The sequence below is a fragment of the Xiphophorus hellerii genome, chromosome 10 (genome assembly GCF_003331165.1).
Source record: "Xiphophorus hellerii strain 12219 chromosome 10, Xiphophorus_hellerii-4.1, whole genome shotgun sequence".
NCBI lineage: Eukaryota > Metazoa > Chordata > Actinopteri > Cyprinodontiformes > Poeciliidae > Xiphophorus > Xiphophorus hellerii.
In genome coordinates this window covers 25,993,653-26,129,092 of record NC_045681.1, presented here as the reverse complement: position 1 = coordinate 26,129,092, position 135,440 = coordinate 25,993,653, and the positions used below count along the sequence as shown (strand labels likewise).

The window sequence follows — 135,440 nt, the reverse complement described above, 5'->3', positions numbered from 1 at the left end:
TTAACTCTTAACTGCTCATTTGTATTCTTAATTGTTGTACGATTGAGAGGCTTAACATCAGCATGACAGGGAGTCTGATGAGGACACTCAGAGAACACTGAACACTGTAACCTCCAGAGGTGGGGACTCGAGTCACATGACTTGGACTCGAGTCAGACTCGAGTCGTTAAAATCACGACTTGAGACTTGACTTGAAAAAGTGCTCAAAGACTCGGACTTGACTTTGACTTTCATGCCATTGACTTGGGACTTGACTCGACTTGAAGCTGTTTACTTGAAAAGACTTGATATTTTTTACTCAAAGTCTTAAAATTTAAAACACATTATTTATAAAGTGGCGTCATTAATTAATTTCACTCATTCCGTATCAATATGCGCAGACCGTCACTATGTTTTTCCTCTCTCCTTATGTATGTATGTGTACGTAGCTGCAGCACAACCAATCAAATGAACAGGATTTGGACGTTTTAAAAAACGCGGCAAAGCTACAGAGCTCAGGGAACGAAATACGAAATAACCGCTCGAATATGCTTCCGCGAGTAATTTCTTTTGGCTACGTAGGTTATGAACTTTCGACTAAAAAACGAACTGCAACTTGTAAAACATGCAAGAAGAGAATATCGGATGGAGATGCCACGACGTCCAACTTTGTCCGGCATTTGAAGCTTCACAAAGATCGGTAGGTGGCACTTTTCTTTTGCTGTAAGATAGTTGACTATAGCTAACTTCGTGTTAGCATGTGTACTCCGGGTTAAATTGGTGATGATTTACCATAAATCCGGTCCTTCAAATGCCTCCACAAATAATGTGCACCGTGTTAGCTCAGGAAGCCGGTGGATAGTGAGCGGGGCTCCGGAACAGAAAGCAGATTCTGGACCTGAACACAGGGAACAGAGTCTCTCTGTCCCATCATGATGATGAGCCGGGTCTAGTATCATCTAAGGATGGTTGGTGTATTTGAAGACATCTACGTTGGAAAATTATATTGACAATATATTGTTTACTGCAGTCAGTGCATTAAGTCAACTGTTTTTGACTTAATGCACTGACCGGCGTGACTGTCACATGTCGCACAGAACCCATTTCCAAGTAGTATAGCTTTGCTGGGAAAAAAAAAGACCAAATACAGAGACTGTCCCAAATAAATTTTGTGTTTAGAATATCTGTCCCATATTTACGGAGGACTGAAACTAACATACTTAGAAATAAAAGCAGAAAAATAAATGCACCAGACCTTCCTGAATTTACTTGTGATAACTTCATTTATACTTATTTCATTTTTTGAAAACTATGGTTGTTGTAGTGTTGATGTTTATTTATGAATAGAAGGAGTAAACTGAAGTCAAATGTAATTCATGAAAGGCTGTAATTTATTTTCTGACATCTGTTTACTTCTGACAGATTTGAAGAATACCAGATGAATAAGAGGATCACAAATGAACCTCAAATACATATTTTAAAAAGAACAAATGGTCTAATATTTAAATTTTATGTATAATTGCAAATTATTAAAAATAAATAAATAAAAACGACTCGAAATGACTTGAAATTAAAGGTTCCTGACTTGAGACTTGACTCGACTTTTGCCTGTCTTTACTTGAGACTTGACTCGGACTTGAGGACAGAGACTTGAGACTTACTTGAGACTTGCAACACAGTGACTTGGTCACACCTCTGGTAACCTCCATATATTTGTGTGATATTGTTAGTAATTCATACATATTTCATGTAACACAAATTGGTTACAACACCAAGAAAACAAAGGAGGTCATCATGGACTTGAGGAAACTCAGCACCGACACAGCTCCTCTCTATATTAACAGCAAGTGTGGAGAGGTTCCACACCTTCAGATTTCTTGGTGTCCTCATCTCTGCCAACCTCTCCTGGACACAGCAGCACACAGCAGTCATCAAGAAGGCTCAGTAGCACTTACACTTCCTGAGAGTCCTCAGGACTCTCAGCAACTCCAAGCTGCTGTTGACCTTCTACTGCTCCTCCATGGCGAGCCTGCATCACACCCTGCTGTTTCAGACAGGATGAGGCTGCAGAGGGCCATAGAGGCAGCTCAGAGGATCATTGGCTGTCCTCTCCCTCTATGATGGACATTTACACCTTCCACTGCTTCAGCACAGCTAAGGCCATCACCAAAGAACAGAACAAACCCTGACTTCATCCTGTTTGACCTGCTGCCCTCAGGGAGGCAGTACAGATTCACCAAATCAAACAGACTCAGCTTTGAGGAAAAAAAGGTCAAAAACAGCTTCTTCCCAAAAGCAATTAACAACCTAACAACCACATGCACTAATTATTTGATGGTTATATGTGTATGAATGTATATATAAATTTAACTGATTCAATCATTAAAGTTCCCCTGTTCCCATGGTGATTTACTAGCATTGATGATGGCTTTACAAATGTGTGATTTATTTGCAATGTTGACAGAGTGTAATGGGTCTCCTCTGCTCTGACTCTTGAAGATATGGTGTTGAAATGATGACTGTCAAACTTGCTGCAGTGCTGAGGACGAGGGAGAAGCTAATGGTAGCTAATGGCCGCTTTCGCTGCTTGATCAGGACAGACAGGCTGCAGCTGAGCTGCAGAGCATTGTCACTATAAAAGTCTCCAATAACACAGAAAAGGAGTCTGTAGATTTATCATTAGTTGTTTTGAAATGTGCCAGGACCAGTGAGATGGAAAAGGGGCAACTAGAATTTAAAACTGCTATTTTAACGTAGGTAGACTGGATCACAATAACCCACTTTAAAAGTTACCTGGAAGCGCACAGACCCGCTACCCATGAGGCTTGAGACAATTTCATCCAATTCAATAATTTCATTATTTTAGAAATGTTGCAAATATGAAAATATTTGTATTTTCATATTAGTCAATATGAAAATATTGACTAATATTTTCATATTAGTCAATATGAAAATATTGACTAATTTTCATATTAGTCAATATGAAAATACAAATTTAAGACCACTCACATATTAAAAATAGATGGGTCATAGGCTCAGCTCTGAGATGGCAATACAGATCAGGGTAGTGACCTAAATGAAAGAAAACACAACAATCAAGATAGCAAAAATAATAAAAATAAAAGAAAATCATGCACCAAACCAGAAAAAAGGACCATCACCAATAAAGTCCACCACCAACAAGAAGGATTGATCGGCGTTTAGAGCATCATTTAGAGCACAATTCAAGCATGCATTTGTACTCGGCTGTTATACAAAAAACGGAAATAAATTACCACAAATAATGGGCTTAAGATAAGATAAGAGATAAGATAAATCTTTGTTGTCATTGTCACAAGGACAACGAAATTCAAAAGGCGCCACCAGTCAGTGCATATGCTTAAAAACAAAAATTAACTGTCTCACAATTCACACACAATGTAAGAATTAACAAATAACTGGTAAAAAAAAACAACAAAAAAACTAATAAACAAGAACAGCCACATTCTCACTTACATCATTTATGATGATTAATGGTTGTTTTCGATTGCATTTAGTTTTGTTATTGCTATCGGGTAAAAACCGTCTCTGAGACGGTTGGTTCATGTTCTGGTTGCTCTGTATCTTCTGCCTGAAGGCAGCAGTGTGAACAGAGAATGTCCGGGGTGAGAAGTGTCCTTTGTGATGTGTTGTGCTTTTCTTAGACAGCGGTCGCTGTGCAGGTCCTCCAGTGAGGGGAGAGGGCAGCCAATGATTTTTTGGGCTGTATTCACAACCCTTTGGAGAGCTTTCCTTTGAGCCGTAGTGCTGCTGTTAAACCATACGCAGATACAGTAGGTCAGTATGCTCTCTATGGAGCACTTGTAGAAGGACACCAGCAGCTTCTCCTTGATGTTGTTCCTCCTGAGAACCCTCAGGAAGTACAGTCTTTGCTGGGCCTTTTTTATCAGCTCGAAGGTGTTCATGTTCCATGTGAGGCCCTGCTCAATGTGGACCCCCAGGAAACGGAAATCAGCTACCCTCTCCACACATTTTCCCCCAATGGTTAGTGGTGTAATGTCCGTTTTATTCCTCCTGTAATCTATTATGAGTTCTTTTGTCTTTGAGTTGTTGAGGAGCAGATTGTTCTCCCTGGACCACTGCAACAGCCGCTCCACCTCTCCGCTGTAGCTGGACTCGTCGCCTCCTGAGATGAGCCCCACCACCGTGGTGTCATCAGCAAACTTGATGATGGTGTTGCTGTGGTGGGCAGAGGTGCAGTCGTATGTGTACAGACAATAGAGCAGGGGGCTCAGCACACAGCCCTGTGGAGAGCCAGTACTAAGGCTGAGGGCAGTGGATGTATGTTTTCCCATCCTAACTCTCTGCTGTCGGTTGGTTAGGAAGCTCAGAATCCACATGCAGGTGGAGTGAGGGAGACCCAGGTCCCCCAATTTGTCCACCAGTCTGTGAGGGAGGATGGTATTAAAAGCAGAGCTGTAGTCTACAAAGAGCATCCGCACATAGCTCCCCTGCTGCTCCAGATGTGACAGAGCAGCATGGAGGGCCGTGATCACAGCATCCTCTGTGGATCTGTTGGCTCTGTAGGCGAACTGGTGGTGGTCAAAGCCAGGAGGGAGAAGTGCTGTGATGTGACCCCGGACCAGTTTTTCAAAACACTTCGTCACCACAGGGGTTAGTGCCACTGGCCGGTAGTCGTTGAGGCAGGACATGTGAGATTTCTTGGGTATGGGGACTATGGTGGAAGATTTCAGGCAGGATGGGACTGTAGACAGGGCTAGGGACTGGTTGAAGATCCTGGTGAAGACTCCAGCCAGCTGATCGGCGCAGTCTTTCAGGACACGTCCAGGGACGCCATCAGGTCCAGCAGCCTTCCTTGGGTTGACAGCCCGCAGTGTGCGCCTCACCTCGTGCTCCTCTACAACAAGGGGTGTGGTGTTGTGGGTCGCTTGGTGTAGTGTGGCTGCCTCTGTTGGCTTCACCTCAAAGCGGGCAAAGAAGAGGTTCAGCTCCTCTGCCAGCGTGGCGTCGCCTTCTGCAGCTGCGAGGTTGGTCCTGTAGTTGGTGAGATGCTGGATTCCCTGCCACACCTGCCTGCTGTTGTTGCTGGCAAGGTAGCCCTCTATCCTCCTCCTGTAGTCAGACTTAGCCATTCTGATGCCGCTCTTCAAGTTAGCTTGGGCTGTACTGTAGACGGTCCTGTCCCCAGACCTGAAGGCGGTATTCCTGGTCTTTAGCAGTCGCTGGACCTCTTGAGTCATCCAGGGCTTCTGGTTTGGGAAGACCAGGATGCGTTTATCCACAGCTACAGTGTCAATACAGTTCTTGATATAGCACAGTACACTGTCTGTAAAAACCTCCAGGTCCTGATGTTCAAAAACATCCCAGTTTGTCCTGTCGAAACAGTCCTGCAGCTGCTGTGTCGCATCCTCGGGCCAGGATTTGATGGTTTTGGTGATGGTTGGAGCAGTTTTCCTGAGGGGGGCATAAGCAGGAATTAAATGCAGGGACAGGTGATCCGACTGACCCAGGTGAGGAAGTGGTCTAGCCCTGTAGCCTAGCTTGATGTTGGAGTAGACTTTGTCCAGAGTGTTAGCCTCTCTTGTAGCACACTTTACATGCTGGTGGAACTTGGGGAGCGCCGTCTTCAAGTCTGCATGGTTGAAGTCCCCCGCTATGATGTGCACAGCATCTGGATAGATGCTCTGCAGATGGCTAAGGCTGCCATGCAAAAGTCCAATAGCTGTTTTAGCATTAGCATCCGGTGGTATGTAAACAGCGGTTACCATGACTACGGCGAACTCTCTGGGGAGGTATATTGGTCTGCATCTAACAGTCACATACTCCAGGTCTGGGGAGCAATGGCTGATGACAGTCGCTGTGTTAGTACACCAGGTGTTGTTCACGTACACACAGAGCCCTCCTCCTCTGCTCTTACCGGAGTCTTTCGTTCTGTCACGGCGCTGTACTGTGTAGCCTGCTAGCTCGATGGCAGAGTCCGCTACATCTGGATGCAGCCAGGTCTCCGTGATCAGAAGAATACAGCTGTCCTTCACTGCGCTGTGAGATGCAGACTGTAGTCTCAGTTCATCCATCTTGTTTGCAAGGGATCTGGTGTTCAAGAGAAACAGGCTGGGGAGCGGTGGTTTGTGTGGTTGCCTCCATAGCCTAGCTAGCACGCCGGCCCTGCAGCCCCGCTTCTGCCTTCTCTCTCTACGCCGCCGTCGCTTCCTCCCTGCTGCGATGGTAATCCACGGCGCGCCGGGGCTCCTCGCTATGTCCCCCGGAATATTGAACAAGCGTTGAAAATCAACTGTAACATCTAGTTCGTAGCGGGCACCGATCGTCAGGAGATCATCCCGACTGTATATTTTGTTTGTCCGACATGACGAGTACGGAACACAAATCAACACGTACACAAGCAGCCAAACATATCACCGACCGAGAGAGCAATGAGTCGCTGCAACTGCATGCGCCGCCATCTATATATAATGAGGAGATATGAAGCCTGCCTTACCTAGCATGCAGCGGGAAGTCTGAACTGGAAGGAAAATAACATGATGTCAACCAGATGAGGGAGGGCCCTTTATATACCGACAGCCAGCTCCTCAGCCAATGACATTCAGGGACTGGTCTAATGTGTTCAGACTACCTACAAGGCACACTGCCATATTCCACCCCCCAAATCGACGCCCCGATGATGGTGAGCTAACTCAACACCAAGGTCGAATACCTTGGTGTTGCACACATGCACACATGGTACTAGATGAAGGTGTTTGTCTCATTGCTGGCCTAGGAAAATTGAGATTATGATGCTGCCCAGCAGTTAATCGTGCTGATTTGCACACAACACCTCACTGAAACCACACTCTGCCTCTGGCACAACTGGCAATGAGGTAGGTTGTTTTGAGGTCACACTAGAAGGAACTAAGGCTAAGTTCTAAGAACTAAGTTCCTGAAGTCCTAGGAACAGGACTGGAAACCACAGCAGCAGGTAGGGCAGATGGTATTGGCTCTTGAGGCCATGGCCTTAAAAACAAATCACGCTCAAAAGACAGCTAGTTATCTGAAATGAAATGAGGTTCAGAAAATGCTTCAACAGGAACTGGATTAGGTGAATCAACACCACCCAGGATCTTCAGCCACTGAATACACTGCACCACCTTCTCACCAGTTGACTGATGAGGGGTGATGTTGTATGCATAAAGCAAATGGGGCAAACAAGCAGTCCAGTCACGTTTCCGGGATGTGGGCAAAGCTCTCAACAAGTTGTGAAGCATCCTGTTAAAATGTTTACATTGCCCATTACCAGCTGGGTGGTAAGGAGTGGTACGAGATTTAATGATGCCATACAAACTACAAAGCTGCTTGATCAAAGTGCTCTCAAAATTGCGGCCCCGGTCTGAATGGATGCATGCCGGTACTCTGAATTTTGTAAAGTAAGTAGTAGTAGGCTACCTCATTAAAATGTAACTTTAGGGACTTTATGATGAACAAAACAAAGTTCTGCTTGTCATGTCCTCAACCTCCATCGCCTTATTGGAGTCGACATTCAGTTAAACTCCTCTTCACAATGACCAAACAGACAAGAGGGCTTACGTTGGCTCTTTACTGAAGCCAGTTGGAGTAGGGTAAAGCTGAAAAATGAACATACAAACTTCAGAAATAATACACAGTAGCAAACAATACAGCACTTAAATGTACAATAAATTTACTCCAGAGAAAATATTTAGCTCAAGGCTGTAAAAGTTTGTATAAAAGAAATGCTGCTTTCTTACAACCCAGCCAGCATGCATGAGTGGGCCCCACTTGGGTTTGTTGTGGGCTACATGGGTAACGAGTGGGCATGGGTTTTATCTGGGCAAACTGCATGAGACACATATCCCTAACCCAGCCCACATGGGACCCATATGGCCTGGCCCATTTGGGCTAAATGTATGGGCCCTATTCAGCAATAATGTGGGCTAACTGGGAATGGGACAGAAATGGGCAACACTATGTGGGGCCCATATGGTTTCAGTATCATGGGCCCCACATAGGAAGCCCATGTGGGCTGACCACATTGAACCCACATGACATAAGTATGGGCTGACCGTACATGGGTTGGACCTGGGCGTGGATATGTTGGCCCTAGTTCTTTTTTATGTGGGCTAACTGGGAATGGGACAGAAATGGGCTACAAAGTGTGGGGCCCATGTGGTTGTACTATCATGGGCACAAAATGGGAAGCCCATGTGGGCTGACCACATTGAACACACATGACATAAGCATGGGCTGACCGGACATGGGTTGGACCAGGGCGTGGATATGTAGGTCCTAGTCCTCTTTTATGTGGGCTAACTGGGAATGGGACAGAAATGGGCTACACTGTGTGGGGCCCATGTGGTTTCAGTATCATGGGCCCCACACAGGAAGCCCATGTGGGCTGACCACATTGAACCCACATGACATAAGTATGGGCTGACAGTACATGGGTTGGACCTCGACTATTAAATGTAGGCCCTAGTAGATTTTTATGTCGGATAATGGGACAAAACTGTTTAACATCTTAATAGACAATGTGGTTAACCTGTCACTTTCAAACTTTTCACTATATGTCAAAAGCAAACGCTGCAAGAGCAAGAATATAAAAATTTGGGAAAAAATTACCCGAAATATCAGATTGATGGTCTTTGCCAAGGCAATTTTTACTCAACTGGCCTCTAATGGAGTTGATATAAGGTGAATTGTAGAAGCAATTGCATAAGCTTTTCTTTCTACAAAAGGATAAGCTTTCCTTGGATGGTTACCTCGTCTTGGAAGTCACCAAGGTGTATTGTATTTGAACCTAAAACATGCTCACTATATGATCTCTGTGTCTGACTCATTTACTAACACTGACATGACACTAGGCTTCCAAAAAGACCAGGATATTGCCATTAAAACATAATGCTTCAGTGCTTTATTTTTAAAACAGTTCAGTATTGTTCTAGCTACACTTTGCACCCCTAATGTTTTTTCTTTTTATTATTTACACTAGAACAGTCCAGTCCAGCCTGGATGTCATTTTTGTGACATCATCTGTTTTAAATATGCACGATGTACATGCAATCTTCTGCTCACTCAAAATTAGGTTCAGATCTGGACTTTTCACCTTGCTTTTTCTTTTATCCAAAGGGTTTATTGCAGCTTTTTCACAACAGGATTTAATTCTTATTTGGAGAAATTGTTCAGATCAATCAGACCATTGTGAAAAATATTACAAAATGTTTAGAAAATAAATTCAAACAAAATGTCATGAAGTGGTGCGGTGAGGGGTGGTGAGGCAGACGCAGCGGACCCAGGTAAGAGGAATAATGAAATTTAATGAGGAAAACGCACAGTCCAAAACAACCGGCAGCACGCACATTGACAACGAATTGACAAGCGACAGACATTGACAAGGACCCGACGAGGAACAAGGAACACAGGTGGAGTTAAATACACAGCGGGTAATCACAAAACAAGACACACCTGGGAACAATCAAGGGGAGGACAGGACAACGAAGAGACTCAAGGACACAGAAAACTCGAAATTAACACACAGAAAACACAGAACACGACACAAAACTCATTATCAAGTGAGAAAGACTAAAATTTTGAGCTTTTGTTTTTCATATATCTGCAAACATTTTCCAAGTTGTCAGCATAAATAAAATAAAAACTTAACATTTCTATTAATGATTAATTTTATATATTTTAATCTGGTTGCAATGATCTTTTTAACCTTTTTGTTGCTCTATAGCATCGGTGTCAAACTCCAGTCCTCAAGGGCAGGTGTCCTGCAACTTTTAGATGTGCCTCTGCTGCACCACAGCTAAATAGAATAATTAGTTCATTAAGGCTCTGGAGAACCGATCCACACAGGTAATTAAGCCATTTCATTCCAGGTTTTTGTACCTGTGGCACATCTATAAGCTGCAGGAGACCTGGAGGACTGGAGTTAGGGGTTGGTCGGTGGAGTAGTGTGAGGTGGAGCGGCAAGAGAGAAGCGTTTGTTGGTTAAAGTGACGGAGGTGTATTTTGGAGTTACTTGTAGGTTATTTTAAACAAGGAAGTGCGATGGATGAATGCGAAGAATTAGATGACTCAGATAATTGTAGTATGAATAGTGATTATTGTAAAAGAAGTGCAAAAACAGGAGACTGGCAAACAGTGAACTGAGGAAATAAGAAAAGGAAAGGATTTGAATCTGATGAAGGAAAAAGAGAGGAAAATAAAAGGAATGAAATTAAAGTGATTCTTAGATTCCAGTACCCATGTGTTTTGAATCCTTCAAAGCAGTTTTGAGGCATGGTGGTGGGACCTTAAACTGCTGCTGCGCAAGTTAACTCAACAGGTTGTTGCTAGGCAACCAAAGAATGAGCAAGTGGTTGCTAGGTAACCAAAGAATTTGTGGCGTTTGCTCATCAAACTAATCTTGCTTGTCAGCTAGCTGTGAGAGGCTGAGCGGCTAAAGCCTTTTCCTCTGCCTACATCTCCCAGAATGCTGTGCAGTTCTGGATAAATTCAGTGAAATTATTGAAAATTCTATCAAACTTTACTATTCTCTATTTGTATTATGTCTCTATAGCAATATATATTCTTATTGATTTATTGCTTAGTCCTATCTACTACTATTAAAGCTTTGGTTTAATCAATGACTAATAATTAAATTAGCACTTTGTAGATAATCTAGAGTAAATACACAGTATCGGTCAAACCAAAAGCCCTGCTCTGGACTCACTAGGTGTGGGCATCTCATCACTGGTGGAGGATACGAGGTCTGAATCTGGTTTGTGTTTCCTGATGGTCCTGATAATATTCTTTGAGCTGCCTGGCTCCACTGGCTCCATGTCGTCAGGCCCAAACAAGGCCAGCGAGGGAATAAATTTAGATAAATCTGATGATATCTTGTCGTTCATACTGATTGGCGGTAATCCGAAATAATTCTCTGCAGGAGACAAGAAACAACACCAGAAACTTAAAACTGAATCAGAGTTGAGAAAATAAATTTTTAACTCTGTGTAAGGGACATAATGAGAGGTGGTATGTGGTTTAAAGCTGAGCCTAAGTCTTCTTTCACTGACCGCGGATGGGCATCATGTCCTTATATGTTAGAAAATTAGCCAATTCCACGAGGTTGAGGAATCCATCTTTGTCTACATCGCAGTACTCCATCAGTTCATCCAGAAGTTTGCCATTCAGGGCCAGCTTGAACTCACGACAAACTTCCCACAAATCTTCTTTACCAATCAGGCCCCTTCCTTTCTGGAAAGCAAAAAGAAACACCACAGGCCTTTTCTACTGAGATATTTTTACCTAACAATAACCAATAACTCTACAATGCTTCCAAATGTGTGGCCTGAATGTGTTATTCCAGGTTTGGAATAAAGTCAATATGATGGCTTTCATATTTGGGTTTAAAAGTGATATACATATACATATTGCAGCACATTATAAAGCAAACTAAATTTATGTGACTTTCTTGAATCCTGAAATTATTCTTTAAAAGTTTGTGGAATAATGGAGCCAAAATTACAGCAGAAAACAATTGGATATTGTCCACCATGAGCAGAACTGTGTCGTAACTTTACTATTAGCTTCTTTCAATATAAAACTTACGAAGCTTTAACAAAAACCGCAGGTTTTGTGTCTGCTTCTGGTGAATTTTTGGAGAAAATAAGCTAAATTTTCAGAAAGTGAAGTTACGGTGGGCAGAGTAACCAGAAATTTTACTCCAGCAAGAGTAATAAAACATCATAATAAAATTACTCACGTAAAAGTAAAAATTACACCATAATGAGAACACTCCTGAAAGTAATTTTTTTTCAAAAAAGTTACTCAAGTAAATGTAGTGTAGTAAATGTAATTAGTTACTACCCCAAAGAATCATAATCGTTAATTTCTGATACTCTTCAAGCTGACAAATGTTAAGGAATCATGGCTATTTTTGATGGTTTAATATAGTTAAGCTAATGCCATGTGCGTTTAAGTAGACCAACATTCCATTTGGACAAAAGCAGATGCAAGGCAGGAGTTCACAGATAAACATTCTTTTGGCAAGGCTGTAATTTAGACCAGCCATAAAACACAAAGCTCTTGAAAGGTTTTAAATTAGGAGGCCATAAAGAATATCTTCCCCGGCTCGCAGGTCAGAGGTCGGGGGTTTCTCAGGAGTTCAGAGTTGCATCTGGAGTTGACCACAACTTAGGAATCTTGGAAAACACTTAGTTTAATTTCTGATATACCTCTTAATATTAATAGCAATAGTGTGTTAGATTAAAGTATATTACCCAAGATACAAATACTAATCTAGTAAATGGAAATGTATTTGAAAATGTACTAACTATGACAATATTGGAACCCAAAAGGGAATGGTTTGAATGTTATGTTTTACAGGTTGAAAAAGACTTCTATCTCATTATTGTTTGTGATAAGGTAAAGATTCAAATCTTTGGAGAAGCTGACTGCAGAGGAGCAAGATAGGTTTTGTGAAAATAACTTATAACTTTAATAACTAGAATGACTCTTGATATTTGTCATTAAAACTCAGGGGAAGGTCTAAGTATTTTCCAAGGTAGCTCTTGGTTGGTCAAAACAGAGGTACGCCCTATTTGCATATATTAACAAAGAGAAACGCCTTCACTAGAAAAGGGAATGCTCAATAATAAGAATTCAGACAACTGCCCTGTTTTGCTTTTATGCATCAGCTGTCTCCAAAGGCGCCTTTGTTCTTATTCCTTTAATTCTTTTGTCTCAGGTAAAGAAATGTACTTTTGTGTACTCTGAAGTTTTCTTGTTAAATTCATACGGTGTTTTCTATTGAATTAAACTTTGTATTTCTGTGACGTCATCGTGCCTTGCCGTTTCCTTGCCGGCCGTGACTACATCCGCTCGGGACCCGGGCATCCAGGAGGAAAAGGAGAGCCATGCTTTTTCCAAAATTTAAGCTAACCTATTAACTTTCCTCCTTAATACAAACCAACAATGTATCTTTGTCTACAACAAAGACAAGATGCCAGATATAAAAACACATTAAAGAGGGTAAATAAACAATTAAGAAAATCTATAGCTTATATTGATTAAGTCTGTGATAGTGAGATTATTTAGATTACCTTCCCTCTGCAGCACGTGTGAGCCGAAATAAGATAGAAAACTCAAATACTTGCCTGCATTAGTCTCATCCATACCTTGTCATAATATTTGAAAGCGTGCAGCAGACTGGGAAAGTTGTTAAAGTTGACCCTCTTGAGGAAATGTCTCGCTACACCAATCGCGCTTCGCTGCCAATCTGGACCTCGAAGAAACGTCCCCGGCTCAGCGTTGTGAAGAAGATCTCCAGCTCCTGTGGAGGAAAGAAAAGTGCCAATCTCTGCTTCCCACTAAGAAGTTTCCCAATTTGTGTTTTAGCACTTAGAAAGGCTTTTTTACAATATGGACCCATTGGAGAGGCATATCCAAATGTGTGGTCAGGTGGAACGGGCAGAGGACATTTCTTCCTACCACCACTGGTGGATGGATAAAGTCAAACATCAGGAACGTTGGACATGAGGGAAATTAACCAAAGAACAACAGAAGCCTACACGAAGATGGTGTTGCCAGTTTCCAATGCCAACTTTTCCTTGTTTCCAGATCTCTTCCAAGCAGGATTTGGATTGTGAAACCTGCAACAATATATTAACAGAGAAAAACATCTGAAGCTAAAAAGTTACTGAAATTCTGTGTAGGTCACACTTGTGGCTAAAGTTTGGTACAGAACTTACTTGTGTGATTCTCCTAACCAGTGAACAATTTTGGCAGTATAACGGCCATTGTTGCAGTGTGGTGTGGGATCCCCAAACGTCTTGTCTTTATGGACGCCACTAAAATCAAACCTTCCAATGTTCATGGCTGACAGTAAGTGAAATAGACATTATTAAAAGGTTTCACTTCAGAATATGCACGATTCATCAACAAAATCAGAATAGTGACTAAAGATTAGTGCTTTCTGTCCTTCCTGACCTATCGCCAACTGCTCTGCTGTTTTTGGAGGGAACAAGACTTCACCCATCTCATATTCTGGATGAAAGAGATGCGGGACAAAATTCAAAACTTCAACAATAGCTATGATTATTGCTATTAAGAGAGCTAATACAACATTTTGAAGAGACTAGAAGAGATTGTGGTTTGGCATTTTTAATTTTCTACATTTACGGAGACAGATTGAGGAGAATGAAAGGTTTCTGTTACGCATATAAATTAGAAATAGACTAAATCAATTTTGCTTAAATGCAAACATTTTTTTTAAACAATATTTGTAATTATGCTTTTTTTAAACACTTCTTCGAAACACAACATCCTTTTTAGAAATGTTTTTGTTCATGCAAAAATCACTCAAAATTTTGCGGTATGTAATCTAAGCCTGTATCTATCAAGATACACGTCTGAAAAGCACCAAAAACAAAGAAGGACGTGATAGGTTTGTATTTGTGACATTCAAAGTTGAAAACTCACTAATTAAAAACAATTCCAGCAACCAAAAGCAGCCAAGGGTCGACCACAATGCCTGGCTCTAGGAGAATGAAGACTTTCTCAGGTGAGGTTTGCCAAAATCTTCTATTTTCCATTAAGATCCTTAAATTGGTTTGAGTCTGATTCCTGGTGAATTTCCACTGGCAGACCCTAAAGTTGATGCAAACTGTGGCTTTAGCTAACAAATGCAAATGTATAAAACTCAGGACCATCCAATTTGAGAAACTTAGCTTTATTTTAATTTAATGGGGTGTTTTCCCAGACATGTTGTGCCATTTTATAGAACAATCAAGTAACTAAGTTAACTACAGTTGTTACAAAAATGCAACATCAAATATGACTTTACAGAAATTTGGAAAATTTTGACATTTGGCCTTGATTTTGGGCCTCTGTTGCTTTAAAAACTCCCGCTCTTTCTGAAACTCCGCCTTCAGGAATTCATCATAACAGTGCTTTGCTACGAACCCTTTAACATTTTTGTTGTTGTTGTTTTTTACCAGCAATTCACTGAAAATTAATTCCTATTTGTTTGCTAATTGCTACTGGCTAATCTGAAGGAACTGAGAGGGGGATTCTTTGAGATTCTGTGAGGTGGAAGCTTGGAAACTGCAGCTTTGAGGAGGAGCTGCATCTTGGAGGCGGAGCTAGGTCCACCCTGGTGTTTTATGCAGCAACAACGGTTGCCATGGAGATTAAAGGACTTCTCAAATATCCATGAAAGAATCAACGCAACACTTTAGGTATGTTTTGGATCAGGGAACAGAATTACAACATGATGTAAAGCTCAAACAAATTGATTTTACGTGATCCTGCCCCTTTAATCAGATTCATTTAATTGATGTTAGGTGTGAACAGAAAAGGACTAAGCAGTGAAACTGAACCAGAATATGCTTTGTCAAGTGTTACTACCCGCTCTGTGGTAGTACGTAATTAACGTAATTAATATTTACCCAATTAATATTTAGTGTTAATTTATGATGTGATTGATTAATTAACTGCTTATTGCCACAGGCTTAAATGTAAGTTAGATTAATGTCAAATACATACATTATTCTGCAGAAACAGAAAAAACTTTATTAAATCCTCCAAGAGAGTAAAAATGCCTCTTCACTTCCTCCATGTCCAGGCTCTAATACAGCTGTTCAGAAAAAGCAGGATTTGGTTCAGTTTTTGTGAAACTGCAGCTCAAACAAAACGGAGGAAATCGGTTCTCAGTCAAAGCCTCTTTCTGCTCTTCCCCAGTAATCCAGTTAGTTGTTGGGCCGCAGTGTGTGGCGGTTCTGCCTAATACCGCCGATCTGGTTGGGCAGATTGTTGTCCCTGTGGGTTCAGGTCTGAGAAAGCCTGTTTCCTGCTAGCATTATCCTAAAGGCGAGCCGACCGACTGCTAAGCTGGATAAGAAACCTTCTTTCACAATCTTATTACCGTGAATCGCAGATATGTTCACACGCTAAAACTTTTTCACAGTTTACTGTTACGACCAATGACTTCAGGGTTTCTGTTGTTGAGTTTTACGTGATAAACCAACACAGTAATTGCAAAAAAATAAATCAGTTTTTTGCAAATATAAATCTGAAAAGAGTGGGAAGGGTTTGTATTCAGCAGGGCTACAATTAACAATTATTTTAATAATCAAATATTCTGATGATTAATCGATTAATCATAAAAAAAATTGGCATATTCTGCAGATTTTTCACATAAACCTTTTTATATAATATTTTTCAGACAATTTGTCAATTAATCAACGTTGATTTTGAAGTCTCTTAGATTTATGTTTTTATGTAGATCTGTTTGCTTTAATATGTATAGAAATATCTATGAGTAACAATTGTTGTAATGAATAAGATTATACAAGGCTGGACATAAATTTACATAGTAAATAGTGCATATATTTATATATAGAGGAAGTCAGTGTTTATATACAGTGGCATATACTGTAATAGCCTTATCCTTTAATTATACTCAAATATTTCACAAAATATATTTATACTGTGTAAATTTTCTGCTATTAATTTGTGTAACTTCTAGGTATGTTAATATTTTTCTTTTTTGATATCTAATAATGAGGGTCCATCTGAAAATATAGTATGAATTTATGCAGTTCATAAGTTTTTCTCTTCTTCCTACTCCGTTTCGAACATGTTAAGATTACTGTGGTTACAAAAGTTATGTGTCTCTTGTATTTCCTGTTATGTTTGTTACTTTATACTGCTAACATTTTTGAAGTAAATATTAGATACTATACATTAAAAGGTGCAAAAAAATTTAATTAACAGGAGTTTGTTTTTTTTATTACAGAATTTGAATCAGGTGAAGCTAAAGTTTTTAGTGTTTTCTTCTGCAATTTCAATAAACAAATGAATATAAACCAGTTTTTGCTCTTTTTTTAAAAAATACATGTTTGTCTCCATCTCCACAGATTCCACGGAGAGCTAAAACCAGGGACGTCTCCTGATTGGATGGTAACAACCGTCTGGCACTGGCACTGGAAAATGGCCGAGTGAATTCACTTTGCAACAACGTCAGGATTAATCTGGAGAACTGACTGCTGGATTTAAATGGTTTGAAACAACGCACATGATGCAGATTTCAGTCACGGGAGAAAAGACTCGTCAGTATGATGGAAAAATATGTAAGGTTTTACATATCAGGACATAGAAACATCTTCAAATTGTTTTAAAATTTGGGTAAATACAACCTCAAATGAACAATTTTAGACGTATTGCATCATTCTTCCAAATGCTGAAAATCTTGGAAAAACATAATCAATGACAGATAATAGAATAGAAAATCCTTTATTGTTAAAAAAACTGTTGGAAAATTCAAGTGTAACAACAAATATACTTAACAACAAATATACTTGCAAATGGAAGCATTAATATTGAAACTATGGTAAGAAATATAAAACCTGAACATGTAGATTTTGGAAATGAAACTGGGAAGGGTTCTAAAAGGTCTCAAATTGACTTTAGTTTTCAACAAAAGAATTTTAAAAATCTTTAAGTGAGAGCTATTATGTAAAATGTACTTTCATAAAGCGTTATGTCATGTTATAATGTTATTGAGTGTTATTACTCTGACTCATCCATTGCATGGTTGAGAAATCCTTGAATTTTAAGATACGACTATGATGCAAAGTCAAATTTCCTTTAAGTTGTTTTTGAAACATACAGCATCTTCATAAAACTGGAAATAATATAGTTACTTGACTGTGCTGTAAAACGGCACGATGTGGGTCACTCTTTTTGTATTTAGCCGAGTTTATTAAATTAATTAAAAGCAGATTTGGGTGAAGCAAAATTCACTTTTGAGTAAAAGTCTCTGGTGCTTGAAGAGAATGCAGAAAGCGAATCCTTTGTACTGTATCCAACATTTTGCTTGTTTGTGATAATTTTGTCCTAATTAAAGAAAGAAAGTCTCCATTTATATCAAGTACTAGATATAAATGGCCCCTGGGCTGCACTTTGGACACTCATGATTTAGCTGGTCTAAGGGTAAAAATGACTCTCAAAGGAAACAACCAAGCTGGTGTAATGGGACAGACACTGCATCTGCAAATATTGCTCTGAAAATGTACATTTTGTTTGTCTGTTGTTGCTTTTACCTTATTTTAAGACCTGTTTAAGACTGTGTACTTGTACGTTCTTATATGCAAAGCTAAGCATTGAACATGGGTGAGCCTGCTGTAAGCAAGCCCATATCCCACTTGAATTATTCCCTTGATGCCTTCAACGCTCCAGAACTAAATGTTGCCACAAACAAGCTTCACCTCCACTCCTTTAAGTTAGTTGTTCTTTTTTTTATGACTTTACCAACAGAAACCCATTTGACATTTCATCAGATAATTAAGTACGCAATCCCCAAAACAACTTGTTGAGCCATAAACTGAAAAAAATCAACTATCTCTTTTTTACTCCAAAGTCTAGAATGTGACTCGGGACGACTGAGTTTTATTATTTTGTTTAAATAAAGTGCTTGATCTAAACTGAATATGCCACTCCTGAGCTTTATTTTTACACTTCTACTAAAACACTGCATATGATTAAATATGTGTTAAAATATAATATTTTTTAAAGAAAACAGAGATGATCCTAATACAGTTACAGAATGACAACAGAAAAAGGGGGTGGAGCTGTCCGTTGCTGGTTGTTATGGTAACCACCAACCGTCAAGAGCAGCGTAACAGAACTGGCAACAGCAGTAAATGTCAGGAGAAACAACTTCCTGACTAAACAAAATACATTCAAAGAACAAATAAACAAATTTATTCAAACTTTACATTCATAATATTGTTCAAATAAAACCTTGTAACACATATTACGGAAGAGGATTAGGGCCACCAAAAAAAAAAAAAAAGAGTTCTGACTTTAATCTCAGAATTCTGAGTTTAAAGTCAGAACTCTTTTTTTTTTCGGTGGCCCTAATCCTCTTCCGTACACATATAGCAGAATGTTTCTGCCATTTAAAATATATAAAGCATATTTTAAGGCAAAAATTGCACTTTCCTCTATTAGACAGTTGCAACACATCTTAATCGTTGTCTTTCAAAGAAGAGAAGTTGCTGTTGTTGATTTTCTGACCAGATGCATGTTGAAGAACACTTCTGTTGAATGGTGTTAGGATGTGTGTTCTTTCACCAAACGTTAGCTAAAAAGTGTCAAAATAGGAGGATTTAGCATTTATTGGTGACGCTGGTTGCCCACTTGAGGGCACTGGAGACCTGTAGACATCTCCACAGCTTTTCCTCTCATGAAGTGAAAGCTGTAGTTTTTCTTCTTGAACTCTCAACATCTCTTTGTCCTTTAATTTTGTGCTTTTCTTTTGTCTACAGGTTTTTAAACTCCCTGCTTGTAATGCAGACATCAATATAAATACTGCTGAGTCATCTGGAAACTTCAACTTCAGTCAAATATCATGAAAAATTATTTCAGTCATTTAATTTAAAAGTGAGTGATTTAATTCAAGTTTTTAAAGGGAAAATTTAGACTTTCTTAGCTTTACATTATATTTTAATGTTATTCTGTAATCAGAAACAAAGTATTGCTTTGATTCATTCTAGTCCTGCTGGGAATTTTAAAAAACGCATACTTTTTAATCTCAACTTCCTCCAGATTTTCAAAAGTAAAAAACAAAACTTCTTCTGTTCTGTGTAAGTTTTTGTTACATTTTTACTGGTCATCTTCAAAACGTTCATAACTAGCTTCTTTCAAAAGGTCAGTCCTTTAAAAATACGCCATCTTTTCCTGGGATCCTGTAAATGGATGTTTGTTCAATTATTTAAATTGATTGATTCATCTGGATGCTACATGATCGCATAATCAATTCTAACTTGTGGGTTGGCCATCAAATACCTTATCAGCCAATAAATGCATCTTTTTTAACATCTGTACTGTTTTTTTATGATGCTACGGTGCTATAAAATTAAAAAATGTAATTTTTTTTGCAAGAGAGAAAATTTAGGCCTAAGAAAATATTCCAATCTCTATTTCATCTGATGGTTGATGAACAACGAATTCTCCTCTTTGGCTGTTAAATTATATTAGAAATGTCTCACCTGTTTCTGAATACTGTGTCTCATTGCATTCTTCCAACTGGCTCCTGCATTATTAATTAATACAAAAACCTGCCCTGGGAAACAGAAAGGTTGCTGTCATTAACAGCTCCTTCATTCATTTGTAGCGGCAGACATGGAGGATTAGTCTAATTTTTCTATGTCTGGAAGTTTGCGTGGGTTTTTTATTTTTTATTTTTTGGTTCCAGCTGAATCTCTCGTTGAGTCGTAATGAGATTAAATGAGTGTTGCTGGCCCGGCTCATGTCAAGACTCGAAAGAATTTAGCACGCCTGTGAATCACTGAAGCACACAAAAGCTGACGTTTTCTCGTAGTTTCTAACTGTTAAATGTTTTTTTTTGTTTAGATTAGTCGCTGCTGGGTGCCAGCCAGCGTCATTAATTTAATTAATCCAACCCTTCTAATGGGATTAATCTGTCTCACTCAGTTTAATGTTGGCTAATATAACACATTTTGATGTGTTCTCCATAAATCTTTAAAGAATAGCATACAAATTATTGAATTAAAAATACATTTTTGTTGGTCTACGTTATACGCTGAAAAAAACCAAGTGATCCAACTTTTAAAAAATGTATACAAGTAATCAAGTTGTCATGTAAACAAACGTAAAGAGATCCGATTGCATGCAGCAAATTAAATTATTATTTTTTAAAGTTGGGGCCCCATTCACTTTTTTTAGTGTACTTTTCTGAGAAATGTACTTTGGGGTTTTCAGAATCTGTGTCATAATCATCAAAAATACAGACACAAACACAAAATATATCTCTGTGTGTAATGAGATGAGCTGCACTTTTAGTTTCAAATTTCTGAAATGCACATACTTACTAAAAAAATAAATAAAAGACAAGGAAAGATGGAGGTTTCAAACCTAAAAACATGCTATCATCTGTCAAGCATGATGGTGGCTGCATTATGCTAAGGTTTTTTTTTCTTTTTTCTGCTGGTTGCACAGAGACTAATGTAATATTCTTCTTATTTCAACAATTAATAGAAATTGTGTTGTACCACATTTTTAAAACCATTTAAACCCTAAATATTGGGAATGCCACACATTGAACTAAAATAATCTTAAATTAAAGCTGCAAGCAGCCTCGAGCGGCCCTCCCAGCTCAGCGCCGCTCCGTCCTCCTGGCGATACGCACCGATGCGTTCGGCAGCGCAATCCGACGAGGCACCAAAGATCTGGTGGAGATCCATTGATGCAGTGAGGAGATATGATATCTCAGCTATATCATATAGCTGATGGATAAACCCAGGGGGAGTCAAATTACTTAATTTCTCTTAGACAAAATTAAATATTTGGGTTTATTTTGGTTCATCAGAACCAGAACGTCAAGGTTCTCATTGTTGAGTGTGCCTTGCAGCTGTGGTCAACTGTTCACATAAATTCAAATTAAAAAATCCAAGATGACAACCAATTTCGTAATGATCCGGATTCATACATGTCAATAAACGCATGCCCAATTTTCTGAAAGATTGTGGTTGCTGGTGTCTCTTCCAGCAACAGGGTTTCTTCACTTCGCGTGACATCCTTTTGGGGGTCGCCTTTTGCCATATTGGATTTAATTCGGTCGAGTTTTACTTTCAAAACAACGATTTCCTTGTTCAGTTCATTGTTTTCAGCTTCAATCCATTCAATTTGTTTGGTCTTCTTGCTCAACGTGTGCTCTGCATTTTCTTTCATGGTCTTACATGTCCGTTCCAGCAGCACATTGGTTCTCGATATGGCCTCATAATCAGTTTTCAATCGTTCTGCTGTATGTCTTTTTTTCTCCAAATCTAAATTGAGTTGCCTAAATTGTTCTTTATAATATTTATTGCGATTTACCAGCATCTCGTTTTCTGTTTGCCAGCTTCTCCCATTCCTGGTGTTCTGGCTACGTTGGATGCGCTCGATTTTTCTCATTAACGTTGCCACCATCTGTTTAAGCTGCTCGTTTTCACGCTCAAACTTCCAGCAACTCTTCTCTAAAATGCCTGTTGATGTCAACAGGAAATCATTTTCTCCCATTGCAGGGGCTTTTATGTCTGACGAAAAGAAATCCTTCTCTGCCATATTTACTGTATGTCTCTGTGTCGAACCTAAAACTGCAAATGAATTTCTTTGTGGAATCTGGGAATACAGAGACAGTCACCAGTGATGTCACAGAGAGGATGAGTGACATCACAACTTCACATCAAAGCCACAAGAAGTCTGTTGCGTGGGTGGGGGAAAAGGGGCGAGGATAGTTTTTTTTTTCACAAGTATTCGTGTTCTTTTCTTTTTATTTAAATTTACAGATATTGTTGAATGGAAAAGAAGTAGAAGAGATTTAAAAAATAGCAACATGTAATTAAAGCCGCAAGCTGCTTGGTGGCCCTCGCAGTTCAGCGCTGCTCCGGCCTCCTGGTGACCGCGGGAGCTCTGGCGACGCCGCACTCCAGCCACCGCAGATGCTCTTGCACAGTTCCCGCATCTGTCCGCCAGGGGATACGCATCGATGCGTTCGGCAGCGCTCCCTGACGATGCACGAAAAATCTGGTGCAGATCGGCCAGAGGAGATAAGGAGATATAGCTGATGGATTAACCAAGGGGGCACAGTGGAGTCAAATTACAATGTGATGCTATTGGGCTCTGTAGAGATTCACATGAGTCAATCCTAACAAGTTTGGTGCAAATTGGATGATGCATGTGTGATTTAGAGACGATAGTATGCAAACGGCAAGGGATTGAAATTTGCCATTCGGCCACGCCCACATGGTTCAGCCAGCAACCAGCATTGACAGAATTCATCATCATGTCATTGTATGTGACCTGGCACAGGTTTTTTTTTTTTTTACCCCTCCAGGGGGTATTTTTGTGGGCTCTAGTGTCCCTTAAATGATAGTAGGCTGACAGGAAACGGGGAAGAAAAGGGGGGAAGACATGCGGCAAATGTCGTCGGTCCGGGAGTCGAACCGGCTGCGTCGAGGACTGAAGGCCTCCAAATACGGGTCGCGCCAACTGCTACCACGGCACGCCCGACTTGGCACAGGTTTAAAGCTAAATGAATCAAAGAGTAAAGTAAGGCATCCAGTAGAAAAAACAGGTGACTTCCTGTTGAAAGTGGGCGGGGTTAAGGTGATGTCATCAATTGACTATGTGAATGTGATCAGGGCTGGCCTATAATGAGACATAGAAAGTGTGATCCATCTGTGACCTTATGTGTGGAAGTTATTGCACCTTGATGTTTCATGGCGAATAGTCAAAGTTTGACACTTAGCCACGCCCACATGCTTTGATGTATAAAAAATCCTGTGATAACTTTTGACCTTCAATATCTCAAGACTCTCCTGAGTGATTTTGAAGTCTGTATCTCAAAAGCTGTAGGACAGATTTGATCAGATACATCTATAAAAAATAAGAATTGGCGTCTTTGATCCAAAATGGCCGACTTCCTGTTGGGTTTGGACCATGGCTCCATGGTCCAGACTTTTTTGTAGGTCCTGACAAGATACACATGTGTACCAAGTTTCATAATTCTGGGTTAAAGCACGGCTTGGGGCTGGTCATTTAAAAACTTCTAGGGGGCGCTGTTGAGAAATTAGGCCACACCCACTAATGACTGTTATGGATTCCTGTTGGGGTGTGGATAAGGATCGATCCTAGTGAGTTTGGTGCAGTTTGGCTTGAAACTGTGGAATTTAGAGCCAAACGCATATGCCAAGTTTGGTGAGTTTTTGAATATGATAAAGCCTCCAAAAAGCCACCTCTTTAGGGTGACAGAATCATAACAATAAACAGTACGATTACAATAGGCCTTCGCAGCGCTTAGCTGCTCGGGCCTAATAATAAAAAGAAGAAACGCTATGATTACAATAGGCCTTTGCAGCGCTTAGCTGCTCGGGCCTAATTATGAATAATTTTAAATTGCATGTAGTTCCTTTAGTGTCTGACGGAAAAGCTCGACACAAACTTCCCCGCTGGGTTTCTTCATGGACGCCAGCTTCCAGGCCTCCTCAAATGTCTCGTCAGAAATGTTCACACCGATATTTCTGAAAATCTCCTCAATCTGTGACAGAGAGGTTAAAAGGAGTCAAAAAGTACAGCAAGATGAAGTAAATGTAATTGAGCAAAAGCAAAAAACGACTTTGTGTTTGCGGCTCACCTCCTGCTTGGTTCGAGGACCGAAGTAATGCTTCGCGTCAACTCCATGGAGATCAGGCACTGATGGATGCAGGAGCTCTGGAAGTGTGGCTAAATCCCCGTAGTCCGTTCTGTCGCTGATTCGTCTGATGAGTGGAGGTAGAAGGTCGTAGCGTATGAATGGGATCCCGTAGGTGCGACCACCTGAAAAGGAAATGATTCAAACAAGGAAACTGATCAGTTATGGAATCCGCAAATAGAATTAAAATTAGGTCAACATAAAGTTGGTTTGATTAGTTCAGCCTTTGTCTCACCCAGTGATAAACAAATAGTGTGATGGCTGTTTTTTGTGTTAGTTGGGAGTGTAAAATATAATTAGTATTCTCTTAGTCCATTTTAGGGTTTCATATCAGTCAATGTTAATGATTATGAATTAAATTTTTGTTTTAAATATCTGAAATGCTGACAAACTGGCAATGTGGCCTCCACAGTTTTCACTCTGCTGTTTTTTATTTTAAAAATAAGTGAGGCAATATATAAAATAATAGGTGAGGTAAAAGCAGTCAAAACGTTAAGAGATGGTAATCTATTGGTGTTATGCAGAGATAGAGATCAGGTGCAGGGACTAATGAGATGCAAGACATTATTGGGAAAAACAATCAAGCCACAAATACGGCAGGACAAAGGAAAAGTAATGGGAGTAATATATGGAGTATCAACTGATCTGACAGAGGAAGAGATTAAAGATAATGTAAAAGGAGCTCAGGTGATTAAAGTGAAACGCTTGTTTTTTACAAGAGAAGGAGTTAAAAGTCCTGGTAAGTCAGTTATGTTAATCCTAGAAGAGGATAGATTACCTGAAAAGTGATGATTGGGTATGTCAGTTATACAGTAAGGCAATACATTCCTCCACCAACCAGATGTTACAAATGTCAAAGGTTTGGACATATTGCTGCTGCTTGTAGAGCTAAGACTAGGTGTGCTAAGTGTGGAGGGGAGCATGAGTATGGGAAATGTTCTGAAGGAACTAAGTTAAAAAGTTGCAATTGTGGTGGGGAACATAGTGCTGCATTTAAAGGATGTGAAGCTCATAAAAGAGCAGTGCAGGTACAAAATATATGGGCAAAAGAAAAAGTTACCTATGCAGATGCAGTTAAAAAGGTAAGTAATTTAAATGTTAATGCTAAAAGCATTTCTGTGCCCCAAATTCCATCTCAAACAACAGAGCAAATGCAGAGCCAGAGAACTTCAGGAAGTACAATGATGATGGAGAAAAATACATTTGTTGCATTTATTGTGGAAGTAATAAATTGTTCAGCACAGACAGTAGAACAGAGCAAATTAAAATAATAATTAAAGCGGCAGAAAAATACCTTGAGATGGAAGACTTGTTTTTTGAGTCAATCAGTGCAGTTTTAACAACTGGGATAAATGAAAGTCAACAGTCCAGCAGTGGGGAAATTTGATTGGTTGGTTTTATCCATATTACAGTGGAATGCAAGAAGCTTAATTGCTAATGGCCAAGAGTTACATTTTTTTATTGAAAGACAGCATGATAAACCAAATATAGTATGTATTCAAGAAACCTGGTTGAAACCATCACTTGATTTTATTCTTAATGGATATATAGCACTACGTAAAGATAGAAATCCAAATGTAGGAGTAGGGGTTGCTATATTTGTTCAGAAAAGAATTAGTTATAAAGTTCTGAATATAAATGAAGAAATAGAAGTTATAGTGGTTGAGGTATGGATTAGTAAATCAAAATGTAATATTATACATTTTTATAACCCTTCTAAAAAAATAAGTAGAGAAAGACTTGATGCTATTTATGTGAAGAAAAATAGAAGAAATATTTTATGTGGAGATTTTAATGCTTATAATACCTTATGGGGGAGTAAAAAGACAGATGAAAATGGGAACATAATTGAGGAATTTATGGATGATTATAATTTAACTTGTCTAAATGATGGAAGAGGTACTAGATTTGATGTAGGACACGGAGCAGAATCTGCAATTGATCTTACTATAGTGTCAAATCAGATAGCAGGAATTAGTCAATGGGAAGTAATTAATGATAACCCCCTTGGAAGTGATCATTATCCTATCCTGCTTAAGTTGCATAATTTTAAGGTAGTAGTTGAAGAAAATTGGTATCCTAAATGGTTAGAATGAGGGAGGCTAATTGGGCAATGTATAATAAAATAGCAGGTGACAAACTTATGGAGATTATGCCACATTTAAGCAATGATATTGAAGAATTAAATTCAGTGATTACAAATATAATATGTGAATCTGCAGAAAAGGCCATCGGCAAATCTACTGGATTAAGAAAAGAAAATGGTTCCTTGGTGGAACAATGAATGTAAAGAAACTATTAAAGTTAGGAATAGAGCATTTAGAAGGTTAAAAGTAAATCATTCATTTGAGAATTTAATATTATACAAAAAAGCACAGTCTAAAGTTAAGAGAATAGTTAAATTATCTAAAAAGAGTTATTGGAGGGGTTTTTGTAGTACAATTGGAACAGAAGTTAAAGTAAACGAGATCTGGGGAATGATTAGAAAGATGGGAGGAATTAGAAGGGATTTTTTTTTTACCTATAATTAAAGATAATCAGTGTGAAGCTGTAACAAACAAGGAGAAAGCAGAGATGTTTGCTAGGTCCTTTGTGAAAGTGCATAGTTCTCAAAATTTATCAAATGAATAATTATCATGGAGATTGAAAATGATTGAAGATAATAGAGAAATTTTAAATAGGAAAGAGATAGATGGAGGTGTTTTAGATAAAGATTTTACATTGTTTGAAATGAATAGAGCTTTGATTGGAGTTAAGAATACGTCTCCAGGTAAAGATGGCATATGCTATAAGATGATTGAAGAGTTATCAGATGTTGCTAAAGGAGTAGTTTTAAAGTTATACAATAAAATATGGGAACAAGGTGAATTGCCCTCTAGTTGGAAACATTCAGTCATTGTACCAATAGTAAAGCCAGGCAAGGATAAAGTGGAGGTAAAAGGTTATAGGCCTATTGCTCTTACATCTAATTTATGTAAATTGATGGAAAGAATGATAACTAAGAGATTAATGTATGAAATGGAAAAAAGAGGTCTTTTATCTCCTTATCAGAGTGGTTTTAGGAATGGACGGACAACTGTAGATCGAATTGTTTGTTTAGAAAATGAAATAAGAAAGGCTCAGGTAACTAAAGAAATTCTCTTGGCTACATTTTTTGATATTGAAAAAGCATATGATATGCTTTGGAAGGAAGGTTTATTAATTAAGATGGATAAAATGGGAATAAAAGGGAAGATGTTTAATTGGATTAAGGACTTTTTAAAGAATAGAACAATAGAAGTAAGAGTTGGGGTAAATTATTCAAATATTTATGCTATACAAAATGGAACTCCACAAGGTAGTGTATGTAGTCCATTGCTTTTTAATATAATGATTAATGATATTTTTGATACCATAGATTTTAGAATTAGTAAAGCATTATATGCAGATGATGGGGCATTATGGGTGAGAGGAGGCAATATTAGTAATTTAAAAAATAGAATGCAATCAGCAATTAATAAGGTTGAAAGATGGTCACATGAATGGGGGTTTCATTTGTCTGTTGAGACACAAGTAATATGTTTTTCAAGGAAAAGGGTTAATTCTACAGTAGATCTTAGACTATATGGGCATAAATTGAAGCAGGTAAATATTGTAAGGTACCTTGGAATATGGTTTGATGTAAAACTTTCATTTAAGATACATATACAAAAGATTATTGATAAATATAAAAAAGGCATTCATATTTTGAGATGTCTGTCAGAGAATGATTGGGGGGCGACAAGCACATCTTTGAAAAGATTGTATGATGTTTTAATTCGATCTGTGTTGGACTATGGATGTATTGTTTATAAGTCAGCTGCAAATTCTTTGTTATTAGATTTAGATAGAATCCAAGCTAAAGCACTTAGGATATATTGTGGTGCTTTTAGAACGTCTCCAATTCCTGCTCTTCAGGTGATTACTGGAGAAATGCCACTGGACTTAAGGCGGATGAAACTGTCAGCAAATTATTAGTTACAATTACAAGGACATGAGGAAAATCATCCTACTAAACAGGTATTCAGAGAATGTTGGGAGTATGGCCGTAACATTAGGAGTTTTGGATGGGAAGGAAATATTTATGCAGATCAGTTGGGGATAAATAATATAGCATGCTGTAAAACAGTAATTAAATCTAAAATTGCTCCATGGTTATTTGAATTGTCAATAGTAAATTTAGAAACCAAAAAATAGAACAGTCCTGTGGAGGTTTGTATCAAATTATTCAGCAGTATTTAGAAACAATGTATGAAAATATTACACAAATATATACAGATGCATCAAAAGAGGAAAATGGTAAAACAGGAGTAGCAGTTTATGTTCCGAAACAAAAAGTTTTTATAAAAAGAAGAACAACGGATAATTTATCAATTTTTTCAGCAGAAATGTTGGCAATTATTTTGGCATTGCAATGGGTGCTTGAGGTGAAGCGTAAGGTAGTTATCTGTTCAGATTCAATGTCTTGCTTAACCAGTATTATAAGTGAGAAATCTGATAGCCGTCAAGATCTTTTAGATGAAGTTAGTTATTTGATATATGGTATAAAGCAACAAAAGATAAGTATTCAATTCACATGGGTTCCAGCACATAAAGGAATTAGGTAATGAAAAACTAGATAAGTTGGCTAAAGGAGTAGTTAAGGCAAGAGAAATTGAATATGATGTCCCACTAAGTAGAGAAGAAATAAAAGTAATTATTAAAGATAAAATAAATAATATATGGCAGGAGAGATGGAATTTAGAAGAAGAAGGCATTTACATAAAATACAGAAGGAGGTGATCATAAGAAATAATAGCATAATGAATAGGAGAGAGGAAATATGGATAAACAGGTTGAGGATTGGGCATACTAGTTTAAATAGTGGTTTAAAAATAATAGGGAAACATCCATCAGGTGATTGTTTTATTGCGGGGAAACAGAAGGAGTAGAACATGTGTTGATTTATTGTAGGAAATATATAAAAGAGAGGAAAGAGCTGGAGAGGGTAATGGGGAATTCAGTAATTATGGATAATTTATTAGGGAAGCATCGATCACATTACATATTTCAAGCACTTATTAAATATTTAAAAGATACAAAATTAGCTGAGAGGATTTAGTATGTATGGGTGTGTGAGTGTTTAAGTGTAGAATTCCACTCGTCATTACTTCCAAGTTTGGGTTTATGTGTAATGGGTGAAACAGCACCCCCTCCTGGAGGTTACATATACTGAACACAGACATCTCCTTGCCAGTTCATGAGAGATGGGCGCGAGGTAGGTTCACTGAGTTTAACGCTCTGGTAAAATGTTATGTTAGCTTGATGCTAACATGAAATGCAATTCCTCGTAAGGTGCTGTACCTGCTGTGATGAACCTGATTCCTGATCAGCCGTTATTCTGTTCCATACAGATAAAAATAATTTCATCTCATCCTGTCTCCTGGCCCTTATTCACACAACGCAGAATTGAGTTGAACTGAGCTAGAACCCGATCACGATTACTGAGGTTACATAAGTATGAATATAATTTAGTAATTATTTATTTATTATTTGAAGATGTATAGTAAAAAATTAATTTCTGAAGTTACATCTCCGTTCAGTTGATGGCGGTAATGCACAAAGTCTGTAAACTGCCATAAAACGCAACAGAAGAAGAAGAAGAACAAGAGGACCGGAGTTTGACGCTTGTGCTCTTGGCACCGTTGCCAATAAAGGTTGGTGAATTGAAGTAGGCATTTTACACATCCACTAAAGAAAATAGTTCCAAAGAACATTTGAATAAGGAGGACGACAATATTTATTTATTTTTGATTGAGCACATTTTTGAGTGTTACATCGGTTTTACATTTGTTAAACTGATGTAACACTCTCAAAATTAATCTTGTGTTTCTTGGAAAACGTAAAATTAACTGCGGATGGATATGCGGTTTCACACTCCAACTTATTCTCATCAGTCAGTTGGCGCGGAGTCTGCAGGTTGATTGTCCTACGAAACAATCTGTAAGTACGTGTCTTCTGTCTGTTTTACCTGTATTGTATCAAATTTTAGAAAATGCCAGTTAAAGAAATGTGCTGCTCGTAACAGATCAGATGACCGGCGTACCCCAAAAGAGACTTAATTATTTATTTATTTTTTTAATCTTTTCCTGTGACAGTTTTTCTGATATTGTTAAAACACACACAATAAGTCATCTACCATCATTAAGGTAAGAATATTTTGGTGCAGAGCGATTTCAAACTCCGTACTGTTCTGGGCCATAACATTTTCAAATATTGCGGCGCCATTATTTGCTGAGCTACCATTGGTTCATTTGAGCGCCAACGCGGCAGAATAAATTCGGTTCACTAAAGAATCTAAGTTGCTAGCAGAGTTTGTTTCAAAGTGTCTTGACACAATAAAACCACTTACATGATTTAAAAAGAGTAACTATTGTGCTTTCATTCTATGTACATGAGCTTTTAATAATCTTTCTCACAGTCAATTAAACCAGCATGCATGGGTGGGTCTCATGCATGCTGGCTTGGCTGGGACCCACATGCAAGGGTGCTTTTTTTTTTTTTTTTTTAAATGAAACTGCATTGAATCGTATTGTTGTGGACTAGATAGGTAATGATTGGGCATTAGCATTTATCTGGGCTAACTGCATGAGCCCCATATGGTTAACCTAAAATGGGAGCCATATTGTTGACCCATTTGGGCTAAATGTAGGGGCCTTATTCAGCATTAATGTGGGCTAGCTGGGAACGGGACAGAAATGGGCAACACTATATGGGGCACATGTGGTTTCAGTATATTTGGCATAAAAGCTTTTTTGTAAATAGGATGACGGTATAGTAGTTAATATTTTTAAATCCTTTTTTTATTTGTAAGTGACACTTTGAAACTAACTCTGGCAGAACAAAGCGCTTTAATCTGCACAGTTTTGTGTTGGTCTATAGAGTAGTCTTCAGTGGCCACGTGTGAATCAAAGATTGAAAGATTAAGAATTTCTTTTTGATGTTTTTGCAATATTTTAAGTGTAGCGCTTGTTCTTTAGTATGTGCAATATTTCAGGAGTGATTTTAGTGATAATTGCATTAGTGAAACTGTTCAGTGTTTACAATATATGGCCATAGTGATTACTCTATACCAAGGGTCTCAAACTCCAGTCCTCGAGGTCCGGTATTCTGCAGTTTTTAGATGTGCGACAGGTACAAAACGCTGGAATGAAATGGCTTAATTACCTTCTCCTTGTGTAGATCAGTTCTAAAGAGCCTTGCTAATGACCTAATTATTCTATTCAGGTGTGGTGTAGCAGAGGCACATCTAAAAGTTGCAGGACACCGACCTTTGAGGACTGGAATTTGACACCCCTGCTCTATACAAAGGCTGTTTTGCCTTAATATTATTTTTTTGGAAAAGCCCAAATGTTATATTAACTGCATTAATAAAATATATTTCTTTGCAGACTTAAAAAGCATCAAACTGTGAAGATCACCTATCAACGATTTGAAAAAGGTAGATTTATAAATTTGATTTTCATAAGGTTTTGGGAATTAAATGTTTTGTTGCAATTTTATAACCATTTTATCAGGTAAGCTTTATGTACAAATTGCTACTTCTGCCAAAACTGACAGTAAATAAGACTCTATAATAACATTACACTTAGGAAATTCCTTAATCATGGCTAACATAGACCACAAGTCTATGTTGGGGTACTGCTTCTGAAGAGTGGTTAACATTTAGGGATAAATTATGAACTGAAAGTTGAGTCATTTAACAACGGTTAAGTTATTGCTTTAGCCACTGTAAAAGATCTAATCGATAATGCTTTAAATGATACTAAGGCAATTAGAAATGAGCTTAACATTAATTTTGTCAATGTGCTTTCAAATTTGTCTGGAGAAATTAAGCTGTAGAAAAAAGCAATTTTAAGTACATTCATAGAAACAAATGCAATATTTCTCAGTGGCGTGTGCAAGGGTGACATGATGCAAGTTATAAATTTTCAAAATAAAGAAATCCCTTGACACAAATCAGTGTTGAAACAATTTTTAAATGTATAATCAAAATTGAATTATTTTCTAGATTTTGCTAATTACTTAATGAATTCATTTTTTTATTTGTATACTTGTTGCCAATATTTGAATGAGCAGTGCACTGATTAATAACTGGATAACCAGTTGCATCAGTGTCATAAAAACTGTGACATCTAAGACATGTACATTTATTTTATGATTCAGGGATGCTGTCTTTACTTAGGTTGTTTGGTTGTTGCACTTCTTGTGAAATATCAATTTTAATTCCATACTAATTTTACATCCTGAAAACTCAATTTATCCTTGCTTATCACCTTTTCAATTTCAACTAACGCATAAAGTACCTTAATAGTAAAATTCTTATGATTAATCATTGTGTTAAATACAAAAGTATTTGGCAAAGACAAAATTATATTTCAGTCTTTAGACAAGTAGTCTATCATATCTTAGTAAATAGCCATCTGAAATTGTGCTTTGTTTGTGTTTCTACAGACTTAAAAAAATGGATTACTATTGTAGTTCTCGGACAAAAAGAAGACAAATTAAAGCCAAAGTTTGTGAGCATTTAAAGTTTTTGGAAGACATCAAGGTCAAAAGTGGCACATTTTCTGATTTGGATTGTGCTTTGGAAGTGGACAACCAGATTCCCAGTGAAGAGTGGAACTTTGAAGCTCATTTGAGTGAAAAAGAGACTGATGCAGAATTTGAAGTTGAAAATGAAGAACAATCAGTTGCTTGAAGAAAATGTACTGCCAGTAGCATTGAAATAGATTTGAACAGCACCTCTGAAGAAATTGTTCGCACATGTACACTTAAAATTAAGCTTACTGACTGGGCAGCAAATCGAAATATCTCACACAGTGCATTGACAGAGCTGCTACATATTTTAGTGTACTATGGTTTGGATTTACCCAAGGATTCTAGAAGTCTTTTGTCAACTCCCAAAACCTTTATGTTGTGTAGGAGATAACTGTTTTGATGTTGAGGGCAAAGTTGCTGTAATAAGAAATATAATACAGTTGTTATCTGGAGCCATGTACACTTTTGTGTGTCAATTTTATGAACAACAAGACTGTTTCTGCAGATACCCCATTGATTCATCTTGTCTAGGTATCAGAACTGTGACACAACTTTCTGACCATCTTTATGGTGTATCGGTGACAAGCCTGACAAAAAAACTGGTAGTCCTTCCTTTGCGGAACGGTCATGTTGTCTTTCCTCAGTTACATGACCACTAATTGACTTAATATGAACTTCCAGCATGTCCTTCAGCGTCATGGAATTCATTGAAGAATCAACAGAGGGAAAGACGTTGATGGATATTATCCCATCATGTTGGTTTACAGATGAAAACAAGGTTCAGTGCTTCTGGCCAGCAGGTGTTGGTATAAATGTCACTAAAGCAGTAAAGCAACAACTACAGCCAGATGCTTCATGGAAGATATGCTGTGTGCGTGTTCTTGGAAATGCAGGTGACATTTACTTGTATGAAAATTTTGAAAACGTGAGCTTTAGATTTACAAATGTGTTGATCCTTTTTTTTAAAAATTCTTTTCTAAAGACTACTATGGAGAAGCATGACGAAAGCTTACAAGGGCAGAAGCAACATCGGATCTTCAAACAGATAATGATATCCCAGAAAAGTGACGTAGAAGGTAGTGTGGAACAGGGACTTATGTAACACACAACTCTAAATCTTCTGTCTTCCTAGTTGTCAACTCCTTTACCCATTTGGTTTGCTTTACGTTTTCCTCATCCTTCAGGGCTTAAAGGAACAACATATTTGTAAGAATGGAAAACTACCCAGGAAAAAAATGCTAAATCTGAGAAAACAGAAATCTGCTTCACTCCTGGTTGAACCACCTGAAGGAGCTGTTTTTCCGATGTGTACAATCAATGATGTCCTGGGCATGAATGAGAAGCTGGGTGACTCAGACTTCATGTATGGAATTGTAAGTTAAAATTTTGTTCCTTAAAAATGAACATTAAATTAGGCCAGTGGCAGTAAGCAATTAATTAATGACCCAGACTCTTTACCCCTCAGGTAAAGAGTCTGGGTGTTATTCTTGACAGCACCCTTTCTTTCCAGTCTCATATTAACAATATTACCCACTCAGCTTATTTTCATCTACGCAACATCAACCGTCTTCGCCCCTCCCTTACTTCCCATTCCGCTGCCATTCTTGTTCACTGTCTTGTGACATCACGCCTGGACTATTGCAACTCCCTTCTGTTTGGTCTCACCCAGAAATCTCTTCATAAGCTTCAACTGGTCCAGAACTCAGCTGCCCGTATCATTACTGTTAGGTAAATTGTATTATTAGTAATTATCAAATATTTGTTGTATCATGTAGCCTTGTAGTTACATTTAGATAATGTTTCTGTGTGTTAAATAACTTTGATTCTATCCTGAGACTTCCCTGGGAAATAGGGGTGACAGCTACTCTCAGCAGCTGTTGCCCTGCAGGACTTCCTACAAGACAGAGGTGTTAATTGCTCCCAGCAGAGTTTTACATGCCTGACAATAAACTCTGCTCTGTGCTTCTTTGTGATACAAAGCCGTTGCTTTGAAGCTATGCAACGTGTCTTATTCAACGCCGTTCTTGGAAGCAAAAGGGATCTAGAGTATAGATAACATGTGTCTAGAAGTGAATGTTATTTAGCGCTGCAACCATGTGATGAATGCTTTGACTCCACCCTTTTAGAGTTGCAGCGCCCCTTGTGGCAGGGTTCCTAAAGATCAATAAAAGAGAGGAACAGACAGATGTGTTGCAGAGCGGTCGGAGATTTGTAACTGTAAACACATCTCTGTCTGCTCTCCTCGCGAGAAACAAAGAATCTAACTCTCTTGTCTTTCCTGTATTTGTTTAAATTGTCTCTAATAGGTATTTAGACCTGACAATTACTAAAACCCCATCCATGCACCACATCACTCCTATCTTGCAAAGACTTCATTGGCTGCCTACCAAGTTCCGCATAGAATACAAAATTCTTCTGTATACTTTTAAGGCTCTTTACAATCTTTCCCCACTATATCTTGCCAATCTTATTCATATTGCCACTTCCTCTCGTTCCCGCAGATCATCCTCCTCCATCCATTTGTCTGTCCCCTCTGTCCGTCTTCCTACCATGGGGAGCAGAGCTTTCAGTCGCTCTGCTCCCCAACTCTGGAACTCATTACCACCTCATCTTAGAAACATAAAGTCATTCCCTAAATTTAAAACCGAACTTAAAACACACCTTTTTAGATCTGCCTTTTCAATATGACACAATTGGTTTGCTTGATTTTTATATAGATTTTTTTTTTTTACATAGATTTATATATAGATTTCATATACATACATTGTTGTGTATTTATTCTACCTATTTTTAATTGCTACATTTTATTGTTTTTGTTACTTTTCGCTCTTTGTATGGTGTCCTTGAGTGCCAGAAAGGCGCCTTTGAAATAAAATGTATTATTATTATTATTATTATTATAAATTAAAACAAATTTCCATAATTTATTGTTTTTCTGTTTCTACTAAAAACTGCATGACAAGTATTCAGTCTGGTGTTTAGGTCTCAACTAGCCATTTTTTGAAGTACACATTTGTTTACAAAGACTTCATAATTGGATATTTAAATTGTTTTCCAGTTGCAGTGCTCATTGTTCATTAGAATTTAAAGTTTATCAATCTTTGAGAATGTGTCCTTGCATTATTTACTGTTATATTATTTGAAAATGGTCGCAAAACATTTAATCACAGTAACTTCTTGGAATTTATTGTCCAGAAAAATTTATTGTGACAGGAATCCCTTAAATTGGTACATAAATTAATTGCCATTTTGTCCATGTATAAAATTAAGCATATAAGCTATACATGTGTGAAACAATAGCAAATCGATTAATAAAACTTACATGTATCATGTATCCTGATTTTCAAATGTTGTCTTGTAATTGTCATTATATTTAAGGTTGCCATGGTTGCAGAAATTGGAGGAGCGTCCTTAGATGACACAATACGACAAGCTATGCGATTCCTGATGTCCCATGAATTAGCAGTCCAGTTCAACCTGTTTGGCCGACATGGGAAACACCAGTTTCGGCACCTGCGTCTCTTTGATGTTGTGTATGGTAAATATCAGTTTTTATGGTCAGAGTAACTTTTCTTTTCACTTTTTTTCCTTAAACAGTTGTTAATTTATTTTGTTTGTCATATGCCTTTTGTTTATTTTTAGTAATCTTTTAGGTTAACAACTGAGACTTCAATTTTTGGTTTTATTCACAGAGTGTTCTTTCACTCAAGAACTTGCTGACAAAATTTTAAAGCAATATTTGTATTTCAAACAATATTAACAAAATAACTATAAAACCATGATAGAACCTTTCTTATATCAGTATAAGACAGATATAGATGGACATTTTCAATTTAAACTAAGAATCTAGTGTGTGTTTTCATAATAATAAAGACTCGAGTGCTTTTATTTTGGCAGATCTTTACAAGCATTTTTGCCCCATGAAGGGGGAGAGGCAAATGTCATGAATGTTACATTGTACTAAAGTAAAACGTTAATACAGTTTCTACCTTTGTTTGTTATTTTAGGGGCACTTAAAAGAAATGCATCCATCCATGGAATCACACATAAAAATACGGAAAAGGCACTCTCAAAGTGGTTCACTGGAGCCCGTGACAGAGGTGGGAATAGGAGAGTTAGAGCAACTAGGGAGGCTGCCAGTTCTCACTCAGGTGGGCAGGTCTTCCAAGAAGGACAGTTACAATAATATGCAAGTTTTCAAGTGTAAGCATACGTCTAGGTTATTCTCAAAGGTTTTGTGAAAGATCTGTGTGTATGTGCCAGTAAACAAGTTTGTTGTTCAAAAATGCCATGTGAACAATTTTGTAGATTTTTTGTTGTTGTTAAAGAGCGCCATTTGCTCTTGTGGCACCATTTGCTTTGTTAATGAAGTTCTAATAATTGCTGAGGTATAAAGTAACTTCTGATTACAAAATAAAAAGCCTTGACCAAATGAAATTTCTTTTTCTTTTTTTTTAAACAAATTTTGTGATAAAGCGTTTTAGGACTTTGGTTTGTTTAAGATTGCATATCTATGAATGTAATTCATTTCAAGGTTAGGTGAGAACAACCCCATTGTTCCTACAAGGATTAAGGCATCTGGCTCCCACTGAAAACCCAGTCAGGGCCTGTAAACCAATATGGGCTAAAGCATATGGGCCCATCATGGAAAATGTGGAAATACTAATTTGTTACCCATGCTAGCCCAGGTGAAGTTCTATTAAGGCCCAGTTCTGAAAGCACATATATGAACCATGCATGGGCTTCATGTAAGTAAATCATCTGGGCCCCACTGAAAACCCAGTCAGAGCCCATTAAAATCTACTTGGGCAAACCCATGTGGGGCCACCATGGAAACCGTGGACAAACCCACTTGTTACCCATTTCTAGCCCAGTTCAGACCCAATTGGGGCCCAGGTAAATATTACTGAAAGCACCCTAGTGGGCCACAGATGGGCCTCGTGTAAGTAAATCATCTGGGCCCCACTGAAAACCCAGTCAGAGCCCATTAAAATCTACCTGGGCAAACCCATGTGGGGCCACCATGGAAACTGTGGACAAACCCTTTTGGGACCCATATTGTCTGCCATCTTTTATCCCTTTTATATATGGGGCCCACCTAGGTATGCTGGCTGGGAAATGGCTGAATTACTTTTAATCAACAAAATCTCCATTGCAAAATTGAATACATACCAACAGTGCTTTCAAAGACTAACTGAATCAAAGTTGCAGTTTGTACTGAGAGAAAACCATCATGCATTCTCTTGCTTTGTCTGCTTTTAATGACATCATCAAAAACTGCAGACTCTTAAATGTATTACCTAAATTCCGCCACTAGATGGCAACAACTGAACACTTCCATAGTACTGTATAAACCTGTGAAATGTCCACAAACTGACATACAACAGCACACTGCTCATCATAAAGGAGATGAGGACATATTGGTCTCAAACTGTTCTTACATAAAGGAGCAAATTTATAAATAAAAAAGCAACACAAAATATCGTGTATTTTTAATGGGACATTATTTTCCAATATCTTATGTCAGCTGCTGTTTGTTACTCCTGTTAACAGTTTTAAATAACTGACTCCAAACTAAGCACTTACTTTGCTGTAGTCAGTACAAATCATAATCACAAGTAGCTTAAAAAATTGACATTTACATTTATTGTTAAATATTCAAATTTACAATGTATGATAAAACCGCTGACTAAATTTGGAGTTAAACTGATGCATTAAATTCAGCAAAGGCTTTTCCTTTTCTCAGAAATTAACTTGAACTAAACTTGATGGGTTTTGCTCCTCTGTCTTCCCATTGATGCAACACCATTAGATCTTGATACAAACACAGCCGAAGGATCAATGCCGTTTTTGCTGATCTATTCTTATGTTTTATCCTTACTCATAATTGAATATGATTTCAAATATAACTGAGTAACTTTACTCAAAACAAATTAAAGTAAAAGTTCAGGTTTTGTAAACAAATTAAGGTTATAGACCTTAAGTTGTAATTACAGCAATACGAGTAAATTTAACTAATTTCCAACCTCTATGCCAGAACCAAAATATATATATATATTTTACATTGCAAAGTGCTTGCCTCATAGACTACTTTCTGCATTATCCATACAGGTTGACTATAGTACAGTGAAATATTTATATTTTTATTTGTTCTGGTTTGCAAAATGAGCCCCTCAAAAATCAATATCTTTTGCAATCCGCTAGGCTTTTAGATAGCCTCGTATAAAATGTATTCATTTTATACAATCAGCTGAATTCAACAGTGTTGCATAATTATTTGGAGTGAACTGGCTTTTATGTAGTTGAATCTGAATGTGACTAAGCATAACTAGATGCTAATTAAGCTATAATTTGAACAGAATTTTTACTCTGTTGGACTTCATAGAGATTGGATATTTTGTGCTTCAGTTCACTTGTACAAACATTTGGGACAGGTGAAATAGTTTTCCAAAAAAACATAAATTTTGTATTGAGGGTAACATTTTAATATCCCTAAGCTTCTTTTTTGGAATATTGATAGAACATGTAGAAAGATGTCGGAGATTCATGGGAAATGTAGTTGCAAACTGTGAAATTAGCTGCAGTGGCAAGTGACACCGCCGAGGACTGAGCTTTGTTCCCACTCCAGTTGCTGCACAATCCGTTAGGTCTGCCCCCCTGTCAGAGCTCCAGGGAGAACATAGAGCTGGCGTCATCCTTTCGGCAAACCAAGAGAAGGAAGGGGGAGGGTAAGACAGAAATGGGTAGGAGAAGGAGGGTTCTCTGTGTTTCTACTGCATCAGCGCCAGCATCACTGCCTTCGTCACCGGAAAACAACAAGGACTGACTAAAGCTGAGACTAAAGAGAAAAAATACTGTTAGCAGCAGCAAATCTCTTTCCATCAAATACGGATTCCCACATTAGGCCACTGCGTCTTCACCTTCCTTAGCCAGAGGCATCATCTCCCGAGAGAGAAAGAGGTCTTCTAGGAATGATTTGAGAAGAGAGGACGACAGCCATCGCTCCATCCTGTCAAGATGGGAAATCAGGAGGCAAAGCAAAAGAGATCGGGTAATGGAAGCTATCCTTCGCTAAATGAAGGATGGAGGGAAGGAGGAGGGGATTTGACAAAAAGGGGGGGCAAGAAACTCGGCAAGCAGGGAGGTAAAGGAACAAACAGCAGTGGAGGAGGAGGGACTCATGGCACTGGACCAGGTAAAAAACGAAATAAATCTGATTCCAAATCCTCCGTTTTTTCCCTCCGAAAAAGAAAGATAAACCTGAAAGGAAAGGGGGATACATGCTCATCAATACCAGGTTTAAATGAAGATGATTGGGCTTCTCAACATGATGATCTGGACAGCACCAAAACACCTGACCTGTCTGCAGATGAACTAGGACACTCAGATTCTGAGGCTGCATTTCCTGAAAAGAGAAAGAAATCAGAACAGGAAAACAGGAATAAAGATAGAAGAGAAGATGAAAAGTCACATGTGCAATTGAAAGCCTCAACAGAAACCACATCACCCACAGAAGAAGCAGGACAAAAGGGGGGTAGCTCAGGATCGGACACTGATATATACAGTTTTCATTCAGCAGCTGACCATGAGGATTTACTTGCAGACATCCAGCTGGCTATTAGGCTACAGCATCAGCAGCAACATGATGGGGAGAACGCAATCTCAGAGGTACATGCAGGTGGAGCGGGGGACCTGAATTGGAGAGCAGCAGAAGAATGGACTAAGAAAAGTAATAGGGTGGAAAAAGAAACTCATCAGGAGGTGCTTGGTATGACTCCAGAACTAGAGGTGGGCTCTGATGCACTATCATTCTTAGAGACAGAAAGTCATGTTTCTGTCAATCACACAGACTCGCTTCCAATGCTGTCAAGTAGAGAGACATACCTGTCCTCTCACACAGAGATGAAGGGACAGGGGGAGGTCCAAGAAGGGCTGGGACCACCAAAGTTAAGTATGAAGACGAGAGAGGGACAAGCTTTTCTTTGTATTGCTACAGGCACAAAAGACCAGCATGTGGACATCTCCATGGCAACTGGAAGTCTGACAGTCAGCCCAATCACTATGGCAACCTGTGACAATTGTTCACCTATAGTCTCAATTGACAGTGAAGGGAAATGTCTGGGAATGGTGGAGGAAGCAGAGTTCAGTCCCCCTCCAGTCAGTAATAGTAAAAGTACTGAACATGCAGAAGGATTTAGCTCAGGGGCTGTGTTTGATGAAGATGATGGTCAGTTAGGCTCAGGTACCAGTGCAGAGTCCCTCGAGGACTGTGTTTTGACTGGTTCCAAATCCAATCAATGTGCTGCTTCTTGTAATGGTTCCTCACCCTCTGACCAGCTCTGCAGCAGGGACAGCATCTGCTTTATCACACTGACTCCCCAGGGGAGCCCAAAGTTGGCAAAGCAGCTCCTCAAGTCCACCCATTCCTCCAACTTTTATAGCCATGTGGTGAAATCCTACCCCACTATTTTTCCATCCTACATCAAGACCACTACGCGACAGCTCAGTACCCCAGGACAATCCCCAGCTTTATCTCCTTCCCACAGCCCACTTTCTCCACGGAGAGCCCATCTTCACAATCGAAGGTACATATGCTACTCCTCGTGCTTGTCATTTAATGATTTTTCATATTTGTACTCCATTTTGTGTTTTTACAGAAAATTATCCCAAAAATGAGACTGCACATTTATAATCTGATTCGTAGTTATTTATACTAAGAATGCAACTGAAACAAAATTAAACAGATTTTCAGAATTATCTTAGGATGCAATCTTTAAGCTATGGAATAGGTAAACAATAATTCACATTGTCACTACATTAACTGTACATCAAATAGTTTGGGATAATGGGATTTGAGAAGATTAACAAAATCAAATTCAAAAAATACTTTGAGATCCCAAAGGGAAATTAAATGTTGTTGTAACTCATATTAAATCTTCTTCACAATTGTTGTAGATTGTGATGGTTGTTGGCAGGAAAGATCTGTAGTGGTCTGTATTACAACAAATTTGAAGAAGCCTCTAACTGAAGACACTATGTTTTTCCAATACAGTCTTATGAAGAGGATGGCCAGGCTTGTCCACAAATTTCATGATTTTATGGAGAATCCTTCTTTGCAACATCACCTTCAGATGATTTTTTAACAAATTAACGTTAAAAAAGCATGTAAAAATTATGTTTTTCTCGTGAATGAAGTGATAACTAGTTACAGAAAAGCTAAGCCTACCCAATTGTATTATCTGTCAGCAATCTTATCAGTCTGGTTATATAATATATAATGTTTTTCTATCAGTTTCTAATCTATCAGTAATCAGCCTAAATGGCAACTGACTTATGGAGTCCTAATCAAATACTTGATTGAATGGAATGAGAGTGTGGCATATTTGTCAGAGGTCATCTGCAAGGTGCTGGAAAGATGCACAGTACAAGGTCATAGCAAGAATGTTCATTTCCACGTTCAGTCTCTGAGCAGGTTGATGTAAACAAGTATGATTTATCAGATTATGAAGTGGTGAAAAGCCAATTTTTGTAATTAATTACATACATGTCTGATAAGTTATTATACAGATCTCACTAAACCAAAGCAAACCAAACAACAAACTATTCACAAAACAATTTATTTGCCTTCATCAATAATGAGTAGAAAACTGCTCATTTATCAGGCAAATTTTTTTCCTAATGTGCAAACATTTTAAAACTAGAACATAGACCTAAGAAATTGCTGATTGGACTACAGCTCGTTTTCACTTTTGAACCGGAAGTTATTCTGGCTTTAACGCGTTTTTTTTAAAACATGAATGTTCTCGGTGATCCAAAGCCTCTTGCCACAACTGCTACAAAAGTTTGGTGACAGCTCACCCAGCTCTTTTCCACAGTTTGGGCAAAAATGGCTACGTGACCGTATTCCAGCTCCAAACAAGCTGTAGTTCAATCAGCGATTTCTTAGGTCTCCCACTGGGACATACCTCTTCCGTTTTGTTAATATTGTAGTGCTTTTGTAATTTGTAATTGTGCTTTCAATTTGCTGAAGTGGTTTGCACCTCGGGGCCACCGTAGAAGTAGGATGATCTTGGGTTTTCTTGACAATATTTAACTTTTACAATCAATAATTAACAAATTATTAAAGTCATACAGTTATTTGGTGAGCAATTAAGTCAAGAAATAAAACATAAACAAACATCAAATATAAATACTTCAAAGGACTTTCCAAAAGAAACTGAGTGAATATTAACTCAATGAAAGTAGTCTTGCTTAAGCAAGATGGCTTTACCAATACCTATCACTACAATAGTTGCTCAGAAGCAAAACAATTGACAAAACGAAAGGTTAGATGGTAAACCAATAAAGGTTTTTTAGAAGGTTTTTATTGGCTCTAGTGGCCTTTACTTTGGACTTTTCAGAGTAAAATGGGTTGTGAGAGAGGGGGACAACATGCAGCAAAGATCATCAGGCCGAGATTCGAACCTGCGATGACTGTCGAGGACTAAGGCCTCCACACATGAGTTGCATTTAACCCTGTGCAGCCACCTTGTCCGTTTATAGATATCTTAACCAGTAGAATCAGAACTGATCAATTTAATTGGACATTTACTTTGATTCTAGATGTTTTACCTACCTGGCTTTTTTCCGGCAGGTAAACATCCAGGGTCATTATCTCTGCATATCCTGTCAAGCTCAGGCAAATAGTCTGTGGAATAAAAATTGTTTGAGTTCTGTCTGATGCCAAGGTAAAGGGTGTAAATATGTATGCAAATCATTTAGATTTACAAAAATATATATAGCTACAGATTGATTGTTGCCTATATTTCTTGCTTTAAATATGAGTAAAGCCTGAAACAAGACCTTTGCACATCACTATGATGTCTATATATATGAGAACAAGTGTTTCCAAGAAAAGGTGGTGAAACAAAGGAAATTCCTCCACAAAAGGAATAGATTGCTGAACTGTATTGAAGCCTGCACAGATGTTAACCAGAAACGTAAATGTTGACAGGATGGTGGCTGGAGAACACGGAACGCACAGACAACGGTCACTGAGCCTTACTGGGACTCTAAGCCGATCAGCTGACTGGACAGAGGAGCTTGAAAAGAGGCTGAGAGGCAGAGAAGTGGATGGAGGAGAGTATCTGATGGGCAACAGAGGAGGAGGCAGTCAACCTATCTGTGCTACCAGAAGATCCTCATGTGGACAAGTCTCCCTCTGTGCTTTTCAAGATGTCTTTACAGGTGAGCAAAGAACATGCAACAGTAAAATTTTGGGAAGTCGTCACTTTCTTACTTTAATAGAGATAGAAGAAGCAAGATATTCCCAGATGTTCTTCTGTTGATGAAGTTGTATTGATGTTGTTCAATTAACTTAACATTTCAAAGTAATGATTGAAAAAAACTAGCCAGATGCGAGATCACTTCATAGTACACTTCATCTGTCTCAATTCTGGTATTTATTTATGTTTGTTTCAATGTTTTCTTCATGTCACGGTTTTTACAGTACATGAGTTTTAGATTTTGGCCTCGTTTTCAGCCTAGTATTATTGGGTCATGCGCCACCTGCTTCCCCATTAAAGTGTCTATTTGCGAGTGAAAATGTGTAGGAGTAATACTTTTGTATTTAACTATGGCGCCATGTATTCTGATCACCATGTGTCCATAGTCTTTTCTGGGTCATTTTGCTTGTTGGTTGTAAGGTTAATTTGCATAACATATAACTTAATTTAAAAAACAAAAACAAAAGAATACCCTCCATCTTAAAGAATTAGCAACATTTAATTTTCTCTAGGAAACCAGTCACACAATCCAGTTTCTAACAGGAGTCCCTATGCCAGAAAATGCTTCACTGAGTAGAATGAAGTCAGTTATACAAATCAATTGGTTGGTTTGCATACTATTGGCGATCCAACCATTATTGGAAACCCAGCAGAGCCACACCAAGCCATATGTAACAGCCACTCTTCTGTGTAGGTTAGATTTGTGAAGTGCACAATTTATAGCGGTCCAATCAAAAATGTTTTTTACATGACCTGTGGATCTCTGCTGCTCCTACAAAGTCACCATAATACTTATGGTTAGTTCTCTAATTAAATCAACAGATTTAATAGAGAATCTGGCTGTAAGTCTGTGACCCAAAACTTACAGCCAGACCTGTAAATTTGGGTCACAGCTGTTAAACTCTTTTGCCAAAGGGCCAGTGACCTGCAAACTTTAGGTGTGTCTCTGATTCACACCTGAATAAAAAAAAAATCATCTTTACCATCCCACTGTAGAACTTGACATCAGACTGAGGAGGCACTTTTGGCATTTGAGTCAGGTTTGGTGAATAAATTATATAAGCTACAGTAAACAGGCCCTGAATGACTATAATTTAGCACTCCTAGTGTAGGTGAAAGGCCTGAACTAGGAGTGGGTAGGTTTCCAGCAAGTCATAGCATTTTCTTTTTTTCATATTTTAGCAGATATTGGATTGCAGATGGCTGTGTAAGATATTCAATGCCTGAGATATTGTTTTAAAATCTAACCACGATTTAAACTTCATTATTTTATTCCTGACAGGTCTTCTGGAATTCTCAATCAAGTTTATTTGCATAGCACATTTCAGCAACAAAGTGCTTCATATTATGAAAACATGAAAAAGATCAGTTCATAGTAGACTTCATCGGTCTACTATACTTGTAGACTTGTATACTTTACCATGTCCAGAGGACTCCAACGCACTTCACACTACATTCAGTCATTCACACACATTCACATGGTGGCAAGCTACTAGACAGTAGCTACAGCTGCCCTGGGGCAGAGGTGGGGCTGCCATGCACAGGAACCACTGAGCCCTCTGACCACCACCAGCAGGCAAGGAGGGTGAAGTTTCTTGCCTAAAGACACAATGACAGAGGTGGGCAGAGCGGGGATTGAACCGGCAACCAGCCAATTGCAGAGCGAATTCCTACCACCATCGTCCCTCGAAAAATAACAAAACCTCATAGAATTGTCATACAGTCAACAGTTCTGAAACCAGTAACAGACATTGCATTTTGCCAAATGTTATAGTTAAAATCATCATTGTATATCAAAAATGTTTGCAAATATTCCATTTATTATGGTTGAAAAGCAACTTTAAACAGGTGGATTTTTAGTCTAGGTTTAAAGGAACTCAGTGTTCCGGCATTTGGCAGTTTTCTGGAAGTTTGTTCCAGGTTTGTGGCGTGTAGAAGCTGAATGCTACTTCTCCATGCTTGGTTCTGGTTCTGGGGATGCAGAGCAGCCAGAACCAGAAGACCTGAGAGGTCTGGAAGGTTGATACAAAAGCAGATCTTTAATGTACTATAATGCTAAACCGTTCAGTAATAGAAGCATTTAAAAGTCTATTCTCTGAGCTCCAGGGAGCCAGTGAGAGGATTTTAGAACTAGGTGATGTGCTCTATCTCCCTGGTTTTAGTCAGAACGCCAGCAGCAGCGTTCTGGATCAGCTGCAGCTGGAAGACTAATTTTTTAGGCAGACCTGTGACGACACTGTTGCAGTAATTAATGTGACTAAAGATAAATGCATGTATGACTTTCTCTAGAGTTAATTCTGGCCGAATTTTCTTTATAGAACTAAAATGTGGTCAAAAAGGCCACATTTTAGGGTTTTTGAACACTGGATCATTCTGAAGTGAATATGTTGATGTGATTTTGACCATTGTTCTGGTTTTGCTTTTGAACTCTCCTCCCATAGATGCCATTTTTGTACAGTGTCTTTCTTCTTGTAGAATCAAAAATCATTGACTTTAGTTAGACAAAGGATGTTTGCAATACTTTAGATGTTGGTCTTGATTCTTTTGGGAGTCCTTCACATGGTGGATGTGGTTTTGGAAAGGTGCATGTGGGCAATAACTATCATATTGACTAACTCCATTCAGCTTGCATAACTTAGTAATTACTTCAAGCATTGTTCATGCTTGTTCATCTCGGTAATTGCTCTTACAGCTGGTGTCAAAGCTTTAGAAATGGCTTTGTTGACTCATGTAAATAACTATTAGTATTTGCATTTATTTTCACTGAGTCACGGCTTTTTGAAATCTTTTAGCCTTTGTTTTGGTTTTTGGTGGTCAGTTGAGATAACTTGAGGAGGGCTTTCGAAGCAAATCATGCTAAGGGCCACAGACCATCTTTGCTTAGAACTGAACCTAGAACAAAAGAAATTTAAGGTGATTTACAGAATGTAATGGCTTTAAATATTCATAAAGTGTTTTTTTTTTTTTTTTTTTGCCCCGTTTATTCTACGGCTATGCAGGTCGCACCCTTCTTGAGAAGCTGTTTTTGCAGCAGCAGCAGAAGGAGCCAGAGGAGGCTGAGAGGCTCTGCTCCAAGATTTTGGCCATGGGTCTTCTGCTTCCTTTCACTGACTGCTTCAGAGAACAGTTAGGCGGCAGCACGGCTCAAATTTCATCCACTGCATCAGCCAAGTTTGACGTACGTACTATTATTTTTACACATCTTTTTGACATGTTTCAAAATTCTCTGAGGGTCACGTGTAATTTATCATCACTTTTTCAGCAACAGTGCCAATCCCATTCGGCATTTAAATACTATTGTCAGGAGACACATTCACTCATGATGTGCATGAATGTCAGATAAACATTCTTTAAAAATTAATTCTGTATTAAAGCCATGTTCTCTTCAAGGAGGATTTGTCATGCAACATTTTTATGTTGTATGATAACTTGCATCCAGAAAGTTAGGAATAACCATCCATCCATCCATCCATCCATCCATCTTCTTCTGCTTATCCGAGGTCGGGTCGCGGGGGTAGCAGCTTCAGAAGGGAGGCCCAGACTTCCCTCTCCCCAGCCACTTCTTCTAGCTCTTCCGGGGGAATCCCGAGGCGTTCCCAGGCCAGCCGAGAGACATAGTCCCTCCAGCGTGTCCTGCGTCTTCCCCGGGGCCTCCTCCCGATGGGACGTGCCCGGAACACCTCACCAGGGAGGCGTCCAGGAGGCATCCTGATCAGATGCCCGAGCCACCTCAACTGGCTCCTCTCGATGTGAAGGAGCAGCGGCTCTACTCTGAGTCCCTTCCGGATGACTGAGCTTCTCACCCTATCTCTAAGGGAGAGCCCAGCCACCCTACGGAGAAAACCCATTTCGGCCGCTTGTATCTGCGATCTTGTTCTTTCGGTCATGACCCAAAGCTCATGACCATAGATGAGGGTGGGAACGTAGATCGACCGGTAAATTGAGAGCTTCGCTTTATGGCTCAGCTCTCTCTTCACCACAACGGACCGGTACAGTGCCCGCTTAACGGCAGACGCTGCGCCAATCCGGCTGTCGATCTCCCGCTCCCTTCTTCCCCCATTCGTGAACAAGATCCCGAGATACTTGAACTCCTCCACCTGGGGCAGGACACCCCCCTTGACCCGGAGAAGGCACTCTACCCTTTTCCGGCTCAAGACCATGGCCTCTGATTTGGAGGCACTGATCCCCATCCCGGCCGCTTCACACTCGGCTGCGAACCGCTCCAGCGAGAGCTGCAGATCATGACCTGATGAGGCCAGTAGGACCACATCGTCTGCAAAAAGCAGAGATGAGATCCTAAGGCCACCAAATCGGATCCCCTCAACACCTTGGCTGCGCCTAGAAATTCTGTCCATGAAAGTGATGAACAGAATCGGTGACAAGGGGCAGACCTGGTGGAGTCCAACTCTCACCGGAAACGAGCCCGACTTACTGCCGGCAATGCGGACCAGGCTCTGACACGGGTCATACAGGGACCTGACAGCCCATATCAAAGGGCCCGGTACCCCATACTCCCGGAGAACCTCCCACAGGGCTCCCCGAGGGACACGGTCGAACGCCTTCTCCAAGTCCACAAAACACATGTAGACTGGTTGGGCAAACTCCCATGCACCCTCCAGGACCCTGCCGAGGGTGTAGAGCTGGTCCAGTGTTCCACGACCAGGACGAAAACCACACTGCTCTTCCTGAATCCGAGGTTTGACTATCCGACGGACCCTCCTCTCCAGGACCCCTGAATAGACCTTGCCAGGGAGGCTTAAGAGTGTGACCCCTCTATAATTAGAGCACACCCTCCGGTCCCCCTTTTTGAACAGGAGGACCACCACCCCGGTCTGCCAATCCAGGGGAACTGCCCCCGATGTCCATGCAATATTGCAGAGTCGCGTCAGCCAACACAACCCTACAACATCCAGAGCCTTAAGGAACTCTGGGCGGATCTCATCCACCCCCGGAACCTTGCCACCGAGGAGCTTCTCAACCACCTTGGCAACCTCGTCCCCAGAGATTGGAGAGCCCAACCCAGAGTCCCCAGGCTCAGCTTCTTCAATGGAAGGCATGTTGGTGGGATTGAGGAGGTCTTCGAAGTACTCTGCCCACCGGCCCACAACGTCCCGAGTAGAGGTCAGCAGCACACCATCCCCACTATAAACAGTGTTGGTGCCGTACTGCTTCCCCCCCCGAGACGCCGGATGGCGGACCAGAATCGCCTCGAAGCCGTACGGAAGTCTTTCTCTATGGCCTCTCCAAACTCCTCCCACGCCCGAGTTTTTGGCCTCAGCAACCACCCAAGCCGCATGCCACTTCGCCTGCCGGTACCCATCAGCTGCTTCCGGAGTCCCACAGGCCAAAAAGGCCCGGTAGGACTCTTTCTTCAGCCTGATGGCAACCCTCACCGAAGGTGTCCACCAACGGGCTCGAGGGTTGCCGCCGCGACAGGCACCGACAACCTTGCGGCCACAGCTCCAATTGACCGCCTCGACAATGGAGGCACGGAACACGGTCCACTCAGACTCCATGTCCCCCACCTCCCCCGGGACGTGTTCGAAGTTTTGCCGGAGATGGGAGTTAAAGCTCCGTCTCACAGGGGATTCCGCCAGACGTTCCCAGCAGACCCTCACAACACGTTTGGGCCTGCCAGGCCTGACCGGCTTCCTCCCCCACCACCGGAGCCAACTCACCACCAGGTAGTGGTCAGTGGACAGCTCCGCACCTCTCTTCACCCGAGTGTCCAAGACATACGGCCGCAGATCCGATGAAACAATGACAAAGTCGATCATCGAACTGCGGCCTAGGGTGTCCTGGTGCCAAGTGCACATATGGACACCCTTATGCCTGAACATGGTGTTCGTTATGGACAATCCATGACGAGCACAGAAGTCCAACAACAGAACACCGTTCGAGTTCAGATCGGGGGGGCCGTTCCTCCCAACCACGCCCCTCCAGGTCTCGCTGTTATTGCCCACGTGAGCGTTGAAGTCCCCCAGCAGAACAAGGGAGTCCCCAGGAGGAGCACTCTCCAGTACCCCCTCTAAGGACTCCAAAAGGGTGGGTAATCTGAACTGTCGTTCAGCCCGTAAGCACAAACTACAGTCAGGACCCGTCCCCCCACCCGTAGGCGGAGGGAGGCTACCCTCTCGTTCACCGGAGTAAACCCCAACGTACAGGCACCAAGATGGGGAGCAACAAGTATGCCCAGTCCTGCCCGACGCCTCTCACCTTGGGCAACTCCAGAGTGGAAGTATGTCCAGCCCCTCTCAAGGAGGCTGGTTCCAGAACCAGAGCCATGCGTCGAGGTGAGACCGACTATTTCTAGCCGGAACCTCTCAACCTCACACACTAGCTCCGGCTCCTTCCCCACCAGAGAGGTGACATTCCACGTCCCAAGAGCCAGCTTCTGCAACCGAGGATCGGACCGCCAGGGTCCCCTCCCTCTGCCGCCACCCATCCCACACTGCACCCGACCCCTTTGGCCCCTCTCACGGGTGGTGGGCCCATGGGAGGGGGGACCCATGTTTCCTCTTTGGGCTGAGCCCGGCCGGGCTCCATGGGTAAAAGCCCGGCCACCAGGCACTCGCCATCGTGCCCCCCCTCCAGGCCTGGCTCCAGAGTGGGGCCCCGGTGACCCGCGTCCAGGCGAGGGAACGCCAAGTCCAATGTTTTTATTCATCATTGGGGTCTTCGGGCTGCGCTTTGTCTGGTCCCTCACCTAGGACCTGTCTGCCTTGGGTGACCCTACCAGGGGCATGAAGCCCCAGACAGCATAGCTCCTAGGATCATTGCGGCACTCAAACCCCTCCACCACGATAAAGTGGCAGCCCAAGGAGAGGGTTAGGGTTAGGGTTCTTTATTAAAGCCATGTTCTCTTCAAGGAGGATTTGTCATGCAACATTTTTATGTTGTATGATAACTTGCATCCAGAAAGTTAGGAATAACCACTAAGGGTAATTTGGTGACTTGGCCAAATTTTCTTGACCTGCAAGTTGTTATAGGTGCGTGATGTCATTCTTTTGTTGCATCCCCCAGTTGCTTCCAAGCTTCAACCATATAGCTTTATGGACTCAATACACTGGAGGCGATGTCACCCCCTCTCCAAGGAAACTTGTGTGATGAGGTGACAATCGATTCCTGTCCTCCAGCTAAGCGATCAGTGAAAGTTGTTCAGGTGAAATTTCAAACTTGTAGACATGCATATGCCATAGCGACGCAATATAAAAAGTTACAAATTGTTCAACTTTTGTCGTTGCTGCCTTCACCATTGCTTCAGTCTCATGTGTTGGGTTCACCTAGAGTGGCAAGAACCTGGCGAGTCTCACTGTCCATCACTCCCCCTGTGTCAAGTGTATTAGAATTGAGCTGGAGTTGAAAATATTAAAGGTAGTTCACATACTTCATTGTCCCATTCAATTCCTTGAATACACCATCACCACCCACAGCCCCATAGCAAGATGCCAACTCTTTCATGCTTAACATTTGGTATAATCTTTTTAGCTTTGCAAGAGTCACCTTGACTTCTAAAATATACTTCTTGTCATTTTGGCCAAATTGCTCAATCTTAAAACATGTTCATGAGGTTAAGTCAAGCTTCAAAGTGTAGGGTTTGGAGCACATTCGTCTTTATTTGACATCTTCTAAGTGAGAAAAATAAGTATCTGAACACCCAGCGACATTGCCAGTTCTCCCATTTAGAAATCATAAAGGGGTCTGAAATTTTCGTCATGTCATAAGGTACTGTACATGTCCACTGTGAGAGACATAATCTAAAAAAATAAATAAATTTAAAAAAATCCGGTTATCACAATGTATAATTTTTTATTTTTGTGTTACTGCTGCAAGTAAGTATTTGAACACTTGTCAATCAGCAAAAATTCTGGCTCTCAAAGACATGTTAGTCTGCCTCTAAACAGTACACCTCCACTTCACTTATTCTAAATTAGAAGCACCTGTTTGAGGTCATTAGCTACATAAAGATTCCTGTTCACCCCACTCAATCAGTAAGACTCCAACTACTAACATGGCTAAGATCAAAGAGCTGTCGAAAGGCACCAGAGACAAAATTGTTGTTATATTGCAGGCACAAATGGGACAGGCGACCACATAGTCTTTGATCATACAAAACTTTTGGTGGCCATCTTTGTATAAAGATGTCAAAGAGATTGTTTGGTTTATGCCAGAATGACACGAAAATTTGGCAGTATAGGTCCAATGAATAAGACGAGCTCTGATGGAAGAAGGGAGATAGAGACTATCGGGTGGTATGTTATCAGGACTGGGTTTGGTCTGTTGAGCTGTGAATACCTGGTCTCTAATTTCCCAAGAAAGGGCTCTGATGACACAATGGTGGAATGATGGTGGCGCAAGTGTGTCTTTATCGAGGAAAACTGTCTTGAAAGTGCATCTGGTTTGGTGTTTTTGGACCCAGGCCTGTAACAAATTGTAAAGTTGAATCTGGAGTGAAAAAGTGACCAGTGAGACTGTCTGGGACTCAACCTTTTGGTCTGTTGAAGATAGGCTAGGTTTTTGTGATCTGTCCAACCGATGGGATGTTCAGCCCCCTCCAGCTAGTGACGCCATTCATCAAAGGCCATCTTTATGGCAAGGAGTTCTTTATTGCCTACATCAGTTTTTCTCAGCTGATGAGAGACGGCAGGAGGAGATTGCACAGGAGTGTAGTTTGTCATCAGTTGGTGAAATCTGTGACAGGACCGCTCCAACCCCTCAATGAGACAGGAATAAACTGTCTAGATCACATGTGTCAAACACAAGGCCCGGGGGCCAAATGCAGCCCCTCGCAGCTTTTTATGTGGCCCTCTAGATTCTAGACTTATGCATAAATAAAACGTACAGGATAACAGTTGAGTGCTTAAACATTATGTTTTTTAATTAAATCAAAATGGCTTTTATTTGTTATGGCCAAATTACATTAGTCAATTCTTCCAGTTTTACTACAATCGCAGAAATTCACACAAATCAACAAATTGTGTAATTTTTTGTGTGAATGCATAATTGTGAATTTACTGAAAGTTTTCCAGAAAAATTGTCAAAAACATGTGTTTGAAGTGATACCAACTCCACCTGCAAGTGGCAGTATATTTTACTTCTACATTTATGCTTTAATTGATGTCAAGTTCTAGTCTGTGATCGACAATTTGCGACTAATGAAAAGTCACATTTACCATAATACATAAGTGCAAATATTGCAAAATTTCTTACAAATATTTTTAAATGAGCAATTTATTGCAAAAAAATTACAACAACAACAAAAAAGAAATCCTGGAGGAATTGATGAATGTGAAAACTGTTAATTATGATTTGAGTTAGGACATTCGTGATGTTAATGTGGCCCAAAATGAAAACGAGTCTAGATGGATCTGGTTAAGTGAGGATGGATGCAATGGCAAATTAGTTTTATGAAACTTCGGGTGACCAACTGAAACTGGTTTTGGTGGATGTGAGACTGGTAGAACAGTTTGTCTATAGTTTTTAATGAAACGACGGTAGAAGTTTGCAAACCCCAGAAAACATTGAAGTTGCTTGCGAGATGTGGGAGTAGGCCAGTCCAAGAACTTGAACCTTTGCTGGCTCTGTCTTCACCTGCCCGCTCCCCAAACATATCCAAGAAATGTGAATGATGAGGCATGGAACTCACATTTCTTTGCTTTGACAGTCTATTCTCCAAGAGAAGCTGAAGGACCAGGCAGACATGTTTTTGTGCTTCTCTACGGACCTTGGAAAAAATGAGAATGTCGTTGAGATAAACAAAGATAAACTGATTAAGCTAGTCCCTAAGGACATCGTTGACTAGAGATTGGAACACAGCTGATGCACTCATGAGGCCAAAAGGCATATCCAAATACTCAAAATGGCCAAGTGACTGATCTAATAGTTTTTATTCACTTGTTGATCACATAACCCTTTCATGCATAAATTATGATCCTGTAAGTCTGGATTTTCAAAATAGTTTTTGATTATCTTAGGGCATTAAAGAAAAAGGTGGGAAAAAAACTTGGTAATTTTCTTTTTTCTAGGATTTATCCAAGTGTCCACTCAGGTGGACAACATGTGCTTAAATTTGTTAACTAATGATTTGCTGTATATTACATTGTGAATTTTTATTTTTTTGTAAATTTTTTACATAATATTTTGATATGAGTTAATAGAATACAAAAGTATATAACATTGTATTCAATTCGCATCCTAGTCTAATGTTCACTACTATCTCATCCCTTTATTCACTCCCTCTCATTCAACTGCTCAATCTAATTTTAGTCGTATTTTGGCTTCTTCTCAAACAGTATGATATTATTATGGGCATTTTTAATTTTACAAAACTAACAAGATTGAATATGATACTTCAGTCATTTTGTTGTTTTCTGTAACATAACAGTACAGTCTCTTCAGTTTCAGTTATATAATTTCTCAAACATAAAGACGTTGAAATATAACGGTCCTCAGAGCGAGCCGGCACATTACCGACGCTACCCCTGTCCGACAAAACTGACAAAACGGTGCATTGGAACCGTGACTCAATTATACATCACGTCAATCAATATGTAAACATCCTACAAAGTTGCCTTGGCGGGTTTTATCCACTGTATACTGACCTGGAGAACAAATTGACAGGAGTCATCAATGGAACGTAGCGCTGCCTTTAGCAACCAGATTGCTTTTGGGGCAGACCGGAAGTCCATCCCAAACCCAACCTGGAAGCAATGCCCCCCAAACAAAGGTTCCGCTTCGCTACTACCACTCCCGTCCCCACCTCAGGAAAGCATTATAAATGTAATGCTTAACTGTGAACAAAATATAATTTGTTAATTTATTTATTTTTTTTAGAAAATAAAATAAATTTTACCTGAAACTATTTCAAAATTAATAAAAAAAACCCCCCAAAATACTGTGGTGGCATTTCTAGGTGCACCACATATATGTGTATATATATATATATATATATATATATATATATCAACACCACCTGGGGTTTTTGTTCCAGGACTATTCAGCTTCACAATATTTACAAAAAGGCTATGCCAGGTCAGGACAACAAGGAGAGGTGGATTATTATATTTTAGAAATGGTTTATTTTCTCCAAAGTTTAAAGTAGGCCTACAACAATAGAATGCATGCATAAAAGGCGACTTACAAAGTTCACACATGTATACTACACATTAGCTCTTCAACACCAAGTTGTATACTACAACCCAATTAAAAAAAAGAACATTTACACAAATAAAAGAAAAGCCCTCCAAACCAAACAGCAAAACAACATGCAAACAAACAAACAAAACAGCAAAACAAAACCTGCAAGCAAACGACAAACATACATACAAAAAGGGGAAAACATCTACAAACCCCAAATGAACATGCAGTAGAATTACAAAAGGGACTCACCATGAGCAGGTTGAGCCCAACAATAAAATTATTAATAGGGTAAATGACATCCCAGCTGAAAAAGGCATGAAACAAAAGGACAGGGACCAAACAACGACTTTGATGTGGCTGTGCTCCCCGTGCGCACACCAGCGAGGAGGAGGGGGAGAGCCACGAACAATTTGCAGCCAAGTTCCGCAACAGCCCAGGATCTAAAGTAAAATTTATTGTACGCCATTGCACAGAGCCCACAACGAGCTGGACAATGAAATCACTCACCCCAGTATGAACCCCAAACCCACGGCGTGTCCGACCACACGCACTTCCAACGAGCAGGAGAAAAACCACACAACCTAACCATGTCCCTGAACCCAATGGAGGCATGGTCACTAAAAAAACTGGTCTAGAAGCCAAACAAATGGGAGACCACAAAACTAACCTGGAAACTATGAATGCTCACCATACGCCATCTTCACGACTCAATAGAAGTGTGTGGGCACGTCCGATGCCCACCTGGCTTTGTTGGTGCCACCCACCACTCATCATACAGGTGAACCTGCACCAACATACCACACTTACAATAAAATAATACATGGATTCAAATCCACAATAAATTACCAACTTTACAGAGTTAACTGTGCTGAAAACTACAGACCTCATAAACAGACAGAATGGAATTATTCAAGAACATCTTTAAAATCTTGGTATTTCCATGGTTTCCATTTCAAACACAGAAAATACCAACACTTCAAAAAATAAATTTTAAAAGAACAATTCTTTTGTCACTGATGTCATGATTCCAATTTCATGGGAAGAGGAGAGTTTGGTTCATATTACAAAGACAACATTGTAAAAATTAGTTTGGACTTTCTTTTAACTCATTACTTTAAAGTTTTGTCTAACATCTAAAAGGAAAGTTGTGACTAACTTGGCAAGGAAGTTGGAGGAGAATAGTGAATTACATAGTAAACACCTGTTGCTTGAGAAAGTGTTTAAAATAGTTTTGTTTCTGCAGCATGACCAGCTGTATACATGGGCCGCAGTCAACCAGCCACAACACTCACTGGATCTTCTTGAAGGAAAACTAGCAGGCCAACTCAAGACGCAGTGGTCTCCATTAAGGCTAGGAGAAAACAGAACTGGTCATAAATCTATGGGAGCAGGTAAGCTCAACATTCAAATGAAGTATGAGGAAATCAAAATAGTATTCTTTTCCACATCAAGCAATTAATTTATTCTGAACATGTGGAAAGGAATCACAAACAAAATACAAAAATACAACAAAAAAAATTGGCGTTTACTTAAAAATTATGCAAGCTTACAAGCTAAAGGTTTCAAAATGTAAGTCTTAGTATGTGCGAGCTGTACTGATTGAGTAACATTAACGTGTGCAATTTTAGGTAATTTTAAGTTTATATTAGTATTAAGTTAATATTAGTATGTTGTAATTACTTAAACAACACCCAAAACGTAAGTTTTTTTTTAACTAGAAACTACTTACATAGAAAGAAAACAACTTTTTTGAGACAGTTCCAGCTTTATATTTGTTTCTTTGCTCAAACCTAGACAGTAAATACAGAAAACAAAGATAGTTTGCTCACGTTTTTCAGTAAAACAAACTCATTCACATACCAAGCTGCACTTATTTTTAAATAATAACATCATATACAACAAATATGGCATCAGTATTAGATATACTCAAACTTGAAAAAAGTCAGCACAGGCTACTTCCAAACATACAAAAGAGAAGAAAGAAAAGACTAGAAATGAAAATTAATCTGACAAAATAATAATAAAAAAACAACTAGCTGTTTTAGAGAAGTTTCAGATTGTTTATTATACGATACAGATTTCTCTGAGTATTGCTACGTTCTATGAACAAATGATGCAATTTGTCCTGGGAAAAATGTAGAAACGGGTGATTGTATTATTTTTTTTTCTCAGTCTGTCAGGTCAACTTCATACTCGTTGCCATGGCAACCAATAAACAACAGCTCTGGGAGTGCAGAGCAAAGATTACGTTCAAGTGCATCAGGAATTAACACTAAAAAAAACCCCACAAAAACATTTCCCACACAAAAAGTACGTACAAACACCAAACAGAACATTTTGTCGGTTGTAGATTTATGTTTTTGAACTTCCATTTTGCGATCATTAGGAAGTGATTGCCTGAACACTCGCGGTGGTTGATTAGCTAACTTAAACACCTGCACTTCTGATTATCTGTCAGAAAATGTATGTGGGTTGCCTTATTTTTGTGTTAATTGAACCAAGCTAACATAACTAACTTACTCTCCACTTTCTTTATATATATATTTTTAATTAAAGCTTTTTACTGACCTGTGAAATGTGATCCCTTTGGACCTTGTTATCTTGCTATTGTAGTGTTGACAATTAATATCAAAACTTTGCGTCCCCTTCTCAGATTCTTTGGTTGATTGAGTAATTTCCCCGACCATCGATATTCCTGACTCAATGTAAAGCAACAGCAAATGTGGCTCACTGCCACGGCGCGCACAGTAAGTGACGTGATGTCCAATCTACTAGATCACTGAGCGGACTTGCCATTTACGTTTTACAAAGGAATTTTAAAAAGCATTACCTGGCCGTTAATGCTTTGAATACAACGTGCAGCTGCTGCCGAGTTACATAGATGCAGGCCTATAAAGATAAAAAGGTGCAGGAAATATTGGTGGGGACTCTCCCCTTCAGGCCAGAGTTGGTGGGGACATGTCCACACCAGTCCTTCAGGAAGTTACGCCTATGCTGTAATGTAATAAAAGTTACCTCCTACATCTTTAATGTTACCTTTTACTATTACCACTTTCTGTCACTCTTCCATAATGTTTTAACTAAAGTATAATTACTGTACTGTGATATTTTTTGCCTAGATCATTGTGAAGTTGTCCCCACAACAAGACAACAAGACAGTGAGGAGAGATCAGAGGTCTGTCCTTCTATTTCTCTCTACATTCTATAATTTTGCTGTGTGACCAAACTAGTCTTCTAGTTCTGTTTGGTAGAGAGAGTGCAAGTGAACAAAGACCTTACATTTTTTAAATTTGATTTTGGATTTTTCCTTTCTGCAGGGGGAATATGTGCTGCCGTCAAAAAAACTAAAGGAGAAACACGTTGATGTTATCCAGCAGCTTGAGCAAACTATAGAAGATCTCAGGACTAAGATTGCTGAGTTGGAACGTCAGCCCCCTCTTCTCGAGGAGAAGGGTATAACAACCATCACCTCCACCACCGACAGAGAATGTGGAGGAGATGAGAGCCTATTGAGGTCTCTCTGTGATGCTCATCTGCAAACAGAGGCAGGGGCCTCTCTGGGATGCCAGGAGGTCAAGTCAGTGCAGACCTCGCCAATGGATGATAGTTTTAGGTTCAACAGGCTCTGTAGAGGGCTGGATGGAGGCTTTCTGCAGCCATCATCCAATCATGATTGTTCATGTCAACTAGAGCCTTGTACTTCACCTCTTCTGCATCAAGGAGAAACTGTAATTCTTCACTCATGCCTGAATTTGGTCCCACCTCCTCCTCCTCCACCTTTGCCAGGATTTCCAGACCCTCCTCCTCCACCACCTTTTCCCCCTCCTCCTCCTTTCCCAGGACTTCCAGGCCCTCCTCCTCCTCCTTCTCCTCCTCCTCCAGGCTTTCCAGGCCCTCCACCACCGCCTCCTCCTTTACCAGGATTTCCAGGGCCTCCCCCTCCACCACCGCCTCCTCCTTTACCAGGATTTCCAGGGCCTCCCCCTCCACCACCGCCTCCTCCTTTACCAGGATTTCCAGGGCCTCCCCCTCCACCACCGCCTCCTCCTTTACCAGGATTTCCAGGTCCTCCCCCTCCACCACCACCTCCTCCTTTACCAGGATGTTCAGGCCCTCCACATCCTCCTCCAGGATATGGGCCTCCTCCTCCACCACCAGGAGCAACTGGCGTACCCCCAAGTCTTCCAGCAGTAATGGGTTCATTGCCCCCTCCAATGCCACTGGGTTTGTATTCTCTACCTTTAACTCAGGATAAACCAACCAGAAAAGCTGCAGTGGAGCCACCCCGGCCAATGAAGCCCCTTTATTGGACGAGGATCCAGCTACACACAAAAAGGTATTGATGTTGACCAGACAACTGTGATGTTATTGGCAAGACATTACTATTGATTTGGTTCTGCTTACTTTAAATTAGGGGTTAAATGACTTCATATTTTTTAAAGTCGACCACAATATGACAAAGTCGAGTCGATCAGTCACAGTGACGTCATAGTAATGAAAGCGAAAATATATCACAGCAACTTACAACCTTTATTAGCTATGTTCACGGCAAATATTAACAAAAAAACACACTTATGTTAAGTCTATTACGCTGAATTAAAAGAACAAGAACCGGTCTACATGTGTTTTGTGGACTTGGAGAAGGCGTTTGACCGTGTCCTTCGGGGAGCTCTGTGGGGTGTTCTCCAGGAGCATAGGGTACCGATACCCTATGCCCTTTGATACAGGCTGTTAAGTCCCTTTATAACCAGTGTCAGAGTCGGCAATAACTTGCCGGCAGTAACTCGGACTCGTTTCCGGTGAGATCTGGACTGCCCTTTGTCATCAATTCTGTTCACTACTTTCATGGACAGAATTTCTAGGTGCAGCCAAGGTGTTGAGGGGATCCGTTTTGGTGGCCTTATGATCACATCTCTGCTTTTTCAATCAATCAATCAAATTTTATTTGTATAGCACATTTCAGCAGCAAGGCATTTCAAAGTGCTTTACATCATATCAAACACAGAAACACAATGCAACATAGAATCAACAATCAAAACACAGCATTAAGTAAAGTTCCATCAATAAATTTGTAATTGATTACGTTTCAAATACAATCCTAAACAGGTGGGTTTGTAGTCTAGATTTAAAGGAAGTCAGTGTTTCAGCTGTTTTACAGTTTTCTGGAAGTTTGTTCCACATTTGTGGTGCATAGATGCTGAAAGCTGCTTCTCCTCGTTTGGTTCTGGGGATGCAGAGCAGACCAGAACCGGAAGACCTGAGAGGTCTGGAAGGTTGATACAACAACAGCAGATCTTTAATGTATTTTGGTGCTAAGCCGTTCAGTGATTTGTAAACTAACAACAGTATTTTAAAGTCTATTCTTTAAGCTACAGGGAGCCAGTGTAGGGACTTTAAAACTGGTGTTATGTGCTCTATCTTCCTGGTTTTAGTGAGAACGCGAGCAGCAGCATTCTGGATCAGCTGCATCTGTTTGATTGATTTGTTGGAGAGACCTGTGAAGACGCTGTTGCAATAATCAATGCGACTGAAGATGAACGCATGGATGAGTTTCTCTAGATCTGGCTGAGACATTAGTCCTTTAATCCTGGAAATGTTCTTCAGGTGATAGAAGGCCGACTTTGTGACTGTCTTTATGTGGCTCTGGAGGTTCAGGTCAGAGTCCATCACTACTCCCAGGTTTCGGGCCTGATCGCTGGTTTTTAGTTGTAATAACTGAAGCTGTGCATTGACTCTAGATCTATAACTCTAGATCGTTCCTCTTTAGGTCCAAAAATAATAACTTCAGTTTTGTTTCTGTTCAGCTGGAGAAAGTCTTGGCACATCCACACATTTATCTATTCTAAGCATCTGTTCAGTGATTGGATGGGTTCTGAGTCACCTGGTGACATGGTAATGTAGAGCTGTGTGTCATCTGCATAGTTATGGTAGCTAATATTATTTCCTGTTATAACCTGAGCTAGTGGGAGCATATAAATATTCAATAAGAGGGGTCCTGACTTCCGGTTATGGCGTCCAGTGAAAAGGTGCATGTGCGTATGGCTCGCTGTTAAATCCTTAAATGAATCCGTAATTAAGATCAATATTCACAATTTCGCTCGTTTATGGTAACGGAAAACGTTTAGTGGGGATCATGCCACCGAAAAATGCCAAAGTTGTCCAACAACCAACTAAAGCGACTCCACGAGAGAATGCGGCTAATGTAGCTCATGCTAACGAGACAGCACCGGCTAACTCGACAGAGGCTCAAGAAGCTCCGACCAACCATGATATTCTCAGAGCAATTAACCTACTGAAGGAAGATATGAACAAACAATCTGCTGATATGATGAAAGCAATTCAGGATATCAAAGGGGATATGCAATCGCTCACTGAGAGAACTGGGGAAACAGAAGTGCGAATTTCGCAAGTAGAGGATGACGTTACTTCCCTTCAAAGAAGAGTTAAATCACTGGAGAGAACCGTGGAGGTGCTTGGTGATAGAGTTGCGGAGCAAGAAGACAGGAGCAGACGCTCCAACCTGAGACTGGTCGGGCTGCCTGAAAAATCCGAGGGAGCAGATCTGTGTGGCTTTCTGGAGACATGGCTTCGAGAAACACTAGGTGAGGACTTCACCTCCTCCCGATGCGTGGAGAGAGCTCACAGGATCGGGCCCCTCAGCTCTAAAACTGCGGCTCCAAGAGTTGTTATAATGAAGTTTCTGAGTTATAGAGACCGGGATATAACTGAAAGCCGCCAGGAAAATTAAGGAAGTGCATTATGAGAATCACCGTGTCACCTTTTTTCCTGACTTTTCGGCCGAGACTCGCAAGCTGCAGAGGCGCTTTGATGGAGTGAAAGCCCGGCTTCGAGCCCTTAAAGTCCGGTATGGTATTTTGTATCCAGCTCATCTGATCATCACACACAATGACAAGCGACGGACCTTCAAGTCAGTGGAAGAAGCCGAGAAATACATCGATGGAATAAGCCCACAGGCAGAGAATAACTCCAGGACATAGTGTGTGCCCATCGCTTCCCCTCAACAGTGGATACAAAAGGAACAAATTGCAGTGGACAATATTGTAAGTTGACAAACGTTTTGTTGATGTATGTGAAAGCATGAACACTGCTATTAATGTTTCTTTATTATACCTTTGTATTGTTACCAAATCTAGCCTTAACTATTAATATTTTGGTCAAATTGTTCTTTGTTTGGCCAGCCAACCCACATATTACCTTCGTTATGCATGTGGACTTTTACGTTACCCACTTACTGGATGCAACGTTTCATATAACCCGAGTTCAATGTTCAGAAGGGATTAAGACCACATTTCGTTTGGGGAAATGTGTGGTGATTTGGGATCAAGGGCTCACTATGGGTACAGTTTTTTTGTTGACTTTACATGACTTGAATGTGAGAATAAGAAGAGGCCAATGCATTATATTTGTTTACATCTCCAAGTACACGATTTATGTCTGATTGCCCGGTAATCAATATATCTAGTTGGAATGTTAGAGGTCTGAGCAAAATGGTCAAACTTAAACAAGTGATGGGCAGGATCAAACAGATGAAAACTACAATATGTTTTTTACAAGAGACACACTTGATTGAAAAGGATGTAAATAAAATTAGATCTAGGTGGCCGGGACAGGTATTCTCCTCTAGTTTTACAACTCACGCCAGAGGAGTAATAATAATGATCCACAAATCAATTCCATTTGAACTTAAAAATAAATACCTTGACCCGGCAGGGAGATTTATCATTCTTAGTGGGACTATAATCTCTACATTGGTCAACTTTGTATGTCTCTATGCCCCCAACGGGGATGATCCTACCTTTTACCAAAATCTGTTTTTAACCATGTCAGCTTATAATGGTTCATTTATAATTGGTGGAGATTTCAATTGTGTTTTAAACCCTGCAGTAGACCGTTCAAATAGTTCTGTCATATCCCACCATCAAGCCAGGAAAACTGTCGAGAAATATATGAAAGATCTTAATATAGTGTAGGTTTGGAGGCAACTTCATCCAAATAAGACAGAGTACTCATGCTTTTCAAGCACCTCCAAAACTTATTCACGAATAAATTATTTTCTGGTCTCCTCCGGTTTATTATCTACAGTTCAAAAATGTTGGTATGAAGCTATTCTACTTTCTGATCATGCCCCAGTTATTCTGTCAATAAAATTACCAAATTATTGCCGGTCTTCAATCCCATTTCGATTTCAAGCTAAATGGTTTAGATCCCAAGAATTTGAGGAATTTCTCGAAGAGAAAATAACTGAGTATTTCAATTTTAATACAACCCAAACCAGTGCATCAATAAAATGGGAAGCCTTTAAAGCCTATATAAGGGGGGAAATAATGAGTTATACTAGGCATAAATCAAGACTACATTTGAATAAATTAAAAAACATTGAAAAACAAATCAAAGAATTACAAGAGCAACTGTATCATTCTAATGACGCTGACAAATATAGGAGACTTCTTTTACTAAAATCGGAATATAATGAGCTCACTACCAACAAAATAGCAACTAATCTACTGTGGTTACAACAATCATATTATGATCAGGGTGAGAAGGCAGGTAAACTCTTAGCTTGGAGGCTTAAAAAGTTACAGACGAATCGGGCTATAAATTCAATCAAATTAAATAATGGTGAAAATCTGGTAGATCCAAAAAGTATAAATGATGCATTTGCAAAATATTATGAAAACTAATATACATCCCAATATCTAGACAACACAAATAAACAGAAACAGTTTCTGGACCAACTTCAATTTCCAACTCTGTCAAAAGAGAATAAGAACAATTTGGATTTTAAGTTGAAGAACTTAAAATGGCCTTAAGCCGCATGAATTCGGGTAAGGCACCTGGCCCCGATGGCCTTCCAATTGAACTTTACAAGAAATTTCCAGATAAATTACTGCCCCCTCTACTCGAAGCGTTCAATGAATCTTATGAAAAAGGCATCCTGCCTCCATCACTACGTTTGGCAACTATTTCTCTCTTGTTAAAGCCAGGTAAACCCCCAACAGAAATGGGTTCATATAGGCCCATTTCTTTAATGTCCTGTGACACAAAAATTCTATGCAAAGCTTTGGCTTGAAGGATGGAAACTCATATTCCTAATTTAATCTCGAATGACCAAAATGGATTTGTTATTGGGCGCCAAGCCTTTCACAATACCCGTCGATTGCTAAATATATTATATGCAAAACAGTTTGCTATGGACCACGCCTTTCTATCATTAGATGCTGAGAAAGCTTTTGACAGGATCGAATGGAGCTATCTCTTTGATACCCTTAAGAGATTTGGCCTAGGAGAAAAATATTTAAAATGGATTCAATTACTATATACTGAGCCAGTTGCTAAGGTCGCAACAAACAGTCAACTTTCAACATGTATTAGCCTCTGTAGATCGACGCGACAGGGATGCCCTCTGTCCCCCCTCCTTTTCTTATTTGCCATTGAGCCGCTTGCCATGGCAATACGTAAATCCCCTGAAATCACCGGCATTCAAATTGGAGATGTGGAGCACCGGTTGTCTCTTTTTGCAGATGATATTGTTCTGTTTTTAGCTAATCTGAAAGAGTCTATTCAGGCTGTTGATAAAATTCTGAAGGAATTTGGTGAATTCTCAGGTTACAAAGTTAACCAAAAGAAAAGCTCCTTATTACTTCTTAACAGAAATAACCCCCCAATACAAACACAATTTGCTTATACCTATGAGGGCTTTACCTACCTAGGAATTAAGATTAACCCAGATCTAGAGAAAATAGTCTCTATAAACTATGATCCTTTAATTCAGAAAATATTAGATTCCCTAGATAGATGGAATGAGATGCCAATTTCAATGATAGGTCGTATTAACATCATTAAAATGTCCATTCTCCCGAAGTTCTTATACTTTTTTCAGTCCATCCCCTTACACATTCCAGCTTCCTTCTTTTCTTCGATAGATAAAGCCTTTACCAAATTTATATGAAACAATAAACGCCCCAGATTGCGACTCTCTCTTCTTTATCTGCCCTATGAACGAGGTGGGCTTAGAGTACCAAACATTAAGTTGTACTATCATGCAGCACAGCTTTGTGCTGCTACTTGCTATTTTTCCACTGGTGACATACCCTCTTGGGTACAAATAGAGAACAATTTATTAACATTATCTTTGACATCCTATCTTTACTCAGCAGATCTTAAACATCTATTAAAAAACACCAAAAATCCTTTTCTCAAAAACACAATATCAGTTTGGCACCACTCACATCCAGTTTTGGATGAGGTGTCCGAGCTCTCATGTCTATCCCCTATTTGGGGAAATAATAGATTCAAACCAGGAAGAGCAGACAGAGGATTTAGAATATGGTTGAATAAAGGCGTAAATAAAATAGGGGACCTTTATAGTGAAGGAGTTTTGATGTCCTTTGAACAGCTGGCAAATAAGTACAGTCTGCCTCAAAAACATTTTTTAAAGTATTTACAGATTAAAAGCTTTGTTTTTGCGTCACTGAAATCCACTGCTGAACCTCCACTCTCTACCATAGAATATTTAGCCACTCACCACAATCAGAATAGGGGTTTACTCTCCAAATTTTATAATATCTTGCTTTTAGCCTTAAAAGAAAATAGTCTCTCATATTTACAAGCATGGAAAAAAGATCTGCAAACTGAAATCTCTGAAGATGAATGGAACAACTCTTGTCTACTGGCACAAACGCAAACTATTAACACAAGGTTTAGACTATTACAATACAAGTGGTTGTTTAGGACATATATCACTCCTATAAAACTTCACCATTTCAACTCAAATATTCCTGATGTGTGTGTTAAATGTAATATAGATAAGGGTACTCTTTTTCATTGTATGTGGCAATGTATGGAACTTCAAACTTTCTGGAAGGAGGTTATTGTGTTCACCTCTCGTTTGATTGAACAGGATGTTTCAATGGACAGTAAACTTTGCCTACTGCATATTTTTACAGATGGATTTAAAGTACCTATAAAGAGAAAGAAGCTTGTGAGTTTTTGCCTTTTGCAGGCTAAACATTTGATTGCTCTGAAATGGAGGAACCCAGAAAGACCAAAGATAAATGAATGGATCAAACTACTGAGCAACAACCTGGCAATGAAAAAACTGATTTATATAACAAAAGGAAAACTTGAAGACTTCGATGATATTTGGTCCCCCTTCCTATATTTTATCGAACAATATGACATGTAAACTCAACCTTTCCTTTCTTTTTGTGTAGAGAGTGAGCCCTGGGGTTTTGTGTGTTTTTCTTTATTATTATTATTTTTGGAGTGGGGGGAGGGACGGCATTGTGTTAATTTTTTATTATTTTTTCTTCTTCTCTTTTTTCATGTTCTTTTCTTGTATGTTTATATAGCAGAAAATTCTAATAAAAATATTTTGAAAAAAAATAAAAAAAGCAGAAAAAATAAAAAAAAATAAGAGGGGTCCTAGGATTGAACCTTGGGGTACCCCACATGTGACCTTTGACCTCTTTGATGAAAAGTTTTCAATTAAAACAAAGAAATCCCTGTTCTTTATTAAGATTCAAACCAGTTAAGCACTGGACCTGAGAGTCCGACCCAACTCTCCAGTCGATTCAGTAATATGTCATGGTCAACAGTGTCAAAAGCTGCACTGAGGTCCAACAGAACTAGCACTTTGGTTCTCCCACAGTCCGTATTTATATGGATGTCATTGAACACTTTTACGAGGGCAGTCTCTGTGCTGTGGTGAGCACGAAAACCAGACTGGAAGGAGTCAAAGCGGTTGGTTATTGTTAGGAAGCTAGTTAATTTTTTAACACAGCTGTGTTAGACCAAAATTCTCTAAAATATTAGAGAGCTTTTTTGCCCCTCTGTCTTGGGGGTTATCAACATGAATGTTGAAATCACTGACAATTATTAAACAGTCATAATCAGTGTATATGAGAGATAGAAGCTCATTCAAGTCAGTAAAGAAATTTTCCACATATGTTGGAGTTTTGTATAAAGTTAGTGTCAAAGTTCGTTTGTGGCCTTTAACCTCAATTCCAAGATACTCAAAAGAGGTGAAGTGACCCAAGGAAATTTTACTACTATTTACGGTATTCTTAAATATTGAAGCCATGCCTCCTCCTTTTTTATGTTTTCTATTCTCACTTAAGAAATTGTAGTTAGGAGCCGCTGTTTCAATTAGTACGATTGGTTCATTATTCTCATTCAACCATGTTTCTGTCATAAACATAACATCGATATTTTGCTCAGTGATGAAATCATTAATTAATAGAGCTTTAGCACAGAGAGATCTGGTATTTAAAAGAGCTAGTTTAAATGAATTGAGGCCAAAAGTTCTTCAGTCTGAGGTTCCTTTAGGCAGTGGAACAGTCTGAGGTTTGAATTAGGTCCGCTGTATTTTATGTTTCTGTTTTTTGTAAATTTTCTGTAGTTATCCGGACAGGTAATGTCCTGTTTTGCAGTGCTGGGGGGCCAGACACATTCTGGAGTAAGACGGGTGTAAAGATAAAATCTGGACCCCGGCCTTAGACCTCAGAAATGCAGAGTGATGGATCCTCTGGGATGTGCCGAACCGAACCTGTTGATTCATTCCATCTGTAAATGTAAGAAACTTCAGTCCAGAAGACTTTTCTTTATGGGCATCTTGTGAATCCTGTGAATGAGTGGGTGAGCAGAGAGGGAGGGGGGAAGGAGGAAGGGAACCAGTCGCTCCGTCTCCAGTCGATGTATCAGCATGTTTTGGAACGGTTTGCTCCTGATAAGCGCAAGGTTCCATCCTAGTCAGACATCCTTGAGCCTGTTCTTCTGAAGCGATGATCACGTTGCTGTCCTTCTTGATAAGATGAAAAAGATTTGCAGTTAGTAGCTTTGTCCCATGTTTATTAAGATTGCGTCCGTCTCTTCCTAAAAGGTGAAAGTGCTGCCAATAGATCCAGAGGTTATCGATGAAGGTCACTGAGCTGGCAGAGCAGATTTTAATCAGCCATTTGTTTATCATGTCCAGCCTGGAGTGTTTTTCGTCTCCCCATTGAGGTGATGGAATTGGACCACTGAGAAATAACTTCATTTTTAATTTTCCCATAGTGTTCAGAAGAATATTAAAGTCCTTTTTCAGAATCTCATATTTCTGCTTTGCCAGATCGTTGGCTCCAACATGCACAACTAAAGTCTCAATATCTGGCTGATCAGTAGTTAGAGAGAGTACAGTGTCACCAGGAAAAGAAATCACTCTTGTTTTCTTGGGATTGCAAACGTGACTGATTCCATTTACTGCCTCATCTCCAACAATAAGCACTTTTGGGATACCTTTCATTTTCCTGGTAGCCGCTTTGTCCTTTGGAGCTTTGGGGGGTGGATGTGTTGGTCTTGCCTTATTGTTGATGTTTGAAGGCGAGGTCTCACTCAGAAGCTCAGGCTGGAGTACAGAAAATCTGTTTTTCAGTGGGATTCCCACAGAGTCAGAATGTTTTGAGGCCCGGGCTGGTCGCTTTGTCCTTGGGAGCGTGGTCGGTGGAACCGTTTTGGTTGCAGCTGCTTGTTTATTTTTCTTTGGTGGAGCAGGTGTTGAAGTTGAAGGTGGGTTTCGGCTCAGAGCCGAACACGCTGATTCGTCCAGGTGAGGGGTTCTCCCTGTCAGTTGCCTCATCGGATCTGCTGTGTGAGACTTTTGCTTCAGCTTGGCACCCAGAGCGTTCCAGGGTGGGCTGCTTGATGCAGTGCATACGACCTCTTCGTTGAATTGAGGAAGAGTTGTCTCATTTCCTTAGGTAGAGTTGATCTCAAAGTTCACCTCCAGCAGTTTAATCTTCATTTCTATAGACTGAAGTCGTTGTATAATACTGCTAATGTCCCTGGGGTCGGTCGGAGGCATTTTGCCCTGGTTCAACTTGGAGATGAAGAAAAGTAAGGTAAAAATAAAAGTAAGAAAATCCCCCAGTCCTTAGGTTTGAAGTAATCCAGTTATGATGTCGATAATGTAAATATAACTATAAAAACTGTCACTTTAAAAAATAACTCACAGGCAAAGTTATCAGTAAGGACGAGAGAGAGCACGATAAGCTGTTCCTCCTTCAGCTGCCACAGAGAAGTCCCGGTTGATGCGGTTCTATTGGCTTCATCAGGTAGTAATCTACATCTCTCGCTGGAGTGGTTCGCAGCCGAGTGTGAAGCAGCCAGGATGAGGATCAGTGCCTCCAAATCTGAGGCCATGATCTTGAGCAGGAAAAGTTTAGAGTGCCTTCTCCAGGACAGGGGGGATGTCCTGCCCCAAGTGGAGTAGTTTAATTATCTCAGGACCTTGTTCACGAATGAGGGAAAAATGGAGTAGGAGATCGACAGACGGATTGGCGCAGCGTCTGCAGTGAAGCGGGTGCTATACCGGTCTGTCATGGTAAAGAGAGAGCTGAGTTTACTGGTCGATCTACGTTCCTACCTTCGTCTATGGTCATGAGCTTTAGGTCATGACCGAAAGAACGAGGTCACGGATACAAGTGGCCTAAATCAGTTTTCTCAGCTGGCTCTCCCTTAGAGACAGGGTGAGAAGCTCGGCCATCCGAGGGGGATTCAGAGTAGAGCTGCTGCTCCTTCACATCGAGAGGAGCCAGTTGAGGTGACTCGGGCATCTGGTTAGGATGGCTCCTGGATGCCTCCATGGTGCGGTCTTCCGGGCACTTCCCACCAGGAGGAGACCCCGGGGAGATCCCTCCAACCCAGAACATTGGAGGGACTATGTTGGAGCTGACTTATTCAGCAGCAGAGCTGAATAAGTCAGCTCTGCTGCTGACTTATTCGTCAGCAGCAGAGCAAAGGTGGTCCGGAAAGTTGGACAAAGTTGGGTCCTGCTTTTTTTTTCCTTCTTCTTCACCATTAATAACTGCCATTCATTGGGCTGAAAGCAAGCCAAGCTGGTGCTGATGATCAGGTTAGCAGTACTTATAGGAGGCAAATTATTACATTCACCACAACTATGCTTTTGGCACATCATTAAACAACTTATTATGAACAAATCCCATTTGAGTAGTTAAATTCAGTGCACCCACCCGCTGCTCCTCCGCCCCAATTTGCAGCAGGATGCTCCACTGACTCAGCAGCGGCTCTCTGACTTTGCTGAATGAACCAACATGCAGACAGTGGCAGAGATCGCCTCTATCAGATCCTCAGAATGCAACTTGAACTAACATTAGCAGCCGCCTTGTTCAGCTCAACACTTCACTTTTTGCAGTGGAGGATGGTTGTTTACAGTGCAGGCGAGTTCTAGTAAGCTTCTTAGTATCGAACTTGTACATTACATACGTCACATGCAAACATCCGCAATTGGGCAAAAGTTAAAACATCAACAGAGTTCACACCTCCAGAGAGTAATCGTTTCTCAACAGCCGAGAGCCCAGACCCTCTGTCTGGACCCTCTGTAGCCTGATTTTCTATTGACAGAAGAAAGATTACTTTAAACTTATGTCTGTCAAGGATATTTTGGCCTGTGGATAGATTGGCATGATTTAAGCTATATACAATCAAGAAAATAGTTTTCCTAGTTAGTTCTCAAAGTTTTGGTTAGTTACAAGAAACTCTTGAGACCTTTTGTGTTTTTCAGGGACATTCCTTCTTCACTTGTGTGGGAGTTGGTTGAGGAACCCGATGTGGACTTTGACGAGTTTGTGGCACTGTTTTCGAAAACAGCAGTTAAAGAAAAAAAGCAGCCACTCTCTGACACCATAACAAAATCCAAGGCAAAACAGGTCTGTGTGTTAAGAATGTTTTATATCTTGTATATTATACAAAGCAAAATCATAAAGAGTTAATATGCTTTCAAAATGGTCAACAATTGAATAAATAAATTATTCAAGTTTCTAAGAGATAAAGTCACTGAAGTTCACAATTTTTTTCTTTATATTTGCATATTTTAAAGAGACATGATTAACACTTCCCCATGTTTTAGATGTCTCTGTTGCAGAATAGCTTATTCAAATGATTACATGACCTCCTCTGCAGCGATCAAGTGCTGGAGAAGCTTGTTAATCACTGACTTATTCAGGCTACGTGTGTGGCAGAAGGGAAACACCTAAAATATACAGGGCAGTGGTCCCTGTTGACTGGTTAGATTCCATTTACCATCAATTAGTCTAACAAAGCTAAAAGCAAAACCAGGACAGAGCCAATTATACAAAACAAAAATGCAATATTTAAGATGCAAAGTTTGAAAATTTTTGGAAGATTTTAGTCATCAAGTTGACGGCCTTTTGACAACATGACCAACAGTACATCAGCAGGACAAAGCATAAAATGTGGCAATGGCACCTGCCAGTGGCAGCCTTACGATGCTGCAAGACATCCCCAGAACACAATGCTGCCACCACCATGGTTCAATATAGGTTATGGTTATGAGCTGTGCCTGGTTTCCTCCAAACTTGACTATTGGCACTCACACTAACAACTTCAATCCTTGTCCTTGAAAATTTTCTTTCATGGTCAAAGTCCTTCAAGTTTCTTTTGGTAATCTCCAGACAGGCTGCCATGTACCTTTTAGTAAGGAGTGGCTTTCATATGGCCATTCTATCATACAGAATTGATCAGTGGATCACTGGAGAAATGGTTGTCTTCCTGAAAGGTTCTATTCTCTCTACAGAATGCAGTAGCTCTGGCATTGTGACCATCGGGTTCATGATCACCTCTGTGACTAAGGCCCTTCTCCCCTCTGCCGGATAGCAGTCTAAACTGCTCTATAAAGAATCCTACTGGTCCCAACCATCTTCCATCTACCAATGATGGAGGCCGCTGAGCTCAATGGGACATTCAAAACACCAGACATTTTTCTGGATCCTTCCCCAGATTTCTGCCTCAAGACAGACAATACTGTTTTGGAGGTCATCAGGCAATTCCTATGATTTCATTCTTGGTCTTTGACCTCTGACCTACACTGTCAATTGTTGGACCTTATATAGACAGGCAGTGCCCTTCCAAATCAAGTCATATAAACCAAATGTACTGAATTTAAGTTGTGGAAACATCTCAAGGGTCATCAGTGGAAACAGCTCAGTTTTGAGCTCATGGCTGAAAGGTTATGAATACTTATGTAAAAATATTATTTCTTGTTTTGTTTTGTTTTTTTAAAGGTTTTTGTGGCACTAGTTGCATTTATTTAAATGAAGTGACAGACTTATATAGTGCTTTTCAGGACACTCAGTCATTTCCATTTGCATGCTAATGATGGCAAGCAACTGAATTGTAGCCACAGCTTAATTTCTCTGACAGAGGCGAGGCTGCTGCATTGTGCTAACTGCTCTTCTAATCAAGGCGATCGCAGGGCAAAGTCCCTGCAAACTTATTGCAGGGAGTTTGTCACAGATTACATGTGCCCTCCCCAACACCCCAGTTTTCTGTTTTTAATAAATTAGCAAAGTCCTCAAAAACATACAGTATGTCCACCTTGTCATAATGGGGGATATTGAGGAAAGAGATTAATTTAATACTATTTGGAATAAGGCTGTAACATGTGGAAAAAGTGAAACGCTGTGAATTTTTCCTGAATGCACCTGTATCTGTTACAACTTGGAACTGACTATGGGGGGTTTTTTTAGGTTGCAAAGCTGCTGAACAACAAACGTTCTCAGGCTGTTGGGATCCTCATGTCTTCCTTGCACCTCGACATGAAAGATATACAGCATGGTGAGCAGAGAAACTGAATTAACTGTGTTAATCATTGTACCTTTTTATTTTTATTGTCCATGTTTGCCTGGGCACTTATGCTGTACAAAAATAATATCCTTTTGACTGATGAATGGTCAGGGCCACCGTCCACAGAATAAACCAATCACCATTCAGAAGATTTGATTCCCATGCCAGAACATCAAGGGGCAAATGTCATGATTCTTCCACACATGGATTTTCTAGACTGAATGTGGTTTTGGAAAAACTTCTACCAAGTGATGCCATAGATCAATGTTTCCCAATCCCGGTCCTTTATTTTAGCAGGATTTAACCTGAACCATTTTAACTTTGTTACACTAAGAAAAATTAAAGTCAAGATTTAAATAAATAAATAAATAAAATAAATAGAGAGAGAGAGAGAAAAAAAGACAAGAGTGTCAATTTTAACCCAGTTTTTCTCCAAGAGAGGTGAGAGGTGAGATTATCACCAGGAGTTGATAATCTCCTGGTGCGAGATTATCAACCATTTAGCATAGTTAGCTCAGCTAGACTACTACTTGCCTCCATTTCACCAGCATTTAATGAATTAAGGAAAAAAATTACCAAGATATTCATATATTTAACTTGTCCCTGTACCACACTTAACAACAGATGAGTCAGCAGCTGCTCTAACCCACGTCCCTCCTGACCAGCTCTCTCCTAAGTGAAATTAAAGCTGCAGTATGTAACTTTTATTTTTTTTAAAATAATAATAATTTTACATATTTGTTAAAACGGTCATTATGTTGTGAAAGTATGGCATGAGAGATAATTTTTGTAAAATGTATTTCCTTTGCCTTCTCTTACTACTATCTATAAACAACCAATCAGAGACAGTAGGTGAATTTTAGCGATGTCAATCACAATCTCATGTGGTTGCTCATCCTCCCTCCCCTTGCTCTACAGCTATGCTGTAGCTAGTGCAGCCTGTTGTGAATGCTCAGTCTAGTTAACATAGATACCAATGATGGCAGAAAAATAATTTTCCTGTAGCGATAAGTTGTTTCTCTACCATTAGCAATTTTAGCAGAGTGAATAAAGTTGATTGACAGCACTAAGACCCTCCTCCTGGTTCTGATTGTTTTTTTTTTTTTTTGTCATAACGGTGCATTACTTTAGCTAACAATAGTTCAGGGAGGAGGTGAAGGAGATTGATTGTTTTCCCAGATTGTGTCTCATAGCAAACTATCATGGCATGGTGACAGCTTTAACAAATATGGAGACAACATATATTTTATTAGTTATATACTGCAGCTTGAATAAAATGCAACTACATAGCATTTATTGAGAAGTCTAGATTGCTTCATTTATATTTTGCACATTACCTGTGACTTGCTAGTGAGGAGAGACATTTCAGTAATCTAAAACTAATAGAAAAAATTTAAGCAACCTATTTGCATACTGTATGCGGACTGTTGCATGTAAAATTCATTAGCAGTAAATATTGTGCTAGTATCAGTATTGGACCAAAGAAAGCAAAGCAGTTGCAAGCCTTTAAAATTGTGAAGCTTTTTATGGGTCAAATAGACTCAAGAAATTGTAACTGTAGCTGCACGGGGGGGCCCAATCAAATTTTTTGGGGCCCAAGATTCCTGGCGGCACCCCTGGATGTAATGTATGCTTCCACCCACATGGCAGCAGGGAGCGGCTGCCATGTGGAGGCTTTCCCCTGGGCTGCCAATTAGGCACACTGTTGTGGACTCATTGTCTAATCTTTCTGAAATGGATTCAGCCTGACTTTAAGGTGTCTGTCAGAACAAAAATTGCTGAGATCCAAGATATTAGCTGTTCTATGACATAGAGATGTGTTTACTCAGTCAAAACCCCTGCTTAATAACTTATAACTGTAGATTTCACGATAGTGCCATGCCCTATTGTTAGCGCATGACACTATCATGAAATCTATGCGCATCTTCTTCAAAAAGACGGTGCTTGATGATCGAATTGGTGCGTTTTTTTATGGACTGTGATATTTTACACAGGTTTTTCACAGACATTAAAAAATGCTACTTGCACTGGGACAGGACGAACAATAAATCGCTTATCATTTATAGACTTCAAATTAAAAACTGAATTTTTAATTTAAGCAAAATTAAAGCTTGATAAAAGTGCAGAAAACAATAACTAATTTGTTCAAATGAAAAGACAGTGGTGCAGTACATAAGAAGTTATTTGGAGGCAATTTTGTCTCCAAATGCTACGAAACAAAATTGTTTATCAATGTTTATACGTGCCAGTGAGGTGGAAAAAGTACAAGAAATTAGACTACTCAGGCTAAATCAAAGTTCTACTCATCACAAAGGAAATAGAACATATTGGTCTCAAACAGTTTTTATTTAAAGGAGCAAATTTATAAAAATATTATGTATATTTTTAATGGGACATTAATTTCCAATATATTATGTCAGCTGCTGTTTGTTACTACTATCTAATAGTTTTAAATAACTGACTCCAAACTAAGCACCTGATCTTCTGTTTTTAAATGTAGTCAATACAAATCATAATCACCTGTGATTAACATCTTAAGATATGTAACCAAACACCTTAAATTTAGATTGTAATGTAATGGCAACCCATATATACTAAAATTTTATGATGTGGATGTGGTATTGCTTTAAACACCTGAAAGTAGCTAGAATTATAAATTACATATTTAGAAGCTTTTTCATTTGTAACTAGACAGATACCACATTGACACAATTGATGTGATCAATATTATCAAAGAGAATATTGGAAAATATCCTATAGTATTTTGGGATGCAGTTTCTTCTTTAGAATGGATTGTCCTATGAAAACATCTGTGAACAATGGCTCTTCTTTTTGTTTTCTAGCTGTCTTGAACTTGGACAACAATGTAGTGGACACAGAGACCCTGCAAGCACTTTATGAAAATGTAAGTTGCTAACAGAAATTTCCTCCATTCAGGTTATGTTGCTTGTTATGTCAATCACTGGTTCTTAAAGCCTTCATGATTTTGTCAATAAATCTAGCTTAGAATCAGGTCTGTTTTACTAAGCTGCTTGTGTACACCCTTTCATCTGAGATATATTTTCTGTCCTAGGCATGGCTGCTAATAAAGGAAATTCCTAAAAAGTAATTGTAATTTTTTAAATGTTGAATGCCTTGATCAATTATTAGTGAGGGCCCACTAATGCAGAGCTGTGATGTGAAAAGACTTCAGCCTTCAAAAACACAACAACTAGTTGTCAAGTTGATTTTAAGCTTTTTACTCTTCCTACACCAACTATTAGCAATGGCAGCACTTTTTGAAATGTAAGGAGCCACAGTTGAATATTTCCCTTTTTGTAGTTTTCCTCACACGGCAGCAAATATTTGTTTTCAGCTTCCTAATTACTGATTTGGCATTTACAAAGTAAGTACATCTTAAGAATACATACATTTCTTCAATATAATCAATTAAAAACAAGCCATCAAATCAAAAATAGACATCAATAACTTTCACCTAGGACAACCATCCCCACTCAATAGCATCCAAAAATTGCAAAGTCTCCAAAAACACTCTCAAAACTATACAAACTAAAATTTTCAACCAATAATGCACCTCAAATTCCGATTACTAAATGGGAAAAAGATCTGTTTTGTTTTGAATGTATCTTTTTTAATGTATACCTATTTGTGTCATGATGGGTTCTATTTGTCTTGCCCACATGCAGAACACTACACTGGAGAAACGGAATCAGTGAAAGAAGGTTTATTAATATATATATACAAAATAACTCCAGTTGTTGGTCCGGGTTGGAAGGGGAAAAGTCTCTTGGAGCAGCCAAAACTCTATGAGAGATAGCGGGGAAAAGGGATGAGTTCACAGATGATGGGAAATAGGAGTGACAACAGAAACAATGGATTGATCTTACTGGGGGGATGAGAAAACTCAGTCCGGAGGGAGTAGTCCGTGGAGGCGCGGTGGAGGGCGGGCAGGTAAGTTCGGGCAGACCGGAGACAGAGGAGCGGTTCGGCAACCAGCTGGAGGAAACCAGGGAAGACGTGTAATCCAACGGGGAAGTAGAAGACGGAACTCGGGCAACCAGTGGGTACTGTCCACGGCGTCACGAGGGAGAGAGTCCAATAGGGGAACCAGACTTGACCGTCACTGGAAAATCCAAGGCGTCTCGAAAGGGAACACCTGAAGACAGGGAAAAAACACGAGAGGATTCACTCGGAGAAATACTCTTGCGAAAACACAGAGCCTAGCTCTAGGGGGCTCAGAATACCATTGCTGGCTAACACTCTGGCGTCGAAGTGCTGGCAGCCCGCTCCTCTTGTACTCTCGGCCTGATGAGGTGATGAAACACCGGTGTGCAAGTAATGCACCGATCTCTGGAGAGGTGGTGAGTCTGACTCCATCTGGTGGTTGAATGGTGAGTAACAAAAAAGAGAAAAAGAAAACCCACAAAGAAAACCAAAAATCCCTGCTCCATGACAGTACCCCCCCCTCAACGGTCGCCACCTGGCACCCGAGAAGAGCAAGAGGGGAGCGAGGAGCGATAATCCTCGATAAGAGAGGGATCCAAAATAAAAGACCCGGGAACCCAGGAGCAGTCCTCCGGACCGTAGCCCTCCCAGTCGACAAGGTATTGCCACCTGCGACCTCACCGACGGGAGTCCACGATCCGGCGGACAGAGTAGGCCGGATGGCCATCAATATCACGGGTGGGAGGAGGGGGCTCAGAACGGGGGCAAAGGGTGCTGGTCTGGACGGGTTTTATCTGGGAGACATGGAACGTGGGATGAATGCGAAAGGAGGCTGGGAGGCGGATGGCCGATGGGTTAATGATGGATTCTATCACAAACGGACCGATGAACCTGGGAGAGATCTTTTTGGACATAGACTTTAACGGGACATTCTGAGAGGACAACCAAACCTGTTGACCTGGAACATAGGTGGGCGCAGGGGCCCGTTTCCAGTCCGCCAGACGTTTGTTCTGCGCAGCGGTATTGTTCAGGGCATGGATGGTGTTCCTCCAGACCTTCTGACAGCGGCGGATGTGGTGGCGGACTGAAGTGACGGCGATCTCGTCCTCATCAGAAGGAAGTAATGGAGGTTGATAACCTAGAGAGACCTCAAAAGGGGACAGGCCAACAGCAGTAGAAATATGGCAGTTGTGGGCGTACTCTACCCAGGGGAGAAACTGGCTCCAGTCAGTCGGATTAGTAGAAGTAAAACAAAGAAGGATTGTTTCCAGTTCCTGATTCATCCTCTCTGATTGCCCATTGGTCTGCGGGAGGAATCCCGATGTTAATGACACCTTAGCGTGAAGGGCCCTACAGAAGTTCCTCCACACTTGGGATATAAACTGGGGACCTCGGTCTGATAGTATCTCGAGTGGAATGCCATGCAGGCGGAAAACATGTTTCACTAGGAGTTGGGCTGTCTGGAAAGCAGTAGGTAACTTGCGAAGGGGGACTAAATGGCAAGCTTTAGAAAAACGGTCAATTATGGTTAAGAATGGTGGTCAAACCCCTTGATGGTGGGAGTCCGGTCACGAAGTCAACAGAGATGTGAGACCACAGGCGTTTGGGTATGTGAAGGAGTTGAAGGAGACCGGAAGGAGGTTGGTGAGACGGCTTATTCCTTGAACAGACTGTGCAGGCCATAACATATTCTCTCACGTCTTTGTGGACCGAGGGCCACCAGAATCTACGTTTGATGAGAGAAATAGTCCGACTAATACCAGGGTGGCCTGAGAACTTAGATGTGTGGATCCACTGAATAAAATGGGCTCGGATGGAAGTGGGTACATAGATCTTACCAGGAGGACATGAATCGGGCGCTGGCTCAGATCGTTGGGCCTGTGTGATTAAGTCCTCAATCTCCCAGGTGACGGCTGCAACGGTGCAGCTGGGGGGGGGGGTCTTAACGGAGTCGTCCGGGGAATGGATACGGGACAGTGCGCCTGGCTTAATGTTACGGGAACCTGGGCGAAAAGAGATGGAGAGGTTAAACCTTGAAAAGAACAAAGACCAGCGGGATTGACGGGGACTCAGCCTCCTAGCAGACTGGAGGTATGACAGGTTCTTATGGTCTGTCCAGACCAGCACCGGATGTTCGGCTCCCTCCAACCAATGCCGCCACTCCTCCAGGGCCAATTTTATGGCCAAGAGCTCACGATCTCCGACATCGTAGTTCCGCTCCGGTGGGGATAGCCTACGGGAAAAAAACGCACAAGGGTGAGTCTTGTTATCTTGATCAGAGATCTGGGACAGTACTGCCCCAACACCCGTGTCAGAAGCGTCCACCTCAACAATGAATTGTTTCGTGGGATCAGGTTGAATGAGTACAGGGGCATTAGCGAAAAGGGTCTTTAGCTTGCAGAATGCGGTGTCGGCCTCCAGGGTCCAACAGAATGTGGTCTTGGTAGACGTCAGAGCTGTTAGTGGTGATGCTGTTTGGCTATAGTTGCGAATGAACCTACAGTAGAAGTTAGCGAACCCAAGGAACCGTTGCAGCTGTTTGCGTGTTTCAGGTGTCGACCGCTCCAATACAGCCCGGATCTTCTCGGTGGCCCTTACCTGGATGAAACCAAGAAATGAGACTGAAGGCACATGAAATTCACATTTCTCCGCTTTCACGTATAACTTGTTCTCCAATAGGCGTTGAAGGACTAGGCGGACATGGTGTTTATGTTCGACAAGGGACTTTGAGTAGATTAGGATGTCGTCGAGGTATACAAAAACGAACACGTTAAGGAAGTCTCTAAGTACATCATTTACTAAGGCCTGGAAAAATGCTGGGGCATTGGACAGGTCGAAAGGCATGACCAGGTACTCAAAATGCCCGGTGGGGGTCTTAAAGGCAGTTATTCATTCGTCCCCCTGGCGAATGCGGAGTAAATGGTATGCGTTTTGTTGTGATTTAAACTCGACGAACCAAAAGCGTGTGAGCACACGAACAGGAAATCAGCCACACAGAATAATCAGAGTTTACTTTTTTTATTCTTTTTTAGCGCTAGAAAAGAGAGACGCTTACCCTCACAGGCTAATTTGTTGTGGAGTGAATATAACCAAAATTATACAGCATCTGATCAAAAACGGAAGAATCATTGGTTATATCTAAAAACACGCCCAGTGGTTGCCTGATGTCGTACGTCAGCTAAGTCATGCCCAGTGATCACCAGCTAAAGTTACATCAGCTAAAGTTTCTATTTCTACAAAGGCCTTTGTGTGAAAGTGAAGAATTCCATGTGTGTAACAAACTGTGTGTGCGTGTCCTTAATAAGCGTCTCAACAGTTTCTTAAATCTAGTTTGGAAAAAATGGTTGCATCGTGTACCAGTTCAAAAGCTGACGAGAGTAGAGGCAAGGGATATTTGTTCTTTACTGTAATCTGGTTTAGACCCCTGTAGTCGATACATGGGCGTAGGGAGCCATCCTTTTTCCTCACGAAGAAAAACCCCGCCCCTAGGGGAGAGGAGGACGGGCGGATGATTCCAGCCGATAAGGAGTCCTTAATATATCTCTCCATAGTTTCACTTTCTGGTCTAGAGATATTATACAGGTGACTAGAGGGAAAAGGAGCACTGGGTAGAAGGTCTATGGAGCAATCATATGGTCGGTGAGGCGGAAGTGAGAGGGCTCTGGACTTACTAAAAACTGAAGCTAGGTCATGGTACTCGGGCGGAATGGTAGAGAGGTCGGGTAGGTCAGCCTCTTGGAGTCTTGCCGGCGATGGACCTGGCGGAATAGCCGAATGAAGACAGAAAGAATGACAAGAAATGGACCAGGACTCAATTCGTTTGTCTAACCAGTTGATGTGTGGGTTGTGTTGTTGTAGCCATTGAAAACCAAGGATTATGGGGGAGCTGGTGGTGGAAAAAACAAAAAAGGAACAAAGTTCACAGTGGTTTCCAGAGATTATTAGCTTTAGCGGTTTAGTTTGGTGAGTTATTTGGGTGAGGTTTTTACCATCTAAGGCGGTGACTTGCAGGGGAACAGCTAGTGGTTTGGTCTCGATGGATAATTGCTGGACGAGTACAGAGTCGATGAGGTTCTGTTCACAGCCGGAGTCTATAAGGTACAGAGTACAGAGTCGATGAGGTTCTGTTCACAGCCGGAGTCTATAAGGACAGATAAAGGGCACGACTGATTGTTATACATGACAGTGGCTGGTAGTACTAAACGAGGAGCATTTACTTCATGCGAGTGGTCCGCCAGCCTCCCCGCTTTCTACTGGCGGACCAGCAGGTTTGACCGAGTCGGACATGTGGCGATGAAATGTCCAGGACGCCCACAATGTAGACAGAGCCGAGAAGCCATTCGCTTCTGTCTTTCCTCGGGGGTTAGACGAGCTCGACCTAACTGCATGGGTTCGGGGTCAGAAGTAAACTGAGGAGGGGAAACCGAAGGGAAAAGATCTTACTGGCGGCTCTCTCCGGTTCCTCTCTCTAGTTCAGGACCGCATACTGTTATCGAGACGAATGGTAAGGGTAATTAACCCCTCTAAAGTTTCAGGTTCGTCAAGAACAGCTAGCTCATCCTTTATGGATTCGTTCAAAGTGTGGAAAAACACACTCTTTAATGCAGCGGCTTCCCACCCAGACGCGGCTGCCTTTATTCTGAAATCCACTGCAAAGTCTGCTACGGATCGCTGACCCTGTTTAATCTTTAATAACTCCCTTGAGTTAAATGATTTATCTGGGTTCTGATTGAAAGCTTGTGTGGTGGGACGGTGTTCCACCCTCCCAACTATGTGCACCAGGTGTAGCAAGAAGCGCGCAGTTGATTGGTGGGCGGGGCAGATGGCTTTATAGCTGAGCAGGCCGCTGTGAGGTGCGTGTGTCTTTGTTTCCCCTACTACATGTCGGCTGCCGTGCTTGATCCGCTCATCTGAATTGTAAGTGCCATTTGTGCCATCTGTGGCTGGGATTGTGGTTAGGTTTTGGTGCTATACCTGCCGTGCGTTTCTGCAGCGTTGCTCGGCTGGCGTTAGCAGCTACAGCTGGAGGTTGTTGCGGCGTGAGGCTTCCATCTAGCCCTCGCTTGCTGATCCGCTCTCTCCCTGGGTCGTCTGTGCTACTACTCCTGGGTAAGCTACCTGTTTAGATTTTAATTTACTTTACCTGAATCCACAGGTTTTCTAATGAGTTTTTGATTTAGGATTGTCTTGGAGTTGCAGCGCTTGGACGCTCTGCTGTATTGTCTTGTCGGTGTTTGTTTGGGCTGCTCTGAAGGAAACCTGTTGCTGATTGGACAGGCTGAGCGAGCGGGGCCCGACTCCTCTGGCCCCATTCGAAAGGCATTGAAATTGGACAACGACGATTTGTTCCACCGTTTGAAGTGTTTGTGTTTTTTCCTTTTACAGTTTGTTTGCTTATTATTGAAATTACTAATGAGTTTGCTTTCTTTTGTTTTGATTTACTAATTTGTTTTCTTTTGCATTGTATGTTTTGTTTGTTCATTTATTTTTTTGGAATAATTCAAATTGTCCTTTATTTCACATGATCCCTTTTCCTTTCCAGGGAGAGTGGAAGGCCTGAAGCCATGTTTTTAAAAAGAAATGTTTTAATGAAATTGTTTAAATAAAATATTGTTGACTATTCCGTGTTCTGGTGCATCTTGTTTAAAAAGACCCCCTCTGCTGGTCACACTTGTTTGAATTCCTTTAAGAATTTGTCAAAAGTACAGCCATAATTATCAGGGCAGGGGAAACGGGCCTCAGCCCAATCTAAAGCCCGACCTGAGAGCAGGGAAAGGACGTAAGCGATCTTAGAACTGTTTTGAGTGAAACTTTGAGGAGAATGGTTAAATATGATGGCGCATTGTAAAAAAAAAACCCTTGCATCTGTTCAGGTCTCCGGAAAATCTTTCAGGAGTAGGTTGACGGATCTCGGAAAACGTGGGACGGCTTGAAGGAACAGGATCAGGGGCTGGAACGGGCTCTGGAGAGGATTGCTGGGGAACAGAGGTTTGCAGAAAATTAGAGATCTCGACAAGACGTCGGTTTGTTTCGGCTTGACGGTTACTTAGCTCTCCAAGAGCGGACTCGTGAGACTGTAAGAGAGCATGTTGCTCTGATAGCGTTCTCCGTACAGTGTCTGCTGGGCTAGTTTGTTTGCCAGAGTGTTCTGTCATGATGGGTTCTATTTGTCTTGCCCACATGCAGAACACTACACTGGAGAAACGGAATCAGTGAAAGAAGGTTTATTAATGTATATATACAAAATAACTGCAGTTGTTGGTCCGGGTTGGAAGGGGAAAAGTCTCTTGAAGCAGCCAAAACTCTATGAGAGATAGTGGGGAAAAGGGATGAGTTCACAGACGGTGGGAAATAGGAGTGACAACAGAAACAATGGATCAATCTTACTGGGGGGATGAGAAAACTCAGTCCGGAGGGAGTAGTCCGTGGAGGCGCGGCGGAGGGCGGGCAGGTAAGTTCGGGCAGAATGGAGACAGAGGAGCGGTTCGGCAACCAGCCGGAGGAAACCAGGGAAGACGTGTAATCCAACGGGGAAGTAGAAGACGGAACTCGGGCAACCAGTGGGTACTGTCCACGGCGTCACGAGGGAGAGAGTCCAATAGGGGAACCAGACTTGACCGTCACTGGAAAATCCAAGGCGTCTCGAAAGGGAACACCTGAAGACAGGGAAAGAAACACGAGAGGATTCACTCGGAGAAATACTCTTGCGAAAACACAGAGCCTAGCTCTAGGGGGCTCAGAATACCATTGCTGGCTAACACTCTGGCGTCGAAGTGCTGGCAGCCCGCTCCTCTTGTACTCTCGGCCTGATGAGGTGATGAAACACTGGTGTGCAAGTAATGCACCGATCTCTGGAGAGGTGGTGAGTCTGACTCCATCTGGTGGTTGAATGGTGAGTAACAAAAAAGAGAAAAAGAAAACCCACAAAGAAAACCAAAAACCCCTGCTCCATGACAATTTGTTTGTTGTTTGTTCTTTTTGTTTGGTTATTTGATCTCTATTGCTGTTATTTGTTCTATTATATGGTTAATTATTTTTGTAGATCAATATCCTTTTGTGTTTTTTGTCACTCTGTTTGTTGTATATACACCTGCTGGTGAATAATAAATATATATAAAAGAAAAAGAAAAGAAAAAAATCATACACAAGAGATTCTACCATGTCTTTATATATTAAAAAGATTGTGCCATAATTAAAGTTTTAAAGAAAGCAAATTGCAAAAACCTTAGACATGGATTTATTTATTTATATTTTTAAAATAAAACTATAATTTAATGTGAGTGTGCTTTCACTATACCATTACTGTAGTTTCTAAGGGCATCAATAAAACACTATAAAATGTATTCTTCTAATTTTGTTTTTCTTTCTTTTCTTCTAGTTTTCATGGGTTGTTTTCATGTATGTTTATTGCTGCAGTGGAACAGGAACAAAACACTAATTTTTTTTTTGCTGTTACAATGATTACTCCATATTGTGCATAGAATCTTGTATTTTTTCCATAGAGAGCACAACAGGAGGAACTGGACAAAATTGAAAAGCACATAAAGTCCTCGAAAGACAAAGAGAATGCTAAGCCTCTGGATAAACCTGAACAGTGAGTACTTGTCCCCCCAACTCAAGTTTAATTACCGGGCTAAGTTGTTCTTTGAACTTGAATCATGTTCTTTGCTCTGCTCACATATGTATTGATTATGAGGAAAAGTGCATTGTTGATTAGTCTTTATTATGACTAACCATGGCTAGATGACTAATTGTTGTATTTAGTTATGACCTTTACTGAAACATGAAATTGATATGAAAATATATGTATTAAATTTTAAATAATTGACAGACATTCCAGAGTTGTTTTGTTAATTAAAATGCACATCTGCAATCCTATCCTGTGTTGGCAAAAGTAATCTTACAAATGCCTGCTATCTCATTTGGTTTGTTACAGATTTCTCTACCAGCTCTCCCTGATACCAGACTTCTCCAGCAGAGTTTTCTGCATTCTCTTTCAGTCCAGCTTCTGTGAGTGTATGTCATCAATCACAAGAAAAATTAACACACTGCAAAGGGTATGCAAGGTGAGTCATTAGAGCTTTTTCCAAAACCTTTTTTTCCCCCAAAAAGCTTTTGGTAAAAAAATATTTAAGAGTAATTCAGTGGAATTCAGAATATGCTTTGGAAAATAGCGTGACTTGTTGCAGCCATGCTCCAAGTCACAACCACTAAGGGACAACCACTAGGATGGATTCAGATCATCAAATGACTATCAAAAATGCTGAAATTGAGAAAAATGTAGTAGCGCTGCACTAGAGGGGGTGTTCTATCAGATTATCATACACCATCAGAATAGCATACATGCAGTTAGTACGAGCGAAGAGGAGCTGTCAGTTCAGCATACGCGACAAGTTATGACGAAAATAAGTCATTAAATTGTTTTCAATAACTAGAAAGATATACAGTACATGCATCGTCGTGGTTTCAAAGTGTATTTAACACTGCAATGGCCAGGTTTTCGATTTCTCCCCAGAATGGCTGAAACAGGGCCAAAAGACCCTGTCCAAACTGACGACTGATGGCTCAAATTAGCCTCCATTCATCCATTTTTCTATGCTTCTATTCTTCAATTGTAAATGTGGTCGTTGACCGTCAGGCCAGAAGGTAGGAGTCTGAATAGTCCATGTTGGGGGTGGGTATCTATGATACCAACAGGAGATCAGATCTCCTGTAGGTAATGCTCTTCAGTCTAGTTTTGAAGCATACATGAAGTGTTGAAATAAAGCTAAGAGGGTATAAAATGACAGTTTAGAAATAAACTAACCAAATTAATTGTGTTGAAGTCGAAGTCTAAGGAACAATTGTGCAACTGTGAGATGCGTTGAGGCCATTACCAGGGTACTTAAGGGTACTTAAGGGTACTTAGGCTATTTGGCCATCTCTAGCCGGAATATGAGTGTTGTCCAGATGGACTACCTTCGGCCATTGCAGCAGGGTCTAGCTGCAGCTGCCGTCAACTACAAAACACGCCCGTGTAAAACTCATTAACCTACTTACTTAACCGCTAAGTCAGGAAGTCATACAGCTGTTAGTTAAAGTGTATGACGATCTACGTCAGGGGTGTCAAACTCAAATACACAGTGGGCCAAAATTTTAAATTGAACAAAGCCGCGGGCCAAGGTTGAACAAATGAATCTTTTAATATGGACCCAAACAAGTTTTGATTTAACAATAAATATTGAACAAGCAAGGCTTAAATAACTTAAAAGTGCAGGCATGCAAAATTGAGTGGCTAAAAATAATAAAACATATAAATGGCATATTAAATAAAATTTAAATAAAAATTTAATGCCTCCTTTCTGAGGTAAATGCCAAAATTAGCTTCGTACACAGGCTAATACATTTGAAAATAAAATAACATAACAACTATGAATAAATCATTAATTAAACTATGAATAAACCATTCAGGCCTTGGAGTAACAAGGAAAGGTGCATAGAAAACTTATTTATTGTTCATTTTGCGACACACTGATCTACTCTGATGCGGCCAAAGCCAGATACCTGGCATCTTTTTTTGGATGCCAGTTCATCAATGTCGGGGCTCAGGGTTTGAGCTGAGGAAACCTTCATTATCGAACAAAGGTGTTCGTCAGTCAGAGGTCTCCTGTGAGACGTTTTCGTCATCTTCACTGAGGAGAAAAGTTGCTCACATACATATGTAAACAGATATTCTGTCTCCCACCTGTCCAGAAAAGTTCTATTTTCTGTCTTTCTTTTCGCCATGTTTTGGTAGGGTAACACTGTGACAGCTGTAGTTTGAGGTCGCAGTGTGGTTTGGGGGAGAGGCACGGGGATGCGGGGTGCGCCGGGGCTTTCAACCCAAAAAGTGCGCAAGAAAACGGATCACCACCTTCCTAATACATCCATGTCCGCTACCATAAGTGCTACTGACACAGAGGAGGAGGCGTGTCTGCCTCTGTCCTGATTGACGCGCCAAAAAACAGCAGAGCATTATGGGATTTGTAGTATACGCGGTTAATGCGGCGTCACAGCGTTGCCACTGTATAATACCGGCGGGCCGGCTCTAATATTAATTTGAAATTGCCTCGCGGGCCAAATACAATTACACTGCGGGCCAAATTTGGCCCGCGGGCTAGAGCATAGCCCGCATAGAGCACCTATGATCTACGTCATGATTCTATGTTGCTGATTAAATAAAATCATATGGTAATGACAGCGTATACATGTCTGATAGATACAGCCGTCAGTTCGTGCTAAGCACGACGATCTGACAGAACATCGGCGCAAAAACAATGTGGGGATTTTTTTTAGTCAGCATTTTATGTAGGCTACTTAACAGCGCTTCCCACACAGGTCGCTTGGGCACGCGCCCCTTCAAGGACCAGCGCGTTTCTTTTTTTTTTTTCAAATTTGAACGGTAGTAGTGCGCTCGACAACAGGGAGCTAAAAATGGGGCGGCAGAAAAAAAACTTCGGGGCACAAAACGGAAAAGGGGGAGGGATAAATATGTTGGAGAGATGAAGAAAATCTTTTCAAAGTGGTTGAAAAGATAATGTTGTAAGTAATGTCAGTAGGAGGGTTGTAAATATTCAGGTTAGCTTAAGCTAGCCTAAAATGACAGGTGGTTGTTGTTGTCTTCGCCCCGTATTGAAGCAGTACGGGACGCGATTTATTCCGTATTTTTATAAATGCCTGATAAACACACCTATCACACATCTCAACAATAAGTATGATAATAATGACCAAAACAAAACACAGGAAATATTAAGGTCAGCTAAATTGTCGTGGCGGAACCTAAATAGGACTCCCCACCCGCTGCTGTTGCGGTTGCCTAGAGAGGACACTAAGCAGCCGCGTGAGCTGTTATCAACCCGCGTCTTTTTAAAATGTCCACCCGATACTACACCGTCCTTAGAAGTAAAACATCTGGCAAAAATACAGATGGTAGTGGGAAGACGCACATTCCAGGCTAAACAATTTCAGTGACGTTGAATAGGGGCATTTTAAAAAAATGGGTCGGCGATATTCAGTGGTGCACAGTGGGTTGTATGATATCAGACAGAATGGATCAGGAGAGGAACACTGCAGACCCGCCAGAACCTAAAGAACCAGACATCAGAATCTCTTCATCACTCAGTGCTCTTATTGTGCTTTTAGTCGACTATTATGGATTGATTATTTGCTTAGGATGTTGAGTTTGGAGGATTATACTTTATTTAATATATAATAGTATTAGCTAAAATAATATAAATAGCTATTTAAAGAACAAATCATACTAATAGATTAGCAGTACATACATAAATATTTCCTACATCAAAAGAGTTTAAGGTTTTCTGTGTGTTACATCAAAAGAGTTTAAGGCTTTCTGTGTGTTTTATTCAGAAATGTTGATATATTGTATGAATGCATTGGTCAGTGTTCATTTAATGTATTATATCGCTATTATTTTATTAATGTGATTTACCAGTTTGGATAACTTGACTTCCTATCAACTGTAACAGTCATTATAATGCTTAGTTCCTAGAGATGAGTAGGTATCACCACAAGGGGGCGCCTATTTCCTTTTTCCTTTGTTGTACTATTGTACAGAGTAAGAACTCCTCTTCCACGTTGTTGTAGAGATCATCTGTGATGATGAGGTGCAGAGCGGTAAACTATCGTTTCTTTTCTCATGTATGAGACTATAATGTTAGTACCGTGGAAATCTGGCTTTACATAGACAACGTGAAAATAAAGTGAAAGTGTGGAATACTTCAACAGTGCGTCCTGCTGTTTTGGGTTAGAGTGGCTAACCACCATTGCTAACTCCTTCTCCAACCTCGCACCGCACCGTCACACAACGAAGAAAAAACATGCTAACCAAAAATGCTCCAGACCCAGAACTGTAGTTCATGGGCGGTTCTAGACGGCGGCCAATAGGGGAACTGAAGAAATTATACTAAATAAATATATTTTGTTAATATTCAGTGATAGGATTTTTAAATCTTTACAATTTTACTTTAACAATGAATTAAAAATTAGGGCTGTACAGCAGCTAGAAGCTGCTGTACTAAGATAGACATTTTCCATCTGCTAGATCAGGAAATGCAACCTGGATTTCTTTAGACGCAAGTAGCTCTTTGACTCACTTAATATATCAAATGATGAAATATTGCTCTGTTTTTTGTTTAATTTTTTTCAAATGTCCCTATAAAAACACAGACTATATTGGCCCCATGGTAAATGTGGTCTAGAACCAGCCTTCAAGAAAAAAAAACACCAGTAAAAACCGTTATATATTTTTTTACCCAGCTACATGGGGGTAAACTTGTATCATCAGCACATTTATTCAGATAACAATTTGAGCAGCAAAATATTATGCTTAGCGATTTTTCTGCAATGGGCAATTTCAAGGGTAACGGGATCAAACAATCAAGCGAGATGTTGTGATTGTGTCCGCAACATTTTAATTTAATAATTGTTACAAAGTAACTCAGTTAGCACAGTATCGCTACACAGCCGTTAGAAAGAAACATTGTTCCACAACCGTCGTCTCCTAGCAACGGCGGAGTGATACTGACCCCCTCTGCAACTACGTGAAACTGCGACACAACTAGTCAATAACACACCCACACTCACAAAAACACAAAACAGTATTAATTTACCTTGACTATTTCATCAAAATGGCCTGTGTGCCACAAATGCAGTACTTAATTAATTTAGTATTAATTAAGTATTATGAATGGAAATTGTGTAGAGCATTGGCTTTATTTATTTGAAGAATATTTTGTAGTTCAGTACAAAATTGTGTATATGTGTAAAATATTTGGATAAATAATGGGTGAGTTTGATCCTGGTACTTAGCCTTGTTAATTACTCTTGTTGCTCTTTTTTGAAGTTTGATTAGTGACTGCTGTGTTGTTTTGTAATTAATTACCCAAACCTCTCTGGAGTCACTTAAATAAGGTAGAACTAAAGAACAGTACAGAATGTTAAGTTAGGCTGTTTCTTTGTGAATAGAAAAGAGTTTTATTCATTTCCTGAATTGTAAACTGAAATAGCAAAATCCTGACTCATAATGTCTACTTTTCCATTGATTGACATACATTTTTGTTTAAAGAAAAAAGCAAGAATGTTGTTTCTTTAAAAAAAAAAACATCCTTTATGTTTTTATCTGAACATAATGTTCAGATAAAAATAAGGGTATTGCAATTTCTAAGTATGATTTTCAAATAAAGTTCAGGTCTACCTTGATAATAAACTGGTTTTATGTTTATTAATGCTATGAATTTAGTAAAATGTTCTTCAAATGACTGGAAATACATAGTTTTGAGTAGATTTTATCTTAATTTCCGGGGGAGCATGACCCAGGCCCCTCTGGGACTGTGTCACTCCACAGCTGCTTGCCTCATTAATGTTAGCAGATGTTGGCAGGTATGATGTAGTCTTGAGAGTCTGTTTCAAACTGAGTTTATACAGCTCTAGAAAAAATCAAGAGATCACTGCAAAATGATCAGTTCTCTGATTTTACTCTTTATATGTACTGTATATGTTTGAGTAAAATGGACATTGTTCTTTTATTCTATGAACTACTGACATGTCTCCCAAATTCCAAGCAAAAATTTAGAATTTATTTCCAGAAAATGAGAAATGATCAAAACTATGAAAAAGATGCAATGCTTAAGACCTCAAATAATGCAAAGAAAACAAGTTCATATTCATTCAGAAACAACAATACTAATGTTTTAACTCAGGAAGAGTGCAGAAATCAATATTTTGTGGAATAACCATGAGGTTTTCAATGGGTTTAGTGCAGTGGTCTTCATTTTTTCCAGAGCTGTAGTTAACAGTTTTAGGTGGACAAAACTACTTAATTTCATATCTGAATGTATGTAAATAAGCAGTGACATTTAAAAAAAATGCACCAATAAATATCTTCTCTTGGGCCTTAGCACTGCTGGAGACTAAGCACCCCTAAAGGTCAGAATCGCCCTTGATCCTTCCATCATTTTCTGAGACCAAAAAATAATATAAATGGCAATTTAAAGAACAAATCATACAAATAGATAATAATAAACATAATAAACTAAATAAATAAATATTGTGAAGAAAAACCATTTATTTTTTTTAACATTAAAAACAACGTTTTTCCTACTTTGTGCTGGAAAAACATTATCTTTTATAAATACAGTGTTTTGTGGTCAGTATTATTTCACTGTTTTATTAATGTGGATTGTCAGTTGGTATAACCTGAGTTCCTATCAAGCCATAAGAATGATTGAATACATGCTAACAAAATGTCTCAGACACAGACCTGCAGTAGACTGCAGTAGACTGTGTCTACTGTGGTTCTACAGTAGACACAGGCTAACAGAAGTGGCTCTTTGGCTCATTAAATGATGAAACATTGCCCTGTTTTTTGTTTCGTTCTTTTTTTAATAGATCTCTGGGCAGTAATTTATTCACACATATGTACATTTATTATTATTGATACTTTAATTAAAGATGAGATGTACAAGTTTATGTGTGTATCAAACACACATAAACTTGTGTTTGCGTGTACTCTGTGTCACTATAGCTCTTTGACTCAAAAAGGTTGGTGACCCTTGTTATAGAACTTGGCAGGTTAAATGTCACATGAGGTTAAATGTCTTTACCCAATATAACATTACTACAGTGGTGTTATATTGTACTCTACAATATAACACCACATATTGTGGTGTACAAGATACATGTATCTGATAAATCAGATACATCACAGTGTCCAGACAGTAACTGTACGCGATAAACAATAAATCAATTAATCGCACAATAAATTAAAACTATTGACCTCATTTTAATTATCAGCTTTATTGTTTCTTCCGGCCTTTTTCTCTTTCTGTTGATGACACTGAATGTAATAAAGGCTCAACTCCGATGCTCTCCACTGACCCCTCCCTTCCTTATTTCCTTAGTGTAATGCCCAGCGCACACGACACGATCTTAAAGTTGTCAGCCGATTGTCGGCCCATTTTCAAAACCTGAGAGACCACACATTAGCCGACAGAAATCCTAGGTATAACGGTTCGATCGGGTTCGATCGTACCGTGTGGTGTCCAACAATTGGCACAAAATAATGGCTACAAGTCCAGTTAACTAATTTTAAAACCAGGCATTTAGGAGGAGAGGAGCCAGTTGAGGTGGCTCGGACATCTGGTCAGGATGCCTCCTGGACGCCTCCCTGGTGAGGTGTTCCGGGCACGTCCCACCGGGAGGAGGCCCCGGGGAAGACCCAGGACACGCTGGAGGGACTATGTCTCTCGGCTGGCCTGGGAATGCCTCGAGATTCCCCTGGAAGAGCTAGAAGAAGTGGCCGGGGAGAGGGAAGTCTGGGCCTCCCTTCTGAAGCTGCTACCCCCGCGACCCGACCTTGGATAAGCGGAAGAAGATCGATGGATAGATGGATGGCATTTATCAATGCTTTACAACAATCTAACTGCATTGCATGTGGCTAGTGTCAGTCCTGACTGAATGAAAATCATTATAACCTATTTATGTCACGTTAACGAAGAACAGCTGAAAAGTTACTGGGTTTATCAACTGCGGTAGCAATTTCGCTCCAACTCCTCCCCTTGTCATTTCTATATTCTTTGCACAAAATGTTGAGTAAACATTAATGTTGTTTCCACATATCATCTCCAATGTCAGCTGGACTGCCCTTTGCACTGTGTCAGCTGTTTGGGATTCCCCTCCGTAATTTCCCCTCAAAAGCACAGAGGGGAATCCTTGCTTTCTGATTGGCTACCTGTCACATTCAACAGGCTGCATTAATGCTCCCAGTCGGGGAAAACCCCTGATTTAGATCAGAGCGGCCACCATGATCTAACTTAACACACCACACACTACAGGATGATCGATTACGAAATGCAAACGACAGTCTTAGAGAACAATCTAAGATTGTTGTAAGGGGAAAATTGGGGCAAAAATTTGTGTATTGTGAACTATTGCATCAGGTAGTCGATGTGCCCATCATCTCTATTTAAATCTAATGATTACTGAAGGGCAATAATACTGTAGTATACAGACTTCATAATCTGCACTCTTTTGGTTGAATGCAGTATTTATTTCCACTTTGGCTTTATGTTGTTTAGTTTTTATTCAAGTACATTTTTTCTTAATTGGGAGACTGAGAATCCATTTTATTTTTGGTTGTTTTGTTTATTTTGTTTATCAGTTCCAGTGTTAAGTGTTCTTTTGAAAATAAAGTGTATCTATATTTGGCAGGAAATTGCATGCATTATTATGTCATTTCCATTAAATCAGTTTAAAATGGTCTTCAAACAATATTCTTGTTTATCGCAATAATTTTTGAGACAACTAATCGCTCAGCAAAATTTGTTATTGTGACAGGCCTAACTGTACATACACCTCAGAAAGTATGTAGTTGTGCCCCTGGGTAGTACCGCATACAGTATATTGAGCCACTGATGTCACATTAGGAGCCTGAAAGAACATGGGCCAAGATTGACAGATTTGTTTCACTTAAGTAATGTGTTGATTATCTTTATTTATTTTGTTAAGGATTTTTGTGGCTCTAGTGGTCTTCATAGTGGTAATTGATAGGTAAGTTTGTTGTGAGAGAGTGGGAAGACATGTAACAAAGGTCAACAGGTTGGAAGTCACAACAAGCCAGGCTTATTTGTTAGCAGAAATATTAGTTAATTCTGTTGGAACCAAGCCTTGCTTTTAGTGATTGTTTTTGTTGCTCCTTTTGAGGAGGAGGTTTGTTTTTGATTTAATATTGAATTTTTATCTGGATGGAAGTTAGTTGGTTTAACAAATCATGTTGATTGTTTAGTTCTTTTACAATTAATATATGAATATAATAATAAAATGTTCATATGCTTTTATCTTTCTCCTTATTCCCATAGATTTTTTTAACTTTTCTTTTCATCTATGTAATATCAGAAAAAGAAACCAAACCATTCATTATTTGCCTTTGTCTTCAACCTTTTTGATAGACTCTGCAGGACAATGTTTCAGTAAAGAAGATTCTAGGTTTGGTTCTGGCATTTGGTAATTTCATGAATGGTGGGAATCGAACAAGAGGTCAAGCTGATGGCTTCACTCTTGAGATTTTGCCAAAACTCAAAGATGTCAAGAGCAATGTGAGTAAAGAAATCATATTTTGTTAAAACATTCCAACTTGAAATCAGTTTTGGGCCTCTTGAATTTTTTTGTTCGTTTGTTTTGTTTTGTGCAAAATGTACTAAAACACTTTCCAATTTCATCTTAGCCAGGGTTTCCCCCAGAAAACTTGCTAAGCCCAGTGGTCGGGGCGCCGAGGCGGTCCACCGGTGGTCCACCGTGTTTTTTATGAAAAGATGTTAAGTAGACAGGAAATGTAAAAATATTACTGGGTAATTATATGTTACTGGAAGACATCGCCAGTGAAACGCTATTTAAACCCAAATAGTACTAAAAACAACAAATCAAAAAATACAATTAAAATGAATATTAATTATTTGCACTTCTGTTTAATCCAAATTAAGTCAGCGGCTACAACAGGGCCCCCAGGGCTTCAGAGGCCATAAATGTTAATATTTGATGGAAAGAAGGAGATCTTTCTGGAGATTTTTCCTGCCCACTGCCATCACTATCTACTATATATTTTTAATTAAATTTAATTACAGCATTTAATTTCTCTTTGACATCAATAAAGTGTTTTTCAAAAAAAATGACAAGTGTGTCTTGTCTATCAGGAAGAACTTTCAAGTAGAATCAGGCTCAGTGTGAGCGGCAATCTGCCATAACCAAATGGGAGTTTGAGAAAGCAAAGCTTACACACAATAAAAAGAAACACAGTATTTTCTATGTCAGAGTCGACCTTTAGATTCATGTAATTAAACCCTTACATTTTAAGATACAGTATAAAAAGAATCCCGTGGGTGTTTCGGTGGCTAGTCATACATCAAAGGAAATCAAATCAAAATTACATCAGCTTGTTTCCAAATTCCATAACAGTAATTTGTGACACAAGAACAGACTACTTCATAGAAATGTTTGGTAAAGTAGTATTTATTTGGTCTTTTATAAACATTTTGCATGTACATATTTGTAGTACAAAGAAAATGCTATCTTCACAAAATGATAGAAACTTGAAGGGGCAGTTTATACAACTATTGGAAATAGTAAACATCACTTTATTGTTTGTACTGTTATCTCCACGCTGTTCAAAATGTCAGTGTCTCTTCTTGTTGTTTTTCTACATGCAGGATGGCGCTAAAAGTCTTCTGTCATACATTGTAGCCTACTACCTCAGACACTTTGATGAGGTAAACGCCTACCTTTCTTTATTAGCTCAAACTTTCAGCTTTTTTCCTTTGCAGCATTTTACATGTCTTAATGTTATTGTAATGTCCAAAGTTTCCTTACAATCAGATGGTTACTGTGCATTGCATGTCTATTAACCACACACACACACAAAACACATTTTATTGGGATTTTACCAATACAAAGTAGGGCACAATTGTAAAATGACACAAAAACAATACAACCTTAAATGTCGTAGAAATAAAAGGCATTTGAATTCAGCTCCCTTTATTCTGAGACATAAACAAAACCCTGTGCAAGAAATTGCTTTCAGAAGTAATGTTAGTATTAAATAAAGCCAAGTTATGTGAATTTTACATTTGCATAAACTTGCCTTAAAATTTCATGTGCTCTTTGGTTTTACTTTTTTCCACTTTACAATTATGCACAATTTTTTTTTTTGTCTAAAACCCTAATACGATTAACTAAACTTTGTTGATATGCATTGTATAGTGAACAGAGAATAGACATGATGGTTAAAAAACTCAATTTATTACTGACACCTTCAAGATTAATGACAGAAAGCAATGGGTGCTGATTTAAAAATCTATAAAGTTTATGAAGGTAATATATTGGATATTGCTTTTGAAGTCAACAATGTTAAAAGAAAACCAAGGGCACTGATAGCAGTAAACAAGTGATGCCCAGTCTTTGTTCTGCAGCTTCACAGGTTTCAACAGTTGTTTGACTGGAATGAGACCATTACTACCACTGGTATGTGGTAGTAATAAAGATAAAACATACTTTTATTTTATGACTTACACCCAACTCCTCTCATTGGGGTCATAAGAATTGGGAGTAGGGTTCCCTCTAGTGAACCCTAGCGCAAGCAATTTCTGACTTCAACAGCTATTGAAGTCAGAAAGCAGCAAAACAAAGACTGGACTTCACTGTTTTCATAACCATGATTTATTATTTCTGTACTCAAGTTATTAAATGCATCATCCTGATCTATCAAAACGACCACCTGTTAAAACTGGTAGGTAGTCATTACTACATTTTACTACATAAAAATTTAAAAATGAACATTTTACCCGCAACGTTTTTGTTAGTGATAAATCTGTGCACTTTTAATTTGGCATTTTTACTTTCCTGTTGTCAATCTTTCATACTGTTTAATATATATGTGTTGATCAAAAGGATGCTGGGAAGGAGACGTCTGTGTTTCCTCTTCCTGAGCCTCATGACCTGTTCCAAGTTTCACAGATGAAATTTGAAGATTTTCAGAAGGACTTCATTCGACTTCGGAAGGACCTCAGAGGTAACACACGTGTAGAAAAAAAATCAACACGATAATAAACTCATGCTCCATTAAATCAGAATATTGAAGAAAAAGAAGGAAAAAAGGTAGAATAAAAATAAATCCAGATGCTAGATTGCTACGAAACAGAGAGTCCAGTCATGATGACCGAAGGATCTGAGAGAGAGATTATTTTAATCTGCTTGATATGCCATCAGAAGCTGTACGCTGTATGCACAATTATTACCCAAGTTGTAGTTTTGGGGATTAATTTAATTACTAAACAACTACAGTACTCTCAAACAATAACCTCTCAAACCTGAATATTTAAGAAAGCAAAAGTGAGATTTTGGCTTTTTTAAGACAATATACAATATATGTGTGCACGATTATTGGGCAACAATTAGTGTGCAGAATTATTATGCAACTGAATTAAAACTGAAAATTTTCCCATCTCACCTGTTTATTGTCATCTGTTAAAGTGAGAATAAAATTGACAAATAAACATTTGTAACATTTAAAAAATAAATCAGTGACCAATATAGCCACCCTTCTTTTCAATAGCAGTTGAACTGACAGACTTTCATTCATGGAATCTATCAGTTTCTTGATCTCTTGACGATCTTTTTGTGCAGCAGCAACCACAACCCAGACACTGTTCAGAGATGTGTTCTGTTTTCTATCACCCTAAATCTCCCATTTAAGAAGGGCCCATAGGTTTTTAATGGGGTTTAGGTCTGGTGAGGAAGGGGACTACTTCATTATTCTGTCATCTTTAAGGCTAGCCACATAGAGGAGTTCTTGATGCATGCGATGGAGCATTGTCCTTCATAAAAATCATGGTCTTCTTGAAAGATGCAGACTTTTTCCTGTACCACTGCTTGAAGAAAGTGTCTTCTAAAAACTGGTAGTAGGCTGTGGAGTTAATTTTGAGTCCATCTTCAACCTGAAAAGATCCAACTAGCTCATCTTTAGTAATAGCAGCCCATACAAGTACCTGCCTCCACCTTGCTGGTGTCTGATGCGAAGTGGAGCTCTGTGCCCATTACTGATCCAGCCACAGGCCCGTCCATCTGGTCCTTCAAGAGTCACTCTCATCTCATCAGTCCATAAGACCTTTGAAAGATCTGTCTTCAGATCTGTCTTGGCCCAGTATTGATGTTTCAACTTATGTGTCTTGTTTAGTGGTGGCCGGGTTTCAGCCTTCCTTACCTTGGCCATGTCTCTGAACTCTGAACATCTTGTACTAATGGGAACTTCAGATAGGTTGCAGTTCTGGAATATAACAGCACTGGAAGATAATCAACTTTGATTCTTCTCAAATCTTTGGCAGTAAATTTACGTCTTTTTTTCTCAACACATTTCTTGCAACTTTGTTCACTACTTGCAGCAAGCAGTTAGATGGTTCTGTGATCACACCCCTATATCTTAGCAATTTCAAGAGTGCGGCATCCCTTTGAAAGACTTTTTAAAATTTTTGACTTTTCAGTCTCTTTAATCTCTTTTTTTATCCATTTTGCCTGAGGAAAATAAGGTGCCTAATAATTCTGCACACCTTGATATAGGGTGAGGCCCCACTCTCCCTCATTAAACATCAGTTGATGTGTTTATATTCAATAAGCATTCAAGTTTATACCGCTTGGAGTTGGAAAATATGTATACAAATTATTATAATTGTTAGTTTTATAAACTAAAACTTGGCTAATAATTGTGCACACAGTGTAGTCTGGATACAATGTTCTTACACAATGTCAGGAACAGGAATATTACATCATACACTGAGGCACAACATGCAAATCTTATTTTATTATTAATAAATGTTGTTTGTGTAACCCAGATGTTTTACACTCATCACTTTAACTAGCATGTACATCGGAAGTGGAAAAGGTGTGCAGGGTGTCTGATGAAGATAACTTGCAGCCTTTCAAAGAGAAGATGGATGCGTTTCTTGCACAAGGTATGCTGTAAATCTATTAACCAACCATGATTAGGCTATCAGGAGGGATCTTTCCTCATTTTCCAGCAGAATTCTTATTTCAGCCACTAGAGGCCAGGCCTTCATTACAGCATTTTCAGTACTGGTTCTGTAATGAAATGCAAGGATAGGGCGGGAGATAGACAGTTCGTGAACTGCTACTGTGTTTATTAGAGTGAATGTGTGTACTGACCTTTGCTGTGTGCTACCAACAAATAAACAAATGAAATGAAACTGAGTTTCAAACTTTTCTTCCTTTGTTAGCTAAAAGTGAACTAGAGATCCTGGATGCTCAACTCAGCAGCACTCACAAACTGTAAGCTCAGTCTGTTTTTTCTGTTTAACACTCATTGATGTCATAGTTTCCTGCATATCACTGTGATTACTTTATACTTAATATATTTTTTCACAAAATCTTATTTCAAAAAGTAAGACAAATTTAGGAACTGTATCTGTATCTCTCTCTGGTTGTTAAATATAAAAAAATGACATTGTGGATGTGTCTGTTCTCTTTAGGTTCATAGAGCTGACGGTGTTCTATTCAGTGAAGCCCAAAGCAGGAGAAAAGGAGGTTTCCCCCAACACTTTATTTTCCATCTGGCATGAATTCTCCTCCGATTTCAAGGACCAATGGAAAAAAGAGAACAAAACTATTCTCAAGGAAAGGTAGAATACTACCTACCCACTCCTTCACCATAGAAATTTCTTGTTTCCTCAAACTTTTATTTTTTACTTCCATCCCTATTTCTTTTCTCCTGTCCTATTTATGGATTTTAGGTTTAGATTCTAAAAATATATTTCCATTTTATCTTATGAAAATAGAAGATTTTCTATTTTTTATTTTCAGATGGTGACAATAAAAATGCATAGACGCCTATGGCAAAAAGGATTGTGAGTGTATACTGTTAAAACTGATAAATTAATTGAACTCGATTTGAGGAAACTCATTGACTTAAACCATTTAAGTTACCGTAGCATGCTATGCTACACTAAAACAAAATAAGTGGATTTTACTTGAAAATTGTATGCAAACTTGCCTAAAAAGTGACATTTTCAAAACTTAAAAACATTAGTATGTACTGATTGAGTAACATTGATTTTTTTTTTAATAACTTTATTTTTATTGACATTTTTAGATACAATCAAGAAAAAAGGTCAAACAATACACAGAAAATATAAGAGACAGAAAAAAACAAACCAAGAAAAAAACAAACTACACTCTAGGGGGAGACTCTTAGTTAAATAACACATAACACAAGGGGACCCTTTATATTCAAAATTAGTCCTTTAATGTTGATGTGACATTTGTCTATTTTTCCCATTTGTCCTGGCATTGCTCTTCCTTTGTCCTTACTCTGTGTGTTAAAATCTCTCTCAAATAATGAGTTTACAGTCTGTATCCATTCCTTTGTAGTAGGAGGTTCAGGTTGGCACCATTTCCTGGTGATTACCTTTTTGGCTGCCGTTAGAAGAATTTTAAATAAATAACAGTCATTTTTAAGTGCAGTATTTTCCAAGAGACCAAGATATAAAACCAAACAACTTTTAGGTATTGTGTAGCCCAATATTGTTACAATCTCCTTGTGTATTTTGTCCCAGAACGGTGTGATTCTGGGACAAAGCTAGAAAACGTGTGTGGTTAACATTAAATGCTCCACAATCTCTCCAACATGGTTGAACTCTAGATTTGAATTTACTGGTGATTTTGGGTGTTACAAAAAATCTGATCGTGTTCTTCAAAACAATGTTCTCCAAATTATAGAAGAGGATGTTGTAATTTGGGCCTTCCAGATATTCAGCCAATCGTCTTCTTTTTTTTTTCAATTTTTTTCTCCGAAGAGTTTTTGCGGCGCTAGTGGCTCGTTTTTTTTTTTTAGACAGTAGGCAGACAGGAAGGAGGGTGAGGAGAGGGGGAAGACATGCGGCAAAGGTCGTCGGGACCGGGAGTCGAACCCGCGACGTCCGCGTCGAGGACTAAGGCCTCCAAACGTGGGGCGTGCTAACCCCCTGCGCCACCACAGCACGCCCCAGCCAATCGTCTTCTGTTAGTATAATTCCCAAGTCCTTTCCATTTCGTTTTAATATCCAATTTGTTAGCGATGTATTTTCTAACAGATACAGTGCCTTGCGAAAGTATACTGTTTTTATCAATTTGTGTTATTGTCGTTCTTGTGTAGCGCTTTGGTGCAGTTTTACACCTGTTTTTAAAGTGCTATATAAATAAATCTGACATTGACAAATTTGGCCCCCTTGAACTTTTCAACCTTTTCCCGCTTTTCAGGCTTCAAACGTAAAGATCTAAAATTTTTATTATTTTGTTAAGAATGAACAATAAGTGAGACACAATTGTGAGGTGGAATGAAATTTGTTGGATATTTTAAACTTTAACAAATAAAAAACTGAAAAGTGGGGCGTACAATATTATTCGGCTCTTTACTTTCAATGCAGCAAGCTCACTCCAGAAGTTGAGTGAAATCTCTGAATGATCCAATGTTGTCCTAAATGACTGATAAGTAGAATCCACCTGTGTGTAATCAAGTCCCCGTATAAATGCACCTGCTCTGTGATGGTCCCAGGGTTGTGTTTAAAGCACAGAGAGCATTATGAAGACCAAGGAACACACCAGGCAGGTCCGAGACACTGTTGTGGAGAAGTTTAAAGCCGGATTTGGATACAATAAGATTTCCAGAGCTTTAAACCTCTCAAGGAGCACTGTGCAAGTGATCATATTGAAATGGAAGGAGTATCAGACCACAGCAAATACACCAAGACCCGGCTGCCCTCTAAACTTTCATCTTGAATAAGTAGAAGACTGATCAGAGATGCAGCCAAGAGGCCCATGATCACTCTGGATGAACTGCAGAGATCTACAGCTGAGGTGGGAGAGTCTGTCCATAGGACAACAATCAGTGGTACACTGCACAAATCTGGCCTTTATGGAAGAGCGACAAGAAGAAAGACATTTCTCAAAGATATCCAAAAAAAGTCTCGTTTAAAGTTTGCCACAAGCCACCTGGGAGACGCATCAAACATGTGGAAGAAGGTGCTGTGGTCAGATGAAACCAAAATCAAAGTCTTTGGCCACAATTCAAAAAGATATGTTTGGCATAAAAGCAACATAGGTCATCACCCTAAACACACCATCCCCACTGTCAAATATGGTGGTGGCATCATCATGGTTTGGGCCTACTTTTCATCAGCAGGGACGGGAAGATGGTTAAAATTGATGGGAAGATGGATGGAGTCAAAATACAGGACCATTCTGGAAGAAAACCTGTTGGAGTCTGCAAAAGACCTGAGAATGGGACGGAGATTTACCTTCCAAGACAATGATCCCAAACATAAAGCAAAACCCTACAATGGAATGGTTCACAAATAAACGTATCCAGGTGTTAGAATGGCCAAGTCAAGTTCAGACCTGAATCCAATCGAGAATCTGTGGAAAGAGCTGAAAACTGATGTTCACAAGCTCTCTCCATCCAACCTCACTGAGCTCCAGCTGGTTTGCAAGAAAGAATGGGCAATAATTTCAGTCTCTCGTTGTGCAAAACTGATAGAGACAAAACCAAGCGACTTGTAGCTTTAATCGCAGCAAAAGGTGGCGCTACAAAGTATTAACGCAAGGGGGCCAAATAATATTGCACGCCCCACTTTGCAGTTTTTTATTTGTTAAAAAAGTTTAAAATGTTCAGTAAATTTTGTTCCACCTCATGATTGTGTCCCACTTTTTGTTCATTTTTCATAAAATAATGACAATTTTAGATCTTTATGTTTGAAACCTGAAAAGCGGCAAAAGGTTGAAAAGTTCAAGGGGGGCGAATACTTTCGCAAGGCACTGTATATATAGAGTAGATACTGTTCTGTGTGTGTTTATTCTAATAAGATTCAATCCACATTTTGATAATCCCATTTTTGTTGAGGTCTGTCTTATGTTTAATTTTTTGGTTATAAAAGTCCCTTAATTGTAGGTCTCTAAAATTATCTTGAGTTCTTGGAGCAAACTCTTACTGTAGTTCCTGGAAACTTTTAAAGTGCCCATCTTTAAGGACTACTAACAGTGCTGTTAAACCTTTCTCTAGCCATTGTTTAAATTGTGGGTCTGGAATAAAATATTTATTATAAGCTGGCCACTGTATCAGACATAATTGTTTCTCTTATTTGCTTTTTCGGATTATATACTGTATAATCATTTACCCAGTGAGGAACTAGTAACAGTATTAACATGCTTAAGTGTAGGGTTAAGGTTAGGCCATAAGACCACACTAGGGTGGGGGCCCTCTCTAGTAGTAGAATGAGATCCACTTGTCCAACATTTGGCGTGCGCTACAACATTTACTCCATTCGGTATTTTAGATAAATATCTGTATCAAAAGACCTACCAGAAATAACTACAGTGGGGCAAAAAAGTATTTACTCAGCCACCAATTGTGCAAGTTCTCCCACTTAAAAAGATGAGAGAGGCCTGTAATTTTCATCATAGATATCTAACCCTCAACTCTGAGAGACAAAAGGAGAAAAAAAATCCAGAAAATCACATCGTCTGATTTTTAAAGAATTTATTTGCAAAATATGGTGGAAAATAAGTATTTGGTCAGCTACAAACAAGCAAGATTTCTGGCTCTCACAGACCTGTAACTTCTTCTGTAAGAGGCTCCTCTGTCCTCCACTCGTTACCTGTATTAATGGCACCTGTTTGAACCCGTTATCAGTATAAAAGACATCTGTCCACAACCTCAAACAGTCACACTCTAAACTCCACCATGGCCAAAACTAGAGAGCTGTCAAAGGACACCCGAAACAAAATTATAGACCTGCACCAGGCTGGGAAGACTGAATCTACAATAGGTAAACAACTTGGTGTGAAGAAATCAACTGTGGGATCAATTATTAGAAAATGGAACACATACAAGACCACTGATAATCTCCCTCGATCTGGGGCTCCACGCAAGATCTCACCCTGTGGGGTCAAAATGATCACAAGAATGGTGAGCAAAAATCCCAGAACCACACGGGGGAACCTAGTGAATGACCTGCAGAGAGCTGGGACCAAAGTAACAAAGGCTACTATCAGTAACACACTACGCCGCCAGGGACTCAAATCCTGCAGTGCCAGATGTGTCCCCCTGCTTAAGCCAGTACATGTCAAGACCCATCTCAAGTTTGCTAGAGAGCATTTGGATGATCCAGAAGATGACTGGGAGAATATCATATGGTCAGATGAAACCAAAATAGAACTTTTTGGTACAAACTCTACTCGTCGTGTTTGGAGGAGAGAGAATGCCGAGTTGCATCCAAAGAACACCATACGTACTGTGAAGCATGGGGGTGGAAACATCATGCTTTGGGGCTGTTTTTCTGCTAAGGGACCAGGACGACTGATCCGTGTAAAGGAAAGAATGAATGGGGCCATGTATCGTCAAATTTTGAGTGAAAACCTCCTTCCATCAGCAAGGGCATTGAAGATGAAACGTGGCTGGGTCTTTCAGCATGACAATGATCCCAAACACACCGCCTGGGTAACGAAGGAGTGGCTTCGGAGGTCCTGGAGTGGCCTAGCCAGTCTCCAGATCTCAACCCCATAGAAAATCTTTGGAGGGAGTTGAAAGTCCGTGTTGCCCAGCGACAGCCCCAGAACATCACTGCTCTAGAGGAGATCTGCATGGAGGAATGGGCCAAAATACCAGCAACAGTGTGTGAAAACCTTGTGAAGACTTACAGAAAACGTTTGATCTCTGTCATTGCCAACAAAGGGTATATAACAAAGTATTGAGATGAACTTTTGTTATTGACCAAATACTTATTTTCCACCATATTTTGCAAATAAATTCTTTAAAAATCAGACAATGTGATTTTCTGGATTTTTTTTTCTCCTTTTGTCTCTCATAGTTGAGGTATATCTATGATGAAAATTACAGGCCTCTCTCATCTTTTTAAGTGGGAGAACTTGCACAATTGGTGGCTGACTAAATACTTTTTTGCCCCACTGTAGTAGCAGAAGAGAAATTGATCTCCAAAACAGGATTAAGTCAGGCTGGTAAATCACACATACAATACTTGAATCTTTTTTTTTATTTTATTGTATTGTAAGCAAACCTCCTCCTGTCTTCCGATGCTCAGAGGCGCTGTTCCTCGTGTCTGAACTCTGTGAGCCTCTCCTTCACGTGTTGTCCTACACCGGTGTTGTTGATTAGTGTCCATAACAGCGCATCCAACCTCTCCTTTTAGCTTGTTTTCTTTTGTTACCCAGGTCAAGTTGAAACCTTTCTTGGTCATGTTCGACCCTGCTTTGTCCGCGATCTTGTTGGTCCGCACTCCAGAGATCCAGAAGATTCTTATCTTGGTGCATGGCGTCTGGAATCTGACTCTTTTCTTTAATGGGCCATAGGCTTTGCATTTTTCTAAAACATCAGTAGCATAATTGTTGTCAAAATAAAGGAGTTTGCCTTCCATCTCCACCTTCTGTTCCCATGCTTTCCTCAGAACCACTTCTTTCAGACTGAATTGCAAAATATTCACAATTATAGACCTTGGGGCTGCATTGGGAGGTGGTTTGGGTGCCAGAGCTCGGTGTGCTCGCTGAATTCGGAGTTCACTTCCATCTAGTAGCTTCAGCTGCTTTGTGAGCAGATCAGCGACAAAATTGGTAACCAATTTACCTTCTTTTCCCTTCGAAACTCCATAGATACGAAGATTGTTTCTCCGGCTTCAGCTCTCCAAATCCTCCAAATTGTCATTCATTGCTTTGTTTCTTGCTAATGTCTCTCAAGTAGTGTGTCTTTTATTTCCAAGTACGCAGCTTTGAGGTCAGCTATTCTGGTCTGTGCTTCGGTGATATTGCCCTTCTGGTTCTGTAGCTCATGCATCATTTCCTCACTGAATCTGCTAAGGTCTTTTTTCATTGTAGTCTTTACATCTTCTGTGAATTATTCTATGTTATGTTTCATTTCTTTTTTAATCTCTTAAATTTCTAGAAATCATCTTGATACTCTCCAGAAACTTATGTTGTTCTAAGTTAACACTAGCTTTCCCCGTGGTAGCACCATCCTCACTGCCATCTCCTGACTGTTTGTGTTTTGGACGTTTTCTTTTCGGTCTTATTAGTTTTCGGCATCTTCCCCCTTTAAGTGGTTTAGATTGAAGTCTTGACAATCAACTGAGTTAGACAAGGGGGAGATTTTAGTTACTGATAGGGAGGAGCATAGACATGTACAGTATAAATAGACGCCTCATGGAGCGGGTCAGCCCGTTGCTGCGATACGTCACAGCATCCGCCATATTGAATGTGTCTTCTCTGCCAGTAAGTTAATATAAGTAAATAGACCGAACTTCACAAAGTGCTATTCTACAAAGCATTCCAAGTTAATACCATTGTGTTATTGACACATTCTCTTAAATACACTAATATATTTGGTAATCAAAGAAAGCACTAAAGACAGTGTTTCTAACTTTTGATGTGATTTTTTAAATGTTTTGGGGGGATTTGTCTTGCACAATGTTTTTATTTGATAGAAATGATTCTGATAGTTTTTATATTGACATCGATGAACAGACACACACTTTTACAGTGTTTTATTAAAGAACATATTTGCATGATTCCATAATTTAATGTACCGTATTTTCCGCACTATAAGGAGCACCACATTATAAGGCGTACCTTCAATGAATGGCCTATTTTAAAACTTTTTTCATATATAAGGCGCACCGCATTATAAGGCGCATAGAATAGACGCTACAGTAGAGGCTGGGGTTACGTTATGCATCCATTAGATGGAACTGCGCTAAAGGGAATGTCAACAAAATAGTCAGATAGGTCAGTCAAACTTTATTAATAGATTACAAACCAGCGTTCTGAAAACTCCGTTCATTCCCAAAATGAATAAACAGCTGTTTTATTATTTTCCCCGAGGTAAAGTAAGTGACGTGGTGTTTTTGTGACACAGTTTATCTTTTAACAATAGCAAGGTATAACATATGGTGGAGGGGAACTTTTCCTCGATTCAATAAACACGTAAAAAACAGTCTGATACTGTTAGGGTAAATCAAACGTTAGTGCAATCACAATATATGGTGCTGCTCTATTCCCCTGTTCTACTGCGTGACCGATCGCCTTGAGCTTAAACTCTGCGTCGTAAGCGTGTCTCTTAATAGGAGCCATTTTGGGGTCTTTACACAAAACCCAGCGTGCACCGCGCACTTCTTCTTCTATGTGGGAAAATGAAGTCGGCGGCTGCTTACCGTAGTTGCGAGACCTGTTGTGGCTCAATGTTGGTCCATATATAAGGCGCACCGGATTATAAGGCCCATTCTCGGCTTTTGAGAAAATTGAAGGCTTTTAGGTGCGCCTTATAGTGCGGAAAATACGGTACATTTAATGTTTCAAGATATGAAGACAAAAATTTTATCTCCTTTTATTTTTTATGTCAGTGGAAATTGTGTGTTCAGAGTGATGTGCAGTGTTAGTTCTCCATGTTTTTCATTTTGTCCAGAAAGTTTTATTTTGTTCTGGTCTAACCAAAGCTTATTCTTTCACGTTTGCTATGTCCAACATGGCTTCTAGAAAACTGCAAACAGGATTTTTATGGTTTTCTTTTAACAATGACTTTCTTCATGCCACTCTACCGTAAAACCAAATTTTTGCATTGATGACTAAGAGTTGTCCTGTGGATAGATTTCCCCACCAGCTTTTCACACCTAAAGACTTAACCTTTTGCCTGTTTATCTTTGCAAAACAACCCGTTGTTTCAGTAAAACAGCCTATAAAACTATAATCATTCCACACTACAACTTTTCACCTTTCTAGCCCTGTGAAGGATAACCCTAGGGCTATCCTTCACAGGAGTCTGTACTCCTGTGAAGGATTAGTACATAGTAGTATGTACTAATGTTGGAACTCACCACCACATTAAAGAACAGTTATCTCTGTTCGTTAGACTGATTAAACAACTACTTCAGAATGTAAAAGTTACAATGTGGAATGTAATGTATGTATGTAAAACATATGTCTAATACACTCCACATTACGTTCAACTTGATTTATAAAATTATCCCACTGTCATTTTACAGCACACACTAACCTGCACACGTCAATTAATGAATAAATTAGCTTGAGTTCATGGTACCTCTAGACTGCTCCTTGTATTGCTTATCTAATTTTTTTTTTTTTATGTCTGAAAATACACACACGCACACCCACACATATACAGTATATATGTATATATACAATTATCTTATTAAGATTATTATCTTAATAATAATAATAATAATAACAAGAATCAGCTTCTCATTTTTCTTCCAGACTATGCTTCACTTTGTGTCGATATAACACCTAAAATCCAATAAAATATATTGACTCTGTGGTTCTAAACGTCAAAGCAGTGTGTATATATATATATAACAACGGGTTGTTTTGCAAAGATAAACAGGCAAAAGGTTAAGTCTTTAGGTGTGAAAAGCTGGTGGGGAAATCTATCCACAGGACAGCTGTTAGATCAATAGCATTCACTTCTCCTGGAATGGCTTGCATGTTGCCACCCCTCATACCAAACAAGCAGAAACGTGATAGGAACTTTTTAATCTACTGTAAATAGATTAAAAATTAATCTCCTTGGGCTGCCACCTTATCGTGGTGGAGGGGTTTGAGTATCCCAATGATCCTAGGAGCTATGCTATCTGGGGCTTCATGCCCCTGGTAGGGTCACCCAAGGCAGACAGGTCCTAGGTGAGGGACCAGACGAAGCGCAGCCCGAAGACCCCAATGATGAATGAAAACCTTGGACTTGGTGTTCCCTCGCCCGGACGCGGGTCACCAGGGCCCCACGCTGGTGCCAGGCCTGGAGGGGGGGCACGATGGCGAGCGCCTGGTGGCCGGGCTTTTACCCATGGAGCCCGGCCGAGCTCAGCCCTAAGAGGAAACATGGGCCCCCCCTCCCATGGGCCCACCACCCGTGAGAGGGGCCAAAGGGGTCGGGTGCATTGTGTGATGGGTGGCGGCCAAGGGAGGGGACCCTGGCGGTCCGATCCTCGGTTGCAGAAGCTGGCTCTTGGGACATGGAATGTCACCTCTCTGGTGGGGAAGGAGCCGGAGCTAGTGTGTGAGGTCGAGAGGTTCCGGCTAGAAATAGTCGGTCTCACCTCGACGCATGGCTCTGGTTCTGGAACCAGTCTCCTTGAGAGGGACTGGACATACTTCCATTCTGTAGTTGCCCAAGGTGAGAGGCGTCGGGCAGGAGTGGGCATACTTGTTGCTCCCCATCTCGGCGCCTGTACGTTGGGGTTTACCCCGGTGAACGAGAGGGTAGCCTCCCTCCGCCTACGGGTGGGGGGACAGGTCCTGACTGTTGTTTGTGCTTACGGGCCGAACAACAGTTCAGATTACTCACCCTTTTTGGAGTCCTTAGAGGGGGTACTGGAGAGTGCTCCTCCTGGGGACTCCCTTGTTCTGCTGGGGGACATCAACGCTCACGTGGGCAATGACAGTGAGACCTGGAGGGGCGTGGTTGGGAGGAACGGCCCCCCCGATCTGAACTCGAGCGGTGTTCTGTTGTTGGACTTCTGTGCTCGTCATGGATTGTCCATAACGAACACCATGTTCAAGCATAAGGGTGTCCATATGTGCACTTGGCACCAGGACACCCTAGGCCGCAGTACAGCACCAACGCTGTTTATAGTGGGGATGGTGTGCTGCTGACCTCTATTCGGGACGTCGTGGGCCGGTGGGCAGAGTACTTCGAAGACCTCCTCAATCCCACCAACATGCCTTCCATTGGGGAAGCTGAGCCTGGGGATTCTGGGTTGGGCTCTCCAATCTCTGGGGACGAGGTCGCCGAGGTGGTTAAGAAGCTCCTCGGTGGCAAGGCTCCAGGGGTGGATGAGATTCGCCCGGAGATCCTTAAGGCTCTAGATATTGTAGGGTTGTGTTGGCTGACGCGACTCTGCAATATCGCTGTTCCCCTGGATTGGCAGACTGGGGTGGTGGTCCCCCTATTCAAAAAGGGGGACCGAATGGTGTGCTCCAATTATACAGGGGTCACACTCTTAAGCCTCCCTGGCAAGGTCTATTCAGGGGTCCTGGAGAGGAGAGTCCGTCGGATAGTCGAACCTCGGATTCAGGAAGAGCAGTGTGGTTTTCGTCCTGGTCGTGGAACACTGGACCAGCTCTACACCCTCGACAGGGTCCTGGAGGGTGCATGGGAGTACGCCCAACCGGTCTACATGTGTTTTGTGGACTTGGAGAAAGCGTTCGACCGTGTCCCTCGGGGAGCCCTGTGGAGGGTTCTCCGGGAGTATGGGGTACCGGGCCCTTTGATACGGGCTGTCAGGTCCCTGTATGACCGGAGTCAGAGTCTGGTCCGCATTGCCGGCAGTAAGTCGGGCTCGCTTCCGTTGAGAGTTGGACTCCGCCAGGGCTGCCCTTTGTCACCGATTCTGTTCATCACTTTCATGGACAGAATTTCTAGGCGCAGCCAAGGTGTTGAGGGGATCCGATTTGGTGGCCTTAGGATCTCATCTCTGCTTTTTGCAGCTCTCGCTGGAGCGGTTCGCAGCCGAGTGTGAAGCGGCCGGGATGAGGATCAGTGCCTCCAAATCCGAGGCCATGGTCTTGAGCTGGAAAAGGGTAGAGTGCCTTCTCCGGGTCAGGGGGGGGTGTCCTGCCCCAAGTGGAGGAGTTCAAGTATCTCGGGATCTTGTTCACGAATGGGGGAAGAAGGGAGCGGGAGATCGACAGGCGGATTGGCGCAGCGTCTGCCGTCAAGCGGGTGCTGTACCGGTCCGTCGTGGTGAAGAGAGAGCTGAGCCAAAAAGCGAAGCTCTCGATTTACCGGTCGATCTACGTTCCCACCCTCATCTATGGTCATGAGCTTTGGGTCATGACCGAAAGAACGAGATCGCAGATACAAGCGGCCGAAATGGGTTTTCTCCGTAGGGTGGCTGGGCTCTCCCTTAGAGATAGGGTGAGAAGCTCAGTCATCCGGGAGGGACTCGGAGTAGAGCCGCTGCTCCTTCACATCGAGAGGAGCCAGTTGAGGTGACTCGGGCATCTGATCAGGATGCCTCCTGGACGCCTCCCTGGTGAGGTATTCCGGGCACGTCCCACCGGGAGGAGGCCCCGGGGAAGACCCAGGACACGCTGGAGGGACTATGTCTCTCGGCTGGCCTGGGAGCGCCTCGGGATTCCCCCGGAAGAGCTGGAAGAAGTGGCCGGGGAGAGGGAAGTCTGGGCCTCCCTTCTGAAGCTGCTACCCCCGCGACCCGACCCCGGATAAGCGGAAGAAGATGGATGGATGGATGTAAATAATTGATTGAGCATACTGTACTGTTTGATTAGTATGGTCAACTGGAATGTACTGTATGTGTGATTGACTGAAATTATTTTTTTTGTAAAGTGTTTTGAGACAACAATTGTGAATTGGTGCTATATACAGTAAATAAACTGAATTGAATTGTGTTGTGCACCTAATAAAAATGCACTTGACACTATTTTTTCTTTCCACTGGGTAGTCATGCCTTTCTTTGTTTGAGGGTATCACATAAAATCCCAATTAACATTAAACTTTGTGGTTTCAGTGTTAAAAATTTGAAACGGCTTCATAAGTAGGAATAATTTTGCTAATCTCTGTACTTATTTTCACTCTAAAATTTGTGTTTTGCAGGTTAAAAGCAGCAGAAGAGTGTTTCAGACAAGCCAAGGAGAAGACTTCCTACAGTGTTAAACCAAAACATGCTTCTGGTATTGTAAGTTTCCTTGAGATTTTCCTGGTTTGTTTAAAGGGGTAAAGGTCAGATGATGATAAACTCTTTGCTTCCTCAAAGCCCTTAGTACTGTTCGAAGACAGATTCTTTCTTTTTCCTATTTGTTTGTGGTTGCATTTTTCAGGAATTGTGAAGTAAAGAACATAAGAAACTTCTTTACAGTACATTGAAAAACAGTTCTCATTTCTTATGCATTTGTGAAGTACCTTTGTGCTGCAGAGACCACACAAAGGACCATAGGAATGTTCCTATATAGCAGGGATGCCCAAACTTCTTTTTTTTTTTTATCGCCCCGCAAGGTGTCATTTTGTGGGCTCTAGTGTCCCCTTTTCAAAGTAGGCTGACAGGAAAGGGGGAAGGAGAGGGAGGAAGACATGCGGTAAACGTCGTCGGGTCCAGGAGTCGAACCCGCGACAGCCGCGTCGAGGCCACGTTGCCTCTGAATGTGGGTCGCGCTAACCCCTCCGCCACCACAGCACGCCTTGGGTGCCCAAACTTCTTGAGACCAAGATCTACTTTTTCTTTGACCAGCCGGCTGAGATCTACCTTATGACACGAAGACATAAAATTGTAAATTAAACTCTATTGACTTATTTTATATGCGAATATAAATTAGTTATAGCAGAAATAAAGTGATAGAAAACCTAATGCAGTTTCTTCCTCAGTGAGACTCTGTCACTGGGAGAAGGTTACTGGTTTCTCAGTCAGAAGCTGGTTGCAAACCTGAGGCCAGCAGGTGTCAGTCAGTTATGGTAGATCTGAACTTTGGTTTGATGACCTCAATATGAGAAACTACAGACTGATAGGAGGAACCAAAGAGCTCTGTAAAGGTAAAGGCAAATCTTCTGAAGTTGGGATATAATTAATTTAATTTCACATAATTATCGTGGTAGAAGCCATTTGTTTGTTAAAACTTAATGAAATATATTTGTTCTATTTGATGTTTGTTGTGAATGACTTATACTCACAAACGAACGAGGTAGTTAATCCAAGTTTGTCGTTTATTGAACGTTCAGAAACTACAGCGGCTTTAATGTGTCACAGCAAAGGTAAACAAAGGTAAAAGAACCCGAACAGATGATCAGCTCAAAACTACTCCTACCTTTTTACTCTCCGTCTCTCTCTGTCGTTTAAGCACAGCCGTTGCCGTGGCAACCGCCTGCGCCCTGCAAGTCAACCAGATTACATTAAAAACATAACATTAAGTCTGTTACGCTATTAGGTTTTCAGGCTTGATCTTTATTTCTCGATTATTAATAAGCCTCACATGAACACAGTGGTGGTTGAGTAGCTAATTTAAACTCCTGCTCTGCTAGTCAGTCGGTCTTTGAGTCCCCTTTTTTTTGTTAATGAAACCGAAACACACTGAATTGCACAACACCTTGTTGAAACAATAATTACTGAGATTATTAATTTTAACACATTTTGTTGATATTTTTTAAATGATTATTCTTTAATGAAGCTACAAACGTTTAGGATCTTAGTGAATATTTTGATAAGCCTGTCAGAAGAGGAAGTGCTGGTCTCAGCATCCGGGTGGCGTTCAGTTTGTTACCTACTGCAGAGATCGGCTCAAAACCTTCCCGCAATCGACCGGTCGATTGCAATTGACGTATTGAGTACCCCTCAGTATATAGGTACTGAGGCTTTGTGGGTTGGACTGCACTACTGATAATGTAGTTTGAAAATGTGCAGATATATCTGTATAAATAGATAAGTGAATTTCCAATCAACTCCTGAAATGTATTGCTGGGTTGCAGACATGTGACCATGATGACGTGCAAAATTCAGATAGGGGTCAGGAAGTGGATTTCTCTGGTTCAAAACAGAGCAGCAAAATAGAATCACAGCGACAACGCTAATGCCCTAAATAGGCAGGAACAGACCATGTATCTCAAACAAATTAGGGGTTGAATGACTTCATATTTTTTAAGGTCGACTACATCATGATAATAGCCAAGTCGACGTCGACTAGTCGCTGTGTTGTCATAGTGACGTAAGCGCCAGGCGCTTCACAACTACATGAAGGCTTTATCAGCTATATTCACTCCAAATATTGCCCCCCCCCCACCCCCTCCCGCTTTTTCTAAGTTTATTGTGCAGAATTAAAAGAGCAATAAACAGATCATTCTTCGTGAGCAGTGGAGAAATAAAGCCCGACATCATGCCGTGTTGTCGCACATTACTCCGGTAGTCTTTATTTTTAGGATTTTTTCTGCACTAGTTTATCTGACTGTAAGGGGGCAGAGGGAGCGGAGCAGGGGAGAGAGGCATGGGCCCAGCAAACAGAGGACGGGAGTCAGCAGAGGTGGGGACTCGAGTCAGACTCGAGTCATTAAAATCAAGACTTGAGACTTGACTTGAAAAAAATGCTCAAAGACTCGGACTTGACTTTGATTTTCACACCATTGACTTGGGACTTGACTTGAAGCTGTTTACTTGAAAAGACATGGTATTTTACTAAAAGTGTTAAAAATGTAAACACATTATTTATAAAGTGGCCCCATTAATTAATTTTACTCATTCTGTATTAACAAGCACAGACCGTTCCTCTGTTTTTCCACACTCCGTACGTATGTGGTAAGCTGCAGCACAATGAATCAAATTAACAGGATTTTAAAATAGCAATAGGGGAAAAAAACGAGAGACAAAAAAACGCTCAAAGCAGATATGCTCCTGCAAGTAATTTATTTTGGGTACATCGATCATGAAATATCCAACTAAAAATGGAGTAAAACATTCAAAACCTGCAAGACCAGGATCTCAGATGGAGATACAACAACTTCCAACTGTTCGGCATTTGAAGTTGCATAAAGAACGGTGAGCGGTACTTTTCTTATACTAAATCAAATTTATTTTCAAATCAAATCAAATTTTATTTGTATAGCACATTTCAGCAGCAAGGCATTTCAAAGTCATAGTATTTGTTACTATGAAACAACTGACTAGCTAACTTCGTGTTAGCAACTCTGGGTTACGTTGGTGATGCCGCTTTGGCATTAGTCCCTTAATCCTGGAAATGTTCTTCAGGTGATAAAAGGCTGACTTAGTAACTGTCTTTATGTGGCTCTGGAGGTTCAGGTCAGAGTCCATCACTACTCCCAGGTTTCGGGCCTGATCGCTGGTTTTCAGTTGTAACAACTGAAGCTGTGCATTGGCTCTAGATCGTTCCTCTTTAGGTCCAAAAATAATAACTTCAATTTTGTTTCTGTTCAGCTGGAGAAAGTTTTGGCACATCCACACATTTATCTGTTCTAAGCATCTGATCAGTGATTGGATGGGTTCTGAGTCACCTGGTGACATCATAATGTAGAGCTGTGTGTCATCTGCATAGTTATATTATTTTCTGTTATAACCTGAGCTAGTGGGAGCATATAAATATTGAATAAGAGTGGTACTAGGATTGAAACTTGGGGTACCCCACATGTGACCTTTGACCTCTTTGATGAGAAGTTTCCAATTGAAACAAAGAAATCCCTGTTTTTTATGAAATATTCAAACCAGTTAAGCACTGGACCGGAGAGTCGATTCAGTAATATGTCATGGTCAACAGTGTCAAAAGCTGCACTGAGGTCCAACAGAACCAGCACTGTGGTTCTCCCACAGTCCGTATTTATATGGATGTCATTGAACACTTTTACGAGGGCGGTCTCTGTGCTGTGGTGAGCACGAAAACCAGACTGGAAGGAGTCAAAGCGGTTGGTTATCGTTAGGAAGCTATTTAATTGTTTAAACACAGCTTTTTCAATAACTTTGCTGATGAATGGGAGGTTGGAGATCGGCCTATAATTCTGCATTAGTGATTTGTCCAGATTGTTCTTTTATATAAGTGGTTTGATTACTGCTGTTTTCAAAGCCTTGGGGAAAACACCTGATGAGAGTGATGAGTTTACTATTTGGATCAGATCGGTAGCAATAACAGGCAGGACTTTCTTAAAGAAATGTGTAGGTAGGACATCCAGACAACAGGAACTTGAGTTTAGTTGATTTATTATTTACTGTAGGGTTTTATAATTAAGTAGTTGAAATTGGGTCATTTTTCCTGTATTTGTTTTGTTTGGGCACAGCATTGGTACTGACTTTATAGTGGATGTGCAGATTAATCCTCTGATTTTTTGAATTTTCTCTGAAAAGAAGCTGGAAAACTGGTTGCAGGTGGCATTAGATTGAAATTCAGGTGGTAGTGTCATAGAGGATTTGTGAGCCTGTCAACTGTTGCAAATAAAGCTTGAGCATTGTTAATGTTTTTGTTTATGACATCTGCAAAGAAAGCCTCCCTTGCATGTTTTAGTGTTAAATGATAGTTACGTAGTCTTTCTTTATAGATGTCTTAATGAACGTGAAGTTGAGTTTTACGCCATTTTCGTTCTACCCTACGGCAGAGTTGTCTTGCAGATCTGTTTGTGCATTTCTCCATGGAGATTTCTTTTTGCCAGACACAACCTTCATTTTAAATGTTGCAACGGAATCAATGATATCTAAAACTTTAGACTGAAAATCATTTACCAACTTAACGTCATTACAGCATTTGATTAAATGTTTCTGCTGTGTTTTATGTGAGAGAACGTTTTGTGATGGTTGCTGTTTGTCCAAGTGGATTAAAGGATAAATAACTTTCAACGATAACAGCGAAGTGATCCGACAGGGCGACATCAGTTACAGAGACATTGGAAATATTCACACCCTTACTGATAACCTGGTCCAGTGTGTGTCCTTACATGTGTGTTGCTTGTTTGACATGCTGTGTTAGACCAAAATTCTCTAAAATATTAGAGAGCTTTTTTGCCCCTCTGTCTTGGGGGTTGTTAACATGAATGTTGAAATCACCGACAATTATTAAACAGTCATAATCAATGCATATGAGAGATGGAAGCTCATTCAAGTCAGTAAAGAAATTTTCCACGTATGTTGGAGTTTTGTATAAAGTTAGTCTCAAAGTTTGTTTGTGGCCTTTAACCTCAATATCAAGGTACTCAAAAGAGGTGAAATGACCCAAGGAAATTTTACTACTATTTATGGTATTCTTAAATATTGAAGCCACGCCTCCTCCTTTTTTATGTTTTCTATTCTCACTTAAGAAATTGTAGTTAGGAGGTGATTCAATTAGTACGATTGGTTCATTATTGTCATTCAACCATATTTCTGTCAGAAACATAACATCGATTGTCATGTCCTCAACCTCCAACGCCTTGCCGGAGTCGACACTCAGCTAAACTCCTCTCCAAAGGATCACACAGACTAGAGCGCTTGCGTTGAGTCTTTAATGAAGCCAGATGGAGTAGGTGTAAAACTATGAAATAAACATACAAACTTTGAATAATACACAGTAGCGGTTAATACAGCACCCACAAGTATACTCGGTCGCTACAACGAAAGTATTAGCTCAAAGCCGTAAGTTCTCACAAAGCGGTATTGCATTTACAAATGATTAACTTATGCTTATATAACGAATATTAACATAACTCTTAACGTACCGACAGTGCTTTCTAGGACCAACTGTATAGGAGTAGCCGTGTTACTGCGAAAACCATGCGTTGCATTGTCCTGACTTGTCTGCTCTCTAATGACGTCATTAACGCCCGACTCTTAAAGTGATGTACATAAATTTCACCACTAGATGGCGACATTGAACGCTTAAATCTTATAACCTGTAGAATGTCAACTGACATAACATCACATCGATATTATGCTCAGTGATGAAATCGTTAATTAATAGAGCTTTAACACAGAGAGATCTGGTATTTAAAAGAGCTAGTTTAAGTGAATTGAGGCCAAAAGTTCTTCAGTCTGAGGTTCCTTTAGGCAGTGGAACAGTCTGAGGTTTGAATTAGGTCCGCTGTATTTTATGTTTCTGTTTTTTGTAAATTTTCTTGTAGTGATCCGGACAGGTAATGTCCTGTTTTGCAGTGCCGGGGGGCCAGACACATTCTGGAGTAAGACTGGTGTAAAGATAAAATCTGGACCCCGGCCTCATACCTCAGGAATGCAGAGTGATGGATCCTCTGGGAAGTTAGAGTCAGGTGGCTTAAATGAAGTGAGGTCTGCTACGCGAGTGCTAAGGAGAGTCGTCCCTGTTGATTCATTCCATCTGTAAATTTAAGAAACTCAGGTCCAGACGACATTTCTTTATAGGTATCTTGTGAATCCTGTGAATGAGTGGGTGAGCAGAGAGGGAGAGGGGAAGGAGGAAGGGAACCAGTCGCTCTGTCTTCAGTTGATGTATCAGCTTGTTTTGGCTCCTGATATGCAGAGGGTTAGATAAGATAAGATAAGATTTATTTGTCATTGTCATCAACAGATTACAACGAGATTGAGATTTGCTCGACTCGAGTTAAAATGCAGGTTATGTGTATATACATAATATACAATATACATATACTGTACATACATTCATAAAAAAGATAAAGAAGTAAATAGTACAAAATGAGAAATAAATAGACATCAGAAGATGGTTGCAGCGCCTGGAGGTGTCGCAACAGAATTTACATTTTTTTAACAAAGTGGTGCCAAGAGCAGAAGTTCTTATGCCTTTGAATTTAGTGCCATGATTGCCATCGGGTAAAAACTGTTTTTTAGGCGATTTATCCTGGTTTTTATTGCTCTGTATCTCTTGCCTGATGGCAACAGCTGAAAGAGACCATGGCCAGGGTGTGAAGAGTCATTTAAAATGTCCAAAACTTTCTTGTGGAGCCTGGAAGTGTAAATCTGTTCCATAGTGGGGAGGGGGCAGCCTATGGTTCTCTCTGCTGCCCTAACAACCCTCTGGAGCGCCTTTATGTCCGCGGATGTGCTACTGCCGTACCAGACACACAGACTGTACGTGAGCACACTCTCTATGGAGCAGTGATAGAAGGCCTGCAGTAGGTCTGAGGGGAGACCGTTCTTCTTGAGTATTCTCAGAAAGTACAGTCTCTGCTGTGCCTTCTTCAACAGCTCCTTGGTGTTGGTGCTCCAGGTTAGTTTGTCCTCCAACTCCATGCCCAGAAACCTGAACACTGGGACCCTCTCCACACACTGATGGTGAGAGGCTGGATGTCCGTTTTGTTCTTCCTGAAGTCGATCACCAGCTCCTTTGTTTTGGAGATGTTGAGGAGCAGGTTGTTGACTTTGCACCACTCTGACAGCCGCTTCACCTCATCCCTGTACTCCAGCTCCCCCTTCCCGCCTGAGATGAGACCAACAACAGTCGTGTCATCTGCAAACTTTATGATCTTGTTGCTGAGGTGGTTGGAGACACAGTCATGAGTGTAGAGAAGTGGGCTGAGCACGCAACCCTGTGGCGATCCGGTGTTCAGGCTCAGAGCAGTGGAGGTGTGGGGGCCCAGTCTGACCCTCTGGGAGCGACCTGTTAGGAAGTCCAGGATCCAACTGCAGGTGGCTGATGGGAGCCCAAGGTTTACTAGCTTGGACACCAGCCGTTGGGGAAGTATAGTATTAAATGCTGAGCTGAAGTCCACAAAGAGCATTCTGACATAGCTTCTCTAAGTGGGTCAGGGCGGCATGAAGTGCAGTGGATACAGCGTCCTCTGTGGACCTCTTTGCTTTGTAGGCAAATTGGAGAGGGTCCAGCTCAGCAGGCAGGCCAGCGAGAATGTGACTCCGCACCAGTCTCTCGAAGCACTTCATGATGATCGGTGTGAGTGCCACTGGACGGTAGTCGTTCAGGGTGTTGATGTTGGTTCTTTTTGGCAGGGGGACAATGGTAGAGGACTTTAGGCAGGGAGGTACAGTGGCTTGAGACAGGGACTGGTTAAAAATCTTTGTGAAGATTCCAGCCAGTTGGTCTGCACAGTCTTTAAGCATCCGTCCTGACACACCGTCAGGTCCCGCAGCCTTCCTTGGGCTCACCTTCCTCATCACCTGCCTCAACTCATACTCCTCTACTGTCAGAGCAGAGCTGCTGTGGACAGGCAGCTGTGATGGAGGTGTCGCCTCAAAGTGGGCAAAGAAGATATTCATCTCCTCTGCCAGGGAAGTGGTTCCCTCCATGCATGGCTGGCTGCTGGATCTGTAGCTTGTAATGTGCTGGACACCGTGCCACACCTGCCTGGTGTTGTTGCTCCTGAGCTGCTTCTCTATTCTCCCTCTGTATGATGCCTTAGCTTGGCAGATGCCTCTTCTCAGGTTGGCTCTGGCAGAACTGTAGAGTGCTTTGTCCCCAGACCTGAAAGCAGCATTCCTTGCTTTCAAGAGGCCCCGGACCTCCTTAGTCATCCAGGGTTTCCTATTCGGATAGATCCTCATGAGTCGGTTCCTGGTGACATTGTCCGTGCAGAACCTGATGTAGTCCAAGACTGCTGAGGTGTAGTTTCTCCAGGTCCTGATGTGCAAAAACCTCCCAGTCAGTTCTCTGGAAGCAGTCCTGTAGTTGGTGAGAGGCATCCTCAGGCCAGATGGTGACAGTCCGGATTATACTGGGAACACGTTTCCGCAGGGGGGTGTAAGCAGGGATCAGTAGCAGGGACACGTGATCAGACTGGCCAAGGTGTGCTAAGGGTTTAGCCCTGTATGCTTGTCTGATGTTTGTGTACAGCTTGTCCAGAGTTTTATCACCCCTGGTTGTGCACTTTACGTGTTGATGGAATTTGGGGAGGACTGATTTCAGATCAGCATGATTAAAGTCCCCAGAGACGATGTGAACAGCCTCAGGGTACTTGTTCTGGTTGTTGCTGATAGTATCATGCAGGAGTCCCACGGCCGAGCTAGCGTTAGCATCCGGTGCTATGTAAACCGCAGTGAGTAGAATGGTGTTAAACTCACGTGGGAGGTATCGGGTCTGCATTTAATTGTGATGAACTCCACGCCTGGAGAACAGTGGCTAACAACTACTGTGGAGTTCGTACACCAACTGTTATTTACATAAACGCATAGTCCACCTCCTCTTTTCTTACCGGAGCTCGCTGATCGATCCTGTCGGTGTGCTGTGTAGCCTGCTAGCTCGATCTCCGGGTCCGGTATGGTTGGATTTAACCACGTCTCCGTGATCAACAGAATGCAGCATTCCCGAATGAGGTTGTCAGCTGCAATCCACAGCTTCCATTTCTCCAGTTTGTTAACGAGAGACCTCACGTTGGAGAGAAAAATGCTTGGTAGCGGTGGTTTGTGTGGCTGTTTCCTGAGCCTCGCTAACACGCCGCTGCGACACCCCCTCTTTTGTTTACGATCTCTGCGCCGTCGCCCTGTCATAGATACTGGGATTGTAATCCAGGGAGAGTCCGGTGTCCGTGCAATATCGACCGGAATGTTGTTGTGGACACGGAAAAGCTCCTGTGACAGACTTTCCCCGATTGCTTGAGCAATGGCCAGTAAATTTTGTCAGTTGTAGGTGTTTTTAACCGCGCAAAGTGGAAAAGACAAACTTTGAGTCGGAGAGCACAAAGCCGTTGCGTCTACGCGCGCCGCCATTCCATCCTAGTCAGACATCCTTGAGCCTGTTCTTCTGAAGCGATGACCAAATTGTTGTCCTTGTAGATAAAATGAAAAAGATTTGCAGTGAGTAGCTTTGTCCCATGTTTTTGCGTCCGCCTCTTCCAAAAAGGTGAAAGCGCTGCCAATAGAGCCAGAGGTTATCGATGAAGGTCACTGAGCTGGCAGAGCAGGTTTTAATCAGCCATTTGTTTATCATGTCCAGCCTGGAGTGTTTTTCGTCTCCCCATTGAGGTGATGGAATTGGACCACTGAGAAATAACTTCATTTTTAATTTTCCTTATCACATGAAGAACATTTCCAGGATTAAGGGACTAATGTCTCAGCCAGATCTAGAGAAACTCATCCATGCGTTCAGTCGCATTGATTATTGCAACAGCATCTTCACAGGTCTGTCCAACAAATCAATCAAACAGCTGCAGCTGATCCAGAATGCTCCTGCTCGTGTTCTCACTAAAACCAGAAAGACAGAGCACATAACACCAGTTTTAAAGTCCCTACACTATCTCTCTATAGCTCAAAGAATAGACGTTAAAATACTGTTGCTAGTTTACAAATCACTGAACGGCTTAGCACCACAATACATCAACGATCTGCTGTTGTATCAACCTTCCAGACCTCTCAGGTCTTCCGGTTCTGGTCTGCTCTGCATCTGCAGCTCAGGGAGGAGAAAAGCTGCCATACTCCAGGCATTGCGCCAGTCATCTGAAGGATGCTTATTGGTCCCCTAAAAATGACAAAGACCCAGACATTATCACCGATCAATAAAATCCCCACGGCTGAACTTGAAAACTGGACGTTATGCTGCTAACACTTAGCTTTTGCCAACAACTCAGGCGGAAGTCAGAGCACCACGCAACACAAGTAACCCGGCTAGAACAGGTGTATTAAATAATAAAATATAACTTAACGAAGCTTCGAGGCAGATAAATTTTCCTCGAGGAATTTTAATAATCAAGGTACTCAAATCACTTGAGGAATCGTTTCAGTTCTAGTAGGATTATGATTTCTAAAAAATATTTTGAAAATGTGCTAGAGTGCCACCAATAGGCTAAATGGTAACACCTTTAAGGAGTAAGCACTGTCCTGAAAACTTCTAGCTCAGTCCAGATGCTAAGAGAAACAATGGAGCCAGGCTGGTGGGATGTGGGGAGCAGAGTGCAGAACAAGGGGTGGACTTACTGGGAAAGGCTTGAAACCCATTGATACCTGCTTGAGGTTCTAGAAATTGGACTGATCTTTTGTCAAGTATTTTTTGTATATTTGTAGATATGACAGGTCATTATCATAAGAAGACAATATGTGAAGTGCCTCACCCATATGTGCCTCATTGTTCGACTATTTAGTTTGCAGATTTTTATTACTGGGAATACACAACTACACAATGTATGATTATCAATAAAGGAAGACACTCTTTTCAGTTGTGAAAATGGAAATTCAGTTTATTTGTATCAAACATTTCAGCAACAAGCCAGTTCGGAGTGCTTAACATGATAGAAACAAAATACAGTAAACAAAATATTAGTTTTGATTCAAAGGAACCCTATGTGTTTCAGTAGTTTTGCAGTTTTTTGGAAGTTTGTTCCAGACTAAAGGAGCGTAAAAACTGAATGCAACTTCTCCATGTTTTTGGTCTTGAAGGTTAATATGCCAACATGTCTTTAATGTATTGTGGTGCAATGCAATTCAGTGTTTTATAAACTAGCAAAAATATTTTCAAGTCTATTCTTTGAGGTACAGGGTGTGTTAGGACTTCAGAACTAGGATGATTCTCTCTATTTTCCGAGTGTTAGAGAACATGTGAGCCTGATTGTTAGTTTCTAGCTTTGAGCTTTGTGCTACCTAGATCGTTCCTCTTTAGGTGCAGAAATAACATCAGTTTTGTTTCTGTTCAACTGGAGACAGTTGTGGCACATTCACACATTGATTTATTTTGAGCACTTAAATCAGTTCAGACTAAGCTCTTAATGTAATGTAAGAGCTGTGTATCAGCTGCGTAGTTATAGTAACTTATTCTTCTTATTATGTGAGCTAGTGGGAGCCCGTAAATAGGGGGTTTCCAAAGTCAGTTTGCAATAGCTGGTATCCTGCATGTTTTAGGGTGTTTTCACACCAGATAGTCTGATAGACTTGGTTCGATTGGGGATCAAAATTGCAACATTTATTACATTTCCAGGACTGTAGTTTGCATTCACACTACACTGTGTCAAACAACGCAAACTAACTGAAAGCCCCGTTCACCCCAACGCCTGTGATGGCGCTGCACCAAGAAATACTGAAGGAACCGACACAAAAACCTCTGAAGAAGACATAGAGCGGAGGCTCTTTTTGGTAGGACTCCACAACATGTTGCAGGCTGCTCCTGGATCGAGTGCCAAGAGTAGCATCTAATGTGTCATATCAAGGAAACTTGTCCTTCGCATCTCCTGAACTTCCACTTGCCCTTAGCATGTTATGTATTGATGGCGAAGTCTTTTTACCTTAGTGCGGTACTGTGCAACTGTACGAGGGAATCCCAATGCCTCCATCTTCACACTAAGTAGCTTGAAAATCTCGTTTTTGTGAGTGGTTACAAGTATCTGCAATATATTTTCTTCTGACCATATTTGTATGAGGGCCTTTACCTCCTCTTAACTCCACGCCTGACCACGAGCTATTTTTTCCTCTAATGGTAGAAATGCACATTTATTATGGTTGTATTGACACACAATGCTATGCACTGTAGTTCACTTCCTGCTTTTGGAACAGTTTCATTCAGATATGATTTCAACCGTGCAAGAGTTCACTTCAACCGGATCGAGATCTAGGTTTTTAGGCGGATCAGAGTTCACTTTTTTAATCCATTTTGGATTTCAAATTTCCATTCTCACCTCCTAAACGAATCGGACCTTCTAGACAAATGAATTAGGGTCGATTCAAGACTCTTAATTCTGGGCTGGTGTGAATGCACCCTTAGTTCACTCCCTCATTCAACATAGCTGGATAAAATGATGGCTCATTAGCAGGAATAGGAAGCAACTACCACCAGGGACAGAACTAAAATCTGGAGGATGTTGGCCCTCAAGGATTCACTTTAGACACCACAGATGTAGATATTAACTAAGGGGAGCCCAAGTATTGAACCTTGGGGTATCCCACATGTGACTTCTCAGATGAAAAGTTATCTGTTGACACAAAGAAGTCCCTGTTATTTAAGTAAGATTCAAACCGAGAGACCCACCCAGCCCTCCAGTCACTTGAATAATATATCATGGTCAACAGTGCGTGGTGATGGTGTGTTAACCACTGTGATGTGTCTTCCACAGAAAGCCAAGCTTGGTATGAAGATTTAACATCGCTAACCTGGGAGATCATGAAAATGGAACTAGAGTGAAGTGAATGACAGCAGATAAGTCCTCTTTGGACATCATGTTTGATTTTTTGATTATTTTTTATGCAGTTTGATTACTTTTGTCATATAAGCCACTGTTTTATGATGTTTGAATCAAATACAGTTTTTTTATCGGCCCGACAAACACATTTTTCATCAGTTCAGATATCAACTCACAATAAACCTATAGTTCTGAAATTTTCATTCAATATGTCTAATAAAGTCTCTTTACTTCTGCATCATAATTATGGTGAACAGAATTGCTCAGATGTTTAAGCCTGACTACCAGCTGACTTCTCTCTGCTCTCTTCCAACAGTATGCTGCCAACATTTGTTTTACTTTCATTTTGTTTTGGTTGCACTTTATCTACGCTTACATCTATATACACCACCTATGCACACCATCTCTTGCCATAACTTAATTTTTACCTAATTTGGAGAAACTTTTTTTCCAAGAAAATATCCATGTAGAAAAAAATAAATTTTCCTTTTTGTTTGATTTGAAAATGTTCAATGAACCTTTGTGGTGCGTTTCAGCTGTCAGACATCATACTTCGCCGAAGAACACTTATGAACACTATTCACTTCATTTTTCATCTGTAAACAGTCTCAGAACCTGTAGGCTGTAATATACCCACTTATAGTTTTCTGCGCATTGTGTAAATCTGTCAGTACTGCTGAGTGACTCTAAGCTGCATAGAAACAGAATGGAGGTTTCAGTCCTTGTTGATACATCTTCAAACAATTAAAATGTAACACTTGGATTTCCTAGTAACAGTGAAAGTTACTTTTCAACCATAGATTGAAAGATTACATACTGAAGCATTTGACTTGGGTGTCACAGCCACATAGTGAACACATAATCTTTGTAATGCCACAAAGGATTTGAAATTAAAATAAAGCATGACTAGTGTGAGAAAAATAATGTGTAGTAGAGCTGTCATCGGAATTATTTAGCACTATCCTGTTACATCCTAAGAATTTTACACATTTGAGCAATTACAGCCAATACATTTAAACACATTATTATTATTGTTATTAATATCTCACCCATTAGCCACTGGATATTGGGACCAATCTGCCAATGACACTAAGTACAAAAAATGATAGGACAAGTCTTGAACTGTGAAACATGACTGGTAGCAAGTAAGAACAATGTGCCGACACTACAACATGACAAGGGTGGTAGATATAGGCTTGAATTACTGTCAGTTTGAATTATTTAGTGCAATGTCAATAAAATCACAGGAAAACTATTTTTTTAAACTGTCTTTTTAGGCTCTAAGACAGGGGTCACCAACCTTTTTGAGACTGGGAGCTACTTCACGGGTACAGAGTAACACGAAGGGCTACTTGCTTGATACAAACAAATTTTCTTGGCTCAGCCTTTATAACAATAATACATATACGTATATATGATTACATGCGGTCTAATCATATTAATGTTAGGGACCACTCACAATAGTTATCAGTAAGTACGGTTAATTGCTATTATGTGACCAGAAGTGTTTAGTCCACAGTTTTAGTTTGATTCCCTTTTGGAGCTTTTCTGTGCGATTCTAAATTGCCCACAAGTGACTGAGAATATGGACTATTCTAGTAGCACCTACAGCTGTACGCACTACGAGTACCTTGAGATTTTCCTTTGAATAAAAGAAGTAAAGAATAGTTACTGTATGTTTTATTATCTAACCCTCTTTACTATTAAAATTGTGGAGAAAAAAGAATATTTTGTGTCAAAACATCTTGTACGTAGCGCACATCGGGGTGAGTCTGTGGGGGTGGGCGCAAAAGGCTAAATCATATTGGTCACTCAGTTTACTTTTGTTAATTTGGCACTTTTTCTGTGAGCAAGAAACGAATGAGCTCCTCCCATTGGACTAAAGTTCCACCTGAGCTTTTTACCGTGCGCTGTTCTGACGGGGTCGCCGGTTTATTATCCTTTTTGTGGTTTCGCGAACTGAAAAGCTGATGGGTCACCTGTTGGCTGACACCAGCAGATGCCGAAAAAAAAAGTTAGACAGATCGGAGAGTAGCATAAAACTACCACTACACCTGACCAGCACAAACCTAAACCACAAAAGCAGCAGACTTTTTTGTTGTTTTAAACAAACAATGCTAAATAATAAAGACATGAAAGTGAAGCCTACCCTTGTGATCCACGGAAAGAGGGGGATGTTGATGTTGAGGTTCAGGTGGTGAAGGAGATGCAACATTGTTTACTTAATTTCTACTCTTTTGGGGAACGTTTCGTCTGAGTAGGAGCAGCAGATGTCTGCCATCCGGTGACCCCGCCAGAACCGCGCAGACGGTAAAAAGCTCAGCCGGGATCCAAATGACCGCTGTTAGGACTACGGGTGGGATCAAACTCTGCTCAATCATTTTTAGCTTACAGAAAAAGCGCCAAGCTGCCAAATAAACAAAATTAACTGACCAGTAACATTTAGGCTTTGATCTGCCCTTTAACCCCCACAGACTTGCTACATAAAGTATGTTTTGACACAATAGGTTTTTTTTCTCCACAATTTTGCTAATAGCAAAGAGGGTTAGATAACAAAAATTCCAGAAGTTATTCTTTTCTTTTTTAAAGGAAAATCTCAAGGCACCAAAGTGGGTGCAGCCGTACAGCTGCAGGCTCTGCTGCCTTCTGATAATATCCTGTAGGCGTCTGCGCATAATTCTGAACTTTAACCCTAGAAAAGAGTTGTATACATACAGCAAATTATTTTAAACGTTTTTATGATTCACTTTTTAAAAAACAAATTCTAAAAATAAACAAATGTTATTTCCAGGTAAAAGCATTTAATTGAATATTTTTTTGGCAGTGCTCCCTAATGACAATGGCTATTTTTAGAACTTGCTCCCGGGCAACTGACAAGGTGCCCTCGGGCTACGGGATGCCCGGGGGCACCGTGTTGGTGACCCCTGCTCTAAGACCTTATAAACACAAATATTTCTTTAAAAATGAAGCTTATCTTGTCTGAAACAAGCTTGTTCATTTCAATCACATGTTGAATTAAACATAGTTCAATTCAACATGTTCAGCTTTTTCAGCTGAATATGTTGAACGTGTATTTCCAGTCATATATTTAAAATAGTAAATATTCTCTTCCATAACCAGTATTGGTAAACTGGAACAAATATGAAAAGCAATCATTATCAAACTGTCAAACGTAATCTGAATTTATAATTAAATTTTGTTATGCGTTTTCATACTAAAAGTCAGGTGAAATAAAAACATTGTCAATTGCTACAATATGTATAAAAAAAAGAAATCAAACATTGTGAAAAGTGGGGTTTAATTAATGTAGCATTTACTGATCTGTTCAAGATTCTGCATTGTTCTGTCCAATAAAATTTTGTCGCTTGGACAAAAAATAAATAAATAAAACCAGTGTCTAGCCCTGTCCATCTGCAGTGTTGAACAGGAACAACATCTCATTGTAAATGGTGTCATTTTGCCATAAAGGCCGTGTAGCACTGAATTATCTTGGTGTGTGCATGGATGTTTGTTTTAATGTTGATACAGGCATACAGTTTTTCTCATCATCTGGTTAATAAGGTCTCAGTTGTAACCCATGTGTTGTAGAATATGTACAGTGTATAAATACCTTCTGTAAAACTCTGCTGCAGAAACCCTGTAAAGGAATAAATTGTTGTATTTCTTTCAAAATGTACTTTAGTACTGTCACCTTTAGAGGGGTTTATTTACAATAGTAGGGTTTGTGCACAATCATTGCTGATGTGTTTGTTTTGGGAATCAACGGAATCTACATTTTGTAATATAAATAGAAATTGTTAAATATTTTCTTCATATTTAATATTTTAATCAAACTACTGCTTAGCCTGGAATTAAAGGACAATTGTTTGGTCAAAACTGATATTTAAAAACATTTCTTCTTTAGCACAGTTTCCCTTCTTTGAGGCTAAAAACAGAATCAGTCTAGAACAGGGGTCTCAAACTCCTGTCCTCGAGGGCTGCTGTCCTGCAACTTTTAGATGTGCCTTCTGCACCACACCTGAATAGAATAATTAGGTCATTAGCAAGGCGCTGAAGAACTGATCTACACAAGGAGGAGGTAATTAAGCCATTTCATTCCAGTGTTTTGTACCTGTGGCACATCTAAAAACTGCAGGACAGTGGCCTTGAGGACTGGAGTTCGAGACCCCTGGTCTAGAACTTAAAGCCATTTGAACTGCTGAAGTAGGAACTGAGGAGAAGCTATGGGTAAAAATTAATGCCCTTGCGTTACTGTCTGTGTCAAGCAGCCTTCTATGTACAATCAGCTCAGAAGCGCAATAGAAGTCCCCAAAAAGGCCCTGGCCTTTCTGGCTCTGGTGCTGCTACCATCTGAGTCAGATGTTAGAGCACAAGGAGAGAGGTTTATGAGGGGGCGTTTAGGACAAAAACTATGTTTTTTCTCTAACACACTATTAGAGACTCATACACACAAACAAAATATTACAATTACACATATATGCTAATAAAATGTCACACACACATCAGGGTTTCCCCCAGAAAACTTGCTAAGCCCTGTGGTCGGGGAACCGAGGCAGTCCACCGTGTTTTTTATTAAAAGATGTTAAGTTGACAGGAAAAGTAAAAATATTACTGGATAATTATATGTTCCAGGAAAACATTTTCAGTGAAACGCTATTTAAACCCACAACTAGTCTTAAAAACAACTAATCAAAAAACACAGTTACAATGAATATCAATTATTTGCACTTCTGTTTAATCCAAATTAAGTCAGTGGCTCCATCAGGGCTCCAGGTGCCATAAATTCTAATATTTTAACACAGACCACAGATAGATAAATGTAACATTTGTTTATTGACATTATCAATGCTACTAAATTTGATTTAGTGGTTTCAGCATACATAGATTAAATATTTGAAATTGTTTAACATTTAAATGTAAGATGTTAAAGAGCTGGCAAGTTTACTTTGTAAAAGTTCAAAGAACAATGTTCATTGTTAGATTGTTTTGGTACCATAGCAACAATCTGATGCTGTGAATTTAATCTTTGAGTTTGAGCTCTATTTGTTCACAAATACAAATTAGTAAACTGAGATGATAACTTATTGCTTTTTGGGTTGGCCATTTAAACTATTCCCTTCACCCAGATTAAATCTAACACAGAAGCTGTTAGAGGTACTGATGTTTTTGAGCTACAAAAGGGTTATTCAGGTTGAATCGATACCGGGCACAATTTGTTTGGTATTTCTATACATGTCTGATAGACACACCTGTCAGTGGCAGGCTGTCACACAGATCTCAACAATAATGACCAAAGCAAATACTACGGACCATCACAACCTAAAGAACCAGACATCAGAGTCTCTTTATCCCTGAGACCAAAAAATATAAATGGCAATTTAAAGAACAAATCATACTAATACATTAATGGTAAAAAAATAAATATTGTGAAGAAAAATCATTTATGTTTTCTACATTAGTTTGTTAGGGCGTTCTGTGTAGGAAAAATGTTGATATCCTTTATAAATACGTGATAATTATGTGGTCAATATTATTCCAGTATTTTATTAACGTGGGTTGCCAGTTTGGATAACCTGACTTCATTCTTATCAAGCTATAAGAATGGAGGAAACATGCTAACAAAATGCCTCATAGGTGGCCTAGGTGGCCACCTATGGGCCACTTAGGCCCATAGGTGGTTCTAGAGGCTGGTGGAAGTGGCTCATATATTAAATAAAATATTGGCCTATTTTTTGTTTAATTCTTTTTAAATTGCTTTCTAGGCTGCAATTTATTCACACATTTACATTTATTATTATTGATACTTTAATTAAAAATGAGTTGTATAAGTTTATGTGTGTATCAAACAAATTAGTCCTCAGTGTCACTAAAGCCCTTACACTCAAAAAGGTTGGTGACCCTTCTTCTAGGACTTGGCAGGGAGACACTTGAGTTTAAATGTCTTTACTCAATATCACTACAGTGGTGTTGTGATGCATCTGATAAGTCAGATCAGATACAGTGTCCAGTAGCTGTTATCCAACAAGGACATTTAAAAATTAATTTTTTATGTGGTTTGACTACTTTATTTTTAAACCTACTTAACACAAAATGAATGTCATTCAGCTGTGAGGATGGAGAGAAAGAAGAGAAGATGAATCAGGACAGACAGGGGAAAGCAACAGGTTGGTCTAACATTAGGTGTCATGATGGGTTCCAATTTTCTAGCCCACATGCAGAACACAACACAGGAGAAGAAGTATATAGTTAAGAGTTTATTTTGAACACAACAAATGGTGAATGTGGAGTAACGGGTCTGGTCCAGGGAAGGAACGGGCTCACGGAAAGATCGGCACACTATGAGAGGCAGAGCAGGATATGGCGAGTTCAAAGACGTCGGAGACGGGAGTGCTAACAGGTTAAACGGAACAAGCTTACTTGTGAGGATGAGAATTATCGTCTTGGGCGGGTTTAGAAGTCCAGGGTCTTTTGTCTTTTTGTGGTCGGTGCTGAACGGCAGGAATCCACAAGGCACAGGTGGAGTGCGTCGGAGGGCAGGCAGGTAGGCTCAGGTACAGCGGAAACAGAGGAGCGGTGCGACTGCCGGTCGAGGGATCCCGGAGGAACTTGCAATCAGACGGAGGAGGTGAGTTTGGAAACTCGGGTAACCAGCGGGTACATTCCGCAGCGTCACGAGGAGGGTTTCGATCAGGAAACCAGATGAGATCGACTCAAGGAAGATCCAGGGCGTCTTGAGGATTCACCTGAAGGCAGGAAACAACAGGGAGAAATCACTAGGAGGTCAAGTCAAACGAGGATAACTGAAACTAGCTCTAGGAGGCTCAGAGGTACCGTTACTGGCTAACACTCAAGCGCCGAAGTACTGGCAGTCAGCTCCTCTTGTACGCCCTGCTCGATAAGCTGATTAGATTCAGGTGCGCTGATTGACGGCACACAACTCCAGGAGGGTGAGTCTGGCACCATTTAGAGGCTGAATGGTAAGTAGTGACCACAAAGAAAACAAAGAACCCCGGAACACATTAGGTGGAAGTGAGGGAACAGCTGCTTAATCCCAAGCAATATTTTTATTTTATTATTATTTTGAAAAACTGTATTAAGATCTGTAATTTTGTACAACTAATATATAATGTTTTTTTGACCATATGATTTAGTGGAGAACACCAAAGACGAGGGTGAAGGAAACAGACATGAGGTCAGTGATAGAGGATACAAGTGATGACATCAGGAAGGAATAATAACATTAAGGAGGCAACAAAAACCTAAATACCATGATGGTTTGAATTTAATTACTGTATTTTATAAGTGCACGAGTAAGAGAGAGCCACCCGCTTCGGATGTTGTTAACCCGTGGAATGGCTGTTATTAGTGGTTATCAGCCCCATTGAAGGCGGTCCCTCTTGTGCCTCCTGGGAGGCTCAGTCGGTTATTGAGTAGGTTATTCGTATCGCTGATAGAACTTTTTTTTTTTTTTAGGTTTTTAAAAAAAAAACTTTATTTACAATTTACGTACTAGGACATCAAGAATTTACTACAAATAAAAGCCAGATGTATCAGTCATAAGACTTTAATTCGATATTTAAAAATAACTCAGTAAAGTGTAAAACCAGAGGGTTTTTGTTGTTAGCTTGATTTAAAAGCTGTATTTACAATTTACCTACTATTTTTGAGTATGATATCAATGATTTACCCCAAATAAATTTAAGAAGAGCGAAGATGGATTTTCTTTTGTGATTGCATGCCAAACGGTTCTGTAAACGTTTCAATATCTTAGATTGAAAATTAAAAATAAGGATGGATCCCACAAAAATCCAAGAAGAAGAAGAAGCTGACGTCAGAAAAGGTCAACTATGTCAGGAGCAAGCTCGGAGGGGCACGGACATTTCCGGTAGCCACGTATGATTGCGGTAGTGTGAAGACAGAAAAGTTTGGAACTGAACTTTTGATGATAAATGCGACTTAATTTAGAACATGGCAACGATGGATTTAGAAAGAAGTGACTGGAATAGTGTGGACTGTAGTGACGAGGAAGGGATGGGTGGTCAAAATGAAGAAAAAAAATGGGGAAAGGTGGGGAAGGGTGGTAAGAAGCAGAGAGCCGCTGAAAGAAAGAGAAAAAAGAGAAGTGAGGAAGACACTGATAGTGAAGGCATTGAGGAAAGAGCAGAAGAATCAAAAAATCCAACTATGTATACAGTAAGATTTGATGAAGGAGAAGGGGTTAAGAAGATTGATCCACTTAAGTTAACAAAAGCACTTAAAGCGCATGTTGGAGAAATTAAACATGCTAAAATATTGAGAGACGGAAATCTTCTGATTGGATATAATTCGGAAGTTCAAGTGGAAAAGGCGAAGAAACTTGGGTGGTTGTGTAAAGTCAAAGTTAGAACAGTTGTTAGAGTCGGTGAAAAAAAAATAATGGAAGAAAAGGAATTATCACAGAAGTGCCTTCAAGTGTAAATATGAAAGATTTAGTTGGGAATTAAAAAAAATTAAATCTTGAAGTAAAAGGAGCACAAAGACTGATAAAGGGTCCAGAAAAAGTTGAAACAGAAACTGTGTTGGTGGAGTTTGTTTCAAGTTTGTCCACCAACAAACCAAGAAAAGGTTTTCTTTGGTTTGATAAGATTTAGTGTCAGGGAATTTGTGCCTAAACCAGTAAAATATTTCAACTGTCAGGAATTTGGCCATGTTGCAAAAATGTGTAAAGGAAAAAGAGCATCCAGCTCCATCACCTCCTCTGCCTCACCTCTCCCTCCACCCCAGCTCCAAAAACCGACTCAACACTGTTCTTTCCTGAACCTTCATTCTGTCCGTCTACCTCCACCTCTCCTTTCCCTCCCTTATCGCCACACTATGGTGGCCCTGAGGTGCAAACCACTTCAACATTAACATAGCACAATTACAAATTACAAAAACACAATAACAAAGCACAATTACAAAAACACATTAACTTAACACAACATTAACAAAGCACAATTACAAAAACACAACAACATTAACAAAACGCAACAACATTAACAAAACGGAAAGGGTATGTCCCAGTTGGAGACCTGAGAGATCGCTAATTGGACGACAGTGCTTTGAACCGGAAGTTATTGCTTGAGCGGTTCGTCCCGTTGTTGCGATACGTTGCAGCATCTGCCATATTGAAAGTGGCTTATCTACCAGCAAGCTAATACAAGTAAATGGACCGAACTTCGTAAAGTGCCGTTCTGCAAAGTATTTCAAGTTAATGAATGCCACTGACACAATCTCTCACACATTATTATAGATAGGAATGAAGAAAAAAAACAACAAAGGACAACGTTTCAAACTTTTTGATGTGATTATTTAATTGTTTTGGGGCACAATAATTACATTTGATACAGCTGATTCTGATCAATTGTTTTTATTAATGAACACACACACACACCTTTACAGTGGTGTATTCATGAACATATTAACACAATTCCATAATTCAATGTGCATTTGCTATTTCAAGATATGAAAAAAGTAACTTAATTTAAATTTTTAGGCATTTTATTGTAAAGACAAACTTTGATAATAGTTGTTAAACTTTAGCTACATATTTTTACTTTAAAAAATATTTATTACAGTGTAATATGTCAACTGTGCTATTAGACAGCAGTGTGAACGAAATCTAACAGACTAAATCATTTTTAATTTCTTTACATAAACTGTCATAATATCCTAATACTTCAAATTGAGATATTTCACTTAAAATACACAAAAAGTTAAAGAAAAAAAAGTGTGCAGTACATTATAAATTTATTTATATTGTACTGGCAACACAGAGCACAGGCAGGGGTTCAGTCTGCTGGTCAAGCTGGGATCAGTTCGGTGAACTGGCCTTCTGAGACATCTGGCTAGCCACAGGTTAAAGCGAATGATAAAAATGATCTAACAATAGAAGTGTAATAGTGTAATAGAAACTACTGTACATCCCTGATTCATTCACATTCAGAAAAAATATATATCTTCACCATATGTGGCATTTACTTATCATCTAAACACAGACATTGTGGAGATGAGAACAGAAGTCTGAAGAAAAACAGCTCCAGCTCTGATCTTTATGGACCTGTCCTGATGAAATCCCCCGGTCTCCACGCTGCTCTCTGGATTAATGTACTTTCAGTCCACTTTAGGTTCATTGTTATATCAAACAAATGATTTTAATCTACATAAATTATAAGAAACATCTTACAGACAACTGACGTACCTTAAAGTAACCATGTTTGACCAGACAAACAGCTACTTGTCTAACGAACTTCTAGGTAACCATGGCAACAATAAACAAACGGCAAAAGCGCCCATTACATGTTTCTCATTGCCTCTCCCTCTTTAGAAAAACTACACAGTATTAAAAAAGTTAGCTAAGCTAAGAAAATAGTCAGAGTAGTTAACTGGGCCAATTTAGTTACAAAGGAAATATTTCTTGGCTGTTTAGAAGTTACGTGCTTGTCCGAGCTAGGAGTGCAGATAGTCATCTGATAGTCATCTGATTCCCCTCTTAATGAGATCAGAATCTCTGCGGATTATATTCTTCGCACATCCCGCTGTGCGGCGCTCTCACTGGGAAGGGTTAGGTAAAATGTTTCTCAAGATACGAGAGAAAATGTTCGGAATGTTTGTGTAACTGTTTCACATGTTTCAATAAAGAGTGCAATTCCTTTGCCAAAAAATCAAAATCAAAACACTGTGTGCCATAACGTGCACAACAGTCAAACGGAGCTGCTCCTCTCTGTTCCAGCAGAGGGCAGCACCTCCTTGCCAACAGTGCGTCAGGTCAACTGTCTGGCTGAACCCGTACTGTTGACAGTATGAATGTTTTTGTGCTCTCATTTGTTGTTGTTTTTATCATTATTGGATTATTGTGTGTCACATCACGTGACCTGTCTAATTTAAGACACTCGTGTACAATAAAGGGTGTATCCTTCATGCAAAGAGGGTTCAACACGAAAGCCACAACCCGTGTGAGTCTCATGTTGTCACGTTGAACGCTGTGCCGAAGAGTGACTCTGCTAACAGGTTATGGGCCCAGAGTCAATGAAGGAACGGGTAAATGTCCCGACAGACAGACAGTGAACACCTGCTGTGTAAGTAAACAAGGAAAATGAACAGAAGAGAAAAAGACTTGCCGCACAGCCGCTGGTCAAGACTTTCTCTTTGATGGAGACGAGAAAAATTACAAATTATGGGAGACAAAGTTTTTAGGACATCTACGATTGCAAGGGCTGAAAGAGACAATTTTGAAAAGCCCCACCGATGAAGACGATGAAGAGGAAGACGAAAAGAAAAACGTTGAGGCTTATGCAGAGCTCATTCAGTTTTTGGATGACAAGAGTCTATCACTTATCATGCATGACGACGGACGTGCAGCGCTTGGAATCCTGCGGGCCCATTACACCGGCAAAGGAAAGCCCAGAGTGATTAACCTGTGTACCGAGCTATCTTCACTGCAGAAATCACCCTGTGAGACAGTTACCGAGTACATCATCAGAGCTGAGACCGC

At 40.2% G+C, this 135,440-nt stretch overlaps 3 protein-coding genes and 1 long non-coding RNA gene across 4 annotated transcripts; 1 reads left to right on the top strand and 3 right to left on the bottom strand.

The window, feature by feature from the left end:
• Positions 1-10,673: 10,673 nt before the first annotated feature.
• LOC116727491 (EF-hand domain-containing family member B-like) lies at positions 10,674-13,289 on the bottom strand (the record flags this gene model as incomplete). The annotated part of the gene is made up of 3 exons (XM_032574950.1): positions 10,674-10,909; positions 11,046-11,226; positions 13,149-13,289. Coding segments are annotated over 3 exons (558 nt in total), but the record flags the coding sequence as incomplete, so codon positions are not given.
• A 10,583-nt stretch (positions 13,290-23,872) lies between these two features.
• Positions 23,873-39,832, bottom strand: LOC116727480 (EF-hand domain-containing family member B-like). The gene is made up of 3 exons (XM_032574936.1): positions 39,745-39,832; positions 24,170-24,351; positions 23,873-24,073 (listed from the first exon to the last, which is right to left on the bottom strand). The coding sequence occupies exons 1-3, from the start codon at positions 39,830-39,832 to the stop codon at positions 23,927-23,929; spliced, it is 417 nt and encodes a 138-aa protein (XP_032430827.1). The 3' UTR covers positions 23,873-23,926.
• LOC116726979 (formin-2-like) lies at positions 39,477-126,349 on the top strand. The gene is made up of 19 exons (XM_032573967.1): positions 39,477-41,409; positions 43,818-44,050; positions 47,088-47,266; positions 56,471-56,618; positions 58,347-58,402; positions 58,545-59,563; positions 70,808-70,952; positions 72,792-72,879; positions 75,732-75,793; positions 84,336-84,427; positions 84,770-84,899; positions 93,816-93,962; positions 95,070-95,129; positions 96,307-96,427; positions 98,271-98,363; positions 98,646-98,697; positions 98,898-99,047; positions 111,032-111,113; positions 123,863-126,349. Exons 1-19 carry the CDS (start codon positions 39,842-39,844, stop codon positions 123,887-123,889), a joined length of 4,452 nt encoding a protein of 1,483 aa, XP_032429858.1. The 5' UTR covers positions 39,477-39,841; the 3' UTR covers positions 123,890-126,349.
• On the bottom strand, positions 116,290-116,832 carry LOC116726985 (uncharacterized). The gene is made up of 2 exons (XR_004340737.1): positions 116,606-116,832; positions 116,290-116,421 (listed from the first exon to the last, which is right to left on the bottom strand). It is a non-coding gene; the product is annotated as an uncharacterized LOC116726985 (long non-coding RNA).
• Positions 126,350-135,440: the final 9,091 nt, after the last annotated feature.

Excerpts from the sequence above, each read along its gene's own strand:
- LOC116727480 (XM_032574936.1), bottom strand. The coding sequence starts at position 39,832 with ATGGAGCGATGGCTGTCGTCCTCTCTTCTCAAATCATTCCTAGAAGAC. Across the intron at positions 24,352-39,744 it reads GATGCCTCTGGCTAAGGAAG|GTGGTCGCACCTACGGGATC; the intron begins GTGAAGACGCAG and ends TTTCCTTTTCAG. Across the intron at positions 24,074-24,169 it reads GTCCTCGAACCAAGCAGGAG|ATTGAGGAGATTTTCAGAAA; the intron begins GTGAGCCGCAAA and ends TCTCTGTCACAG.
- LOC116726979 (XM_032573967.1), top strand. The coding sequence starts at position 39,842 with ATGGGAAATCAGGAGGCAAAGCAAAAGAGATCGGGTAATGGAAGCTAT. Across the intron at positions 41,410-43,817 it reads GCCCATCTTCACAATCGAAG|GATGGTGGCTGGAGAACACG; the intron begins GTACATATGCTA and ends AAATGTTGACAG. Across the intron at positions 58,403-58,544 it reads ACAGTGAGGAGAGATCAGAG|GGGGAATATGTGCTGCCGTC; the intron begins GTCTGTCCTTCT and ends TCCTTTCTGCAG.